The sequence below is a fragment of the Gavia stellata genome, chromosome 10, assembly GCF_030936135.1.
Source record: "Gavia stellata isolate bGavSte3 chromosome 10, bGavSte3.hap2, whole genome shotgun sequence".
NCBI classification, from domain to species: Eukaryota; Metazoa; Chordata; class Aves; order Gaviiformes; family Gaviidae; genus Gavia; species Gavia stellata.
This window is the reverse complement of record NC_082603.1, coordinates 30,558,840-30,678,600: the sequence shown is the minus strand read 5'-3', so window position 1 is coordinate 30,678,600 and position 119,761 is coordinate 30,558,840. Positions and strand designations below refer to the sequence as shown.

The following is a 119,761-nucleotide window of genomic DNA, read 5'->3' as shown; positions in this document are numbered from 1 at the left end:
GGGCCCATGAACACTGGGACATCCCGGGGGGTAGGCAGGCACAGGACGCCCGTGGGCACACGGGCAGAGGACACCGGGGGTGCACGGGGACAGGGACACCCCCGGGGCGGGCACAAGGGCACAGGACCCCGGGGGGGCACACGGACACAGGACACCCCCGGGGCGGGTACGGGGGCACAGGACACCCCCGGGGCAGGGGGGGGTGTCCGAGCGGTACCGGCGCCGTCCGCGCCGCCGCGCGCCGCCAGGGGGCGCCGTTGCTCCGAGCGGCCGCGCTGCGCCCCCCGCTCCCCCCCGCGGTGCCCGCGGCCGCCCCGGCTCAGCGCAGCGCCCCGCCCCGCCCGGGCGCACAGGCGCGGCCTTCCGGCGGCTGCGGCCCGCCCGCTGACGGGGCCGGGGCCGGGGGCGGGGGCGGACGCGGGGGGACGGAGCCCTCCGGCACCCCCGGGCCCCCACGGGGGTGGGGGGTCGGGGGGGAGAGAGGAGGAGGGGGCGGGGCGGGGCGAGCGCTCCGCCAATCAGCGCGCGGCGGTTTCAAGAGGCCCCTTCCGCGCCCCGCCCCGCCCCGCCGCGCTGCTCCGCGGGGGGGCGGCCCCGGGGGGGGGACACACACGGCCCCGCACGGCCCCGCATGGCCCGGCCCGCCCCGCTGCCCGCCCTGCCCGCAGCCTGCCCTGCGCCCTGCCCGCCCTCCTGCCTGTGCTGCCCACGCCAGCAGGCCCCGGCGCCAGCCCAGCGCGGGGCGGGGGGGGAATGCAGCGTGCCCCAAGGGAACGCGCTCCCACGCGTGACCGTGCCCGCGGCCGTGGGGGCCTGGGGTGCAGGCGGCGCAGGGCTTTGCCTCTGTTTCCTCCTGCACCCCGGGCTAGGGTGGCATTGGCCCCTTGCTTCTGACGGGGACCTCCCCCAGCCCTTTATAAATAATGCGATGTTATTAATTATGCAATTTAATTAATGATGCGCATACAGCATCTACCAGCAGATTGCTGCTACTTTCTTCCTTCTTCAAAAGCCTTTCGCTGGCCGGGTTTTTGCAAGCCCACAGCCCATGAGCCGGCGTTGGGGAAGGCCTTGAACTCTGCGCCGGCCGAGGAGCCGGTTACGGCACCGGTGATGTTTCGGCATCACGGGCGGCTAAAAACACGCCGGCCTCCTTCCAACCGCCAGCGCAGCTGCGCCGGTAAACAGGAAACCCAAACACCGCAGCTCCCGCGGGACCCAGAAACCCCAACCCCACGGCGGGTGAATGACTCCTTCCGAAAAATAGCAGCAGCTCTGGGGCGAGGGGCCGGGGTGGGCGAGGAGGTGGGTGGCAGCACCCACCGCCGCTCCCTGCTTGCCCGCGCCGAGTTCATTTGAATGCGAGCCATGCAGAGCGCTCGGCACCGCCACTGAGGTGTGGAAATCTCGCCCAGCCGAGGAGGGCTTTCTTCCTGCTAGCCCGCCTGGGGAAAAAAAGGCCTTATTAGAAGACGGGGAAATCTTAGACACCAAATCCAGCCCCTCTCGGCGGCTGCTTTGCGCTCCAGGAAGGCTGTGAAATGGAGGAGTTATTTTCAGGGGGGTACGGGGAGCGTGCGGTCCCCCAGTCTGCTGGGAGCCCCTCTCCTGTACTCCCCATCAGCATCTCCAGCATCACCAGCAGTCATCACGCCCTGGGGTTTGGCTTTCCCATGGGAAAAGGGAATAACCGGGCTGGCAGCAACCTGGAAATAAAAAATCTATAGTTTGGTCAAAATTAACATTCAAAATCCCAACTGCCGGCAGCGGGAGCGGTGCCTGGTGGGAGGACGGTCCCGCAGACAGGCTGGGGGTGCAGCGTGCCATGCGGGAATGCAGCCCGCACGGTTCCGTGCCCGGCCAGGACGGCAGCGGTGCCCATCCACCAGCAGCAACACATTGCCCGCATGCCTGCTGCGGACAAGGGCCACGTCACTTCTGGAGCTGGCAGGGCCGTTACAGCTTAACATTAGCTAATGCATAGACACACGCACCTTTGTAAGCGCACGGCAAAATTAAGGATGGATTTTTTAAGAATCTCTTTGTTCTTACAGGTGGTGTTCCAGCAGAATAGTCCCGATGCATTGACAGACATCCTCCCCAGCGACGGGCACCCTAAACAGCCCTGGGTGGGAGCCGGTGGGGAGCGATGCACCGATGGTTTGGGGAAGGGGCTGGGAGAAGGGGAGCTGCTCTAGGTTGGGAAAGGCCAACTAACCACCCCAGCCTGGGAGCATTTTGGTGTCGTCACAAGCCCCGGCGGCATGGGCTGGGGGCTGCTTTCTGCTCCTGGGCAGCGGGGCTGGGTGTGGGGATGTCGCCAGCCCTGGCCAGAGGCAATAAAGCGCCTGGAGTGATGCAGCAAAACAGGCGAAATAAATCATCCATGGAGGCAAGGCAGAGAGGAGGAGGTTTTCTGCTCTCGCGCCTCCCTGCATCTAACAAAGCCTCAGAAACCCCAGGCGGGCAGCGAGAGCCGGGGCAGGATACGGCCCTCCCGTGGCCCCAGCTGCCCCGGAGCAGAGCCCTGGCCGGGCGCTCCAACGCTCCCGCTCTCCCAGGAGCTGGTTTTCCATCCCTTCCCAGCTCCCTTGGCTTCACCTTGTGACAGGCAATGCACAGAGCTGCCAGGAGTGATAAAATGGCTGTCCCCCAAATTTATGGAGTTTATCTGTGAATAACTCTTGGAGGTGAAGCGGCTGTTGAGCCGGGGAGGAGGAGGGCTTTATTTCGGGATGAACTCCCCCAGGAGCAATGCAGGGCAGGCAGGAGCCTGGCCCCAGCCCCGGGGACCTGCAGGGACGTGCCCCGTGCCCCCAGGACCCCCCAACTTCTGGGGATGGAGCATCACCGGGGCGAGCTTCCTGCTTGCCTGCACCGGAGAAAGCCGAAGGCTCATTTCCCATCCACAGCATGTTTATTAGGAGCTAAGTCATGAAGAGGCTTTGGCACATCTCCGTCGCTCCCACGGAGCGTGTTTAGCACAGCGGAGATCGCCGCTTTTTCCAGCCGCACGTGCGCGCCCGGGATTTCCACACTGGCCGGGCGTTGCTCCCCGTGCTCCATTCCCACGGCGAACTTATCCTCCCTCCCCCCCAAAAAAAAAGGTTGTATCGATGGGCTATGGAGCAGCATCGCGATTTCTGGGGAAGCAGAGCTGAGGCTGAGCAGGCTCGAGCCTCCCCCTCGCCCCCCCTCCCCGCTCTGCTGCAGTAACATCCATCCTAAGTTTCTGAGCCTCTTCTAATTTTGGAGGCCGTTAGCAAAGCCGGCGCTGTTGCAGCCAAACAAGACTGCCAATGTTTCCTTTAAAAGCTGCTTTCACTCCGAAGGACTCTTCTAGATGGTTTGCTTTTAATAGCAGGCTGCAGGGTGCAACGCCCAGCTCGCGGCCGGGGCTCTCCCCGGTGCGGAAAGGGACTGGGTGGCATCGGGCGCAGGATTGGGAGCCGTGCGTGGAGCCACGTGCATCCACCGTGGGCAACGGCTGTGCACCACGTGCACCCCCTTCCCAGCTCAGACCAGCAAAGCTCCCGACCCCATTGCGGAGCTGACCCCCTCCGCAGCCCTTCCCTCCCTTCCCTCGCCCGCTCTCGGGGAAATCTTTAAGGCAGAGGGGGCTGGGTTCAGCCCCGCACCGTGCTAGTGGCGCAGGGGAGAAGAAGAGGCCAGAGGAGCCGGAGGAGAAGCAGGAGCCAGTGAGGTCAGTGTGCTGGTAGGTGTGAGCGCTTTGAAAAACCCAATTGCTTCTTCAGTATAACCAGATTCGGGAAAAGGAAGCTGAAGTGTGAAAAATGAAAGTGAAAAGATAGGAACCAACCCACGGCTATTTAGTCTAAAAATACTGACCTAAATACTTAAGCGCACATATAAAAGTAGTTGTCTTTGCTGATTTCCTTTATGAGAATCTCCTGGTTTGGTTATTATTTCACTCAGAAACTAGAAGATGAGGCTTTCCAGAGACACCGAGACCGTGTCCTAGCCCGGCACTCCCAAAGAGTTTGCTGTACGCCCAAAACTCATCCGAAAGCCCAGCTTTGAAATTCATTCATTAAGCTAATGAGGCCCTGGGGTTAGCAGCCCACGCCTCCCCCTGATCAAAACAGGAGAGGCTTGGGCTGGGTCTCCTGCGATGGCTCTCCTGTTTCTCGCCAGGGGACGAGAGCGGTGGCTGGGGGCACAGCGTGGGCACAGCAAAGCCCCGGAGGCTGTCCTGGGCACGGGCAGCGCTTGCAGCAGGACGAGAGATTTTGGGGCGGAGGGAGGCATTGGGGCGGAGGGAGGCATTGGGGCAGCGGCCCCTGCACGAAGCATCCCTTGGCTTGTGGCACGGGCAGAGCTGGGCTATAGTTCCCGTCTGGGCTGTTGTACACATCTGGGCTATTCACATCTGGGCTGTTGTTTCCCGCCGGGCTGTTGCTCCCCCCTGGGCTGTTGTTGCAGGCAGTCGCAAGCCCCTGCCTCCTCCCCACTCATCTGGCAGCAGTCAGGGCAAGGATGCGAGGAGGCTGTCGACAGCCCGAGTGCTGAGCCTGGCTTAGTGCAAAGGTCCCCAGGGCCAGCGAGCCAGCCAGCACAGCGGGGGACATCACAGAGGAGCATTGCTGTCCTGCAGGCAGCCCCCTAATTAGATATTTTGGGATTTCCCACGTCGCTGGAGGTGTCTGGGCCAAGTACCGGGGTGGACAGCGAGGAAAACCCAGGTGCAGAGCCCCAGGCGGTGCACAGGCCAGTGCACGGGGACCCCTGCGCGGTGACGGCCGCCGATGCGGCACCACGACCCCGCTCTGCATGTCCTTCTTAGGGAAGATTATGAAGGCGCATTACGCGTGGAGGCAACACGGATGGAGGAGCGGGCAGGAGTGCTGGGTCAGCAAGTCGCGCAGGCTAGACGCAAAGGATGAGTGCTCAGAGGGAGAAGGAAGAGACCGCGCTTAAAACAGTAAAGCTGAAAGCAGGCGGGGGAAGCGGTTCCCCACCTAAAGGTTGGAGGGGGAGAGCTGGTCACAGCGTTTCCATATGACAAAGTGAAGGTGCAAGCCAGGAAAACATCGGCTTGATGAAAAGGCTTTTTTTTTTGGAGTTAGGAAGAGGGGTGCACAGTGCAGTGAGGGGGGGAAGGTCTCACAGTCCATGGCCCGGGGGTGAGCCCGATGCGTGCAGCATCCTGCAGCCAACAGGATGGATGAGCACCGGCCAGGTCCCCTCGCTGCCTGTGGGATAGCGTGGTGGCCACACGTGGCCGGGTGTCCGAGCAGAGCCAGGGCAAGGCCTCCGAGCAGCAAGAACTGGTTTTGAAACCTTGGAGGATGCTGCAGAGGTGAGTGTCCTGGAGGACACTGGCTTGGATGCCAGGCTGCTGCCGGGGAAACCTCTCCTCCAGCTTCTGAGGTCCTCCTTTCTTCCAAAAAGCTCCCGTGAGTGGCTCCTCGCGGGCAGCGGAACCAGGCGGACCACAGCTCACCCTGCAGCAGCTTTTTGCCTAAAATAAGGCTGCTAAAATAAATATACATACTGCCACCATGCTCGCAGCAGATTTACAGCTCCACGCACACACCTGGCACCCGTCCACCCTGGTGTGGGAGCACCCGTGGGGCCAGTGGCAGCAGGGGGGATGTCTGCTCCGAAACCCAAGGTCATCCTCCGGCCAGCTCCGCGAAGCATCCCAGGAAAGCGGAGCCGAAGAGCCGCTCCTGCCCATTGCAGGGCGCCGGAGGGGGCGGCTGGCTCGGGGCACTGCCGGCGGCGCATATCAGGCGGGGACAGATGGAAGAGGTGACAGATAAGGGACTCAGCCCGGAGAAGAAACGGGAGCGATAGGACCCAAAGGCGTGAGGAGGCTCGAGACTGGACCCAGCAGAGCTGGATTCAGATCCTGTAACGTCAGCCAGGCACCCGCTCCCCACCTAAACCCCTCCTCGCCGAGGGCAGGGGGGTAAGGAAACCACGGACGTTAAACTGCAAATACTTAGTCGGCGCAACGGGGTTTCTGCCTGGCTCGCGAAGGCGGTTGACAACCGCTGCTACCCTGCCAAGGCTGCGACCCTTCGCTTGAGAACGGCTGACGCTGGGCAGCAGGTAGCACAGCTTGGAGGCCATCCCCATGGGATGATGGATCGCCCACAGAGGGGGAAATCCCAAGACAGGCACCATCCTGTTGTCTGTAGGGGCTGCAGGCACACACAGCTCGTCTGGCACCACCCCGGAAGGTCTCTGCTATACCATTGCCATAGGAGACCTGCAGGCAGCACTCACATGTAACCCCTGCAGCGTCCTTGCCCCGTGCCAGTGCCCTGCTTGGCCCCACGTAGCTGCCACCGGAGCCCAGCCGCAGGGAACGAGCAGGGTCAGAGCCCAGCCGCAGTGAACGAGCAGGGTCAGACACAGCCCAGCACAGCAATGCCACCGTCACCGGTAGGAGCCAGGCTGGGGGTTATCACCGTGCCACCGCGCGGGGCAGGACCGCGACTCCCATGTGCTGGTTTGCTTGGAGAGGGGATATTTAATTGCAAAACATCCCTTGCAGGGGGATGTGGACTAGCAGCAAGGCGGGTGGAGACCACGAGGACCTGACCTGCCCAGAGAGGCTGGCACGGGCAGGAGGTGGGCAGGCGTGACACTTTGTCAGGGCTATGGGGTGATGAGGGTCTGACATTTTGGGTTTTGCCTTTGCGCAGCTCACCCTGGTCCTCGGGAGTCTGACCGCACCCCGGAGCGCAAGTTTGGGGCTCACAAGTTGTCCGTGCTCCTCAGACGGGGAAGTCCTGCTCCCCAACTGCTATCTTTGGTGCTTTCTCCCTTCGAGCCTTCTACCTCTGCTTGTCTCCTCTGCAACGAGGGGAACCCGCAGAGTTAAAATCCCAGGAGTGCCAGCTCTGGGAATGCATCGCTGCATCCCAGCCTTCCCCGCAGCTGGGGAAAGCCCAGGAGCCGTGTCCCACATGGGTGCTCCTGCTCGGCTCTTCGCAGTGCCTGCCTGCAGCCGAGGTTAACGCAGGTATTGCGGGTACGGAATCCAAGCTGCCACGCAGGGAGCTGCTGGGGAATAGCTGCCGCGCTTTACATTCACAGCCCATCTATTTTGCAATAACTTCACCGTGATGTTCCCACGTAGACAAGCCTAAGCTAGCATAGATAATGAAATGGGTTAAAGGAGACAGGCGGAGGGAGAGGAGAGGAGCCAGCAACTGGTAGTAAATCAGGGAGAGAACAGGGTTACTTTAGATTCAAGGACTCGGTGGCAGAGCAAGTTTGGTTTATGCCGAGAGGCACAGGGTTTAGAGGACGAGACGCAGTTCGGGAAGACAGAAGTGTCCCCTTGGCAGGGCCACTGACCTGTCTGTGTGTCCATCGCCCCCCGTCCTGCGCCTCCCTGTCCCCCCGTGCCTGTCCTGTGGGTGTCACTGGGATTAAGCATAGCCAAGGGCACCTGTCCTGGGTGGTAAAGGGTGGTCAGGGGATCCCAAAGGAGCTGCCAGCCTGGCAGGGCAGGCAGCGGGCTCTGCTCCGTTGGGGGAAGGTCCTGCTGGCCCCCATCAGCGCATGGTCGGGGCCCTGGGGGGACTCAGCCACTGAGACTCCCCCACCTTTGGCACAGGTTTTGAGGCTGTCCAAACAAGGTAATTAAATCCTGCTCTGCTTAATCAGAGCCATTGAACACCAGTCAGAAAAAATTAATCCCATGTTTTATTAGAAGCTGTTTGAAGTCGCGTTTGGCACCTCATCCTCGGTTCTCATCTCCTTCTGGGGAAGGAAGAAGGACATCTGCGGGGAAGAGCGAGGGTGCAGCAGATGGCAGCGGGGATGATTCAGGGGCTTGAGGAAGGAGCTGCGACTCCAGCGGCATCCCTGGGGAGGGACAAGACACCTCTCCCTGCATCCCACAGCCCTCCCCCTCCCTGTGGCTGAGAGTCTGCCAGCCAGGCGGGCATCCCAAAAATACGTGTTCCTCCGCATTGCATGCTAATGGCTCCGTGCGATAGGTCCCACCGCAATTAAAGCGCGCGGAGCGTTAATATGCAACATGGAGAGGCCACTCTTCCCACAGCTACTCCCTCCCAAACCTGTCCTTCCTGCTGCGCATCCCTGCCCACGGGGAGCCTGCCCACGGGGATCCCACAGCAGCCCTGGCTGAGCCGCCGGCAGCAACCGGGATATTCACACCTTCCCCCGCTGTGCCCGGGGGACGGTGCCTTTCCCCCCCCGGCACCCAGCACCTTCTCCTGCCTTCGGGCTTGGCGGAACGGGGTCTGTTGGGTACTCACCAGGGGGGTGCTGTGGAACACAGCCCTGGCAAGGGAGGCACCCCGACAGCTGGGAGAAATCCACAGCCGGCTGGTTAAAACAACCAGCTGGGCTCCTGGTTTGGGGTTTTTAATGAATTCTGGTGCCTTAATTGCTCCAACCCAAGAAAAAACTCCCAACGAAGAGTAAGGTAGCCCACAGGTCACCCTCCAAGCCTTGGGAACGCTTGGTAGCCTTGGTACGTCCTCCTGCGACGCGGCTAGACAGAGCTGCTGGCTTCGGGTGTGGGGATTTCTTTTTTTTTTTTCCTAAATTTCCTGTCATAACTTGTGTTAAAACTTTGCAGAGCCATTTAATTGCGTTCTGCGGTGGTGATGATATGAAATTAGTCTCCCTTCTGATCTTTAGCTAAGTTGGTCCAAAAGCACCGGCTTATAATTTGCTCTAATCAACAGGTCGTGGAAGATGCGAAGGCAGGGCTGGTACCCGGTGAATTCACACGGGCCGGGAGTTTCCGCCCTCGCTGTGCCGGCGTTTGGCGGCCGGCAGGTCGGGCTCCGCCGCCCTGGGACGGCAACATTGATACTTTCTTTTGGTGCTGCTTACGGGAAGCTTTCCATTACCTGCTCTTCTTGCTCTTCTCCATCTCCCCTAGCAACAGCCGAAAACCAGAGCTGGTCCGGAGGAAAGGAAGGAGAGCTGAGGTGGCTTCCCGGCCCCCCCCGGGCTGCTCTCTCCTCTGAGACATCTCGGAGATGTCCTCCCCTCCCGGCTGGAGACCTGCAATCAGACCGCTGAAGGCACCTAAGGAGGCAGATATCCTGGCTCCCACCGCATTTCCCTGGGCTAGCTTCATGTCCCGAACGACCCCGGGGGTCAGGGAGAGGAGGTGGCTGGGTTTTGTCTACTCACCTATCCCAGAAAATCAAGGAGTTAAAAGAAAACAAGCTCCCGATGAACAGGAGCGAGGCAGGGTGATATTCTGGGCACGGAGAGGCCCTTTTGCTGCCGAGGGCACGGCGTCGATCACACCAGTGGCATTAACGCTTTCCACCTCCACGCAGAAGGTACAGAATATGAGGGTATTTTTAATCAAGGATATTTAGCCAACGTCTCACGTGCTGCCAGAGGGTCAAATTTATCCCCTAGCCTCCGTCCCGGAGGAGGCTCCCGGTTATTTTTGAGCTCTTTGGAGCAGCAGAGGAGCAGAGGGATGCGAAGGCTTGGGAGACACAAAGTCTGGGATTTGCCTGACCTGGCCCTCCGGGCTCTGCCGCAGAGGCGTGCATGGAGCAGAGCCCCGAAAGCCTGTCTCGTCGTCTCCGCCGTCACCACGGCCCCCACCCTGCAAAGCAAAACTTGTGCAAAGCGCCAGGTTTTCTCTTTCCAAAGAGAGGCTCTCGGACGCCTTCAAGTTTTGATCCTTTTCGACCTACCGCGTTGCAAGGAGATAGTTGGTCGTCCCCCCCCCCCCCCCCCCGTTTGTTTTAAACCTTACTTTAAAGCGAGTTTGGCCCTGCTCAGGCAGGTCCCGATGGCCGTGAATATTCCCACGGGCGCAGCGGCACTACCCACCGCCGGAGGAGTTACTCCTACGCCCCGTGGCTCCCCACATCGCCGCCCCAAGCCTCCCTGCCCTCGCAGGAGGGTTGCTGGTGGGCGCATATGGCCCTTCTCAAACTCCTCAAGCATTTGCAGGATGAGGCTCGATGTGCGTAACCTCCCGATTTTAACGATCGGTAACTAATCACATAACCCCTACCCAGCACGCAGCTTCCATCTCTGCTGGGTTTTGTTCAGCAAGTCGTTTTGGAGGTAGAGGTGAAGCCGCGGGCGGGGGGGAAGCTCTTTGAAGCCCTTATTTTTGTGCTGCTCCAACATCTGTTCCCGTGGAAACTGCCACCAGAAGCCTGGAGCGCTGGTTAGTGTGGTGGGCTCCCGCATTCCGGCAGGAAGGGCTGTCAGTGGGGTGGGGGGTGCCAAGCCCAGCCTCCTAAAGCAGGGCTGCCCTGGGGTGCAGCACGGCCTTGCCCAAGCCCCCGGTGAGAGGCGGAAGGCCTCCCCACAGCCCACTCTGAGGGACCCCAGCATGGCAGCCGGGCTGGGACCCCCCCATCCAGGCCAGAGCACCGCCCAGCCCTCCCCAACCCCCGGGGGTGGCTTTCCCCCCCTTGTCTCTCAGGGCCGCGAAGCAAAACAGGCAGGGAGGCCCCGCCACAAGCCTCGCCCCGTGACTAGAGGCGCTGAAGTTGGCAGCCGGGGGAGGCCGGCCCCAAGCTGCCCTCAGGGCTCCTCACAGCCAGGCCGCCGGGCCCTGAGGCAACCGCCCGCAGCGCGGGTTTGGGGTGCGCGGCGCCGGGCGGGACCCGCCGGGGCCGGGCCGGAGGCGGTGGCCCAACCGGCCCCCGCCTCCCACCGCCTCCGGCCCGGCCCCGGCGGGTCCCGCCCGGCGCCGCGGCCAGAGGCAGCGCCCGCCCGGGCGCACCGACGCGCTCCCCCCCTCCCCGCTCCCCTTCACCGCCCGGCGGGCGGTTTCAAGGCCCCCCTTCCGAGGTCTCCGCGGCGCCGGCCAATCAGCGGACGCTGCGCGCCGCGGCCCGGCGCCTTAAAGGGCAATGGCGCGGCGCCGCGCTGAGGGAGCCTCGCCGCCTGCGGGCTGCGCCGGGGGGACGCTAGGACCGCGCGGCGCCGCTCTCCCGCCCTCCTTCCCCGCCGCGGGAGGCCGCCCGCCGCCTCCGGAGGGGGGCGTGGCACGGGTCGGCCCCGCCCTTGCTCGCCGGTGATTGGCGGGAGCGAGCGCCCGTCGGCGGGGGGGGGGCGGCGCCCGGCGCGGCCACGTTCGGGTGCGCGGCCAGCGGCGCGGCGGGCGCAGCGAGCGGCGGCGGGCGCGGGGCGATGGGGGCGCGGCGGCGGCCGGCGCTCTGACAGCCCCCGGCGCTCCTCCAGCGGCGGGCAGAGCGGCTCCCGGCGGCGGCGGCGGCCGCCCCCCTCCTCGGCGCGGACCATGTTCGCCAAAGGGAAGGGCTCGGCGGTGCCCTCGGACGGGCAGGCGCGGGAGAAGTAAGCGCGGCGGCGGGAGGAGCGGGGGGGAGCGGGGCGGCGGCGGGGCGGCTTTGTGCGGGGCGGGCGGGGGGGGGCTCCTCCTCCTCCGCCCCCCCTCTCCCCCCCGCCGCCGACCCGCCGCTCGGCTGTTGCAGGCTGGCGCTGTACGTCTACGAGTACCTGCTGCACGTCGGCGCCCAGAAGTCGGCGCAGACCTTCCTGTCCGAGGTGAGCCCCGCCGCCCCCCGCGCCCTTTGTGCGCCGCCGCACGCACGCCCGCCCTCCATCTTGCGCGGGGCGGCGGCGGCGGCGGGGGGTCGCCGCGCGTGGGGGCCCACGCCCACTCGTGACCACCCCCCTCCTCCCCCCCCCCACCCCCCCCCCCCCGCCTCCTCTCGCCCGCAGATCCGGTGGGAGAAGAACATCACGCTGGGCGAGCCCCCCGGCTTCCTGCACTCCTGGTGGTGGTAAGTGCCCGGGGGGCGGCGGGGCGGGGGGGAGCCGTCCAGGCGGGTGGGCGCTCCCCGTCGCGGGTGGGAGCGGCCAGGCTGCCCGGCAGCCCCGGGGCGGGGGGGGGTGGTGGTGGTGCCGCACCGGCGGAGCGCGGCCCCACGGGGCAGAGCCCCGGCGCCGGCGTGAGTCAGCAGCGGCGCGCCGTGGGGCTCGCCGAGCCCCAGACCGCCCCGGCCCCTCGCGGCCGCTCCCCGCAGGGCGTCGAGGGGCGGTGGAGTCCCCGTCCCCCCCCCCCCCCGCCCCGCGGGAGCGGGCGGCGGCGGGCTCGGAGGCGGCAGGCCGGCGGGCGGGCAGGCCTCGCAGCCCTCGGCGGCAGCGGGGCCGGAGAGCCCAAGTCGCGGTGGGGCCGTCGGGGCGGCCGGGGGAAGGCGGGGCGGGGGGGGGGGGGTGTCCCCGAAGTGCCGCGGTTGTGACCCCTCGAAGGCCACGCGTGCCCCGTGGAACACCCCGCGGCACCCGCCCGCGGGGCAGCAGCGCCCGCTCAGGCGCTTCCAGAGGTCCGGGGGGCGTCGAGCCCGGGGGCACGGCCGGGTCCGGCCGCCCTCCCCTCCCCTCCCCTCCCCTCCCCTCCCCTCCCCTCCCCTCCCCTCCCCGGCGGTGGGCCCAGCAGGGTGGGAAGCCGCTCACCTCCGGTGACCCCCCCCCCCCCCCGTCTCGGTGCGGGAGCCCCGATGAGTAACTGTCTCCTCTCCTGACTTTCTCCGCCACGCAGCGTGTTTTGGGACCTTTACTGCGCAGCCCCCGAAAGGCGAGACACTTGTGAACATTCGAGCGAAGCGAAAGCCTTTCATGACTACGTGAGTAACAAGTTTCTAATCCTCGCGGTAATTACAGCGTTGGGGAGCTCTGGCTTCTCCGGCGCACCGAGAGCCAACGAAACCGACTGGCAAAAGCGTGTTTTTCTTTAACCAACGATGTTCTGATTTGACTGAACGGTATTTCATAATGTTGCAATTATGTAAATTAGCTCAGATACTTATCTTAAGCACTTAAAGGCATTCAGGCTACTGGTAGAATTAAGCAGTTTTGCATAGCAATGGACAACAAAGCGTTTACTAGATGAGATGTTTCATGCTGAGGACACCTCGCAGGGTGGGCAGGGGTTGGATTGGGGTGGGAGGAGGGGGGGAGTCCCCAAAACGCCCTTGAATGCCCCAGCGAACGTCTCCCTGCTTTCAGCAAGGCTGGGGGCTTCCTTGGGTGTCCCAGTCCTCCCTTGAGACCAGCAAGGTGGAGGTGTTTGCTCGTTGAAGGTGGTGTTACCGACCCCCCTCGGTTGACGGTGTGCTTCTCGTCTGTCGGTGTTTTGGGTTGTTTTCTGCAGAGGTGTTAGCGTGACCCAGGGATGATGCTCCTAGGGTGGGATGCTGGGGCTGAAGTGCCTCCCAAAAAGACATCTCTTGGCGAGGGTGCACGGCGTGTCGGCTCCGGTGGGCGATGGGTGGGCTGCGCGCTCCCGTCCCGTGCATGTCACCCGCATTCGCAGCGTCGGGAGGAATGTGCATCAAAGGATTAGTCACCTGGCTGCGGGCTTGGACCCCAGTCAAGTGAGTTTAAACCTTGTAGCAGGAGCTGGTTTTGTCTGCTCCGGGGAGCCTATGGTATGGAAACCATTTTTCCTCCCTTCCCAAGTTTCTCGTTGCCTTGACATGCCTGGGTTGGGATGCGCAAGGGTTTGCCGGCGAGCAGCGCCGGGTGAGCGTCTCGGGGACCTTTGCGGCGCTCCTGCGTGCCGGCGCTGGACGCAGCGGTTGCCCTGGGGCAGGGGCAGCGCCCGGCTGCCGGGAGAGCCTCCGCTGGCTGCTGAGCTGCCTCTCCTCTCTGCCCGGGGTGGAAAGATGCCCGTGGGGTGGAAAGATGCCCGTCCCGCTGGGGCATGGGGGAAGCGGGTCTTGGTATTTGCTCGGTTGGGGTTTGTCCGTCTGTCCGTCCCTCCCCGCGGCCGCTCTCTGCATCGCTTGTTTTTACTGGGTTGGATTAAGATGGTGAACTCCTGAACCGAGGGTCAGAGCTGACAACTGGTGGCACATCCACCAGTGCTGGGCTTGGCATGGGCAGCTGCTCGCTTCCTGGGCGTTTCGGGCCAAATTCTGGGGTTTTTTGGAACCCGGTTGGGACAGCAGGCTCATCAGGAGCAAGGCAAAGGTAGGTCTTGGGGCGGCAAAGCTGCAGGTGAAGATGACATTAGCAACTGAGACATGGTAATGCTCCGTTCACAGCGGTCTCCTCATCGTGTCTGAGGATTTAGTGTATTTAGAGAAATTAATCTTTTTTTAGCTTGGTAATAATTCTAACAATAGGCCTGAGTGCATTAGATGATTCGCATAAACTTCTTTAATACACGTTGCTTTAAGCTTACAGTAAATAGACACAATCCTGATTGTTTTTAATTCTTGGTGTAATGCAGTTTTGTAACAGCCCCAAGTGCTTTACCTTCTGGGTTTTACCGCGAAGACTCGCAAGAAGATTTTCGCTCCCCTGTGCCTTGGCTTGGTGGCACTGGTTTGGTTTCCCTGGGCATGTTTTGGCCTCAAAACAGGGGCTGTGTGCTTCTCCTTCCTGGTGTGGCTGGTGGCAGATGCTCACGGCACAGTCGCTCTCCGAGAAGCGGTGTTTTCCTGGCACGGCGTGTACTTTACAGGGCGAGGGACCTCCCCGGCCAAAACTTAAATATTGACCAAAGAACCGAATGATAACTGGGGGAGTGTGAATAGCGCCTTGTTTCTCACCAGCCTCTGTGCCGGGGCGGGCTGCCGGTGCCGGTGAGCGCGGCGGCCGGCCTCGCCGATGGGCACCGGAGCTGAAATGGAGGTTTTTATCAAGCACCAAACCCCATGATCCATCAGTGGCGTGTGGCAGCTAAAATGGGGTACAAGCCCTGAATGGGGCTGGACCAGTGACTCATGAATCCCTTCATATGGTGGTTGCGGTTAAAAATACCCGATAGAAGCCTTGGCCCAGATTGGTAGAGCATCGTGTTTACACTTGGCCAACAATGGGCAATCTCTGCGTTGGCCAACTCGGTGTTTGCACAAAATATGGTGTTTATTTACCCAAAGACGATGTATTTACCGTGCTGCTCTAAGGACAAAACGGGGGGATGCTCCGGGAGCAGCACGGCAGTGCCGGGCCAGCCAGGGTTTGGCATGCCACCCTCCCGTAGCCGGCGCCGGAGGGGTGCTCGCCCGGGAGACGCGTCTTCAGGAGGGGGGAGCGATGTGCCTCATTAGCGGGGTGCTAACGGTGGGATTTGCATGCTGTGTCATTTCCACTTCATTTCCCAGCGTAACTGTATGAAAACTATTAGGAGCAGCAGGACAAATCACCAATTTCCCCTCTGGTTTTTAATACTGAACTCTTTTTTGGCGAGGAGAAAGAAGTCCCACTCCTCTTTTTTTGGGGAGACCCTTGAAAGCTGCAGGCTTCTGCCATGGCTGGGGAATATTGCTTTTTATTTTTCCCCCGAGGTTTTTCTCCTAAGCCGGAACAAAAGGCTGACGGGACTCAGTAGAAATGTGTTTGTTGGGAGAGGGGTGATGGTAGCGGGGATTCACCAGGCACAGGCGGGAGGAACGCTGCGCTTCTCTTTCCTTCTGTCTCTGGCATGGCTGCGAGTCTTTTAACATGACTAACGAGTTGTGCTGGTTGGAGGGTTAGTAGTCAGCCTCTCCCACCTGTATCAAAAGAGTTTATCCAGTTAACAGCACCACGAGCACCCGTCGACTCCTAAAACTCAACCCGTAGCCATTGATTTGGGCTCCTCCGCCAGGCAAAGCCTTGTGTCAAGCGCGCCGGCGTTACGGCACGCTCCCGCGTGCTCCCGGAGCCAGCGAGCTTGCAACGGGATCGCTCGGCTTGACAGGGGATTTCAGCCGCCGCGTTATCTGGGAATTGGCCGATGGCTGGTTGCAGTTGAGCATTTCAACGCCGTGAAAGCCAATACAATTTGAGTTAGCGGTGATGACTGCCAGTTTAAATACCGCAGTGAATTTCTGTCAAAGAGCTAATACATAGAAAGGGGAATTGCAGAAAACTTGATCACCAGAACCACTTCAGTCGATTTTGGCCTCAAGCTACAGAAAATGAACTTAAATCTAGTTGACTGTTGCTACATACTTTTTGTGGTATTGCTCTGCCTGCACGGCCAGCTCGGAGCATCAATGTGCAGGAGAGAAAAGTCAGGGTAGCCTTTGGCTGCCGGAGACTTTGACTTCATCCTTCCCCTCCTCTGCTCCCCCCTGAGAAGGACCCACGCTTGGGACCATTTGAAATTATGTTTTCCTTGCAGTGAAAGATCCACGGAGCAGTGGCTTCAGCTTGCCATTAATGCACAAAGCATTGATTTATTATTTTTTTTTTAACTTTGGGAAGCTGCTGCAATTCTTTCTGACTCCGGTCTGGAAGGATGCTCTGCTGCAGCAGGGGTGGTTGCCGCTAGAAGGGTGGCAGTTGGTCTGGGAAAAGATGGGGTGCTTTGGGCTTGTGCCCTCCCATCCTGGTTGGGGATGACCAGGGCTCCTCCTTTTTCCCCACCATCTGAAACAGTTCCCCTTGGATTGAGGTCTTGGTGAGGGGGTTTCTGAAGCCCCTGGAGATGGACGGACATGGCACCCAGGCTTGCTGGTGTGAGCGTGCAAGGCTTTGCTCAGTGGGGAAGGAGGTGAAACCCAAGGGGCTGGAAGGGTTGTGTCGTGTTGGCAGTCACCCAGGCACTGGAGTGTGAACCCCAAACCCAGCCGTTTCCCTCGCTGTAAGTGCCCTCCAGCCACGCTTTGGAGGTGAGGGGTGGGAGATGGTCCTTTTCTGCCGAATCTGCCTGTTGTGCCCCGGCCGGCTGCGGGACAGGCGTCCCGTCCTGGCAGCACTGCCCGGGCGTCCCCGGGCTGCGGGGGGGCATCTCCTCGTTGTCACAGCATCTTCTGCTCCCCGGGGTCTGTGTGGCCACCTCATGGCCTGGCAGCTTGGCATGGACCCGTCCCGGGAGGAGATGCTCTGCATGCATAAGGGTTTTGGCGTGACTGTCCCCTTTCCCATGACAAGCTGTTGTCTTGCTCCAGGACCAGCAAAGGCTGCAAGACTCTTGCTCCAGGCACCCACAGCTGCGTGGGGTGGGTGTGGGACCAGCATGCCCGATGGTGATGGTCCATGAGTGCCTCTGTGCACGTGGTGGTGGTCCATGAGTGCCGCTGCAACGTGCCCTTTGCAACCGGTGTATTAGAAACATGTCGTGTAGGAGAGCTGGCATTTTTGGGGCAGATTTGGCACAACGCAGGGACAGGGGTTGGGAACAGTTTTGTGTGGTCCCTGGGAGCCCCACAAGCATCGCCAGAGCCCTGGGCACTGGGCTCCGCCGTTGGCACACGCAGCTCCGTCCTGTCTCCATGTGGGACCGTGCTCCGTCTGGGCTCTATCCAGCTCCGCTCTGCAGGGACAGGGTTCCCCGGTAGGTAACCGGAGAGAGGAGTTTCCTTCAGGAGTGGCAGGCTGCCAGGAGCAGCTGCAAAACTCCACATCACTTTGGGGAAAAAAAAGAAAAGAAAAAAACAGAGTAAATACAGAAATTCCCTCTCCTGGCAGCACGCTGGGCTCAGCCTCCCCTCCCAGTTTAGGGTACTGGTGTGCCCATCCCGCCTCGCGAGCCTGAGTGTCCCTTAACCCCTGCTTTTACTGGAGCGCCATGCAAAGCTGGATTTGTTTAATTTTATATTTTAAACAATATCGGCTGTTGCGATGGAGCAACCTCCGCTGCTGCACTTCCCACTGCCCGGCGGCAGGACCGGGACGTTTTGGAGCAGCACGTTTCCATGGATGATGCTGATGGAGAAGCCGCCGGCATGAAACCGGAGGTCAGAGCCCAGAGCTTATGTCTTAGTCTTTGACTGGGGAGCCTAAATATTTATCCTGTTCTGTCCCTAATGAAAACAAATTGTCAACAGTTGTTCAGTAACTGACTAAATTAAAATCTGTAATTAGTCAATTAGATTAAAGAGTTGGCACAACCTGATTGTATCATGCTGGTTAGGTTATTAAGAGAAAGGGTGTGATTTTTAATTACTGAATGCTAATTTTGACAGTTTCAAATGGAAACAGACGTTCCCCCCCTCCACCCCACCCCGAGTGCGGCTGCAAAAGTAAGACAGGGGATGGATTCTATGTCAACAAATGGTGTGAAGATGCAAAGTTTCTCCGTCTCCAGGACGGGAGGGGTTTCTCCGGAAAAGCTGGGGGTGGGACGGGAGGAGAGGGGAGGATTTCTTCAATCCTGGCTGATGATGGGAGGGCAGGTGGGGGTTTGTGCCGTGGGCGGCGATCCCCTGCACCCCTGGGTGCTGGGGTGGGTGTCCGGGGAGGTCCCTCTCTGCCATCCCCATCACCCGTCTCGGTGTGTGCAGGGCAGTGTGCCATCGCCTTCCACGAACCGATGGAACGGCAGATTTGAGTCGTCTTTTATTTTCTGTGGGTTTTTTGTATTTTTTTTTTAACACCCCCCCCCCCCCAGTGCTTGAGAGGGGCCAGCTCCTGGTGGCAGGCGGGGAGGAGGAGGAGGAGGAGGAAAGCCTTGCGTGGGGAGCGCGGCAGCCCGCGCCATCCCATTGTTTGCCCCGGCGGAGCCGTGGCCACGTGGGCGAGCTCGGTGAGGCCGGCGAGGGGACCCGCCGCCGGCGCGGTGGGCTGCGGGGGGAGCGGCCGCCCCCGGCAGATGCTCGGCTCTGGGCGAGCACAAAGCTCGCAGCCCTGCCCTCCCCTGCTTTCCGGGGTCCCTTCGGAGGAACAAAGAGGGCGAGGGGCCGCGAGCCGTGCTGTGCCGTGCTGTGCCGTGCCGGGGAGGCCGGCCAGCAGTCCGGCCCGGGGGGGGGCTCCCCGTCCTGCTGGGGCAGGCAGTGGGGAGGTTCATTAGGTCAGGACGCGGTGTATTGGGTACGAGTGAGGCTTTCCTGTTCTCCTGATCATTTCCTTCCTTACCTTGGAAACTTGGATTTTCTCCTACCTTTTGTTCCCTATTTTTCTCTTGTAAAGCTGTCCATGGATCTATTGGAAACAGCTGCCGGAGCTGGTCCCGGGGAGCGGGCGGGGGGCTCTGGCTCTTTCTCCTCTTTCACCGCGCACGTCCCCGCAGCAGAGCCAGCACCACCTAAATGGCACCCGGCTGGGCAAAACCCTCGCCCGTGGCGGGGTGCTCTAGAGAGGAGCTGGGGGAGCTGCTGCAGCGGCCTTTGGTCCTGTTTTTCCTTACAAACAGAGGGAATGGGAGAGGTGCAGCGCCTGGAGCAGCTCGTGCCCGCCCCGGTGCATCCCAGCCCGGCCGGTGCCGGGGGTCTGCCTTCGGGGACCACGCATGATCGCCGTGAGCATCACACCGGCCATCTCGCCAACATCCCGCTCGCGGGTCAGGTTATGAAACTCCCACTGAGGCTTCTGCTCAGCCCTGACCACAGGCACATCCCCTGTTACTTCCCAGCAGCTTCTCCCTCCAAGTCCTGACCCTGCAGAGCCCCAAGGGAAGACACCCCCCCAGGGTTGGGGTCTCGGCGGGGCGGAAGCAGTGCTTTCCTCCGGGCTGGTGGGGAGCGAAAACAGCTCTTTGCAAGTAAACAAATACCTCGCCTCCGCCTCGCTTTGGGGTTTTTTTTTTCTTTTTTTTTTTATTCTCAAAACTCCTGCTCGTGGCCACAAGTGCCAGGAGCTGAGTTCAAAGCTACAGCTGTGCAGTTGGGGGGATTTCCGAAATACGGGGTGGCTGCTTGTGGGCGCTGCTTCCCACGCGGGGTGGGACCCAGCTGCCCCCAGCCCCTGCCACCTTCCTGCTCCCATCCCCGCATCCCACAGCGGTGACAGCCATCCCCTGTGCCCGCCCGGGGCAAGAAGGGCACCTGGGGGGCTTTGGGTAAGGTTTGGGCACAGGTGGGGCACAGCTCCCCCGGCAGTTGGGCCGGCTTTTCTTTTGTCTGAGGTTTGCGCATTTAAATCATGTATTTTTTTTTGGAGAAGAGGAGAAATGCCCACTCTCCTGCCTGAGTTTAATGCTGCATGCATGGAGGCTGTTAGTATCAGAATTAAGGAAAATATATGTGTGTGTGTGTATATATGCAATTATGTCTATGCAATATGCAGAATTAAGATATGTGTGTGGATGTAGATAGATATAGGTGCCTGTGCCTATATATTTGGCGCATGGTTGGGGCGGCGGAGCAGAGCAGTTCCTCATGCCTGGCCATCAAGCGCTCTCCCACCTGCCTTACTCTTCCTCCTCCATGGCTATTGCCACCGTGACCGGTGGCTTTTAGCAAGGTGATTTCCACCTCTGCGTTCCCCGGGCTGGGCGGGAGGCTGTGGGGTCCGTCTGTCCGTCCATGTGCGAGGCAGCACAGCTGCAGCCTGCTGCCTCAAGATAAAGTCCAAAGGACGACCTCTGGCTGTGTCTTAAGCTAACATTTTCTTTTTAATTTTTTTTTTTCTTAATGTTTCTGCATCAACCCTTGCACATTTGATCTGGCGGCTCCTGCCGGGGTGCGGCGGCTCTCTGTAGTGAAAATGAGCTCCCGCCGCTCCTCCTGCCCACCTCAAACAGGGTCTGGGGTGGTTTATTTTTTTCCCCTCCCTTTTTCCCTGGATTTGGGCAGGTTTTGTACAGCCTCTCAGGGCTGAGCTCTCACCTATAATTGGGATTTTTTTGGCTATAAACCAAAGCAGAGGATGCACCGCAGCGGCTCTGCCTCGCTGGCGAGCATGACCTGCCTGGTGCGGCTGGGGTGCCGGCATCCCGTGGCATTCCCGGCGGGCCCGCCAGCCCAGAGCCGGTCCCTGCTGCCTGATGTGGCTTTTCTTCTGCATCCCCCAGCTGCCATCCATGCGGCTGCCGTTAACGCCTGGTCCAGCACTGACGGGTGCCCACCAAGGCAAGCGGCTGGCTGGCATCCCCTCCTCTCAGAAGAGGTTTGCTGCGAGGGTGTCCCAAACTTTGGCTTTGCTTATTTATTCATTTCTAGCAACCATAAGGGGAAGAGCCCCTGCAACAGCCCCGTGGGCAGCTAGTGGTGCCTGGCTCTGCCCCCCTGGACTGCTGGGCTGGGGAGGAGCTGGGAGCTTGGTTTGTGGTTTTTGCCTCTTTTTTTTCACTTTAAAAAAAAAAAAAAAGGCAGTGCATTGGGGGCAGGGTGCTTCCTTGCAGTGCGCCCTGGTTTGGGGTGGGCAGATAAGGCTGCAGCGTCACACTCGGCTCTACTCCCCGGCCAAAGCCCGGCAGAGCATCCTCCTTGCCCTCCCGCTCTGCCCAGCCCTCGCTGGGTGCTCGTCCCTGTTTTTGGGGGGAGCCCCTTTGGGATAAGGGTGGTCTGCGGAACGCAGGGGCTGCTTAAGGCCCCGCATCCCTGGCAGCGTGCATCCCCCTGCCCGGGAGCCATGCTTGCGGGGAGGAGGAGGAGGAGGGAGAGGGGCTTCCCTCCCCTCGGCTCCTTTCCGCAGGAGAGCGGTGCAGCTGGCAGGGTGTAAATCACAGCCGGCCTCCCCCTGCGCCGCTGCCCATCTGCCTGCGGGGCGGGGAGGTGAAGGCAGGGGCGGTCGTGGCTGGTAGCAGCACTGGGGTGACTCTCCATCGCAGCTTCAGCCCCGCCTTGTCCCTCTCCTGCATCCCCAGTGGCTCTGGGATGAGGCACGCTCCTCCCCGAGGGGCAGAACCCAGCTCTGCCTGTTGGTGATGGAGACTGTTGGGGTCTTTCTCCCACCTTGGGGTGTAGCAGGCTGCGGGGCATGAACCAGGAGTTAGGTCTGGTTTTGTAAGACCCTGTTGGGGCCACCCCTGCCTGAAACCAGACCCCGTTCCAGAGCACTTGGTCGTGGGGCTTTCAGCAGGGGTGTGCTTGGTGGGGTATGGCTGGGGATGGAGGTGAGAGCTCACAAGGAGGCAAACACTGGACCACGTTACACGTGGGCATCTTCAGCCCGGCTCAAGTGCAGTTTTCCATGGAAGAACCCGAACAAGCTGGTTTTGTTTTACCCTGGGCGTCGCAGTGCCGATAACGCCCAGGTGCTTCGCGCCTTTGCCAGTCTGCTCTGGAGAGAAGGTCCAGGCTGGGGCTCCCGGGGCTCGTTTCATCGTTAAAAGCACGTTTACTTGCTTGTCCCGGAGCCCTTCAGGGTGTCGTGGCATGTCCTGACAGCCTGTCCGTCCTTACCTGCAGTCATCAAGGAGTTTTCAACATGACTTATATAAAGCCTTTGTACTTGGATTGCTCCACTGTGCTGCACAATGGCTTCTTTGTCATCCTGCCAGCTAATTAATTTTAACTTTTACCGTTGCTCCAGCACGGTGCACCGTCCGCCTGATCTGTTTGAAGCTTCCCCCCCAACCTTAAGTGTTTTCCAAGCAGTTTGACTTGTTGCTGCTGAAGACGGGAGAAACCAGCTGACCCCGCTGGTGCTCGTCTTCTGGAGAAGGAGCTGCCCTCGTGCCGCTGCCAGGGCTGGGGCTGGTGAAGAAAAAGCCATTAGGAGGCTCAGGTTTTCTCCAGTGGCTTGTTTCTCCTGGCTGGCAGCTGAAGGTCCCCCTGGAGAACATCCTCGGATGAAAATAACAGGCTCTCGCTCCCGGCCAGTGATTGGCACCGTGCGCATCTTGCAGCCAGAGGTGAAAGCCTTGGCCGCGTCTTCAGGACAAAAGCCCTCGTGCTCGGGAACCTATGTACACTGGGACGTGACGATGGTTATTTCTGGAGGGTTAGGCTCTGGTTAGTTGTGTGCTGGAAACCAGGTGATTTTCCCTTGCATCCTGTGAGCAAACATCTGCAGCACCGGGTCCGGGTACCACCACAGTATCCCTGCTGCGGAGGGGGGGAGCTCGCCACTGGTACCCCAGGGATGCTCACAGGGGGAGCTGAGCATCTCCCCAGCGCTGCCCGGAGAAGGACCGGGAGGAGGAGGGATGTGACGCCAGCTGGGTGTCCCCAGCCTGCTGGGGTGGGATGAGCCGGGGTATTGTCTTTCCCCAGGAGGAGGGATGGAGATGGCCGCATGCATAAACATCAGCTGAATTTGAAGCGATGGGGTTTGTGCGAGCGGAGCTGCAGCGGAGGGGAGCTCCGCTCCGGATGGGGACGGCGGTGGGTCAGGGAATATGGAATCGCTGCCTTTGTGTTTAATCTGGTTATAAGGACGGCTATTAGAGATAATGAATTTTGCCTGTCCCCACCGTTGTAATACAAGAACCCAACTGTCTTGCAACACTGCGAAGGTCACTCCTCTTTATTTCTGGTTGTAAATTTTGCTGGTTACAGATGTTTGGGGTTGACGGACATGGCTAATTAAGTTTCTCCTGCCAGCCAGTTGGCAAGGTGCAGGGGTGCTGGCGCAGGGGTGAGGTTGGAGGTCAGGACCGGAGCCGGGCGGCAGTGCCGGCAGCCCCTTGGCATGGTGGCCCAGCCACGAGCCCATCTCACCGCAGCCCCGGAGCAAAGCAGGGCTGGGTTTGCATGGACCCTTGCACCTCTCTTTATGATGGTTTTGGAGCGGGCTGGTGGGAAGAAGGCGGCTTTGGGAGCAAGTTCCCATCTTGCCGCCCTCATTCGAGGGGAATTCAGCAGGAATTGTCGCACTTGCTGTCCCCACCCTGACCCAAGGGTGGGAAGGGGGATGCAAAAAGGGGGATCCACTAAATTTTTGCCATCGAGCATCTTTTGCACCAGTGCCAGCAGAGGCTTTTTCTTTCCCAAAGAGGTTTTGATGGAGAGAATAACAATGGTGTGTTGGGTGGCAGAGCCAATGCCCCACACCAAATTAGCACCCGGGGGGGCGGGGAGGGGGAGCCCCTTTTCCCTGGAGCATGAGGCTGGTTTCCTTCCCGGTGCTGACCCTGCCAGGCAGGAACCGGCTGTGTACGCTGCCCGCGCGCTTGGAACGCAGCACGTGCTGCCGTGCCTCCCCGGCTCCGCTCCCCCTGCGCGCCTGATTTATGCCGCTCCACATTTTCTCCTCGTTTCCATGCCTCTTTCTCCCCTCCCTCCTTTTTTTTCCCTTGTGCTGCCTGTGCATCGACTTGCTCCTTTTTTTTTTTTTTCCTTATTGCTCGCAGGCCTCCCCGTTGTCCCAGCAAGCTGCAATATTTGGGACTCCCTGCTCGTGTGCGTTCGAAACGGGCTTTTATCCTCCCAGAGGAGGGGGACTGTGGTCCCCATCACCCCGCTGGGACGTGGTCCTCCAGTGGTGAGGGGGGTATTTTTATTTTATTTTATTTTATTGTCGCAGAACACAAGCCATGCATCCCCATCGTGGATGCTCCTGGCCTTTGGTTGCAGCAAAACTGTCGGGGTGGCCACGGGTGCCCATCGCCTCCATCCCAACATCGCTGCTGGGCACAGCGCCGGCCATCTGTCCCCTCCCGCGCGGCGCCGGCTGCTTGCCACGGTGGCAGGACTTGCCCAGCGTCTGCGAGGCCGCGAGGGCTTGTATTCAAAAAAAGAAAAAAAAAAAAAAGAAAAAAAGTTCCATTTTTGCTTTGTTTGCCCCCATTTCATATGCGTAACCTGACTTTTTGTTGCCTTTTTTTTTTTTTCCTCCCGCTGCCGTGCCAGGCGCATCGAAAGTTTGCTGGGTCTCGCGTGCGTGCGCGGATGCCGAATAATTTTATTAGCCGCCTGGAAGGGAGCCAGCGCGGCGTGCATCGGGCGGGAGGCGGCTGCTGGGGCGCCTTTTCTTTTATTTCCCTTTCCCAGCCACCCCCCCTTGCTTCCGCCGGTCTCCCGCGGGTTGCATCACCGACATTATCCTTTTATTTTATTTTTTTTATATATTTCTTTTTTTTTTTTTTATTTTTGCTCCTTAAAGGGTTAAAAACGATGGGGAAGTTCAGCTAGCACTTGCAAGATATGGTTGCCTTAGCAACAGGCCTCCTAATCTGGTAGGTGACCTGAGAGACTGTGGAAGATGCAGGGGTTGGTTTGGCATTTCATTATTTCATGAGGCTGCGGCTCTCCAGCTGGTTCCCTTCCCAGTGCCGCCGTGGCGGCTGCTCCCCCCCGCCGCCGCCCCCGGCATTCCTCGGCAAAGCTCCGGGGGGGCCGGTGGCACAGCCCCGTCCCTGGTCCCCTCCCCAGGTGCTGGTGGGTCCGGGGAGCTGGTGCCCGGGGAGGGGGAGAGGGCTTCCCGCAGCCCAGGTGCTAATTATTCAACTTCGGCGTTGCAAAGATGGTTTCCTGCCTTGTCTTCCCTCCTTCCGAAGGATTCGCCGCGGTGGCCTGGTGAAATAACCTGCGTGGCCCCCGGGAGCTAGAGATGCTCTGGTTGGCACTTCCAGAACCCAAATTTTGGGGTCCACGCTGCTCTGGGGGGGTGAAGCCCAGCAGTGGGGCTCTCGCACGAGGAGCTGGGGCTCGAGCAACAAACCCATGGGGCACAAAGAGAGGAGCACGGGTCTGCAGCAGTTTAAAGGTGATGGAGATGAGATGTACGGGTCCAGCAAGCATTTTTGGGGAAGGATTTGGGGTGGGGTTGGGGGGAGCACGGCAGCATTCACGGCAGCATTATTCCAGCTGCTTTAGGCTGCGCTGAGCTCATGAGGCCAGGCGAGCACGAGCGGGACGTGCCCTCGTATGGATGGGCCAAGACCGGGCGTTTCGGTGCTGTGGTCATGGCTTTTTTCATCTTTTTCTTTCCTCCTTGGAAACATCCTTGAGTTGGCGTTCCCCAGCGCTCTCCCTTTTCCCTTGCTGTCATGACCGCCCCATGTGAAGCACTGGTGAGCACCCGCCATTCCTTGCCAGCGGTGAGGCTGTCTAAGTTAAGAAACTGCACCAGAAAACCTCCCTGCCAAATATTTGCCCCCACTGAATCTCCGGGCGCCGTCGGACAGGCGCTCAAACTCTTCTGCCTGCGCGGTCCCGCGTGGGATTTGGATGGGTATCTGTCACGCCCCACAGCACCCGTCGGCACAAACCCACTGCAGCCTGGTCCAAGTCATCATTGAGCTCTTTGCCGGGATGGCCAAGCCGCTCTCTGTGCCCAAAACCGGGATGTTTTCCTCTTCGCCGTGCGATGCCGAGTGGTTACAGCGTATGGCACTGCCCTTGGCATCCAGCCGCAGCGGCTGGGCAAGGAGACTCCCGGGGAAGGGAGGTGTCCAAGGGGCCGGGGCCAAGCTCCCTGCGGGCGCCAATGGAATAAAGGGGCCGGGATAGCGCCGGGAGCATCCCATTCCCGCGGATCCCGGCGGTGCAGACCTCTTTTGTTTTTTTCCCCCTCCCGCTATTGCATGGCGGTGGTGGCAGCTGCCTGCGGACGCTGGGGAAAGCTGCCTTTGTTTATCTGCCTCTCCGGCAGAGCGAGTGCGGGGATGCTCTTGGATCGAGGTGCCGATCTGTCATCTCCCAGGTTTTATGCATCCCCAGACAAGAAATCAGCGGCACAAAGCGCAGACTTTTTGTTACTTATCACCGAGATCTGTGCAGAGCGCGGCTGCTGAAAGCAATCTGGTGTCTGCGATGCCCAGATTTATGGTTTCCCAGCCTCATTCTAGGTGTTGGCTTCTACCAGGGAGCAAAAAACCTGGTTTGAGCCGTCGGTGTAGGACGAGAGAACCATGGCGTGCCGCGGCATCAGACCCAGGCGGGTCTGGTCCCCAAGCTAGCAAATGACCCCAGAGCCTGTCATCGCCCTGGGTGGGATAGCAGCTCCCTGGCTCCATCTTAGCTGGTGGAATCAGGAGGACTGATGTCTCAGGGAGCTGAAACACAGCTCGGCTTTCCCTCTGGGTCTCCTCCACTCAGGGCACGCTTCCCCGAACCCCCTGTCCGCCCTGCTGGGGTGGCAGAGGGAGAAGCTGCCCCTCCGTGAGCAGGGGATGAGCCATCAAAAGGGAGGAAATCCAAGCGAGCCAGCAGAATCCCTAGAAAGCCCTTTTTTTGATCGCTTCATCCCTTTTTTTCCCCCCATCTCCGCTTTGAGAGGCTTTCCAGGATTGTCCCTCTCAACAGGGATTTCGGACGGTCAGCCAGTTCCCCAGGCACGGACAGACGGACAGACTGACAATCAGCCGGCACACACCGTCCGTCCACAGAGCACTGCGCTTTGCCTGCCAGTGGCTCCCAGGGCTCAAGCGCAGGATTATACATGTTTTTTTTTAAAGAAAATCAAAATTCCCAGGGAAAATAAAAAAAAAAAAGTCTCCCCCCCGCCTCCGCCCTGCCGAGAAGCAGCTCTGCGATGGCGGCTGGAAAGCGAAGCCGTAAGTGTTGCGCGTGCCATCTGCTCCGCTTGGATCGCGGGAGCGGCTGGAGCCGGCACAGCCTCGCAGGGAGGGGGGGCAGCGCTTGCTGGGGTAAAGACGGGGTCCCCCCACCCCGTACCCACCCAGCCAGGAGCTTGGTGGTTCTCTAGGAAGGTTTGAAGCCCAGGCTGGCACGCTCGAGCCCCAGCTGGTTCTGGTTGGAGGTGTCCCATGGAGGTGGATCCCCAGGAGGGTCTGAGCCTCCTCCTCTGCGCCTGGGAGGAAGAGCTCCCCAGGTCATCCCCAGGACGAGGATGGCTGTGGGGTGGGATGAGTCCATGCAGAAGGGAGTGGGAAGGCTTTGGGTGCTCAAAACCTGTTTTTTTTAAGCTTTCGCAGCATCACTAGCTGCCTGAGTTGGTAGCACATGTTGGCGACTGGGTGCTCTGCAGCGTAGGGTGCGTCTCATGGGGACACCGGGCGATCGCTGTCATGAGAGCAGCTCAGCACGACACATCTGGTCCTCCCAAAGGAGATACTGAAGGAAAAGTCCCTCCTCAGTGCGGAAAAATTTTAGGCTATCTCTGAAAACGAACGCACGCGTTTATTTGTGGGTTTGCTTTGGGAACGTCTCCAGTTCCCATGCAGGTTCCTCTCCAGCCAGGCTCCTGCTGGCTCTTTGGCTGGGGCCACTGAAGCAGCTGGGTTTCCCTCTGCTTTACCTGCTTTTTACAAAACTGTATTTTTTTTGAGACCTCCCAACGGGTCGAGCCAGCAGATGCAGAAGTGGGGTGCAGAGGGAGCCTGGGCTTTCTCCCTCTGAAGGCAGCAGTGGTTGCTGCCTGTCCTTGGCAGCCGTGCGGGGGGCTCTCCGCCTGCTTGGGGGGGCTCACACTGGGTTGGAGGTGGTTGGGTTGTTCTTTACAGGTTTGTCAAGAGGTGAACATCCCCAAAATGTGTGATACCCCACCTGGGAGATGAGTTTTGCCTGTAAGCATGGCAAGTGTACAGCCCTGAATTGCCCCTTGGCTTGGCTCCGCCAACAGAGTTTTTGGTGTATATGTGTAATTTTATTTCTGTGTTTGGGACGGTGTTCAGAGGTAGGGGACTCAGAGCGGGCGCCTGGCGCTTTCCCCCTCTTCCCAAGCAAAACGGCCGCTCCTCTTCGCGTGCCTTCGCTGCCGATAGAAAAGGCAGCGTCGGCGTGGGTGGGTTGAGCCGAGGGAGAAGGAAAACACACTCCACACAAAACCGGAGGGCTCGTAAGGAGGGATGGGAAGCCGAGGGAGGGCTGAAACAGCTGGGGAAGGCGTCTAAGCCAGCGGCGAGCATCCCGGGGGTGCAGGAGGCTGCAGAAGGCTTTTGGTCTTGCTGGGCTCCAGGACAGGGTGGAAGGAACCCAACTCGGCGTTTCCCCCCGCGTGTTCCCAGACAGCGTGTGCGGTCAGACCTTTACAGGGGTTTCTTGGGGTTCAGCATAGGCTGCAGCGAAACCTCGTTAGAGTCCAGCACTTTATTGGGGAACCTCTTTGGAGCCCCAGCTCAACCCCGTGGAGGTTACATTCATAAGACACGTGCTCCTCACCAAAACCCGGCATCTGGGAAGCGCCACTGTGCTGACAGCGTGCCGGCTCTCCGGAGATATCCGCCGCCGTTAGCCATCCCACCTCGCCTGGCACTAATTGCCAACGGCTCGAGGCACGGCACTTTGGTGGCTACCCCTAAGCCGAGCGCTCAGAAATTCGGTAATTGGGCTGGAACAATTATTTTTGGCTTTTGCAGAGGGAAAGGCTATAAATAATCACCCCGCGAGCTTGTGCGGTGACTTTGCAGCCTCCGTGGGGGGGTCGTGTTGGTGGGGGGTTTTTTTTGCTGCTGTCCGGCTGGCTTTTTCTTGGCGGCCGAGAGTGGGAGACTTATCTGCAGAAAAGGCTGTTTGAGTTGATTAAAGAAGCTCCTGCCATTGGCCCGAGCTGCCAAACTTTCTGCAGAAACGGTTACGCTTTCTGAGAAACCGCCTCGGGGACCTGCGGGGCGGCAGCCTGGCCCCAGGGCGGTGGCTGTGGGGATGGGGAGGAGGAGGAGGAAGAGGAGGAGGAGGAGGGCTGCCCAGGCTTGGGGAAGGAAAACAAAGCAGAAAACAAAGGATGCCGATCTTGGCGGCATCGCACTGAGGAGGACTTGCCGGGAAGAGGTGCGGAGGAGGCGGCGGTGGTGGGCTCACTTTCTGTGCTTGCACCTCTCCGGTGGCAGCAGCTTGCAGAGCCTTCAGCGCAAAAGCTTTTTGGTCGTTACGGAGCCGCGTTTTAGCCGGGGCCTGATCCGGAGGTGAAAGCCTCTGCATCCTGGTACTCATCCCGCAAGCTCCCCCATCACCCATCCCAACACCCTTGGACACCAAATCACAACAGCCTTAGCAGAAGAAAACAGCATCTCGCACACCTTCTTTTGTAAGCCCTCTGTCGCGTCTAAAATAAATTTGCATCTAAATTGACAAGCTGGTTTTAATGTCTTCTGGCTATATAGCGCTTAAAGACCCAGGCTTCCCTCCTAGGTGGGCGCGGAGCATCGTCCCGCTCATCCAGGGTGGTGGCACGGAGCAGTGCCAGGGCGGAGGTGGGAGAGGCACAGCGTGACTGCTCGCGGGGAAGCAGAAACTTAGTTTTTCCTTCCTTTTTAAACATATTATTGAAAGGATTGAGACTTATTGACAAGCTGGTGGCTGAGGATGGCCGGCGCTGGAGGACGGCGAGCCAGGCTTCCCTCCGGAGATGCCGCTCTGTGCCGGGCTGCTCGTACCCTGCGTACCATGCAACACCCTGGATTTGCAGGAGCCCATCCCGCATCTCTCTCCTTGCCCGCTGGCAATTAAAACACGTCCCCATTGTACATACGGGCTTCCAAAGACAACAACCGTAAGGCACCCATGTCCTGGAGCGTGTCCCTTTGGCCGGTGCGCCCCTTGGTACCCAGGTTTGGGGAGCATCGCTGGGGCTGGCGCTGGCGCCTGCACGAGGGACCATAAAAACAAGCGTATCGGGAAAGGCTGCGTAGAGCAGAGCATCTCCTGAGCGGTCTTGCCGTGGCAGCTTTCCTTCGTCATCCATTATTTATTTGATCCTCTGCAAAACAAATTCACTCCTCGGCACTGATTCTGATGACGGTGCTCATTTTACAAAAGAGGTAAAAGGAACCGGTTTTGTTCCTGGTCTAAAAGACTTTAACGAAAAGGAGCTTTTCCATACCGCCTTCTCCCGCAGCCCGTTGCGATGTCAGTGAGATAAATCTGCAGGTTTTTAGGGTGGTGATGGAAATTTTGGAGTCGCAAATACTGAAATGTCCAGCGATGCCCTTCCCCGGCGTCCGATTGCGGTTGATCAGCGTTTTCCCAGGACCTGCAAGGGTGTTTGCTCTGGCTGGACCAGGGGTGACCAAGATGCTCGACTTGCCTCATGGCTCACAGCTGAAGGTTTCTGGAGGGGATAGCCGCATGCGCAAGGAAAAGGGGCTTTATCGGGTGCGTTTCCTCCCCGTGCACGCTGTTGGAGGGCAGCTCTGCTTTATGGGCGCACGAACAAATACATGCTTGGGGTTTGGGGCCAGCGGGGTGGTTTCCGCAGGGTTATTGGAGATGTCCTCAGTCACACCGGTGGCCGAGCCAGCTCCGCTTTGCTTGCACCAAACAAACCGGAGCCGGAGCAGTGGGCTGAACGCCAGGCCGGGAAGTTTGGAGGGATGAGACGGCGTGTCGGAGCCGCGTTCGTCAGGATGGAAATAACTGTCAGCCCCATTCAATCTGTCGCCTTGTTCCCGGGGGACAATTGCAAAACAGGATTACTGGTACTTAAAAATTCATAGAAAACGTTTCTTATCACAACGTCATAATTGTTATGACTCAGAAGAGTAGAATTGCCATTTTCCCGTGCCTTTTTCCCCCCCTCACTTTTGTTGCATACCGAGTCCCTAGCTGCAGCTGCGGAATCGTCAAAAAAAAAAAAAACACAAACCAGGGCGATGCTTTATTTTATGCTAACTGCTGCATTTGACTTGAAAATGATGTCCCACTGCGTCTCGTGGTCAGCGTATTACGGCGTGATGGATGGCTGTCAGAGCGGCGGTGGCTGGCAGATTGCGATGGGTGGAGGAGAACAGATGCCCGGTGACTTCAGGGGCTTTAGCGGAGCCCGGGACTGAAGACTGGAAAACAAAAGCAGATGGGAGGGCTCTGCTTGGGCTAACTATTCTTCTCCGGCCGCGTGTCGGGGAGGAAGGCTCGTTGTGCAGCCGTGTCCCTTCTGTGCTGTTCCTCCGTGGTGAGCTGGGCTGCCCGATGAAGCCACGGGTGAGCCCCGCTTGACCCGTGGCCTGAGCCTATGTGCAAACCATCACTGCAGATCTCTAAAGGGCAACCTTGCCCCCCCCCGCCCCGAAAGAACAGCTTGCCTTTATGGAGTTCACGCTCCATTTGACGGTTCCTGTTAACCCTTGGCCCTACTGATGGATCCAAGACAAGACCCAGGCAGGCTCTGGTGGTTACCCTTCCAGAGGGCAGCCGCCAGCGTGTTTTGTGCTCTGTGTCATGTTTGTCTTTGGAGTTGTGCAGGACCATGTGAATTTGAGCCGCACCGGTGGAAGGAGGAGAGCAAGACTCTCCCGCAAGAGCCTGTTTTCAAAGTCCTTTGCAGGCACTGTTCTGCGACCCCTCGTCTCTTCCCCGTCTGTCTCTCCTGCAAACTTTCCTACGCTTCCTACCTCTGCAAAGGGCTTAGAAAAGATCCTGCCTTGTCCTGTTTCTCCACTCGCACCCATATTTCCTCATCTCTCATCCCTTCGCTCTCCTCCCACCTCTCCGGTCCACCCAAACTGGGGCAGGCGGCTGCCGTCTTCCCAGCTGGCGCTTGCCGGGGATTGCAGGGTTAACGGCAAAATTAAATTTCACTGCTGTTTTTAAATTAATTGAATCATCAGCGTGGGTAACGGGAAACAGTGGTATCATAATGTATTTGATATGGGTCTTTAAGTCAGCGTTTGCTGCAAAATCTAGAGCGCTAGATCTTGGTGGAAGCGATGGCTAACTGATATATTGCAGTTACGTCCACAGTACAAAGGCTCCTGCTATGTCTTAAAACGTTCAGGTCATAAAGTTGAGTTAGTTTATGATATGGCCATTTTCCCTGTGTGCTTCCCACGGCGCTCCTAGCTCGTACTTGGAAAAACCCTGCAGTTGGCAGGAGCCGGCGGTGCTCCCGGCTTCTCCCTCTGGGGAGGCACCAAACATGCGTGGAGATGCTCTTTTGGGTGGCAGAGCAGCATCGGGGTTTTGCTCCCAGGACTTTCTGAGGTTTCTTCTGCTGGAAGAAGCGGCGGCGGAGGAAGCATCTCTTTTTCTCAGAGAAAACAGCAGAAAGACTGTTAAAGATTTGCGGCAACATCTGAGCTTTCCATACTCGGTGGCCCTGAGGTGGCTTGAGGACCTGCCTTGGAGAGGAGAAGTTACCCAGGCTGAGGGCCAGCGTCCCCACATGACGTCCCCACCGTGGTGGGGGCAGAGCTCCCATGGAGGCCATCGTACGGGCTCCTCTTCTCTTGCCCTTTACCCGGTCCAGCGTGGTGGGACTGCATCAGAGCACGGTGCCTTGTGGGACATGGTTTAGTGGGCATGGTGGTGTTGGTTGATGGTTGGACTTGATGATCTTGCAGGTCTTTTCCAACCTTAGTGATTCTGTGAATATTGATCTGCAAATTTAACTCCGCTTTGCCCGGTTGATATCGCCCAGGGTGATGTTGTGGAGCACGAGCACGCTGCAGGACCATGGCTTGCTTTGGGAGGGGAGTTTTGGGGGGACACCAAAAAACCTCGGTGCTGAAGAGCTTCTTTTAGTGCATTAGTTTAGATTTTGTGTGTTGATGGCTCTCTTAAAACAGCACGTGGTGGCGGAGGAACCAAACTTCCTTATTATTTCTGCTAGTTATGTCTCTAATGAGGTGAGACGTGCCATATGTTGTCCGTAGGGAGGGAGCGCCGCAGGTGGGGTAGGGGCCGGCCCGGTGGGTAGATGCTATGTGGAAGAGCCTCAAACAGCTCCTCCGACTCGGAGAGTGGAAATGCCAGCCGGTGCGGCCGTACCGTGGGTGTTGGTGCCCGCATCACACCACGGAGCCATCTGCCCGCTGGTGGCACCTTCTCGCTCTTCATCCGCTCTTGTCTTCTCCAGCTCCCGGCAGGTTTTTCCTACTGATCTCCTCCTTCCCTTCTCTTACCCCCAGCAGGTTTTTGCTCCAAAAGAGCGTGATTTTGGGGCTGGGTCCAGCCGTGCCGTGCTGTGCCTCCTCACAGGAGCAGCAGCTCTGGCCCCGGTCTGAGCAGCCCAGGCTGGCTGCTCAGAGCAGGAGCTTGAAACTAAACCGTATCACGGTAAAGAAATATTTATCGGCGAGTCCTGAACTTAATTTGAACAGGGCTCTGCTGTTCAAACAATTGTTGGAGCCATAAACCAGAAGCCCTTAATGATGGCTCATTATTTTCTGCAGTGAATCTATATGCAAGCTCATCAGCATGAGGTCTCCTCTGAAATGCACCAGTTGCATGTTCAGGCATCATCCAGCCTGAACGTCCCTAATAAAATAAGAGGCAGAAGCGTTGCCGCTGGCCTGGCTGCCTGACCAGGCAGGAGCCTGCCCGCCTGCGTTCCCTGAAAACCGGGGGCTCGGTGCAGGAGCCTGGATGCTCCCTGGGCAGGCGGCTGGTGACCTGAGGGCAGGCGAGAGAGCAAGACGGGAGCCGTTTGGGACGTGGACTTTAAACTCTCCAGCATTTCGGGTTTGTTGAAAAACCAGTTAGGTAAATATTTGTGAAGCAGTTGGGATCCTGCTGCGGGGTCGGGCAGAGCTGCTGCAGCCATGTGGGTTGGTCTCTGGCCTCCCGTGGACCTCGTCTTTCCACGGCGGGAGGCACGTCCATCCTCAACCCAGTCAAGGGGATGACGGAGGCAATGCAGGGCGCTTGGCATCATCGCGTGGGGCCTCGATTCCCTAGGGTTTGGGGTAAAAATGGGTGCCTAGAGGTCTGTCCCTTGGGACGTACCGGTGTGATGCTTCGGTGGGACGTATTTGAAGGACATGTCTCCTGGTGCGGCTGCGCTGTGCATCCCAGGGGTATCCCTTCTGTGCCACCTGGGACACTTTGGGGTTGGCGATGGCCTTACCTGCCAAACCTGGAGCTCCTGCCCCGTGCACCCCTGTGGGAGGGTGGCTGCTGGGGGGGGGGGGTCCCACTGGGGGGGGTCCCACTGGGGGGGGTCCCGCTGGGAACCCACAGCATGTGCTGGGGCAGATCGGACCTTGCAGCAACATGGCTTGCTAATGCCACTGGCAGGGCAGGGATGGCAGGGCAGGGATGGCAGGGCAGGGATGGCAGGGCAGGGATGGCGGCACGGCGCGGGGGGGGGAGAGCGGTCCAGGCTGCCTGTACACAGCAGCTGTCAGCACTGCTGCCTGCGCCCGCCCGGCCCCAGCCTCTTCCTCATGGCACAGATGGTTTTAACACTTTCCTGGGCCTTTTTTTCTATAATTAACTCTTGTTTGCAAGTGGGAAGACACTTCTTTCCTTTTGGCAGAACCATCGAACTCTCCTCAGCGGTGCGCTTTTTTAAAGCCATCGCGTATCTATCCCCCAACCGCAGTCTGTTGTTTTTACCAGGTTCTTTTATGGCTCTGGGCTGCCCCCCCCCCCCTTTTTTTTTTCCCCTTGCTCTTGCCTGGAGGTAAAAATCCACAGGGATTGCAGGCGGAGGAGGCCCAGCTCCGGGAGGGGAGTTAACAAATCCAGCCAAGGCGATACAAAAGCCAGTGCCGGGGAGGGGGGAAGATGGAGGGGGCCCTTCCCTGCACCAGGAGTCCTTGGAAACCCCCCCTGGCTTTGTGCAGCGTAGCGGGATGCTGTCCGCACAAAAGCTCCTCATCCCTGATGTCGCTTCCATGATGTCGCTTCCATGCCGCGGCCGGGAAGTGTTTTCCCAGGAGGCGCCGTCTCCTGCCGAAATACTGGTGGGTGCGGGGCGCAGCGGCGGTGGGTGCCCCGTCCCACCGGGACAGGAGGAGGGAGAAATCCCACAGACCACCGGAGCTTTGCCGGCACGGCACGGGGCTGCTGGCCGCTCGGGGGGCTGCGGGGTGCCCCAGGAGGGGTGGGCAGGGGAAGGGGTCATCATCCCGAGGATGCGGGGCTTCTCTCCGGCTTGTACTGAGGCTTAGAAAAACTCAGTGCCATGGGGCATCCTCTGCCTTTCGGGGAGCTCGGGGTCTGCCTGCAGCTCCCCGTGGGATTTGGGGGTGTTTTGTTCCCAGGGAGGCGAGGGGCAGCAGCCGTCAGAGCTGGGATGCTGTGGGTTGCTCAGTTTCGGGGACCGAGGCGGGTTCGCCACGGGGATGGGGCCACAACCTGGCACCCGTGGGCATGTCACCATCGGGGCCGTGCCACCAGCGCAGACCCGCCAGCGGTGTGTGCCTGGGCTTGCGTCCGGGTGTTGCGAGAGCAGCTCTGACTGCGAGGAGTGGAGGAGCTGCTCTTACCTATGGATATCAAATGGTGGATGGAAAAAAAGCAAAAGCCCCTCGGGAAGTTTTCATCAGCAGTTCACGGCCATGACCACCGTGCCCATCCCCTCCCTCCGCTCATCATCCCCGTCCATCCCTCGGACTCTGCCCACCCACTCTGTAACCAGGTTTTCCCCAGCGCTGCCAGTCTAAACAAGACCTTGCAGTGATGCTCAGTGCTCTCACATCGCTCCCTCCCCCCTCTGCTGTCTGAAAGCCTGGGGCTAATTTTTTCTTTTTTTTTTCTTGCTCTCAAGACTTTAAGTTTTCCTGCCTCACGTACTAGTTTATTGCTGGGTCAGGGGGCAGGAGTTTGCATGCTGGTTTTATAGGGTCCCTCCAGAGCCGGCTTCAAAAAAGCTCCCAGTTCATAAATGGGAGGGGGTTGTATTAACCACCTTATTTTGACGGGGAGAGATGCTCTTAGAAGTGAAATAATTAACATTTTGTAAGCTTTAAGGGTAAGATAGCTTGGAGTTTCATCTAAGCAAACTGCTTCGTGAGCATTCAAAAAAAGTGACTAACGTAAAAACCACATTTTTATCAGAAATCCTCCCCTAGCCCAATGTGCACCTTGTCAGGTTGCTCCTTGAGTTATACAACCCCGCAGGAACTTCTCTACAGGGAAGCCCTGCGGCTTGGCTGCGCCCGGACTGCCGTTGCCAGCGGCGCCGAAGCGATGCGGAGAGCTGGTGTTAAGGTAAATAAAACTTGGGGCCACTTTGGAGCGGTGTTTCCTATCCCAGGTAGGGGTAAGGGAGAGAAAGCAGGGCTGGAGGCAGGTGGTACGGTGAATTCCCTCCCATCCCATGGATACGCACCTCTTCTCCCTCTCCAGAAGATGCCATAATATTTGAAATGCTCTGGAAATTAAACTTTTCCCATTCACCCTCCTCCTCCTGAAAAATCCCAGACTACCAGGGAAGATCTGCGCCTCCTCCGAGCTAGCTTAGCCCCTGGCTTTTGCCGGGTGTGGAGAAAACCACCAGCTCTTGGGAAGAGTGCCGAATTACACGCTGGTTTACATCAGATTTACTCCTCCTGTCCTTTGCTCTAGCTGCTCTATTAATTTTCAAATGCCTCGAGCAATTACCGGACCTGGGAAACAGTATTTTTGGGGGCAGCACCCGCAAATAACTGCAATAAATAAACCCTGCTGTTAAAAAAGGGGGGGGAAACGGACACGGGGGCTGCGCTCACCTGGCTTTAAAGAGTATTTTTAGTGTGACTTTTCATCAGAAGCCGTGCATGCACAATCTGTTGGGGGGCTGCGGGGGGGCTCACACCCTTTCCCCACCCATACGCTGCTTTTGAGATCCAGAGCGCTGCTCCGAGGGGAATACGGAGTGCGGAAGCGTGGCAGTGGATGCTTCCTGGGGGCAGGTTTGGGATGCAAGGGCTCCATATGGCTGGAAGGGATTAGCCCGGTGGATTAGATGAGCAGAGAGGAGGGGAAAGTTGCTTCAATCACCCCCCCTCCCCAAAACCCCTCATCTCTGACCCCCGGCAGATGTGCAGGGATGATTTCTGGGGACGTTTAGCACCGCTGTGATTTTGGCTGTGCCCCTGGAGCCACGTCCCAGTCTCTGTGCTGCCGGGGGAGAGCGATGGCCACGGCCCAGGGTGGGATCCTGCACCAGCGGGTGATGAGGAAAGCTGGGATTTTCCTCCTGCCGCCACCTCGCACCCATGTGTTGCTTCTTCCCTTGAGCTTGACGCGTTTCAAACCTGAGCTGTTTGCTCAAGCTTTAAGCGCGGCCGGAGAGAGCGTCAGTGGTGCTCGGTGCTGCGCCGTGCTGCTTGGGCAAACCCGCTCCCCAGGGACCAGGGACGGGCGAGCCTGGGATGCGCTGCTCGGGAGGTCACCGTGGTGGGACCTAATCGGCAGCTGTCCGGGGCTCAGGGAGGGTCGGCACCGCTGCTGCGGGATGCAGGGCTGCAGGGTGCTCTGCAGCTCTATAGCTCCACAGCAAAACGTCGCGTGGATGCCAGGGTGCAGGATGCTCTGCAGCTCCGTACCCGGGCAACGCTTAGGTGTAAAGCGCTGCATGGAGGGCAGAATATTTTTACCATTTTTAAAACATCACCCTGGAAATGGTAGGAATCATGCTGAGGCGCGATGGTTTTTCTCCGTGCATGCTACTGAGTGCGTCACTCAGTCGCAAAACCCATCTTCCTTGGGATTGGGGTTTGCCAACAGCTTTCCTTGTGCCATCTCTGCAAAAGCTCGTGGAGGACCAGCTTGGCTCCTGGAGCACGGCCACAGCCTCGTAAAGGACTTTAAAGCCCATACTTGCTTCTTGGGATGCATCAAGGGTGCAGAAACCTGCTGGGTTCGTCATGGCAATGCTCCCAGGAGGATGGGTGCTACTTGTGTGATGGGGAGGACAAAAACCCATAGCCATCGTTTCTACCGAATACAGGAGTCCTCAAAATTGGCAGTAAGTCCATGTATCCCAGTTCATTTAGGGCTCTGACAGGCCGTCCTGGGTCTGGCCGCAGCGGTGCTGGCTGCTCCCGTGCAAAGTCCACCGCCTTCCTCCCCATCCGCCTCGCCAGGGTTTATACGAGGTGCCGGACTTTGTACCTGCGCAGCAAGTCACAGCCCTTTTTCAAGTCAGCTGCCACCTCCACCTCAATTTAAGCCATTTCCATCCCTCCACCAGTGTATTTAGTAGAAGATGCTGTGCAGAGAAGATGCTACGAAGCATCTTCAAACATCGGCAAAGCCACTTTTGTTAAAAATGATGATTTTTTCTTTTTGTTAACCTGCCGCATTGTTAGAGGAGGGGATTTGATTCTTTATTTTTTTATTATTATTACCTTTTTTAATTAATTTTTTTTTAAAGGCTCATCGTGGAAAAACTTTACTCTTCGCAGATCAGCAGGCGCATCCATCAGGGGCCGCTGCGAGCGGGGACGGATGCTCGGCCGCCTCCGTAGGTACACAAAACCCCTTTGAACGCCTGCGAAAGGTTACGGCGGCGCTTGAAAAGCGCCGCCGTAACCTTTCGCAGGCGTTCAAACGGGCTTTGTGTTATTACACGAAGATGGTGGCCGTCAGCATCTTGTCAGGGACGGGCAGATGGCGTTCACCTGCTCCGGACCAACTTCTTTCGCCCTTTGCCTTTGGTGTCGGGGAATAATACCGGGGCAGCTGCTAGCAGTAAAATAGGCTTAAGCAAATGGGATATTTTGGCATTCAAGTGCATGACAAGAATGGGAGTATTTGCATTAATTCCCTCTTCTCTTTCCCTGCGGCTGGAGATGATGGAGAAAATGGGGATGTTTTCCCGCGGGGCAGAGCCAGGTCCCGGTCTTCTCTGGGTGGACCCCGGGGGGGAAGCGCTGGATGCTGTGCCGGGGTGTTGGTGCTCCATCCCGCAGCATCCCGCTGCCTGAACAATGGAAATGGATGTTTTTCAGAGGAGGTCATGGTGTTTCCCGCTGCACCGCAAAGGCAGGCGCTGGGTGGGGGGTGTTACCCCCTTCCCTGGATCCAGATGAGTATTAGGTACCGGGCATCACTCTCATCATCCAAACTCACAGCTTATTTTGTATTATTTTTGGTTGCAAAGAGCAACCAATGAGATCGGCTGGCTGAAACACAACATGGCAAAAATAAAAAGAAAGAAAGAAAAATATATTTCTAATCTGAGCCCATCTTTAATGGGGAAATCGCTGCTGGGCGGTGGATGCCTTCGGGGCGTTTTGCGGTGCGCCGGCTAGCCGATGGGATTGGCAATATCCTCGTTAGTTGTTAGTAAATCCTTTGGACAAGTTAAAACTATGTGTTGTCAAATGCAGGTGGTGCAATGGCGTGGCGTTTTTCTAAAGCTGCGGATTATATAATTTTTTTTCAATTTTAAATTATATTACCGATTTAAATCTAGCTTTTCTTATAACCCCTTCCAAAATGCGCTCGGCGATTTCAGCCTGGAAGAAGGCAGAAGGCAGAGGAGCAGTGATTTGTACAGGTGCTGGGAAGCAGAAGTGGGACTGCCAACGCCAGCAGCCTCCCTTGCACCTCATCACCAAATTGTTACTATTTTTCTGAGAGGGAGGCAGTATTTTTCCTCAATCTGGGCTTTTCAAAGGCTGGTAAAGAAGAGGACTTGATTTCGGTCACGGTGCTCAAGGCAGGGATGGAAGGCGAGCTGGTGCACGTACCGACAAGCATCCAGCCACACAACCCCACGTAATTACAGCCCGACGGCAGCGGTGCGAAGCGAGGGGCATCACGGGGAGTAAACACCCATCTGCTTTAACCGTCACAACTTTGCAGAAAACTCCGTCAAATTACCTCTCCCGGCAGCTTTGCTTGCTGGGGCTATTTCCCTTTCGGTTTTAAAAGTAATAATAATTTTTAAACATCTGAAGTTAATCTGTGAGCTTTACATAAAGCTTGTGTAGGTACATCAGGAGCAAATTCAGGGGGAACCACGAAGTGTCCGGTGCAGGAAAAAATACAGGTCGTCGGTGCAAGGAGCTGCACGTCGGCGGTGGCCGGGCGGCCCTCGGTAGAGCCGAGCATCCCGTGCTGATAGATGAGCGGTAGATTAATAGTCCTAAGCAATCGCATTATCTAATGAAAATTTTATATAATTATTTTATATAACTTTTTTGGCAGGTGGACCCTGAAATGGATGGTATTGATTGCTGGAAAAGAGCCTGGCCTGTCTGTTGCTAGAATTATTAGAGGAGAATTGATAGTAATTAATACCTGTGTATTTACAGCATTTTCCAGGCTGCTAATTGCACGAGATCCATTTGAGCTGTTTGGCAGCGGGGAGGGTTCGTACACTGCTTTTAAGGTGGGGGCTGGACGTGGGTCTTGTCCCGGGAAAGATGCCAGCAGCTCTCCCGCTGCTGGCGCCCAGCTGGGACCCCGGCTTCACCTTGGCTTCAAGCTGGGGATGGGGGGGCTCAGGGATGCCCATGGCAAAGCATCCCTAAATACCAGGGATGGGGTGCACCCATGCACCCAGCCGTGAGGTGTGACGCACCGGAGCGCTCTCCTCTGCAAAGCCCTTCCTAAGTCGGGGGAAGCACCACCAGCAAGGCTGGCTTAACTTCCCAGAAGTTCCCCTTTGTAAACCTTTCCGTATAGACGCGCGTGCAAAACCGAGCCTAATTGCACTGAGTCTGTTTTACACCTCCCCTGCTTATCCCTTCCCTTCCCCCCCGCCCCTTAATTCGGTTGCTGTGAAATTTTTGCAGCCCTGCCAAGTTATTTCCTTGGGATATATTTAGAGAAAGCCAGCTCAGCAGAGAGCGCTGGGTGTTTGCGTAAGGATGTTTGTAAATGTTAGCAGGAACGCTGTCGGGCTGGCGGAGCAGATGTCCGCGAGATGCTACCAAGAGCCTTATTTACAAACTTGTAAATGACTGAAGGGGTTTCCTTCCCGGGGATAAGGGGGACGCCGACTTAAGAGATTAAAATCCTATTGTTTCGTGGCCGGAGCTGCTGTCTCAGATTATCCTTTACAAGGGGGAAGGCGGGGGGAAAGCCCCGTATTAGCTTGAAACACCGTTCAACTGTTTTGCCTTTTTTTTTTTGTTTTTAAAAGCTCAGGGAAAATACGGGGCTGGGGCATTGTTTCTTTTTAAAGGAGGGGGAAAAGTGGCCGAGCGTGGCTGTTCCTGGCCAGGACGTACGCTGGTGCTTTGGTTGGACTCGATGATCTTAAAGGTCTTTTCCAACCTAAGTGATGCTGTGATTTGTGTGCCGGGGCTTCCCGTGCCGGTCAGCTCACGGGTGATGTATTTAAAACAAGCACAAAAAGCTTGTGATATCCTAGAAGTATAATTAAGCTGAACTTGTATGCACAGCTTGGTGTCCCATGGGAGCGCGGTGACGGCATGGCGATACTGCTGCAAGCCCGTTTCATCTATTCTTTTAACGTCTTCTTGCCAATACACAAAGCTTCATCTCAGCCTCCTTTTACCTTCTTTTACACTAAAATAAACCAAAACCGGTTTGTTTTGTCTCCTGGAGCATCCAGCCAAGGGGCTTGCACCAGAGCAAGCGGGATGGTCTCCGGTGTACCCCGGGTGGGGCGCACAGGGTGCCCCAAAACCACCCTGAGCCCCCCCGAGAGGCTCTGCAAGCCCCGTGTTTTTGAAGCGGGTGCTGCAGTGGGTGCCCGCCGCCAGCACACGGGCCGGCGATGGTGCTCTGTCGGCTGCGGCCGGCTGGTGTTTTATTTGCATGTTGATGCAACGCAGATGCTGCCACCGACCCGCGGAGGGGACTGATGCAGGAGAGCATCTGAGGGCTCGGTCCGGAGGAAGCGGTTGGCGTGCCGTCCTCCCCGGTGTTAATCGTGTTACTGCGAGGTGTGGGAGGGTTCTATTATTAAATTTAAAACCTGGCTGTATAAGATGAAGGCAGCTTTAACGAGATGAAAAGGCTTAACTGGAGTCCAATTAAATTCCGTATTACCTGTTTACGCAGCCTGCTTAAGTGCTGACCCGCACGCTGATTTCTTCCTTAGGCGCCAAAGCCTGTGCTCTAGGCAAAAAAAGAAAATCAAAGACAATGGATAGATGCCAGGTCATCAACATGCCCCGAGCATCCCCGCACGCTTGTACCAGAGGCAGCTGCCCTCAAGTGCCTTGTGCTGCTACCGCTGTGGCTGCGAGGTGTGAGATGCAGCCAGAATCCTCCGGTCCGCTCTTCCGGAGAGGAGAGCAAGGGCAAAAACATCTTGAGCCAAAAAAGAGAATGTCCCGCCATCCTTAGTTTGGTTTTAGGTCTGTGCCATGAAGATATTTTTGCTCTCCCCATCTCACTGCCGGGCTAATGGAGGCTGGGGCTGGCGGAGCGGCTGGTGGTGCTTCCCACGAAGGGAGCATCCTCTCTGCTGCCTGCCAGCACCTTGCACCCCTGTTTGGAGGTTGCTTTTATTAAAAAAGAAGTGTTTGGTGAAAGCCAGCCGTGGGATGCTGGGGCGAGCTGCGCAGCTGCCTGGGCGACCTGAAGCTGCTTGCCCGGAGCGTGCGGTGGGGACACCGGCTCGCGTTTGATGGCAGAGTGAATACTGCCGACGGGAACCTGGTTTTCATAGTTAATAGAAACCGTCACTTGTGTTGGTGAAGCGTGGCAGGTTTGGGCGGGTGGCAAGCTGGGGCTCGGCTGATGCCCTGCCACCCCGCAGGGTATCCTCTTGCTGTAACGCTGGGAGCCTTGCGGGATGGGATGCATCGGGGTGCAGCGCCTTAGCCCACCTTCCAGATGCTCTTGGCTCAGGCTTGTCCAGCGATGGGGATGAGGAGGAGGAATCCCGACGCAGCATCCCGAGGGTCACCGTGCAGACAGCGCATCCAGAAAGCTCCCCAGCTTCCCAAACCTTCCCTTGTTGGGTGCCGCCTTTTATTACCAGGGGTACCCTGGGGCTGGGGGGCAGCGGCGTGCTGTTGCTGGCAGTGATTTCAGCCCACTGGCTCTGCACTGGCTGCTCTGGTTTCTAAACTCAGTCCCCGAAACCCTCTCGGCCTCGGTGGTGCCTCACAGCTCCCCTCGGGTCGAGTCTGCCGTGGGGCGGGGGGCAGGAAACCGCTCGCCGCACCCGCCCCGGGCTCTGCTCTCACCGAACCTTCACGCCGAGCAAAGACACAAACTCTGCATTAAAGAAAGTAAATAAATAAAAGCGTCGGTCCCCAGCTCCTCCCAGGGCTGTGGGACGAGCGGAGGTGAGTTGTGTTCCCAGCTTAGCAGCCTGGGAAAGCAAATTCGGGTGAGAGCGACGCACTCGCGGGGCAGCTCGGGGTGCTCCGGGGGCCGGGGAGCTGCTCGGTGCCGCCGTGCCGGTGCCGCTTTCCCGCCGCTCCTAAATGCAATTAATACAGCGGAATAACCTGGTTTCTTCCTAAGGATTAGGTTAAGAAAACAAGACGGTTTTAATAGCCTTTTTACATCCTACATAGATTTGAGCTGAAAAACCTAACCGGTTTGGCGACGCAGCCAAATGACACATCTTTTCTTTCCCCCCCCCCCCCCCCCCCGTGCTTTTCCCCCATAACCTGACGCCAGCGATCCTGTGCCAGTGGGCTCCTACCGATAATTCAAGTGCCCAGCTCCTGGCTGTGCTGTTTTGTCCGATTTCCATTGCCTCCTGACCTCCATCCTTCTTTATTTGCAAAGCTATACTCGCAGGCAGCGGTAATAAATCAATTAATGACTCTGATGAATCGTTTAATGGCTGACAAAATAACACTACAGTCAACAGCTTGGATCTCTACAGCAGTACCAGAAGACGCTGGTTGACTCAGGGTAGGGAGACGAAACAGAGACTGTTAGCTCAATTAGTGCAATTAGTGTGCGATTTAAAGGCTTAGACGGCATCTGCTGGTGTACCGAGCCGGTGTGTTAACTGAGAGCTTAGGTTTGGAAGCGAAACGCGGTGATCCAGATTGTCATCGCTCTGCTGGCTTCCACCAAAAAAGGGGGAAAACTCCAACAAACATGGGGGAAAAATATTATATACGTATGTGTGTTTGTGTATATGTCTATATACGCGTGCCCCAGGAGCTGCGTTTTGTTTCCAGCATGGAGCAAATTTACCATCTAATAAAAGGCAAACGAGCCGGCGTGCTGGCGGTGCCGGAGCTGTCCTTGCTCATCTCCTGCAGCGGTCCCCGGCGTGCTTTGGTGGAAGGAAATTTGGGGCGCCGCGTGCCAACGGGGACCTTCGTCTGGCTGGACGTGATTTCGGTTTAGGACCGGCTGGATGGGGTGGCACAGTGGGCTTCGTGCTCCTGCACCGTGCCGGCGCTGCCCGTCTCCTGCCTGCCCCTTTGGCACCTCTGCCTTGCCCGTGCCTGCACCGGTGGGGTTTGGAGGGGCTTAGATAGTCACCCGGTGAAAGGGGCTTGGCAGGCAAACTCCAGCCAAAATCCCCGGAGTCCCTAGAAAGAGTTTCTTCACCAAAACGGTGAGATTAAGCTGGGTGGGGGGAGCTGGGAGGGCAAAAATTCCTGGTTTTCTGGAAATCGGTGCTGGAAAGCCCTTGGGGTTTGGGTGCTCACCATTGGGGTTTGGGTGCTCACTCTTAGGATTTGGGAAATTGGTTCCCACTGTCTTTTTTTTCCCCTTTTTCTTCCTTTTCCGGTGCATCCCCAGGGTTTTGCAGAGCCGCTGCGGCCGCAGCTGCGCTCTCATCGCTTCTGCGGGGCTAAAGGTGCCTCCGTGTTTACCTTAGCGGCGGTGATGGGGAGTGGAATAAAAAAGAAATAAAATGTCACTTCGCAGCCTTGTAAATCATTCATCAAGGGCTGACCAATTTGGCTCCCATCCTACAATATGCTCAGGGCACTTGTGGGTTTTTAATTACCGAGTTCTGCCAAGCGCCACATGTGCAAGGAACTTTAAATCCCCGTTTACGCCGCGAAGGCATAGGTGAGGTTTCAGGGTGTTTAACGCGGAAAAATACTCTGCGGTTTTGTGGAAAAATGGGCATTTGCTTCAAGATTTTCTTTGGCTGCTTTGCCCTCCTCCCTCCACTCCCTGTTGCAGAGGGAAGGAGGAGGGCAGCGTACTTTCCCCCTCGATCCCCAAATACACGTCCATCCTCACTCCACGCCGCTTCGGGATCTGTTTCGCTTTGGGAGATTCCCCCAGCAAAGGATTATGGTGTGCTGGAAATCTCTTGAAACCATAAAATATCACCTTGGCAGCTTTATTGCAGCGCTCGCCGCCTTGGGAGAGAAGCGTTTTGCGTGATAGAGGGTTTAATAAAGGAAATTCCAAATGGGCTCGCTGCAGTTTGGGGCTCGGTCTTATATATTTTTGCATTAAGAACCGTCATCTGCTTTGCAGAGAAACTGCAATATGTTCATGGCCTTGGATTAAGATTTGGTTTTACTTTTATAGCTGACCCACTTGGGGGGATGGAGGGAGGGGGAGAACTGGATTCACTCCCTCTCCCATCTATTTTTGCTGCCGTCTGATGTATAAAAAGAGCCTGGAACGGGCAGGCTTATTTTTCCTGCCAGGACTTTTTTTTATTAACTGTAAAAACACTCAGATCTGGCCTTTGCTGTTCGTGTGGGGAAGGCTGCTCGGGATGCCTCGTTCCGGGGCGCGGGGGGAGCGCGGTGTGGGCTGTGCCCGGGGGCGCAGGACCCCGTAGCCGCAGGGGGACCCCAGTTATTTCGCAAAGGGGGTCTCTTTTTGGGGAATCAGCTTGCGCTGTCGTCTGCGGCGCTTGCAGCTCTGAGATGCTGGGGTGGGAAAAGCAGCCACTGGACTGGCGTGGTCCTGGCCTTCATCCGTATCCTGCACGCCGGCTCCTCGGAGCGGGGCACGAGGGATGGCCCCTGGGAAGGCACAGTGCAGCAGTTAGCCCGATGCGCTCCTGCTTCTGCAGGGCTTTCTGGTCCGGAATAGCGAGATTTCCAACCAGGCATTGGGGTCCCATCTTGGCAATCCTTACTCCTTAGAAATAATCCTTAATTTTCCGGGCTGCCCAAGTCCTGGCACCCTGGCTTCCCCCCTCTGCACGCGTCTTGCAGTTGTCACTGCGTCGGATGCAGTCAGAGCCGGGGCTGGCTCGGCTGCTGTCGGGAGGGGGGGTTTGGTGGGGTTGGGGTGCTCCAGGCTTTGGGGTAAAACCAAGCCTGAGCAGGCTCACGTGTACCCCATCTGCTCATGGGATTTCCTTGGTGGAAAATTTTTCCACCGTTTTTTTTTCGTGGTAGACGATTTTCCTCGGCCCTGCCACATGGTGTTAGGTGGGTAAGTCCATCGCAAAAATTCACGGAGAGAGCAGTTCAGTGGTCCAAACCCAGTTAGTATCACTGAAGCTGCCTTGTAACTGCCCTGGGAATGGGGGTTCCTTTGGTGATGGGTAAACGAGAGCGCACGTCAACGGCACAGGTATCGCTCCTAACCCAGCAGGGATGTGTGTCAGCGGGGGTCTTTGGGGAAAGATCTTTTTCTTACCATTTTCCTTCTGGGTAGGAGCCCTCCCATCACGTCGCTGCTTTTCCAGGGCGGTTTGGTGCACGCCACCCTTCCCTCAGCACTGCCAGCGCTGCTCCTTGCACCAGAAAAACGTCTTTTATCCATCAGTGTCCATCACAGAGTGGAAGTAAATACGAATAGAGATGCTGAGCGGCAGCGAGCGGCGTGTCCGGGTACCCCATGTCCGCCCCCGTCCCTCCTTTTTGGGGCTGGAGCCACTTGGGTGGCTCATCCTGGGGAGGCACGAGGCGGAGCGCGACCCCACAGATCGGGTGTGATGAATTTGGAAATTCGTAATAAAACCTTGGCGTGCTGGTGAGGTCGGGGGGGCATCTTTTTCGGAGGACAGAACTGAACCGGCGAGCATGCGGGGGGAGGTGGGGTAAGGGAAGCATTTAAAAAGCCTTAAAACAGCTTCTGCCTGAAGTGACGTGTTGGATGAGGCTCCTCGGTGGATTAACGAGACTAAATGCCTGGGTAAATGAATAAGTAAGCCCCAGAATTATCCCTGGTTTTTGTGCAGCCATCTTCTCCGTGGGTGAATTGCAGAGGCCGGTGCCCCTCCGGCTCCGAGCGTCCTCCGCTCGTTCACCCGTGGGGGGAAGATGCTCGGGGCACGGGGAGCGATGCTCGGGGCTCTGGAGGCAACAGGCTCATTGACTCATTTTTTAAATGTGTTTTTTTCTTAACTCCGATTCAAACCCACTGTGTTTGTCCTGGTTTTGTTCCCCACAGAGCGCAGCTGCTGCCCCGAGTCCCGTGCTTGGAAACATTCCCCCGAACGATGGGATGCCCGGGGGCCCCATCCCGCCCGGTTTCTTCCAGGTAGGCTGCCGCTCCTCCCGACGCTCGCCTCCACACCGCGCACGTGTTCGCTTACGCTCTGGGTGTCAGCGCTGTCGTGCCTGTGGTTTTTTTTCCAAGGGGATGCTAGGGAAGCAGCATGCTTGCGTAGCTGACCTGTCTAGGAATAACTCCTGTTCTGCTGTTCTTCCACGTTTGCTTTCTATTTTTTGTGGCCTTAAAGCGAATTTCTTTCTTCCTCGAAGAGGTTACTGTGTATTTACAACCGATGGTTTTTTCCAAAGCTGCTTGGTTTGTGTTTGGGTTGAGATTGTATTTGTTCTCCGGTCCTAACAGACGTGCATAATTGAAAACATTCTGGATTTTGATTCCTGAAACTTTTCCTCCCCCTCTGGTTAACCGCTTGATTTTTTCCAAATGCAATCACTGAAAGCATTAACAAATGCTGGCTGCGGCTGCAGGCAGGAGCGGGCTCCAGCCAACTCCCCGAATGCTGTGGAGGCACCTTGTAAGCAAATACCTTGCAAAGTCCCCAAAGTCTCCTCGCTCCTTCCTTCTCCCACCCCTAGCTCCGACCGAGGAGGGGGAAACGTATGTTTGGAGTGACGCTGATGGAAAGGATCTCGACAAGCACACAGAAAAGGAGTTTTCAGAACTTGAACCGTGGGGGCTTTTTTGAGTTTCTCTGGAATATCTTTGCACGGCGTGAGCCGCAGCGGTTTGCAGCGGCATAAGCTCTCGGTGCATTAAAATCTTCCTTCTTGAGGAAGAAACACTTGCTCGTGTAACAAATGGGATAAGAGTTGAAAGGAATATTTGTTTTGGCAAGCAGTTTTTTTTTTTTTTTTTATCTGGGCTTGTGATTTGTACACGGGAGAACTTCTCGGGCAGTAGACAGGCGGACTCGATAAGGCGCTTGTGATTTATTGTGGCGATATCTGAGCCTGATATCGCCGTCTGCGTGTGTATGAGAAGGGGGAAGGAGGGTCCTGTCCTTGTTTTTTTAGAGAGATCCCATTTCCTGAACATGCTTCTGACAAAGTAAGAATATCCGATATTGATCGGGAACCCTAAAACAGGCGAATCTTGTAGCAGCACTCGGCGGCACGGGGTGAAGCCAACAGCAGAGATGCTATCTCACAGGTCATAGCTGCTGCCAGCAATTCCAGTGCCAAGCTGCTGCTTCCAACAAACGTGTCTCCAAAAGTCCTGATGATGACTGTCCTTTCGGGCTTCTTTTTCACACAGAGCTGCGAGGGCTGCAAAACTGGCACGAAGTTAGGGCAAGGCTTCAAGAGTATGGGTTGGCTTTCCCCGAGAGGGGAAGGTGAGGAAGAGGAATCACGTCTTCCCAGACGTGCTGTGCATGCTCCCGTCTCGACTCTTCCCGTTGACAGCCTCCAAGCTCTCCCCCCTGCTTTCCTTTCTGCCCTCCTGTAGCATTTTTGCGCTGAGGGTCCAATTCAGGAGCAAACGACCCATCCCAGCTCCCAAACTCTCGCGCGGCCGGACCAGGAGCCGCTGGGGAAGGGGGGCTCCAAGCAGCCCTGCTTTCTTAGGACCTTTGGAGGGGGGGGTTGTCCTGAAAACCCAGTAGGGGTAATGGCACCCGTGCAGGTGTCATGCACAGGGTTGCTGCCTGTCCCCAGCGCTGCCGGAGGGAAGAGAGGACGGATGCGATGCACATGGCTCACATGTGACATCTCAAGAGCCTGCCTTTCCTGAAAGCCCTCCAACATCTGGTTTCTCCTCCCAGCCCTGGGGATGGAGAGGAGGAGGGGAGAAGAAAAATCCCACCTTTTAACACAGTCTGAACATCCCCTCCCCTGAAAGCCCGTCTGATTTATTGCCGGTGCTGGAGCTCATTCCAGCTTCAGGAGGTGCTGGAGACCAGCTCTTGCAGAGGTGGGCTGGCGGCTGGGTGGCGAGCTGGTCGCAGCTTGGAGGTAATTTCTTATGTCTGTAGGAAATTAAAGTGCTGAGCTTAAGAGGACAAAACCAAAAAGGCCACAGGAGATGCAAAGGACTTCTCCCTGACCCTTGGTGTGCCAGCTGTGGGAGTGGGTGAGGTTCCTGGTGGTACCACCCAGCCAGTGCCTTCCCTGTGCCAGGAGACCGGAGGATGGAGAGGGCTCGGGGGTTTCAGCATCTCGCTCTTCTGCACCATACTGCAGGCACCAGGGACCTGCAGGGATATCCCTGAGGATAGCAGGCATGGGTTTTTGAAAGGTTTTAGAGGGCCTGATCCTATCCTGGCGTGGTGGGGCATCACGCCAGGAGCTGAGAAGGGAGTCGCCAGCAAAGCTCAGGTTGCAGAAACGCCATGCTGCCGCCCTGGGGGTGCCTGACCCGCCCCCCAGCCCTGCGCATTCAGATGTGTGCCGCTGTTTGGCAAAGTGAAAAAACGATACGGACCATTCCTGGGAGCTAGTGGCCCAAAAACCCACGGGGGCGAGCGTGGAGAAGTGTCGCGCCGGGAAGGGGAGAAGAGAGGAAGAGCTCAGGCTGCAGCGCCTGTCCACAGCTGCCCTCTTACAGGGAGAGTCCCTTCCTCGTGCTGGGGCTCCGCAGTGACCTTCGGGCTGGGGGCCAAGGCAAATGCAGCCTGCAGAGTCTCCCAAAACCTTCCCAAAATGATGGGAAAGGAGAGGCCCTGGGCGCCCTTGGGTTGCCGGGGCGTTGCGTGGTGCCAGCCGGCAGCACGGCATCGGGCTGCGCTCCGGACAAAAGGTGGCCCGGTTGACTGCCAGCGTGGGTAGATGCTTTCATTTAAATCTCTCTCTTTGTCCCTTTGAGATGAGCAAACAAACCCTCTGCTCATCCTCCGAAAGGTCATCGGAGGCGTTCCTGCTTTTGTTTTGAAAGCTGGATTGATGCCGGGGTGCAGCTCCCTCAAAGGAGGGGCAAGGGGGTGCCAGGGAAATGTGGAAAGGAAAATTAAAAATTGAAAGCAATTAATACCACACCTTCCTACCACTAAATAAACAGGGGGGGATGCAGTCTGAGCCCCCTGCCACGGCCATGCCTCCTCTCCCCCGTGCAAACTCCCCGCGCCGCCCCGTACCCCGCACGCTGATGAAATGGAAAGTTGACCATAAATCAATGTCGGTGGCTGCGTTAGCTATGCATCAGCGGCTCGGCGCCGAGATGCACCAAAACAAAGCGCCGGCTGCTCTGTGTTCCCACACTGCCCCCTAATGCAGAGAGACCTCGGGAGCCGGGGAGGACGGGGGGCTCCGGAGCCTGGGGGGCTCCCCCCTACATCCCCTGCCCTCCCCGCCTCTTCTCCCCGCAACCTGGGGCACAGCTCTTTGGGTGAGGTTTCCCACGGGACTGAGGATGGTAAAGCCAGTGGTAATAGGACAGTGTCCATGTTGTCCTGCTCCCTCCTTGGATGCCACCATTTTCCCCCTGCTCGGCTTTCCTGACGTCTCGGTGGGATTTGCCACCGCTCCGCAGGTGCCACCAGCTATGGTAAGCCAGCTCCAGCGAGGTGGCACGAGAGCCACAAAACCAGGCTGTCCTTCCCAAAATCCTGGGGCAGAGCTCGGTGCCTGCCTTGCACCAGGCAGGGTTTGAAGGAAGGTGGCTTACGAGCTGGAGGAAAGGAAAAACAAGCATCGGAGAAAGTTTTTTTTTTCTGGAAGTTTAGTAGGATGCCCGAGGCTTTTGTACCGAGCGTCTGGAGCATATGGTGGGATTTGCAGTCAACTTTCTCTCGGGTGCTCCAGCCAGATGGAGGTGACTGTTCTTGGCTCCGGCTGACACGGGTTTGTTTCCTGAAGAGCTTGTGTTTAACATATTCCTTAAAACCAGGCTTCTGCAGTTGGGAGCCCCAGCTGCAGGCGAGGCAGAGCTTCTGCCCACGGCTGCCTTCCGCCGTCTGCAGGGGAACTTGGCCTGCCTTGCCTTGCCTTGCCTTGCCTTGCCTTGCCTTGCCCTGCCTTGCCTTGCCCTGCCTTGCCCTGCCTTGCCTTGCCTTGCCTTGCCTTGCCTTGCCCTGCCTTGTCTTGCCTTGCCTTGCCTTGCCTTGCCTTGCCCTCTCTTGGGAAGGTGCGGTTGGGTCTTCACCCAGCACCACGCACTGGAAGGCGACTGTGGTCCTCCTCTCGAGGGCACATGGAGCATCTCTCCTATAGGCTCCTTCAGGGATATCTTATTTTTTTGTTGACGACTTGCAAAACTTCCCTCTCCTTCGGTAGGAATGAAGCTCCTATCCAATAAACCCAGGCACGTCTTTAATTAATCTCCATCTAATTTATTTTAGTATTTTCTGATGTCTAAACCAGTAGGCAGGGGCAGGTATTTTAAAACACAAGATGCCTTCCTATGCTAACTCTAAACTGTCGGTGTCTCGTGGCAGCGATGCTTTGCCTTCTCGTACCATCCTGTATTGTTCTGCCACCCCCAGAGGTGCTTGAAAATGTTTTTAAATAGAAAAACTCCCCCATTAGCTGAAAGTATGTAGCCTATAAACCATGATCCATTTGTGGTGAATTACGCTGGAAACATAAATTGACACACGCAGAGCTATGATCGCTTGTGCCATTTTCCATCTTTAATATTTTACAAGAAGTTTGAGGAGTCGAGCTCGTGAAAGATGGAGTGGAAATAACCTGATCGCCTGGAAACTCCCCTTAGAAAGCAGCAGCAGCAGCAAACTTTGGTCGTCTGACAGGCCAGGTTGGGCTTTTAAAGTCCTCGTAGTGTAGAGGGGAGAAAAAAATGAAGCAGAGAGGAGGCTGGGGCACCGAGAGCTGTCGGAAACCGTTTCCTCTAATGCCATTTTAGCTGTTTGGGGTTGGTTGTTGGGTGTTTTTTTGAGGCAGCTACAGGAAGGTGAAGAGTAACCCCCTGTGAAAGGCATCCAGTTTGGAAAAAAAAATAGCAAAAAAAAAAAAAAAAGAAAGAAAAAAAAAGAGAACTTGAGAGATGATGGGGTTTCTGTGGTTGGGGAGAGTGCTGGTCTTGAGATGAGAGTGAATTAACTGCAGAGCAGGTCCGGCACAGCGTGTCGGATGGAGCTCTGCTGCGGGGATGCAGCGCTTGGGCATTTGGGATCTGGAGGGAGGTGGTGGGGAGGAAGGAGGACGATGCGTGCGTTCAGCCTCCTCTTGTAACAGCACTAGTTAATAACTGCTAAATACACATTTTTTAAGAAAAAAGGGTTGTTCTGTTGGTTGGAACCCACGTGTAATCTCTGCAAAACACTTGTCTCAACCGCCGTGATCCATCGGGATCATCTGCCGCTTCTTCTGCAGCGAGGGAAACCCGTGCGAAAAAGCAACCGATCCGGCCGGCGTTCCCGGCCGAAGGCAGGTCCCAGCCCTGAAACATCTGCAAATATTTATGGAGATAATAATATCCAGAGGGTCTGCGTTTCTGACGGAGCAGAGCAGCCATGCCGTGGGGGCGCGGGAGGGGGCCGCGGCGGTTGCAGCCCGGAGCGAGTGTTTCGGATGCTGCTGCTCATTGCTGTTTTGAAAAAGCAAGAAAAGGAGAGAAAAAAAAGAAAAAAAGCCCCTTTCGGCTCCTCTCTGCCTGCCAAGACGTTTGCAGGAGCTGGGCGTCTGCAGTCACGTTATCCAGAAGTCTCTGCTGGGAGCAGTACCACTTGGGATAATGCAATGGCAAGGATGCAGCGGCACCGGAGCCTGGAGCATTCCGGGGAGCAGCCTTGGGGCGGTGGGGCAGGACCACGCTCCGGAGGATGCACTCAGAGCACAAACAACTGATGTTCTCTGGATCTGATTGCCGGGGGGGATTTTTCTCTGCTGAAAATGCTGCCCTGTCTTATAGACGCTTTTTTTACAATAACCAAACGCTGCTTGCGCTGAGGCTCTAAATGCAGACCCAAAGCATCACCTCCGGGCCCAGACGCGATGCGTGTAGGTGGCCGTGTCCCCCGTGCATTCGGTACCTGGTAACCCCACACCCTCACATGCCGGGGCGTACGAGAGAGAGGACGTCAGAGGTTTGATCAGGGGTTTAATAACGTCAGGGAGGGGTCCGCATGCCTGTCCGGTCAGTACCTGGATAACCAGACCTCCTCCTCGCAGCGCAGCAAGGCAGGCGTCGTGGAGGACCTGTTGACTCTTGCGTTGATGGGACTTGAGGGTTGGCCACTGCGAGTCCTGGGTTTGCCCTTCCGCTTGGTTTCATCACCCCTTCACCTCTGCCAGTCTTCCCTACCCCAAATCCTGCAGCTGTGGTGTGTAGGAAGGGCTTTGGTGGTGGCCAGACCTCATTGGGGGGTGCTGTCCCCCGTGAACCCGGGCGGGGAGGTGGCTGCTGCCCTGGTGCGGTTTGCATTCGGACAGAGTGAGTTAGCCACCTCAGAAGCAAAAGCCAGTCAAGTTTCATGTGTGGAGAGGACTTCTAGAGGAGGTTGATGCTACAGTTGGACCACAGAGGTTTGTCTTCTCCGCTCTGGTGGGACGTGGATGGAGAAGGCAGTTGTGTTGGCACCGGGAGGGTTGTCCTGAGGTGCTGTGACCTCTTCCAGACGAGGTTCGCCGGGCAGGAGGGGCAGGGGCTGGGTGCCTTCGGCTCCTGGAGAATAAATGGTGGTGTAAATGGTGGGACTTGATTCCCCGGGCGCAGCGGCTGGAGCCGGGAGGCTGGCAGGAGGCTGTTGGTTTAAATCCGCTTGGCTCCATCTCGCCGCCGAACCGTTCAAATAAAAAAAAAAAAGGAAAAAAAAAAAACCCACCCTCTTACTTTATTTACATTGCACTCAAGTTTCCGCTGTACAAAAGATTTGCAGGTGCAAATATGTCCTGCCTTCATTAACTTCCCCTCCCTTTTTAATTTATGTGATTTCAATTTTCCTTCCCTGTACTGTTAATTAGGGGACCCTCTAATCAGTACCATTATCACAGTGGTATTCATGTTTAGGAAAGCTGCTAAACAAATGCTTGCAAAATTGCTAAATGGCTAATTAATGTCTGTTAATTAAGAAAATTGCTCATGGTAACAAACCATGCCATTGCTGGCAGCAGCTAGAAGGCGAACACTTGTTGAAATTAGTAACGAGGCAGGTAGAGAACATCTGCTCCGGCGCCGGTCCTGGAGCCTGCCATCGCTTCCCATCACCTACTGACAAAGCTCGTTTGCTTTCTCTACGGGTTACACCTCCTTTGACTCAAAAAATACTTTTTTTTTTTACCTTACGTTAACACGCACCGGTGTATTCTTGCACTGAGCTTGAGGTTTTTCCAAGCAAATTTTCATTTCGTGCTTTTAAGGGAAATTAAAAAAAAAATAAGTGGGCGTTCAAGCCCAAAATGTCAGTGGCTGCTGCATTGCAGCCTTAAACCTGCACCGACTAATCTCTCCTTTTTTCCCCTAGACATCCTTTCTTTGCTCGCAAGCCATTTTACTCGCATCCGTAGGGAATCCACCTCGAGGAATGATGTTGCTTCCGTACTGGCTGGCGATGCAGCCCCGCTTGTGCCGGCCAAACGCTGCCCAGGCGCGAGCTGGGACGTGCTCCTCGTCCTCTGCGCTCGCTCCAGCTCCTCCACTGAACCACGGTCAAAAAAAAGCAAACCCAGAGGTGTCTCCAACCTTTGGGATGAGAGAGGAGAAAACGATATTTTTTTTGGTTTGGGGGTGTTTTTTGTATTCCCCCCAACCTCTCTGGTCCTCTCCTGCATATTTTTTCTTTCTCGTTGCACGCCCTTGCAAAGTGTTTCCCTGTGTGTTTATCATTGCAGACTTGGTTGAACTACCGGACCGTTTACCGTCAATGTGGCTGCTGTATTTTGACAGATGTTCTGATTTTTAATTTTTTTTTTTTTTTTGCATATATCATTATTCATTGTTCAGCTGCAAATGAATAGAAACTCAATTAAAAAGAGGAGAAAAAACAAAAAGGAAAAAAAAAAATGAAAAACGGGAGAACTGACTCCCCGACAAAACAGGTCCACCCGTCAATCCTTTTTTTAGCTCTTTCTGCGCTTTCATGTGCTAATCTATAACCTCCTTCTACTGTCTGACCTCACAGGGACCGCCTGGGTCACAGCCCTCGCCACACGCACAGCCTCCACCCCACAACCCTAACAGCATGATGGGACCCCACAGTCAGGTAAAGACACTAGCGATGGGTAGGGCTGTGAACCGCGACGTGCGCTCGATTTGCTTTTTTTTTTTTTTCCCCTCTATAAGCATGCTGGGCAGCGGGTACCCGCTCCCCCGGGGAGCATCCCCCCGGGCACCCCAGCTCCGAAGCGAAGTATTGGTTTTTTTCCCATTTTTTTTCTTTTTTTTTTTTTTTTTTTTTTGGATGTGCAGTTGTCAATGGACTGAGAAGTCAATCGTGGGTATCAGACTTTTACCTTCCCAAGGTAGCCTGAGAAATTTAACTTGGTGTGGGTTTTTAAGCTTCTGTTAGTAGCAGCAGTTGTAAAAAAAAGTTACTTTAAGTCTTTCTTCTTTTTTTTTTCAGTACTTAGCACTGGGGGTTTTTTTGTGTGTGCGTGTCTGTATGTGCTTATTTGCCACTTTTTTTAATATATCTCTATATATTTAAACTTGAACAGTATCTAACACTCAGGGTTTCCCATGCACTAATTTTAACAGCCTCACCTAGTATTGCCGATGTCAAACGCTCTCAAACAATAAACCTACAGAGAAAATGTTTAAAAAACGGACTCCGGACACCTTTTTCTTTTTTTTTTTTTTTTATTTTGCAACTTAACTTTTTTAAAAAGGATGTCTCCAGAAAAAAAAAAAAGCCAAAAACAGTGTGTACAGTCTAACCGGCGTGCGTGGGGAGCGTGCTGCCTCCCCGCAGCTCGGCCCTGACCTCCCTTTTGTGTCCCCGCAGCCGTTCATGTCGCCGCGCTACGCCGGAGGTCCCCGGCCCCCCATCAGGATGGGCAACCAGGTACTGCGCTCCCGGGCTCCGTGCCGGCGGGTTTCCTGGGGATGGCTTTTATTTGGGAAGGGGGGACAAGGGCCAGGTGTCCTGCAGGTGCTCCTTGGGTTTGGATGGGAGGCATCGCCTCCCTCGGGCATCCTCCGTTTTCTCGGTGCTGGAGCATCAAGTGTTACCTAACCGTTTTATTTTAATTATTTTTTTTTGAGGTTCGGGCATACCCAGGGTGTAAGCGGCGGTGGGGCATGTGCTGCTGTTTATTTTTTTTATTTGTGGTGGTTTCAGCGCGGCCGTGCCATGCCCCAGGCTCGCTGCCCGGCTGGATTTTCCCTGCAATCGCAGAAAATTAAAGGGATGGAGATAATCCTGCTGCTGGGTTGACCGAGCGCTTAGATCAGCGGCGGGGTCAAGCAGGGCAGGCCACTGCTGAATTTTTTGGGTTGGGTTTATCCTCTTATCCCAGCTTAAACAAGGGCAGTTTGTTTCTGGCCTTACGGACGGAGGCTTCCACCCCACGCGTGCCTGGACGCGTGGCCTTTGGTCGAGGAATTCATCTCGTTCCCGACGATGCCGTGCGGATCCGTAGGGTAATGACCGCACCAGAGGTCACTTGTCATTAAGGAGAAATGAAAGGAAACCTGTAATTCCGTTGAGTAGCAAAGGTGACTCTGCACAAATTGTCTTGGGAGCTTGTTTTTTGGCTAACAACATTATTTTTATATAGCTCTCATTGGCAGAAAGAGCGGAATAGTCAGGAAATAGGATGTAGCAGCTTGCTTCGTGTCTGTGCTTGCTGGATTCGAGACCTGAACCGCTGGAACTTGCAAAACGATGGAGAGACAGCTGAGATGTAGCTGAGAAAAACTCAAGGGGGGCTGATGTAGGACCCCCAAGCCCAGCTGGGCTGGAAGAGCCTCCCGCCCCGAGCACCGGTGGCGGGTTTAGCGAGGTATTGATCAACGGCAGCTTCTCACAGGGCAGTTTTAATGGACCCCAGGCTGGTCCCCAGTGCCGCTGGAGGTGAGCACGTTGAGCTGGGGCAGGCAGGAGAGGCAGGGGACCCGTTTGGGGTGGCTGCTCCTGCAGTGGGGTCGAGCATCCAGGCTAAAGTTAATTAGAAAGATTTAATTTTTTTCCCCCCAAACACCACATATAAAACACAGGTTTTGTACCTACTCAGAGCTCGGCGAGGTTCTGGTCGCATCCAGAGGGACAAGAGGAGTAAATAGGCAGGCAGGAAGGTCAGGCAGCAGAAGTGTAAATATCCATCACTGCAACCCCCCTGGTTTATCTTCCTCCTGCTGCCAGCTTCCAAGCTGCAAAAAAATTGGGATTGGGCAGATTCTGCCTCGGCGCGGCTGTGCGCACCTGGTGCCTACGCTGTGCTCCAGCGGTGGGATCTGTCTGTGTCGGTATTCAGATAAAAGGCAGCGCTGTAGCAAAACTGTTTACAGTTTGCTTCCCCCAGGCAGATGGTATCTGCGTTTTTCTCCCCCTTTATCTGTTTTTCTCCCCCTTTATCTGTTCGGAGCAGCCTTTGAACTTTAAATAGCCTCATGTCCTGAGCAGAGCTGGGTTTGGGGAGGGGGGAGCATCCGCCTTCCCCTCCTGCCTGCGTGGGGACGGGTCCAAACGCTGGTCTGCTGCAAATGGAGCATCTCCCCGTCGGCAGCCGATGAATCGCTGTAACCTGTATGGTTTGGCCCTGGTGCTGTGTAAAAACCGGGGAGCCGCACTGCCCGTCTCCTTTCCCTGCCGGCTTTGACGCCTCTGCCCCGTGCAGCCCGGGCTTTCCCCGGCTCCCCTAAAACTCGGCAGCTGGACGGCACACAGCCTGCGGGGAGAGGAGGAAACGCTGGCTCCTCGTTTGGTTTTTAGAGGGTGTCTGCGAAAGGAAAGAGGAGGCAAACGCCCGGAGGCTGTAGGAAGATGCCCGGGATTCAGGATGCAGTGGGATGCAGCGGGATGCGGGATGCTCGGGCAGCCGCCAGTCGTGCTGCGGCAGGAGGGGGGGTGCATCCCAGGGAGCACACCGAGGAGCCCCCTGAAAGCCTAAAGCCTTGACCCAAATCTCTCTCTGTAGGCTGCATTTTAGCAATCACTATTTTCTTTAATCTTCCTCCCCTTGTTTTCACAGCCCCCGGGCGCCGTTCCCGGTACACAGCCGTTGCTGCCCAATTCGATGGATCCCACGCGACAGCAAGGTAAACCCAGCGGAGCAGGCTTGAACATTGATATTTCTCGTTAGCTGTTAATTTGGGACCCGAAGTGGCTGCTGTGCCGTGTAACGCCCCTGCTTTCCTCCCAACAGGGCACCCTAACATGGGCGGCCCCATGCAAAGGATGAATCCTCCACGAGGGATGGGCCCCATGGGTCCCGGTCCGCAGGTAAGCCCAGCACCGAAGAGCATCTTACGGCTCGGCAAACACCGCGCATCATCGAAACAACCTCCTGGGGCTCAAAGGGCTGGGAGTTTCCTCCCCACACCCTGTTCCCCCATTAGTGTTAATGCGTTTTACATTAGTCTTGCCTCTGGAAATCCCTCCTTTGAACATGAGTGAGGTCTTCAGAGCTCATTAAGGGTATCGCAACCTCCCTCCTGCCCTTCCGTCAAAGGGGATGGCACTTAGTGCCGCGCCGGAGCAGCCTTTGAGTGCATTACACTGCCTGCCTGGGAAATAGTTACGACCCTAACAGCAGGAAAGGGAAAGGAGGCTTGCATTAAAAATAAATAAATAAAAAGAAATGGCAGAGATCCCTTTAGCAGGGGAATAAGGCTTTCCTCTGCGAGGTTCCCCTCCGCCTGCCCTGCCTGCTGCCTGCTTGAGCTCTCTATTTCAGGAAAGGGGAGTAAACTCTTGAAATTAAGCAGATCTGGGTTAATATATGCTGTCTTCCCATTGATTCACTTTACGGAGCGGCTTGTTGTTGACTCACTCCTGTTTGTTCCTTCTATGAGACTTCAAAACCAGATTACCATATTTTGGTTGGAGGTTTATCCTCTCTGCATCGTCGCCTACGTCGAGTTTGTAGTGCGAGGATCAGAGTCTGTCAAGAGACGAGCGGGAGCGCTGGAGTTTTGTTTTGTTTTTCCCCCAGAGACTGTTGAGATAAGCGAATATTGTGTAAAGAGGGAGTTGTGTCATCTCTTTTTAACACCAACCTGAGGATGCTGCTCAGGGACGCCCAGCCGTCTCCGCAGGCACCCGGATCCATCCTAGAGCAGGGGATAAAAAACCTGCCTGAGCATCGTTTCGCGGACGAGCCCTCCAATAGCAAAACCGGGGATGCTTTGAGTGCTGCTGCTGTGCTTAAAATCCTCCTTTCCTGGCGGACTGCACCCGAAAACCATGGCATTTGTTAGCGTGGCCTGCGCCAAGGAGAGCGGCGGCGGTTTGCCTGGGGGAGGCTGCTCGCTTCCCACTTGCAAAGCTCGCCGCGAAACTTGGAAGCCGCGAGCGCGCGCTCAGCGCCGCGTGGGATGGCGGCGGCTCTGGGAACCGGCAGGAGTTGTGAAATGTTCAGAGCTTTATTTTTGACTCTGCCGTTCCCTGTGTACGTACATTAGGGAGAGGGTTTTTAAAAGGCAGCCTTCCGCTGGAGGAGCGCTGGGCTTCCCAATCTGGCACCCGTGGGGTGCTGCTTCCCCGCAGCCATCCAGGAACCAGCCAGCGCCTGTGCGGGCAGCCACCAAAAATACCGAACCAAACCCAGCAGCCCCTCACACCTTGCATGGCCAGGGCTTTTTTTTCGTGAAGCTTTGCAACAGGACCTTCCCAAATACTCCTTAAATTGCTCCGAAGGACTGCAGAGTATCCAGCCAGGACATCCTGGCGTCCTGACAACAGCTAGTTATTACGCACCGACGATGAATCATCCCTTACAGCCGATTGCCGCTGCCTTTTTCCCTTTAATAGTCGCAGTTTTAGCTCTGCAGAAGCCAGGATTAGGTTTGCCGGTGCCTCTGTGAAGAGGGTTTGTAGCTCGCTGGGTTTCAGCGGTGTCTTGCCGGAGCCCAGCATCCAGGTCGCTCAGCACAGCTGCGTTCCCTCTCCACCCTCCCTGAGCATCTTTCAGATGGCTTCGTTTTCCAGCCTTTCAGCTCCAATTAAAAACGCTGAGCTTTTTTTTTTTTTTTTTTAAACAAGGGGTTTGATGCTGCTATTCAGTGTAAATGGCTGGAATTTCGATCAATTAAGGGCTTGCTGGTAATTTGTTTGGGGAAAACCCTTTTCTGCCTCTTCAAAACAAACTTCGGTGATTCCCTCAGCTCCCGTGCGTCCATAAATCCAGGAAAAAATCGACGGCATTGAAGTATTGCACTTAAAATCCAGCTTGGAGCGCACCAAGGAGCTGCAAAATAGGGAACGGCCAGCCATCCCCCCTCCTGCCCTAGCAATTTTTTCTCTAAATGGCAGAAATACAGCCCAAAAGGATGCATCGCGGGGGGGATCGGTGGGAGGGGAGGAGCGGCAGCGCGACCTAAATCCGGCTGCACGTTGCCCAGAGGGCACAGGGAGCAAAGCCGCAGACCAAATGGAGCACAGCATTCGGGGGATTCCTTTTCCTTCGCTGCCTTGGGCTTGGCTTTGTACTAGAGCTGGGTTTAGGAGATGAGGGATGCAGATCTGAGGTTCCCAGTCCTGGCTGGAGTCTAAGCTGGGGTGGAATAAGCCAGGAGAGGAGCCCCAAGGGGCTGCCTGCCCTCGCCTGCTCCCCGTGGCTTCAGATCCTCTCCAGGAGATGTAGCAGAGAGCTGGGAAGCAATGGGAAAACAAGCCTGGCTTGGTTTTCCCTAGTCCCTCCATCATCCTGGGAGCAGGGGATGCTCTGTCTCGGGGGGAGCTCGTGCAGCCTTTTCCGTCCTTACGCTGCAGCAATAACCTTCCAAGCGACGCCTTTTTTCCTCCTCCTGCCCCTGTTTTCTCCTGCACAAAAAGACAAACTCCAAAGGCTGTTGTTGGCGCCTGGGGGCTGCGAGCAGATTTGTCTCCCGGAGCTGGGAGAGGGCTGTTTTCCCTCCGCCAGCGTGGCATCAGAGACCCGGGGGGGACGTTGGGGCTCAGCCTGGCTCCCTTCCATATTCAGTTGCCTGTTTTTTTTATACACACAATTGGTAATTGCCTCTATGTTCATCATCATCTATTTTTTCTTTTTAAAGCTCATTTTTGCAAACTAACCTTCTTGGGTTCTTGTTTGTTTGTTGGGGTTTTTTTCCCTTCTCTTGTCTTCTCCGTTCTCCCTTCCCGTTACGGTAGACTGACCCTTGGTTATCGTTGCAGAACTACGGCAGCGGCATGAGACCTCCACCCAACTCCCTAGGTCCCGGCATGCCTGGAATTAACATGTAAGGCAAACCCCGTGCCGGGGAGGTTTGGCCGCCGACTCGGGCTTGGCGGGACTGTTCGGATAAAAACACAACATACGTTTTTTTCCCTGTTTCGTTTTGACCCCAGGGGGCCGGGAGCCGGCAGACCGTGGCCGAACCCCAGCAGTGCTAACTCAGTGAGTATCCCACGGACCTTGAAGCAAGAGCGGGGCCGGTCGGGAACCGTCCCGCAACTGAGGCCATTCCCCGTTCGCTGAATCCTGCTAACGAGAGGGGGTTCCCCAGCCTCTCGTTTAGGCACTGCCCCTGCATCTAAAGCCTAAGCCCTGCTCCTGTGCTGCTCTCCCTGCGGTGGGGTGCAGCTGTGGGGGCTGCTGTGCCCTGGGACACCCATCCTGGCCGGGCTGGGGGGGGCGGTGGGGGCTCTCAGCTGTGCCCTGCTGGGGTCCAGCCCGTGGGAGCCCCTCTGCACCCCACGGCTGAACCTGTCTTTCTTCTCTCTATAGATCCCATACTCTTCTTCATCGCCTGGTACATACGTGGTGAGTCCTCCTCCTCCATCTGTCCGTCCTGTCGTCGGGGTGCAGAGACGTTACGGCTCGGGGAGCTCATGCGGTTTGGTGGGGAATTGGTGCCGTGGTGGGGGCCGGGCTGGGTTCGGGCGTGCGAGGTCCAGGTAGGGGAGGTGTTTGAAAACGTGGGGAGGTGGGCGATGCTCGTGTTTGCGCGGCTGACCCCCACTTTGTCTCTCCGCAGGGTCCGCCCGGCGGCGGCGGTCCTCCGGGGACACCCATCATGCCTAGTCCCGCAGGTACGAACCCCCCGAGACCCCCCCCGCGCCGGGGCCAGCCCTCCCGGACTCCTGGTGGGAGACTCCCATACCTGGGGATGCGCTGCCGAGCATGGGCACCCCCTGCCCAACCTCCGATAACGAATTTACGTAGCTTTTGCTTTTCCGGGGAGCGAGTGGCGTGGGCTGCTTGACTTCGGGACGGCATCTGGGGATGTTCCTATATCCCCCTATGGATCTGGATGCTGCGGGGCTCGGGGAGGTGAGGAGCGCTACACGGCGGGGAATTACCTCCCCGCGCTTCCAGCCAGGAGTTGAATTATTTTTCACAGTTGAATTTCTGTGATTAAAAACTTTGTGGATCTTCATTAAATACAAATTAGCCAGAAAATGGTGGTACTTAGAGGGAATTTTAGGTGATAAAATACAAAAGAATGAGTTCAAGTGGCATGAGTTTGTTTTAATTAAGAAATGAATTAATCACCCGACTTACTGGGCTTCACTGTTCCACAGATTCAACAAATTCAAGTGACAACATCTACACAATGATTAATCCAGTACCGCCCGCAGGCAGTCGATCGAATGTAAGTCTGCTTTCTAATAATTTACATATCAGATACCATAACAAATCATAATTAACTTCATCAGTTGAGAGTAAAGCAGTTTAATTGATTTCAGCCATTTGTTACAAAACAGAAATAAAACAAACCATCAAAAAGCGATTAACTCTTCGGTGACTTTGTTCATTTTTTATGCTTATTAAGAGAGCGGCGGTCCTGCTGCTCCGGCCGAGGTGGTGGCAGCTGCGTGCCCGGCGAGATGCTGTGTTTTGCGGGATACGGGCAGACTTAAATCTCGTTAAATGCTGGTTGGAGGGAGCCCTCTGCGCTGCCATGGCTCTGGGTCTGCCCACGCCTGTCTGGCCAAATTTTATGGGTGAACCCGCAAGACCATGAGCCCCCAGACGTGTCCGGAGCCTCAGGGGGTGGATGCGTCCCTCCTGTCGCCCTGCTCCTCAGGGATGGCTGGGGAGGGGACCGTCCCCGGGAGCTGCCGGGGCCGTGGCAGACGTGCGGGCTGGTTTTGTGGCTGATTTTGGTTTTGTTGCCTTTTTCATCCGCAGTTCCCGATGGGCCCCGGCTCCGACGGCCCCATGGGTGGCATGGGCGGCATGGAGCCCCATCACATGAACGGATCGTTAGGTGAGAGCCCGCGCGGGGGCTGTGGCTGGGGGAGCCCTGCCGTGCCTTCGCTCCCCGGGGACGGTGGCAGAGCATCCCAGTGCCTGCACCCATCCCGGGGTGAGCCCCCAGTTCAGACCGGTGCTCGAAGCAGAGCCTTTGGCTGGAAATCAGAAGGGGAGTGGGGGGGGAGCGGGGCAGGGGGGCACAGGGGCCATCGCTGCATGCTCAGTAAGGCTGCTCTCCTTTTGTGTGTCCCCCTGTGCAGGGTCAGGAGACATAGATGGACTTCCAAAAGTAAGTGAGTTGCAGAGCGGGTGTGTGGGCCCCCCTTTTCTTGGCACTGGGGTGCTGGTGTGACCCCGATGGATGGGGACACATCGAGGGGATGTGACCGGGGCAAGCAGGGCTGCATCCTGCCCCCACGGCATTTTGGGGGACACAGGGACCTGCTCACCACCTTGCCCCCCCATCTCCCGCAGAATTCTCCAAACAACATAAGTGGCATTAGCAATCCCCCGGGCACTCCAAGAGACGACGGGGAGCTGGGAGGCAACTTTCTCCATTCCTTCCAAAATGACAATGTGAGTGAGTGCCTCCCTGGGGACGGGGGGATGGTCCCCCCGGGGCGTCCCGGCAGGGGGGCGGGTGGGCTTGGCGGTGGGTGACTTTGGGACCTGGTTGTGCTGTGTGTGAGCTGCTCCGGGACAGAAAGTGGGGAGGAAGAAATACGCTGGTGGGTGCAAGCTTGGGTCCTCGGTGGGATGGGGCGTACCGAGGGAGGGGAGAGGATCCTGCAGGACGGAGAGGAGCCGGTGCAGATGCAGCCAGCTGTGCTGGCCTCACCGATGCGAGGTGCTGTGCGTGGCTGCAGACACCCCTCCTCTTCTTCCTCTGTTAGCAGCATATACACGCGTGCATGTTAATGATTTGTTTTAAATTGCATCTCGCCCCATACTGTTCTGCTGATTTTCTCCCCGGAAAAGCAAGTTACAGAGCAGATTACGCCTGATAAATTCGAGTCTCCAGCACATCCTCTCCTCCTGATTTACTAGATCCAATTAGGTTGCTGTATAGTTGTCATCAGCCTCCTTTTGCATCCCCCTTCGGTGTCTGGGGGTCTGGCCCGCCTGGTTTCTCACCCTGGCTCTGTCTCTCTTCCAGTATTCCCCCAGCATGACGATGAGTGTGTGATTTCCCTCCCCCTCCTCCTCTCCAGGATCAAGAGAGTCAGCTGCCGTTCGGAGGATCTCAACGAATTATGCAAGAAGAAGAAGAAGAAGAAGCTAGGTGTATGGGCAGGGAGACGCGTGGCGGGGGCCAAAACCCCAGGTTTAGTTTCATGCAATAAAAAGGCTGAACTTTTTATTCCATAAAACATGAAGGACAAAACTTAAAATATTTCAAGACGTGACAAGACCCTTCTTTGTGCAGAAGGGTTTATATATGTACATGACACTTCTTTTTGGAAACAAACGGAAGCCTCTAGCACCCAACTCCGATCTCTTTGCTTTGTTCTTTTAAATAAAGACAGAAACCGAACCTGTTGTATGTTTGTGCCGTGCGACACCAGGAAGCTAGTCTAGATATGAAATCTCATGTTGTCTCTGTTGTAGTCATTTTTTTAAATAAACTGGACAGTTTACAATGGTGGTTTTCGTTCAGAAGGCCTGTTTTTTTTTTTTTTTTGTTTGGGGTTTTTTTTTTTTCCCTTCTATTTTTGGGGTTTTTTGGTTTGTTTGCAGCACAACGCTTCCTCCTCCAGTTAACAAGATCTGCTTTGGGGAAGAGACTCCACCACCTCGTTATAAACTTATTAATGCAGGTGACCCCCTTCTAGGATCACATCCTCGAATGAATCGTGATCTTGCTCTCTGTGACTGTGGCATGCACTGTGTTAGTCTTCCCCCCCCCCTCCGAGTACAAGAAGAAATCTCTGTCCCTCCCCTCCCCAGAGTCCTTCAGCTGGTTCACTGCAAAAATTGATTTTATTTTTTTTTTTTAAATCCACCAAAAGAAAGGGTTAATCTGACCTGGGACTTTGAAACTGTGATCTCCAGCTAACTTTGGGGGCTTTGGGGGGGGGTTTATTTGCTTTGGGGGTATTTTGGGGGGTTTCTTTTCTTTAGAGATGTGCTCTTGTCAGGGTTTCACTTATCTATGATTTGGAACTGGATGGCGATATTTTTTAAGGAATTCTTGTTGTTAAAATGTAACCTTGCTATTCTGTAGGCTCACTCTGTAATAAGAAAATAAAAATTAATGGCAAGCATCGAAGGCCCTTCCTTCTGGCGGGAGAGGAAGGGACGAGCCAAGGCAGCGGGTTGGGCTCTCTGTACATGACACTACCCTGTAGTTTGGTCTTTGTTTTTTCTCCAGCTCCCATTTCTGCTCCATGTATATCATATTCTGTAAAATATTCTCTCCCTTGGATTTGACCTTTGTGCGGATTATTGAAAGCATTGTATCTTGTTTCAGTGTTTTTTCTTACCTTGTAGTCTGGTTCGAAAATTACCGAGGGGAAAAAAAATAATTATTATACATTGTAGTTTGTGTACGATATTTGTTGATAATGTTTTATTAAAGGGATGTCTTTTTTCCGCACCCCTTCATTGAAATGTTTTTGGGGAACATTTGGCTTGTTTTTATTATTCTGACTGCAAGACATGAGATGACAAAACTTCTTTTTTTTAGTGTGTAATACGATTTATTTTTTTTAAATGTTTGCCTTCTTTTTCCTAGGCATTTTAATTGTGCTTTACCTGTAGAAAGTTGCTGGGGAGGGAGGGGTGGGTGGGATGGGGGGGGGGGGGTCTGAGGGTGTCAGTCTCATAGTTACAGTCAGGTTAATATTTTCCAAGTAACGCTGAGAAATAACCGAATGCAGATTTGTTGCATCGCAGATATACCCGGGGACTCCCCAAGGGGTCAATCTTTTTTCCTTTTCTGCTTTCCATCTTGGTTGGGTTTTTTTTCCTCCCCCTGTTTTTTTTTTGTTCTGACACAAGGAAATGAAAGGACCAGTTTTAATGTATTTTAAAATGAATAGCTAAATTATTGTCTTCATTGGTATGGGATGGTTTTTTGAATGAAACGGTTCTCCCCCCCTTCTCTCCCCCACCCCATGCTGTAATAAATATCAACATAAACATTTGATTTCGGTGCTCTGCAGTTTGTTCCTGGTGTTTGCTGCCAGACCCGGGGCGGGGGGGGGGAGGATTTTTTCCAACCCTTATTTATCAAGGACCAAACCCCAGCTTCGGGACGTGGGAGCGGCGGTGATGCAGAGCCGAGAGGTGGCCGGTGTTGGGGGGGTCTGGCTGAGGCGGGGAAGAGGTGGACGGGGATTCGGCTGCAGTGCAGGACCAGGGGCCTGGGAGAGGTTTGGTTTAACGATCCTCACTTTTTTTTTGCGTTTGGTTTTTTTTAAGCATTTTTAAAATTCAGCTCTTGGCCTAGGAAGATGGTCTTTCTTGCCTGCACCCGGCTGAGGATGTGCTCGCTGGACCCTTGCCCTCCCCACACCCAACCTGCCTGGCTGCAGGTGGAGGGGGGCTTTCTGGAGCTAAAAGGGGGGGATTTTTCTTTTTTTTTTTGCACCCTGTCCCCCAGGGTTTCCCCATTAGAGGCCACAGGAGTTGGGACGCTGGCCTGGTGATGGAGGATGGCATCCCATGCAAGTTACAGCTCTGGGATGCCCCAGGAGAGGAGGTGGCTCTTGCTACCACCCGTTGCTGGAGTCCTGCACTACTGGGAGGTAAGGAAGGGAGGGGAAGGGATGCAACTGTCACCTTCAAAAATATGTATATATACACATATATAGGCTTGCAATGGGGTTTGCTGACCCCTCACGGGCAAGGGCTGGCTGCGGTGCAGGGTGGGTGTATGCACCGTTGCAGGATCCAACTTTGAACTGGCTGCTGGAGATGGAGGAAGCCCGGCACGGCTGACCTGGCTCCCCGACGGGCAGCGTCAGCAGCTGCTGCAGCATTTGGGGAAAGACTGGGGCTTTTTAGGTCTTAAGATGGGTGGTTGCAAGTGCCAGGTGCCTGAAACGCTCCCGGGAGCTGCTGTCTGAGCCTTGTTCTCTGCCTTTGACTAGTTCAGGCAGGATACGGCTGGCTGCGATTGTGCAGCTTCTCTCCCTCCTTGAGGGAACGTTGAAGCGTGGGCTGAAGGCTTGGGGGGGCTGCGAGCCACCCTGGAGCTCTGCCGGTCCTGGGAGATGCTCCCACCTGGTACCCACAGCCATGTCACTGCCGCAATTCCAGGAGCAAGAGCCGTGCAGTCGCAGATGCTCATGGAGCAGAGGGGCAAGGGGGCAATGCATTGGATGACTGCTGGGTTTGGGAACCACCCAGAAAAATCATCGTGCCTGCAGAGCCCATTAGCATGTAATTAACGGCGGGTCCAAGGAGCAGCGTGTGTTCACACCCTTTGCTACCTGTGCAGGTTTGCCTCCAGGTAACACCACAGATGTCCTCATGAGGGGTCTGCAGCCATGTCCTGATGCAGTTTTTGGTCCAAGCAACCACATCCCTCTGTGCTTTGCAGAAAGTAGCATGAAAGCGTTGGCCATCATTTGGAAATGCGACACCCCTGCCCCCCAAAGGCAATTAGTTGACCCTGCTGAGGACCTCCTGCCCTCCCAGATCCCCAGGGCCATCCCTGCCCCTGCTGCCCAGATCAAGGGGCAGCACTTCTGCCTGGTTTATTTTGGGGCATAGATAAGTCCCTCCCCTTGGTTCTTACTGTGTTACAGGCTAATTTTATTAAACACTGCCATGAAAAACTGCCAAGTTCCCTCCTCTAAACATCTCCTGAGCCCAACCCGAGGGATAATTGTCTCCCACATTAGTTTTCACAAAATCAAATGCGGGAGGAGAATCTGAACAATCAGGGGCTCCCGTCTGAGCACGGTGTGTAGTTGCTGGCACGATGAGTGCAGAGCTGGAGTTGGATTTTGCACTGGGAATGGTTCAGGGGGAGGTAGCGTGGAGCGCTGGAGCTGGGACAGCACACTGTGCAGCATCCTCAGGGCAGGCTGGGGGTCACATCCTGCACCAGCAGTTGCAGAGGTCTCCTCCAGGCAGCCAGGCACCGCCAGGCCTTCATCTCAGACTCCAGCCACCCTGTTCTCTCATGTTCTGCTTCCCCCAGCTGCCGTTCATTAAAAGTTAATGCCTGGCTCTTGGTCAGTGCTGAGGTAATGCCATTCATCTGCTGACAAGCCTTTATAATTTATTAATGCCAACCCAGATGTACCTCTGTGACCCATTGTCCTGCTTTCAGTCCCACCTCCCTCAGGTGGGCTAACTCCAGCAGGTCACACTGGAGGAACAAGCGGGTGAGCCACATGTAGCATGCTCGGGAAGACCAGCGGGACACCCCACACGTGTGCACGGCTGTCTGTGGTAGGGCAGCTGCTCTGCAGGGGCTGCCTGCTTCACAGACCTCGTACCTGCACCACAACTGACCAACCCGAGCATCTGTCCCAGGTGTCGAGCTGGGAGCCCCATTCTGCCAGCCTCGAGTTCTCCTCCCAGACCTCAGAGGACCTTACCCAGCACAAGGATCAGCTGCTCCTTCCAGCAACACAAAAATACTGCTTCCTTCTCACCGCAGGCGAGATCAGCTGTGCCCTGAGCAAACCAGAGACATGCCCTTGCGTGCTTGTGCATGGTCCCATCATCTCAAGTGGCTTCCTGATGCCTCCCGTAACCTGCTGAAGCCTCATTCCCCTGTTGACCATCCCACGTCTGTCTTACTGCTTCTGCCATTTTTCAAAATTGCCTTTGTTCTGCACTCATCCATCCCTCCCTGCATTCGTGCTTTGTCTCTGCTCAGTCTTGGAGACAGCAGGACTCCAGCTTCACTTAGTTTCTCCTCTTCTACTGCCTGTCATAATAGAGATGTCTTTGCTGAGAGGTAAAAACCATCTAAAGGGACTTTGGCTCTTTCCCATGTAGACCATCTTCACAGATTCCCACACCTACTAGAAGCATGCGAGGCGTTTCATTTCTCCACACCCCCTCTCCACCGCAGCCACTCTTCTACCAGGCTTCCTTAGTGAAACTGCTCTGCTCAGGAATGTTAACGCGGCAGCTGGCTGCCCTACAGGGTTTCCTCCTTAAGACGGGTAATGACCCAAAGCTGGAAGGGTGAGGGGATGTTAATAGTCCAAGGGCTGCTGCCTAGAGCTGTTCAGCAGGGTCCCTGTGACACAGCATGAGCCAACAGCCTGAGAAAGAAACACCTACCGGAACAGTCTCCACAGAGCATGAGTGTATTAAAATATATTCCTAAGTAACTGGGTGCAAATTACAGATCTGAACAGATTTAAATAGATGAGCTGAATTAGGCATCCCTTGAGCAGCCAGAATTAACATGATTTAGATCAATGCAACACTTACTAGATTATTTCTCTTCCAAGCATCTTCTCCTAACTATGAGGGATTTGTTTATTTAACTTACAGCTGAGGCATCCCAATTTACTGGGTGCAACTGTTGGTCTCAAATTTGACTAGTGAAAGTATGTTTTCTGAAACCTGCAGAGTAGAGCTGTCTGATGGATTGAGACTGGAACACGCAACTGGGGTGTTCATCCAGATGGCCAGAAAAGATCACGAAGCACAGACCAGTCTCTGACACAAGACACTGAAGTGAGATGAATTTCTTGGAAATATGCTCTTCCACACCTTAAAATAGCGCAGGCTGTCCTATTCCTTCCCATGTGCTGGAGGGTATCAGTGCAGAACTGCAAAACATTCTACATTTGGCTGGAGCTAATTTAGCCTTCATTTTACAAAAACCACACTGATCCCCCCCATCTTAAAAAAATATGCTTCCTGCTCAGTTAACTCTGTATGGCAGGAAGATATCCTTCCTTTGTGTTTTTAGCAGCAAATACCAGCTACCAGGCACCAAAGTTTCATGCTACATTCTACATCACTTTCCCAAAATGGATAGATATCTTCATCCAAAATTGGGGGATAAAAGAACTGTGGTTCTATAGATCCAACAAAGCAATCTCACCGGTTAAGTGTTTCAGGAACTAAGCACAGGGCAGCACGACACATCCCAAAAGCAGCCAGGAGTAAAACAAAGTAAAAGCCAGGCAGAATGAAAAAGGCTCACGTCTCAGGCTCCCCTCTTGAAGCTTTGTAAGTCTCTTCCACATACACTGCATTCAGAGGTACTCAAAGCAACCTCGGAAAATAGGTTTGAGACTAGCTCTGTGCAAAAGCACACCGAGAGCCGAACCTGCGCAGAGGAATAATGACTGGCTTACGTTCTTTCTAGGCAACGGTGGAAGAGTGCAGGAGGATGCATTTGATGACTGTCTCTAACCCGAATCCAGAGGTGAGCCCCTAAAATGAAAGAGTTTCTTCATGCACCATTTAGTTTAAAAAAAAATTTTACTTTCAGTAACAATATAATTTCTTTTTGAAAGTAAATTAATCCACCTTTCTTTAATTATGTGATGGTTCTGGCAAAGAGAAGCAGCAGGTACAGTTGGTGAAGTATTTTCATTTGAGCTGAATTTCACACAGTTCCATGCAGATACAGTGCCAGAAACTTCTTGAATGTGTCTGGCTGAAAGCCATATATTCCAGCGGGCTTCTGCAGAGAAAAAGACATGGATGCTCAGTTTGCAGTGAAGTGATTAATGTAGACAAACAACGGCTTTAAATACGCTTGAATAAGACTTCAGACGTCGTAGCTTCCAAATTGCACTCTCCCTCCCCAGATGGGTTTGTGTGTGGGTACTTCCACTGGTACACATCTCCTCAGACAGCAAAAACCCTTTGCCCATCAAACCGAGATGCCCTCCCAGCGTAACCAGGGCTTGTCGACAGCACTGTGCTCTATTTACTCTACAGCGAAGCTGACAGTTGCATGTAAGCACTTCCTTCATCAGAGCACGAGTCGATTTTAAACAAACATATTATGAGATGGTAGATTACAGAGGGGGATATCTTTATGTAGGAGTTCATATTAAGCTTGGCATGTGCCTTGCACGTTATGCGGTACATCAGCACTACAAATACCCCCTGTCAGTAACACCCGCTTAAGCAAGAATGAGGCCAGTGCCAGTGTCAGGTCCCTTCAACTGGTTGAAAACCTGCACTGCAGCTCTATGCCAGCTCCCAAACCTCCGGCAGAGGTGAAAGGGTAGGATTTCCAGGACCGTTTCCCAAGTTTCACTCCGGTTTGCTTACCATAACAACTCTTTTCTTGACTTCGGGAATACACTGGGCTTTTTCATACAGATTCTGATCAGAGTCAATCCAGACTAGATTTTTTATGCCATCACTAGAGACAAGGTCTGTTGTATTTAACTGGAACACCATGAACTGGAAGAGCTGGCCATCTGTGCCAACGCTTTGCACCACTATTGGCTGCTCCAAAACCTTGGGATCATTCTAGGAAAGAACAGGGCGGGGGGGGGAAGAATGTTTAAAAAGCCAGTTACCACAGAAATTGTATGAGTACTTGCTGATTCTGCATCTTCTACTTGGTTTAAAGCCAAGATTTTAATAAATGTATTGTTACCTTGCCCAGAAAATTACTCTAGTCAAACAAGTTTTGAATGTAGATTTTGTATTTTTAATTAAAATTCCTCCTTCAGCCAGCAATGAAGTATCAATTTACATACTGAGCTGTGTGATGGGTTAGAGTTTTACAGTTGAAGCTACTCCCTGGTTCCTACCCATTACCACTCTAATGCATGTTACATCATGAACACGCTCATAGCTGAGAGATCTTTCTCTGGATTAGCAGAACCATACCTGAAGGTTAGAGTTAGATCTCTGGACCAGGAATTTCAGATCTGAAAACTACGCTAACATGCCACAGAAAGGGAATGTCACAACTCTTCCCACTAGCTGCAGCTTTAGAGAAAGAACGAAGGCCCAGCGAGTCACCAGCCGTCTCCAATACATACCCCGTACAGCACCTTAGCCTTTGCCAGCGCGTTGCCAAAAGCAAACATCAGCATTTTAGCGCGAAGTTGTTCTGGTCTGAACCTGTTAGGACGAATGTTGGCCGATTCCAGGAAAAACAGAGTGTGAGGATGAGAGTATGGATAACCATCTTTAAAACCTAAATGGCAGATAATCATGTCAGGAATTGCTCAGCAAGAGACTACACAGCCAATGTTTTCTACCCTATCTTCAGGAACTGTGAATTTGCCAGGATTTAAGTTGTTCTCTGCAGTCCTGCCTAGGCCACAATATACTCACCATAGGTCTGGAACATTTGCACTGCACACCCCATGCCTAGCCACTGTGTCCCCTCATTCCCATCCACCCCCTACCCACAGCTGTCTCGCAGAAGGACAAGGACTCCAGGTTAACCCCAACACTTAGCCTGACAGAAAATTATTATCAAGGGCTAGATTTACCTGTATCGTTGAGCTCTTTGTACACATTCACTTCCTGAAGATCAATTGTAGGAGAGATGGGATAGAAGGTCTCCAGAACATGTTCTTCAGTGGCCAGTATCTCCTCCTTGGAGGCTACTGGTGGTATTGGGGCCATAGAGTTCATAAGTATTCCATTCAGGCCGCGGACCTGAAGGAGAATGGATTCTGGGGAAAGAAATTAGGCTACATTCAAACACTGCCAAAATAACATTAGGGAAAGACGTATGTTTCCTCTTGGGCACCAGCATTTTAGCAAGTCCTTGCTCTGCAAGGCTTATTCTCTCCCTCTCACCTCCAAACTAAACTTACATAGTAGCTCAGCTGCAGATTCTTCTTCTAAAATACCAACGTTAACTGCTGGTGTTAGTTTCTTAACTAAACATATGCAGAAAAACAATAGTACAGATTTTGGACACAAAAAATAAACAATCAGTTCTAAGATACTGGTTCTCTTCTCCTGCCATCTTGTTGATGTTGTCTAACACCCTAATAATCTCCTCAGGGCAAGTATCCTCCCATCTTCCAAGGCTGCCCATCCCTACAGCACTATTTAAAACTGAAAGAACTACTTTGTTCCAGAAATTGTTTCATTTTCTCCAAGTCCACAGCTTTAAAGCTAGCAGCTTTGTTACCCCTCTTATATTAATGAAGAGAGCTAAATGCTTCCACCACAGCAGCAACTAACCTCTTTCCCACGTAGCTGCTATCTTGTAGTTTCTAGCCAACATTCTTTTAGTCAGAGAAGGATACTTCATAGACATCAACCGACATAAATGTATCAAGTCTTCAAACAGTACTGGGCTTCAGAACGAGAAAAAAAAAAAGTTACATAAAAAATGTGATCATAATGGCGGGCAGATGCTTCTGGGACATGAATGCTGTAACATTACTGTATGTAAAACATGTAATAGCGTAACATTTGCAAACAGTTAACACAGATTTCAGATTAATATTCCACACACCAGTCCTGTTCCAAGTTGGCAGAGGTAATGCTTATCATTAGTTATTTAAAAAACTGACATTCTGCATCAGCTACAAGTAGATCTCAAGTTGAAACACAGACCTGGGCCTAAAAGAAGCTTTAATGTAGAGTATGTGTTTACGTTGGTACTACTGTCAATATCCAGAATTGGGGGGGTTTTGTTTTGGTTGTTGTTGTTTGTTTTACAAGCTGACAACCTGATCCAAAGGGTCTAACAGTTCTGTGTAGTAGACGAATCTTGTCAACAGTAGCTCTATGTATGAATTTTCTTTGGAGCGTTAAAAGCTCTGGTTCTTAAGTTAACTTCTTGATGACCAGCTTACGCCAAAGCCATAATCACGCAGTAGAAAGATTTTCCCTATGACTGAGGACTTACCAATAATGTTCTCTCCTGGGAGCAACTTCTGTCGTGTCCCAGAGCCGCGCATGTGAGATCGCACGCTTTACCCCCTCCTCGTGGTCCTCGAGCCGGTGAGCCGGGTTGTCGATGATGCCGAGCACCGCCGGGGGTAAGCCTTCCACCAGCTTCGTCTTGGTGAGCCACTGCGCTTGCCGAACTCCTTGAACCCAAACCCAAGAAGACACGTATTACTGAGGCCGCCGCGCAGGCTGGCAAGGGGCTGACCGCGCAGTGAGTCGGTGAGGCAGGGCGGGCTCTCACCGCCTATGTTTTTACACGCTACGTGAGGAGAAAGCTTGGCTGGCGGTGAAGGGTAAGTGCTTGAACACGCTGCCCGGCCCCGGGGCAGCGCTGGGGGGGACAGACGGGGGTGGCCCGGGCCGAGGAGGCCCGAGGGGAGAGCCGCCGGGCCGGTACCTTCCAGCATGCGGACGCCCTGGTGGCAGATGTAGCAGCCGCGCTCCTTGTAGAGCGGCATCTCCTCGTAGCGCGGCCCCGGCGAGTGCCAGGGGTCGTGCCAGCCGCGGTCCCAGGGCGGGAAGCGCGGCCGGGCCAGGCCGGGCACGAAGTGCTGCCGCCCGGCGTACGTGACGGTGTCCAGCTCCACCTGCTCCCGCACCGGCCGCCGCTCCACCGCCCGGGCCAGCTCCTCCGGCGGCGGCCCGCGGGTGGTCCAGGGCGTGCGCGGCAGCGGCCCGCGGTGACGAGGCGGCGCCGCGCGGGTGAGGATGCCGCGGGTGAGGACGCCGCGGCCCCGCGCCGCCGCCCCCGCCCGCCTCAGCGCCATCGGCCCCGCCGCCATCCTGCCGCCACCGCCTCAACACCCGCCCACCGCCATCTTGGCGCGCGGCACGGCGGGAGCGTGGTGGGTGGGCTTAGGTTCCCCCTTCCCTCCCCCCGGGTGACTGACGGCAGCGGTGGCCAATGGCGAACAGGCGCCTGGCGGCAAGGGAGGGTCGGCAAATTGGCTGGCGGTGGCGCCTGCGGGGCGGGGTGGTGGGTGAAGGGCAGGTGCCATGTTGGTAAGTCAGGAGGCGGGCGGGGGAAGGCGCCTCCCCTTTCGTGTCGGGGGGGCAGTTGGGAGACCGGCCCTTGGCGGGCAGGGGGCGCGGGTGGGGGCCGCCGGGGCCTGCAGACGCGCTCTGTGGGCCCGGGCCCGGGGCCCTGCGGGGCCGGCGGTGCTCTGCCTGCGGGGCGGCCTGCCCAAGACGCCGGGCACGCTCAGTAAGTGCTCGAAACTCCATAAACGTGGATAACCCCGAGCCTGCGAGTTCCGGGCTCCACCCGCGGCTTGATGGGGGTCGCCCTCCTGAGAGCCCTCAGAGGAGCTGTGGGTGCTCAGGGCCCCTGGGCCCCCTCAGGGGCATGGAACTGTCGGCCGCTGTGGAGAGCCACCACTGACCTTCTGGTTCCCTCTTCTCCCCCTGTAACATTAGAATAAGCACATTTGTCTTGCAGGGGTGAAGGTTAGTTAATTAACTCACCTTGAAAATGAAGCTGCTCTAAGTGCTAAGTGTTCTCTTCCTCAGCCTTGTCACCCGTGGGTTTTATAATTTCCTCTGGACCTCCTTTTGTTTAAATGGTACAGATACAAATGCATTGGGAACAGCGTTAAGCTAGCTGTTGTGTAAAATAGCAGAGTCCCTGAGAGATAAGCATCTTGATTTCGGTTTGAGGAGCTTTCAGTGTGAGTACAGCTCTGTCGGAAGCAAGGGTAGCGGTAAGGGAGAAAAATCGCGCTGCCTGTGCTTCTTGCCCTTTCCTACATGTCTGCATTTAAAGCCAAACTCACATCTGCTCATAACCAAAGCGTTCATTTGCCTGTGACTTTACCAAGTTTGCCTCTAGTCTCTTGGTTCTAAACCTCACTTTCAGCTCGCTGCCCTCACTCCCCATTTTAAAGCAGTGCTCCGGCAGGCAACACTGGCGGGTGGTTGAGGTTTCTTACCCATTCTCATGGACCAAGCTGCAAATTTTTAAGATGTTTCTGCACCAGGTGACCAGTCTGCTCTTTTGTTGGAAATCGCCATGGCAGAACGAGCAGGAGTAAGGGTGTGCCTGCTGCTGCTGGAGGTAGCTTTGGCTGGACAGCCAGGATGGGAAGCGGAGCCTGAGGCTGGGCTGGGGTCTGCTGTGCAGCTCTGAGCCAGTGGCTATGATGTCTGGCATTCCTGTAGCGGACAAGGCAGGAGGCAGTGAGCACTTGAATGAAAATGGAGGGTTGCAGGCACCAGATTGGGTCACAGGTTTTCAGTTTTCTGAGTCCCCTGACATACACAGGCAAGACGCTCCGGAGAGATTTCTCAGTCCTTCTCCAAATACTGCTCGGCTGATGAGCACGTGCTGTTCTTCATCGTGCTGTTTTTGATGCGGGGCTTGTGTTTTGCAGACAATGAGTGGAAATGAGGACGACTGGCTGGCTCTCAAACCCCAGGAACCTTCTCCATCTCAGTGCTGCGGCAGCGGCTGCAAACCCTGCATCTATGATGTGTATGAGAAGGAGCTTGCACAATGGGAGAGGGCCAAAGCAAAGCAAGACAAAAGCCTCCTCATGGAAAAGAAGGAGCAGGTCAATATATCTTCATCGCACCCTAGAGCCAGTGCTTTGATCGTACTTGTTAGCGTGTGGGGTTGTGGTGATGGGCGAGGGATGCAGCAATAGATTAAAGTGGTGTTTTAAGAGAAGGCTGTAAACCCAATTCCCTAAACTCTGCCTTCACAGCCACCCTCCCCCTTGCCCTCTCTCTCCCTGCTGTAATGTGATTTTTCCAAGTGTCGAGTTCGCCCTGGTGTCGCATTACAGCCCTGGGTCTGCAGCTTCTCCTTGCTGGGGTACCCCAGCCAGCAAAAGCCAGCCTCTCTGGAAAGTGGGAGTGGGTGAAAGGTACAAAGAATCACGATTTTCTCTGACAGTTTCCTCAGAGAAGCTTTGTTTTCCTGACCTTTTTAATTTTTTTTTCTGATTTTTAGACTCATATTTTGAGGATGAAAAAAGATGCATTGTGTGTGGTGGAGTAGTTGTCTTCAGAGCTTAATGTTAAGCTTGTCAGTGCCCTTTTACATAAGATTAACTATGCTGGGTCAAGCAAAAATGATCAGCGTTGAAATGGCTAACAATATTTCCTATTTGCAGTGGTCATCAATAGATTTCAAAGTTGCCCCCAAAAGCAGCGCAGCTTTTTTAGCGGTATTATTTCTGTTTGTTTCCAGACATGAGAAAATGATTGCAGTGAGTCATAATAGGATGACCTTGCTGTAAGGTGTAAAAAATATAATTTAAAGGGGGGGGGGGGGGTTGGGGAATGCAAGATCCCAAAGTGCATGCCGCAGAACATGATAATGAATCAGCAGAGAGCTGAAATTTGCGCTGGGCCGCAGCATTTAATACGTATTCTTCTATAGTCCAGAGTATCTCCAGCACCAAATTAGCACACACGTTTGCTTCCAAAGAAAAATGAAATAATAAAAGACACCATCTAACCAAGTAATTATTTATTGTTGTTCTTGCAGAGCAATAATTCAGAACTGAATCCAGATACATTTACTGCATTCAACATAAGCTCGGTGGAGCAGCTAACAGAGGACACCTACCAGTACAAATTTGAATTACCGGGAAATAGCAGCCTGCAGTTGAGTTTAGGACAACATATCGTGTTAAGGTATTGTTCTCTCTGCTAGTTAAACAGTCTGCATTATGTAACTCAATACATAGGTTTTTGTCAATAGACAAAGGCTTCATACCAGGCAAATCATAATTTCTATACCTCCACAATGACACAGATGAAAGAACTTGTGAGCTTGTTAGCTCTACTAATTTTATAGTAAAAGCCATTCCAAAGCTGTATTTTTCTTCAGCATTATCCTTGCGTCGGTGGGTCGGAAAGAACTAGGTGTGATTAAGAAAATCCATTTGCAGAAAGAAAGAGTCAAAGAATACACGTTACAACAGATGATTTACTCCAGCATGTTGGGATGAAGACAATGAGCTGCGCTTACCCCAGAGCTTGGTATTTTAGGCCGTGTATCTTGGGGTAACTCAGCACCCGGGGTGTTACCCCCGGTGTCCAGGCATTTCCTGACTGATTTCTAACAAAACAACCCTCCTGCGTAGTTTATTGCTTGCCAGAAAGGAGCCACTTGGGAGAAGTTTATGTCTTTCTCAGCCATCTGTGGTGATCATTGCCAGATAGAAAAAGGCATGTTATGATGCCATTGATCTGTATCTGTTGACGTTATTTGTACTTTAACAGCTGATGTGTGCAGCTGGCTGGCTGCTGAAAGTACACGCTTCTCCCTTCAGCCATCTCTCGTAATGCAGCAGAGGAAAAGGTTCGGTCACTTCAATCAATTACTGTAGTCAGTAGTAAAGAGCAGGGTGGAGATATTCTATGGAAAGAGAAGACTTACAGGAAAATACAGTGTATATTGACAAGATCTCAGGTCAAGGCTGTGCCCTGGCTTTTATTATTTAATTACCAGATGCTGTCTGAACACAGAAAGGAAAGTAGACCCCAGCCCAAAAGGGATAGCAAACTTACCACAAAAGCATTTTTCTCTCCCCTTTGCCAGTCTTGCACATTTGAGCTGTTTCTCACAAAACAGCTCAAGTGTCCTTCCGGGGATGTGTCCATGAGCTGAATATGTGGTACAGCTGGGGCCACCACTGGGAAAACAAAAGGTGAGTTTAGCCATTGTATTCCCCCTGGGTTTTTACCTCTGGAAGGGAAATGTTTTGCATCTGTGCACAGGCTGGGCCATTGGGAAGAGGACCTGCTGCCTCCCTCGTCTCCCCAGAGAACTGCAGAAGCTTGGTAATACCAGTCAATGGCCCAAGTCACAGTGGGTTCCTATATTTCTCTCCTCAGAGGAATGGTGAATGGTTTGGAGATCCAGCGAGCTTATACACCGATTAGCCCAGGGAATGCAGAAGGTTACTTCGAAGTTTTAATGAAAGTAAGTAAGCCTGTACGATATGGATTAGAGTCTAAGGTGCTGGGGACTATGTTTTCTTTAGGAACCAAGCAAGCTGTCAGCACTTCAAGTGAGACTCTCTCAAATCCCCTATGGACTGTTTCTGTGTTGCTTTGAAGCAGTTGTGCTTTGCTGATTAAAAATTGCAGTTTTTCCCACAAAACTGAAAGCAGAGCAAGGTGACACACAAACAAGTGCTTTGTAGCATAAGCCCTGTTAAGCACTTGGGAGCGCCTGTCGGGAGCCCTGCAGTTGCCAGCATGGAAAGAGGTGCCCATTCCACTTCCCTGATTTCATTTTGCCTTTTCAATCTGTCTTTGAAATTGTACCCAGTTGTCAGCCCAGTTGAACCACTGATTTTGGGAAGTCTTTGCCCAGCCCTTATCCTCCCCCCCTGTATTTTACTTTAAGAACACTCTTCAGAAAAATTTTTCAGTTTGGTTAAAAATGTAGACAGACAGTAGGCAGCTGTTTCTGGTTTGCGGGCAGGGCTCTGGAGCTGTCTGTCAGCAGTCTGAGAGGGTCCCTGTGGCCCATGGGGCAGAGAGGTGGCCCACGGGCACAGGCTGCACATATCGGGGTGGATGGGGTGGCAGAGCCCTGTTTTGGACGAATGTCCTGGTCCTTCTGCAGGCCACCACAAAATGCTGATTGAGTTCAAAAGGATTTTGTAGGAAAACTTGGCTGGAAATATGTCTGAATGAAGTCTGCAGGGCCCTCATAAGTGATTACTTTGTGGAGAGAATATCGAATTGAAGAAATTTTTCCCCGATGCTGCATTTGTAGGTCACTAGTGGTTCCTCAGGGCAGACACAGACTTCAGTATAGGTGTGAAATTCGGAGTTCTGGGTATCCCAGGTGGCTTGCAGAGAATGACCACTTGTCCTCTGCCTGTCTTTCAGGATTTCACATTTTTGGGGTTTATTATGCATTATACCTTCGAACACAAACCCTGTTCTTTAGAAAAGTGTACAGTTTCTATAGGACACCTGTGGGAAGGTCATTTCACCATTCTTGTGGCAATTGGTGTGTGGTAGGGGAGAAAAATGTTGCATTTGAGTTGCATTAATAGGATACGTTCACAGGATGACTGTGAAATTTCATGTATACTTGCTTATTACTCACAGGTTTTGCATTTCAATAATAATAGTAATGATTGTAATGATACCTTTCCTTTATGTAGAACCTTTCATCCCAAAGGGAGCTATAGTTATTCTCTGGCAGTGACAAAAGAGGTTGGTAACACCCAGTGTAAAGCAGCCATTTTTATAACTGACTCTGTAGGTTGTGGTATATTTCACACTATTCAGGCAATTTTTGAAAGTACTATATTATTATTATTACTATGCAATCCAAGCACTGTTCAAACCCTTCTTTCTCCTGTTATTATAGCATTGCATTTGTGATACTACAGTTAAGAGTGAGGGAGTTGCCATTTACAGAGCATAACCCTCTTTTTGAGTGATTTTATAATGTTAGGGTTTCTCTCCATGTAAAACTGGGTGTAGAAGTTTTTCCCCCAGGAGATAATTATTTTTTTCTTTTTATTTAGAAAAATTCATTTTAAACCCACTCAATCACTTCTCACTTCAATTTTTGGAAATAATTTTGGTGAAAGAAGGATTGTTTTAGTTTCCATTACCCTGGTCCATTGGGAGTAGGCAGTAAGTGGGCCTGACTTTTCTGCTCTTGCCTTGGGTTTCTGTATATATTTGAAGAAGGTAGGTATAAAATACTGCTGCTTTGATGCAACTGCACACTCTTTGCATGAGACTTAGTACCTGCCCGGAGCTCTCTGAACGTAAAATGTTTCTGACAGTAACTCAGAGCCTGGATGTGTGTATGTTATGCATTTACCTTTTGAATGTAACAACTGGTGCTAATAGTTCTTAATACTTCAGGTATCTTGTTTAAATGAGGTTGTTAGGAGGGGAGGAGCATCTATGTTCTTTATTAGTTAACACTGCTTGCAAGCATAAGCACATGCTCACTCACTCACTTTTTCTTAGCTTCTTTGTGGTTCACCAATTTCATTTGCCTGCAGTGCAGCTTGGTGGCCAGCCAAGGCACTGGGGTGTGGAGCTGGGCTTCTGTCCAACGCATGTACAGAAAATACCCCCAAATACGCTTCTTTCACATGGGCTGGAGTCTTCGAAGGCTTATATCACATCTCATCTTTTGACCTCTGGTTGTGTTGCTCTTCCTCAGGCTTATCAGTGGCATCGCCTCTGCGAGACCGGTTGTGTGCCACAGCCGTTGGGCTTATCTGCTCTTGCTGTTTGAACCAGCCCTTGTTCTCCAGCCAGATCCCATAGACTGTGGCCGTTCTTCTGTGCACATTTGTTCTCATTAACCATAAAGTGGTCATACATATAGAACATATGTATACATATAGCACACAGCAACAAGACTGCTTGGATGAGCCCTTCATTTTCCAGCCTCTCTATGCTTCTCTGTTTCTAGCAAGCACTGACCCTTCCTCATCAGTCATGAGTGAGGTTAGCATTCCTGCAGGCAAAAGCCTAGATAATATTGTTTGTGCCTGGTAGAAAGTAAGGCAGATTTTGCTAATGTTTTTCTTCCGTAAGGCCCAAATTAACATATTTTTTTGAAAATGTGAAAGCATCCCTTAGCATCCGGATGATCTGTTCTGAAAACAAGAGTTTTATAAATGAGAAACCTGACTTTGGGTCACTAATTGTATCAACACAGCATCTGAGAGACTGAAATAAAGCAAGAGCTATGCAGTGTTTATATAACTATCAGTACCCAGAGGGCATTTCCAGACTCCATACCCTGAGACTTGGAGAACACTTGAAGGCTTGGACTGTGCTTTGCATTCAAGACACTCTTCTCTGTGTGCTTTGTAAGCAAGAACTCTGATAAGCTTTTTCCAGTTTTGGAAATTCAGACTGCATGAGAGTGGGTTGTGTTTACATTATAGTCAAGCTGGAATGGATCCAATATGATTTAATTTAAATGTCTTTGTTTTGGGTATAACTCGGAGTTATTTTTCAAATAGAATGATCTTTCTTTCTTTTTAGACGCATGAAATGTTTTTTTGCCCCCTTCTTGTTTAAATGTAGATAACTTTATAATTGACTTTAAGCTGGGAAACTTTCCAACAGAGTATAATTATTCTTTTCTTTTGTGCAATGTTTTTTATTAGTGCTATGAAGCTGGGCTAATGTCACAATACATAAAAACGTGGAAAAAAGGAGACGTGGTCTTTTGGCGTGGGCCGTTTGGAGGGTTCCCATATCGACCTAATAAGGTTAGTTCCCTAAGAGACATAGGATGTTTCAGCTTGTGGCAGCTAGCTTTGTTTAATACTCTAAAGGGAAGACATCAGTTTGATTACTGTTTTCATGATTGTTTTAGGGACTTCGTGGGTTACTGTACAGTGCTACAGCATTAGCAGTCAATTGGAGAAAGTACACCTTATTGAACTGCAGAATATTTAAGAAGGAAGAGGAGAGGGAGGTGGACGGGAGACTGGAAAATACTAGCAAAGCTCTCTGTTCATCACTTGCATTAGAAGTTCCTGATGTGTTTAACAAAGGGAACTTACTTTGCAGAAGCAATGAGTGTGGATCGGTTTTTGCCTTGTTTGAACCACATTGCTGTTTTGTGACTGAGCACGAGCGATGGGGAGGTGTTGATCCTTTTTTTCCCTTGGGTATTCCCTGAACTGTAGCAGCTCCAGTGAGGTGTCACGTCACCCAGCCACTCTGCAAATGTTGATCCCTCCTGCTGATACCAGGCTTGCTGCAAAGAAAGGCAGATCCGGTTTCAGGGGGAGGCTTCTCACACATACTAATTCAGTTACTTAATTCTGACCTTTCAAATGAGGAGCAAAATTGAAACGCTGGTCATTAAGATCCCAAAGGTTTGTTTTTCCTTCTTTTTTTTCCTGCGCCCCCCCCCAAAAAAAAAAAAAAGGCTGTAAAATGCCAGTGGGCGAGGTCCATGCAGAGCAATTGTGTTCTGCTTCCTGAAATACTCTCCCTGCTGTTTTAGGCTACTGTTCCCTTCCCTTCTTAAAAGCTTCCAGATAATCATTTGGGACAGAACATGGCAGTCATGCCTAGAAGTGACTGCCTTCAGGGGCTGTCTGGGTGATCTGTGTACATGCAGTTTGCAAAGCACTTCAACAGTCTTTAAAACAACTTGCTGTAGAAGAACTGTTTATTATTTAGGAATTATAACATAGGTCCCAAATACTAACTTCATAGTAAAATTTTCTTTTATCTTTATTTACTGCCAGTAGAATAGGACTCAGACTCAGGCAGATCAGATCCATTCCCAATAAACTGCCCAGTCAAAACAGAGCACAAGCAGCCTTTGAGGGCTTAATAGGGGCTTAAGTCCCAGTTCTGGCATTGGTGCACTGGCTGGCAGCTGGGGAAAGTGCTGGGAACATTCTGTTCTCCTACACCCAGCACCTTACTGCCTGAATGTCCCTATCACGAGTAGAGTGAATGTACCCCCTTGCAGATGGGAAGCACTATGTGCTTCTGGTAACTTTTTGAGAAAAGTGAGATAATGCGCCAGGAAGATACCTGGATCAGGATGGAGAAGAAACCATTTCCTCCAGAGAATGTTCAGGATTGTGCTTTCCAGCATCCAAGATAAACACAGGGATCATTTCCAGTGGGAAAACAACACACAGTGGGTCAGCAAAGTATACTGCAGAATTGAAACTGAAATATAAATTAACTGAAATCAAGGCTAAAGTTAGGATAAATGTTTATATTTGGGTAAAATACAGTTTTGTTAGATTTGGTATATAAACCTTGAAAGTGCTATCTGTAATCCTTTGCAGAAAAATACATTCCGAGATTTGAATTTACCAGTTCATGATCTTCTGGTATGTTCTCTTTCGAGGGGCCCTTTACCAGTGTGGCAGCAAGGAGGAACTGACCGTGAGCACATCCACTTCCATTTACCACAGCTCATTCAAAATTCTCTGTTTTGTTGTCAGCATGGAGAACTCCTCATGCTGGCATCTGGTACCGGCCTCACACCAATGCTTCCCATCCTCCACTCCATAACAGATGATGAAGAGGATGAAACCTTTGTAACTCTTGTTGGTTGCTTCCGTACGTTTGACAAAATTTATTTGAAACCTCTTCTCCAGGATCTGGCTCGATATTGGAACATCAGAATATTTTATGTCCTAAGTCAGGTAACTAAATGGATACGAAGCGTGTTTGTGTGAGGGTTCTGGGTGCTGGATGAGCCTCTGCCTCCTCTGTTTTTCCATCAGCATGATCTTAATTCTTCCCCAGTCATCAAAGGTATTTTGTGACCCAGTAGCTGCTGTTCTTAAATCTGCTTCACAGCAGATTCATAGAATCATTTAGGTTGGAAAAGACCTTTAAGATCATCAAGTCCAACCATTAACCTAACACTGCTAAGTCCACGACTAAACCATGTCCCTTAGCACCTCATCCACACATCTTTTAAATACCTCCAGGGATGGTGACTCTACCACCTCCCTGGGCAGCCTGTTCCAGTGTCTGACAACCCTTTCAGTGAAGAAGTTTTTCCTAATATCCAATCTAAACCTCCCCTGGTGCAACTTGAAGCCATTTCTTCCTGTCCTACCGCTTGTCACCTGGGAGAAGAGACCAGCACCCACTTCTCTACAACCTCCTTTCAGGTAGTTGTAGAGAGTATTAAGGTCTCCCTGAGCCTCCCCTTCTCCAGGCTAAACAACCCCAGTTCCCTCAGCCGCTCCTCATCAGACTTGTGCTCCAGACCCCTCACCAGCTTCGTTGCCCTTCTCTGGACACGCTCCAGCACCTCAATCTCCTTCTTGTAGTGAGGGGCCCAAAACTGAACACGGTATTCGAGGTGCAGCCTCACCTGCGCCAAGTACAGGGGCACGATCACCTCCCTACTCCTGCTGGCCACGCTTTTTCTGATTCAGGCCAGGATGCTCTTGGCCTTCTTGGCCACCTGGGCACACTGCTGGCTCGTATGCAGCCTGCTGTTGATCAACACCCCCAGGCCCTTTTTCCACCAGACAGCTTTCCAGCCCCTCGTCCCCAAACCTGTAGCATTGCATGGGGTTGTTGTGACCCAAGTGCAGGACCCGGCACTTGGCCCTGTTGAACTGCACACAGTTGGCCTCCGCCGATCGATCCAGCCTGTCCAGATCCCTCTGCAGAGCCTTCCTATCCTCAAGCAGATCAACACACCCACCCAACTTGGTGTCATCTGCAAATTTACTGAGGGAGCACTTGATCCCCTCATCCAGATCATTGATAAAGATATTAAACAAAACCGGCCCCAGTACCGAGCCCTGGGGGACACCACTTGTGACCAGCTGCCAACTGTATTTAACTCCATTCACCACAACCCTTTGGGCCCGGCCATCCAGCCAGTTTTTTACATAGCAAGGAGTGCACCTGTCTAAGCCATGAGCAGTCAGTTTCTCCCTCTGTATTCTCACACTACTACCGGTCTGGAGAATTTCAGGGAAGCAGCTGCCGCTGCTTGTTCCTCTTTACCTCCTTGGTAGCTGTTCTGTTGGGATGGAGCCACTGATTCATAGTCACTGTTGATTATTCCCCCCCCATTTCAGATGGTTGTTGTTGCACCTAAACATTTCTGCAAAGAAAACCTGACTCTGGGACGCTCACAGCAAATAAACTATTTCTTCTTTCCTAATACCAGTGCCTTAATCTGTCCTTATCTTCCATTCATTGCTCATGGCTAGAGCTCTCTTCTTCTAGTATGTTAGCTCCAACTTCCCAGCAATTATATTTCCCAGCTGACCCATTTTTAAAATTTCTTGAAGTTGTTTCCCCCTCTGTAAAATTACTTCTGCCAAATCCATGGGATGAGGGCATACCTCTCAGTGGTCTTACATTTTGAGCAGTCTTTTTCATTTCCATTTGGTCCCAAAGTTGCCTGTGTTCTGCACAGATTTGGTAGTTGAAAATTTTCCTTGAAAATGAGGATATAGAAAGGGAGGGAGGGATATAGAGGGAGGATATAGAAAGAATTATTTATGCTAAGGGAATGAATCCCATTGCATTTTTAGTTTCTCAGATGAATCATTTTTTGTATCTCATGGTGGATCTGCCTCATACATTATGTTCCATATACGGCCTCAGCAATTTGAGATTGGGTATAGAGAAAAGTACTTGTGATTTAGGCGCCCCCTCAGCTACTTTATAGGAGCGTAACTGGTAATTGTCTCTGGTGACATAGCTTAAATACCCTTTTCAGGACAGTGCTGTCTCAAGAGTGTAAGGAGGTCTTGAAATTCAATCAGTGAAGGGCAAGAAAGCCACCTGACCCCTGTCAACACTGTCTGCCCCATGTGTACATCTCTCCCTTTCTTCTCTTCTTTTAGCAGGTTTGTTGTAGTCCGGCACTGACTCGTGCATCCTCCCTTTTAGGATTATATATCTGTCTGTCTCAGTATTTCACTCTGCTGCCTGTCACCACCACAGCTGAGCACCTTCTGGTTCTAATTAATAGCAGTAGGGGAGTCCCCGCTGGATCTGACACCATGGGATCTAACATTTCTCATGGGATCAGAGCTGTGTTTGGAGCAGGGCTGGCTTCTTTCAGTTTTGGTCGAGGGAGATGGGACTGAAAGCAACTTGGGAATGGAAGAGGCAATAGAGAGGAATAGACTTGGGATTTAGGACTTGGGAATAGAAAAGGCACGATGGGAGGTGGTTCACAAAGGAGAAAGTTCTGCAGAGTTTCTTGGCAATAGTTACACTCTGGTTTTATTCAGTCCACTCTGAGTGAGTGGCTAGGTCTCGTGACAGGGAAAGGTTTGATCTGGACTTTGGAAGAGGAACATAGCTCTCAGGAGGGGTCAGTTCTACCCAGAAGGAGTCACAAGGGTGACAAATGCCCTGTGCAGTACTTTGAGGGGAAGAGGGAGATTTGGCTGTAAGCAATCAGTTGTCCTTTTTAACACGGCACACTGCAAACCTTTTTGTCTTTTCAGGAAACGTCACTGAAAAAACTTCCTTGGAGCTACCAGGAAAACACATACACTGGTCGTCTCAATGAAGACTTGATGAAGACGATAATTAATTCCTGTCGAAGAAAGCCATTTGTATTAATCTGTGGCTCTTCTGCATTCAATGAAGATATGAGTAGACATTTGAAAGCTGCAGGAATTGAAGAAAATTCCTGTTTTGTCTTTTAGCAGGGTATTCCTGACCTAAGGAATCGTAGGCCGAGCCTTGGACGTCCTTGTTTCTTTGCAGACATTGCTCAAATTCAGTCATCTCCATAGGCTGAGTTCCTTGTGCAAACACTTTCATAGCCTTTAGATCAAATATTTGTCTCCAGTATGATTCTCACTCTTGAGAGTATTTTAAGGATCAGGTGCCACTCCAGAGTGGCTGCTACAATCACCCGCATCTCAGGGAACAGCATGGTAGTGGTAATGGAAGTCTTCACAAGCAATTTTAAGAGAGAGATCTCCTAAGGGTACTAAAAAGTGTTCAAGTACACAGCTCTGCTGTAATATGAAGATCAGTGACTTGCTTTGCAATCCGTCTTAACCTGCAGTGGTATTGTGCCCTGTTAGATGTCCAGAGGAGAGATTTAACCCTCGAGGAGAAGACAGTGTGGCCAAGGGCACAGCAGAGCACTGGCCCGGCATGCTGGAGTCCATGGGGTTCATTTCGGTTGTGTCGTTATCTTGCTGGGTGATGCCAGGCAAATGACTTCAACCTCTCTGTGCCTCAGGTGCCCCATTATACACTAACACAGAGAAGGTGGTTCTGGTCTCCTCTGAAAAGAGCCTTTCCAACCACGTACAGAAAAGGCTATGCATGGGGATGGAATTATACGTGATGCCCACTGAGGACTTAAGCAGGCTGTCCTCCTGCCCTAGCACAGCCTGCATTGCCCACCCTGATCCTTAACCCTTGTAATGCTGCCTGGGGAGAGAATGTGCATGTCCTAAAACTCTGTGTGAGAAAGCATCTGGGTTGTAGCTGCTATCTGTCAGGGAGGATGGTTGTTTGCTTTCCATATCCCCAAAGTGTTGTATAATAGCCCTGGTTCATTAAATTGAACCTCTTTTCAAATAAACAGCTGTTTCTTTTTGTCACTGGACTCCCATGGGTGCCCAAGGGGGTGCCCTGAGCCTATGAGAACACCGCTTGAAGAGTGAAAGCTTCATGGGGCTTTGCTGGGGCGCTCCCCCGTGGGGCAGGCGGCAGAGCCAAGGGCCTGCCCCGGGGAATGGCAGCCCCACAGCTGCCCTGGCACAGCACCCAACCTGGGTGCCCCGGACCCTTCCTCCTCTTTCCGTCCAAGATGCTGCTGCCTTTCCTCTGAGCTATCCGCTGTCCATTCTTTTACCTTTGTAGTTCACTGTATTTACTAGCTACACCTGGAAATCCAGCCTTTCTGAACACCTTTGTGTTTTTCTGTTCATTCCCAGTTTGTCCCATGTTGGGGTTTCCTGGGTTTTCCCAGGCTGTGACAGATGATGTTGCATTATCATTCCTGTCTCATTTTTCACCTGTATCAAATAGTACACCTTACACAAAGGAGATGCACTTTAAGAGTTACTCAAAATAAGCAGTATGCACTGAAATGATGGTGCTGATTCACGTGTTGGGAGAAAGCGTAGTTACCAAATGCCTGGAATTAATTCAGTGTAGCTGCAGCTTTTATATTAACTTCATCGAAGCAAGGGCTGACAAGAAAACCATCTTTGTAACCCTAAATATTGTTCTGGCTTTTAACGCAGAGAGAGCCAGGGAAGTTATCCACAGCAGGTCCAAGGCAAGCTCTCAACTCCCTTCCAAACCGTGCTTCAGCTGCTGTAAGCATGTAGCGGAGGTGCTTCTGCACAGTGCGGGGCTGATAAAATAAGGACTTGCTTTCTCCCCTTGCTCTCCCTACTTTGGCCTTAGCTAGGAACACGGAGAAAGTATTTTCCTGGGATACTACATACTCTGAAAGCCTTACTCATATACCTCTTGCTTTAAATGGTCTGCCTTTCTAAGATTTTGCTAAAAATCCACCCAACCTTTTTGCAAGGACCTGAAGGAAAACTTCACACTCGCTTCGGAAAAGCGACAACTTTCCATGTGAAAGCTGGGACTGTTCCTTTAAACGCAACCCCAATATGTCTGGGTATTTCAGCACATATGGGCCACGATGGTTAAACCTTACCCAGCTGGTCTGGCCGTTCTGCTGTGAAGCCTCCCGTCTTTGTTCGTGGCTAAAAGGGAGGGTGGTGAGAGACGGAGCAAGCTGTGAATGCTGGGGGTTGCAATCCTGCAAAGGCAGGCTGCAGGCAGAGCGGGAGGAGGTGATGCATGCCGAGCCGGCAGCCCGGCTCGCCGCGCCGGAGGGGACGGGGGTCTTTGCGAGACAGTCTCTGTGGGGGAGATGATGTCCTTGGAAGTATGAACTCGAAAGGGCCTTTAAACCGCCCGTGGGCACTTTGTTCTCTATTTTCTGCCCTTCTTTCCCTTCCCCCTCCCGCCTTTTGTCATTTCTCAGGCTGGCTCTCACACGAGTCCCCTCTTCCCAACCAGTCCTCGTGGGGCTGTGCTTGCATGGCGCTCCAGCAAGGGCAGGGATGTGGGATGGCAAGGCTCTCGGGCAGGATATTCCCTACCGAGGGAAGAGGGGAGGTTTCCTTCCCTTTAGAGGCCCAAGAACTATGCTGTGGTGGCAGTTTTATAGGGAAATGGTGGCGATGCTCTTGTTTCTTGGGGGATCTGTGGAGCTGGAGGTGCATGAGCTCCCTGCAGTGGTGGGTGGCCGCTGCCATGCCGGGGCAGGGGCTCGCACCCTGCCTCTCCAGCCAGGGCAGGGAGGGTGCTGGCAGGATGCTCCAGTGCTCTGGCCGCCCCCCGGGAAGCGCCCGCTGCCCGTGCAGCGCTGTGCCAGGGAGAGGGGCTTCGCTTCCCTTCCTTTCTTCTGCCTCATGTGCAGCTAAATACCTTCTTAATTTCATCTCATTATTTCCTGCCTAAGTAATTCCTGTTTCTCCTGGGGACCGTATTTAAACCTTTGATCTTCTCTGAAGTCTCACACTCCTGATCACATGCTTTCTATTTAAATGAATCAAATGCCTTTTTGACTCATGATTTATAAATTTGCCCACAGAGGAATAGAGGCAGCCCCAATACGGCACACCTCGAAATCACCCGCCGTGTCTCTGGCCGGAGCCAGAGCACCTTGGCTGATTGAGAGCACCTCTGGCCAGACCTCCGTGCGGAAGGACCTGCCTGGCTCCTCTGCCCGCTCCCTGCTGCATCTCATCCTCCCGCTGCCTCCCTCTGCCCTCCCGCCCGGCCCCGCGTTGCCTGGGCTCAGGCCCAGCCGGGGAATGGCCATCCCCAGGTCAGGAGAGGGTGAACGTGCCGGCGGTTGATGGATGCCGTCTCCCGGGAGGGGAGCACAGCTGCTGTGCTGCACAGCCCCGGCCCCCCATCTCCTGGGGGGTATCGCTGATGCATGGCATGCAGCGGGACCGCAGAGCACAGCTGGAGGGATGGAGAAGAGCGGCTGTGTGGGTACCGGTGTCCCGGGCACTGGCTTTGTGCTGGGATGTGCTTCGGCACTGAGGCCGGCGGTGGAAGGGCTGGAGGACAGTGGGTGTTGCCGGAGATGGATGCGGCGAGGATGAACGTGTTGCTCTGTTGTGCAGCGATGGAGAAGTTGGGGAGCACATTGTCCCCGAGCCCGGGGCATCGTGGTAGGGAGGGCTGAGCACTCCTCCTGGCTGAGCCGGGGCTGCGGTATGGGAAAAAGCTGGAGAGGCCCCTGCACCACGGGCTGTGGTGCCAGACCTCTCCTGCCTCTTTGCTGTGGGTGCTGGTCCCGCGTGTGTTGTACAAGGCACAGGGACAGACCTCCTCTCTGAGCCCGTTAGGGAAGCAGCTAATTAAGCTCTGCAGTGTCCCTGGGAGGTTGGTAGGTGATGTGCCAGCGTCGCAGCCATCTCCCAGAGCCTTGGGTCATGAGCAGAGCTTTGCGCCGTGCCCTGGGAGAGGGAGAGCTGCCTTGCACCTCCTCGTTTGAACGCGCACTTACTCCTGGTGCTCATGGGGTGATGCGGTGCCCAACGCCCCAGGACAGACACCCTGATGTCCCCCGCCTCAGCTGGGCTCAGGTCAGAGGGCTCCTGGCCGGGATGCCCCAACGCTCCCACCAGCCCTCAGCATGGCTCCAGCGAGGCCAGGCAGTGGGGAGAGAGCCTGTACAAATATTATTGTTGTTATTATTACCCATAAATATATGCAGGCACTTAACGACGTTGGCATGGAGCATTTCCTGGGGATTAATGACCAGTTGGCGTTAATGGTCCTTAGCTGCACCTCAGGCCATCAGCTCCTCCCAGCCCATCATTAATCCACAGGAAATGTCTCAGGCATCGATCCTCATTGCTTAATTAATAAATGCAACTTGTCTCCCCGCCTGAGATTTACAGATACGCGCTGCTTCTTTCCCCGCTCCTTTGAAGGTGACTTTTTTAGCACAGGTCCCTCACGCCGGGAGACCCTCATGGGTTTTTCTTTCCTGGCATTCATCTGGGTGTGGGTTATGGCAGCAGGAAAGTCTTTTCTCTCCTGGGCGGGAGGGAAGGAACTGAAACGCTGCCTGGTTTGGGGTTTCTCCAGCTAATGTGGCACAGCACAAGGAGCACATCTTTCCCACCGAACGCAAAGGCTTGATTTCCTTCAGCCAAGTGCAGCCAAGAGCCTGGGCAAGAAGGAGCGTGAGCCGGCATGGAAGAACATGGTAATTCTCCAAGGCCTTAGCAGGTTCTATAATAATCAATGGGTTTTGCCCGCGAGTCACAATTCATCTCAAATCTTCCTCGGGAGAGGTGGGATTTGCTATCTTTAGCACTCGCGACTGCCACTTTCCCGGGCTGAGCATCCTGCTGAGCCTGGGCACTCGCTGCAGGGATGCTGACCTGGCAGCCGGCGTGGAGTCGTGGCTGCGTTTAAATCCCATTCCCTGTTTCTTTAGCCTTTACCACCGGTTGGCTTTGTGCAGTGGGTGCCGCAGTATAAATCACGTTAATTCCTGAGGTGCTTTTCCACGGTAAGTCTGAAATTCCCATTTTGGTTCGCTGGCTTGCCTGGTGAACTAAATTATTTTCATAGTCCCTTAAGGGCATGTTGTCAGCCCAGAGTTACTGCCGTTATACACCATATCTGAAACATTAATATCTCTTCTAAATATAGTGTATTGACAAGGTATCTGGTATAGTGTAAATCCTTGGGACATTTGATCCAGATCATTAAAACTGAGTGAAGGAAGGGAGGAATAGATCAAGTTACCTTGCCGCTCTTAATTCAAACAAGTGTTGAATTATTCATTCTGCTATTAATTCTGCAGTCCTCCCGCTTTTTATTTATTTCTCTCTTTATTTATTTTTTTCCCTCCCAGATAGACAGCTTCAAAAGGATGCTCGGGTGCCGGTGAGGGGAGATTTGCCTGCCGGAGGATGGGGTGCCTGGGGTCGGGCTGCCTGGCAGCGCTGGCCGTGCTGTGCGGGGCTCTCGGGGGTGCTCCCAGCAGAGGTAAGAGCCCGGTCCCAGCTCCCAGCGGGGACCTCGGGGCCGATGGGCATCCACGGTCCCCGGGGAGGAGGGGTCTGTTTGCAGGTGCTGCAGTGGCTCTGGGGGGTGAGCGGGTCCCAGCTCTCAGCCCATGCAAGGAGAGTGGCTCACTCAGGCCAGGGGCCCCCCAGCTTGGCCTGGGGAAAGGAGCTGGGATCTGCCGTGTGGGACACGGCTGCATGCTTGAGTTTCTGCTTCACGCTTATTTTACCGAAGACTGCAGGTAGGGCTTGTCCTGTTGTGGTGCACAGGTGCTTTGCTGAAGGGTTTGTTAACTTCTGGAGTTGCACGTGCCTATATACATATATATACACACACATATACATACACATATATACGTGAATGTATGTATGCATGTCTATGTTGCTGTGCATGTAATAAACCCCTCACTTTACCTGGATAAACTGCCCCCCAGGACGCAGGGTAGGGTTAGCAAACGACACGGTAATTTGGGGAGCAGGGTGGGCCAGGTCAGCCCAGTAACTTGGCTAAAACAAGCAATACCCCTCCCCGAAAATGGCAGAGTCTTTCTCACATAAAGGGCTGCATCAGAAATCAAAACCCATGCCGGCTCTGGTGCGGGTGCTCCTGCGGGGGCAAGCAGCCACCCTGCTGCCTGGTGCTGCCTGCACCCACCTGGGCTTCCCAGAGCACCCCAAGGCACCCAACCCTTAATCCATGAGTCTGCCTGCCCCGTGGCTACTCGCCCCTCCCGCGGGCTCCCCTCTTGGATATTTATTTCAATAACACTATTCCTTTAGTACCAGCCCAGTATCACTTTATTGCCTATCCCCGGTAATAAGCAAGGCAATTTTAGATCTGGCCAGCTTTGCTGCTTATGCCAATACACTCCCCCGCCCCTTACCCATTTGCCATGGTGCTGCATCACACACATCCGCAGGACACCCCCCCCCCCCTTCACCAGGAGGTCACCGCACTAGTGAGAGTGATGAAAAGCAATGCGTGCTGTCTGACTATTGATTTGCAATATACTTGGCCCAGATTGATGGCAGCGAGCGCCCAACCTTGCTTGGGAACCCGCACATGTCTCCCGGGGGCTACACAGGGTCTGCGTCCCTCCCAGACATGATGTATGTGCCCGCTATATCAGCCTCTTCACCCCAACCCTAATCAGACCCAGGGGCAGGTGGCAGCCACCCCCCTTCTCCCCCTTATTTTATAATAACCGTGTCTCAGTATAAAGATTTCATTAGAAAATCGATCCCTACATGCATAACTCATTGTTAAGTGCATCGAGCCCTTCACCCTTATTTCTCCCAGCTTGAATTCACCGATAGTACCATTGCACAGAGGGAGCATCATCATCAGGAGGGACAAAGCCGAAGGGCTGGGCAGCCGGGGCACCGGCGAGGCTGGAACCGCTGAACCATTAAAACTCACTCCCTACTTCCTTTTTCCCAGCAAGAAATGGATGGGGACGCCGTGCCGTCACCAGCAGGACAAGCTCACGAGCACGGCTGAGCCCTGCTGCAGCCACCCCCCCAGCGTGCGGGGCAGCGGGTGGAGAAGGGGGTTACGTGAAGGGATGAAAGGTGATGGGGGAGACACGTGTCCTTCAGGGAGAAGGGGTGGTGGAGCCCAGTGGGGGTCTGCAGGACGCTGGTGTTTCGGTAGTGCCAGTGGTGGGATGGAGCCGGTGCCGTGCACTCTGTCTCCATCCTTTTAGGATTCCCCTGGGAAGGGGACATCACATCCACCTCTGTGTCCCCCAGGCATCAAGTGTGGGGGTGTGCTCTCAGCACCCTCTGGCAATTTCTCCAGCCCCAACTTCCCGGGGCCGTACCCCTACGAGACGGAGTGCACGTGGCTGATCGTGGTGGCCGAGGGTTCCTCTGTCCTGCTCTCCTTCAGCCAATTCGAGCTGGAGTACCACACCGCCTGCGCCTACGACTACCTCCAGGTCTACAATGGGGCCGCCCGAGATCGGGGCAACCTCCTGGGCACCTTCTGTGGCCGCAGCCGCCCGCCACCCTTCTCCTCCGCCTGGCACGTCATGGCCGTCGTCTTCCGCTCCGACCGCCACGTGGCCAAGCGTGGCTTTGCCGCTGCCTACCGGAAAGGTAGTGGGGAGGGATGGTGGTGCCGGAGCATCTGTCCGTCTGTCCTCCCCCACCATCCTCATCATCCATGCCTCCCCGCAGATGCCTGTGGCGGGCAGCTGACGGGGCTGTCCGGGGAGATCACCAGCCCCCGCTACCCCGAGAGCTACCCCAATGATGCCGAGTGCCGCTGGAGCATCGGGGGGGCTGGCAGCAGCGGCCCCCTCACCCTGGTGTTCACCGACTTCCAGGTGGAGGGGGGCCAGGGCTGCGGCTTCGACTACGTGGCCCTTTTCGATGGACCCACTGCTGCTGCCCCCCGCCTGGGACGCTACTGCGGCAGCACCCGCCCGCCCCGCACCGTCTCCTCCGCCCCGCAGCTCCTCATCCTCTTCAAGTCGGACTTCAACATTGGCGGCAGGGGCTTCAAGGCCCATTTCTACTCGGGTGCGGGGGTCTCGAGGTGGTGGGGCAGTGGGAAGGGTGTGGGGATGGGTTCCCGGGGCGGTGGTGGTGATGCTTTCCCTCCCGCGGCAGCGAGAAGAGGTGCTAGTGGGGCGGAGCCCTTTGGGGAGAGCTCATGAGATGATGTTGTGAAGTGTAAACCACCGCACAATGCAGACGGCATCGCTGTGGCCATCCCAGGCCCCGTGTTGTCTTTCTCTTGAGCAAGAGCCGCCCTTCGCCCTTGCTCATGCCATTCCGTGGGGATATGGGTTTTCCCATCTACTCTTGCAGAGCTTTGGCCATCTTGGGCGTTGCCATCCCCCCAAACTGATGGGTGTCTATCGGCCAAACGCAAGGCTGGGGAGCAGTGAGGTGGAGGGCAGAGCAGACTTCAGCAATAAAACAAGTAATTGCTCAGCCTGCGGCTTGTCCACACCCAGGAGGCCTCAGGTTTCCTTTCATTTTTTCCCTTCCCCTTTTTCCCTGAGCAGGCGAGTGCCAGGAGGTGTTCACCGCCATCAAAGGGAATTTCTCCAGCCCTCAGTACCCCAAGTTCTACCCCAACAACCTCAAGTGCCAGTGGAGCATCCAGCTGCCCCCGGGCTACCGGGTCAAGGTCTTCTTCTTGGACATGGAGCTGGAGGGCCGGAGCAGCCTGACAGGCAGCTGCGACTACGACCACCTGGCCGCCTTCGATGGCGGTGCCGAGAACGGGTCCCTGCTGGGGCGATGGTGCGGGCGGGAGAGCCCGGCGCCTGTCACCTCCCGCCACAACCAGCTGCTGCTGGTCCTCCACACCGACCGCAACACGGCCAAGAGGGGCTTCTCCGTTGCCTACGTGGGAGGTAAGGTCTCACTTGGGTGCGCCTCAATGCTTTATTTCCATTGGGACGTGCCCGAGACCGTGTAATTTCTGGAAGGACTGTGTGGTGAAGATACCCGTCTGCAGGAGCAGAGCACATGGTTCTTTAGGGATGGGGTGGAGAAGACGTGGCAGGTGAGCTCCAGCTCTCGCAGAGTGCGAGACGCACATGCTCCGTGTCGTGTTTAGTATTCAGGAGATGCTTTCCAGCTTCTCCTCCCCACGTCTCTGCCGCTGCCATGCTCCTGCTCCTCTCTCAGCGTGTGAAGGAGAGAAAACCCAGGGGGTTTGGGGGGACAAAAGCCCCAGGGGAGGTGACCAGCTCAAGCATCACAACCCTGTTCCCTGCTCCCCAGGATGCTCCGGCCCCACCAGCACACAGCTGAGCAGGCAGATATAAACTGCGTCTTCTCTACCGGCAGCAGCACCGGAGGGGTAGGATGCGGGGGGCTCGGTGCTCCCAAATCCGCCCGGCCAGCCCTTCCCGGCACCTCCCTGCCACCGGCATGCCCCATGTCCCAGCCAGTGCATCCACAGCCGGTGGACCGGTGTAACCTCTCTCATGTATTTGTCAACCTTTGCACCTCAAAAGCCGGTGAACTTACGTTGTTCGTTGTATTTCAGGATAATTGCATCTGAGCTGACCCGTGTGTCGGGAATGATTCAGACAGGGGCAGCCTCGCCGGCGGGCTGGAGCCGGACCAGGGCTGCTGGACCGGCGGCACAGGAGTTGCGGGTGGCTGGCCCTGGGTTTATGAGCTTTTATCCCTCAGCAGCAAAATCCTTCTTCATTTCCAGTGTAGCAGAAGGGATTTGGGGGTATGTGGCTTTAGGAGTAAGAGATGGGATGGAGTTTTGTCCTGAGCCTCTGCAGCCTCTGGAGGGGGAGAGATTGTACCGGCCGTCTAGCTGGGCTTTAGGATGCATGGCAGGTCTGTCCCTGTCCGTGTCCTGCTTATTTCTTACTGTTTTACAGCAGTGTGCAGGGAGAAAAATCTTGGCCTCACTGTGTCTGGTCATGGAGAAACCCCATTCCTGACAGAGGAGCTTGCAGACAGATAGATGGGCTGCTAGCTGAAGAGCTGGGGAAAGCCCCGTCACGGAGAGGGAGATGACTTCTCCCAGCTGCCCGAGTTTCCTGCATCCCCCGTACGCGCTGCCAGATGCGTGTTGGGGGAGCGCAGAAGCTTGGACACGAAACCGAGCCTCCCTCCATAAAGCTAAGGCTGCCTGCTGTGTTTGCCCGCCGATTCGAGCATCTGCTTGCAATTAGCAGCCTGCGTGGCACATCCAACCACCCGCGCTCTGCCAGGAGAGCGGCCGCTCTCACCAGGAGGCACCAGCCTCTCCCCGCGGCCGGCTTCCTCGGGAGCCCTCGGTGGCAACGGGGCACCTCAGCCTCCACATCCGCAGCTCTTTGGCCATGCGGATATTTTCCTTTTGGGCCCACGAAAGGGTGTGACTTGGGCCAGGCGTGAGTGATTTATGGCCATTTGAATGAAAGCCTTCATGCCAGGAGAGAGGGAGGATCCATTTTCTTCTCCTCCTCCTTTTGATCTAATGCACTTTAGTTATTTGGTAAATCTTCTAATGGTTTTATAATGCACTAAGTGAAGCAAAGCGACACTATTTTTTAGTATTGATTTTATTGTGTCTTATCAGTTTCATAAGGTCAAGATTCAGAGGGAGCTGGAATAATTCAATAATTCATACTGCCCAAGCGGTTGGTTCAAGCTGAGCGAGGATTAACTTTAAAGAGGGGGGCATTTTCCTCCCTGCTCCTTTCCCTGTGTGGATGCTTTCTGCATCCAGAGGGGCCAAATCTGGTGGCAGAGGGAGAGTGATGGAGAGGGGCTGACTTCCCCATTGCCTCACTCCTCAGCATCATGGGCAGCTCAACAGCAGCTCCCTCCATGCATTGTCCGCTAGCTCCCCATCAAAAATAGCATTCTGGGGGTGGTGGAGGGCTGATGATGCTTGGGACAGGACCTGGGCTGGGCCACCTCCAGGAGGATGCCCCGGGGCCAGGCACCCGGCTCACCCTTCCCGGGGACCATGTGGCAGCCGTGCAGCTCCATCGCTCCAGGGCAGGCGGGCGTGGGGTCCCCCCCGAGATGCGTCTCCTCCCTTTCGTCACTGTAAGAGTGTGTCTTGCAGGGGTGTTGTAGCGCGTAGGGGAGCTCTGTGCCCACGGCAAGCCATCAGCAAAGCTCTCATGGTCTAATCCTGGGCAGCAACTCGAATGTTTCACTGGCTTTGCAATGATGGAGAGCGGCTGCTCTCACAAGGTAAATCCTTCCTTGCTTATGGCAGCATGATGATGTTACCTGTACTGGCACTCGGGTGTCACTCAGGGAGCTGGGAAGGAGGATGAGGCTCAGGAGGGTTGGTGGTGGTGTCTCTCCCCAGGGCAGAAAGCAGGGCAGTGCCTGGGAGCCAACTGCGTCTGACCTCGGCACGGGACAGGGCTAAAATATCGCTATATAAAATAATGCTTTCTGCATTTTGGGTGTAGCTCCTTTTTCCCTGAAAACTCAGCTCATCGTATGAGTCCTGTGGCAACAAGGCCGGGTGCTGCGAGATGCATGGCAAAGTCATGAGGGCGATGTCCCCGCTAGTCCCAGTGCTGTCAGTCGTCTTCTTTGTGCGTGATGGGGAGAGCGAGCTTTCAAAACGGCTGTGGCTCCGCACTGAGCTGCTGCCATTGCTGCAGCCTGGGGAAATCCCCTCCCAAGAGCACTTCACGTGTGCCTTGTTTTCTGTCTCGACAGTTGTGCCCATGAACATCAGCTGCACCCGGACGGAATTCTACATCCAGATCCCTGTGCGGTCCCTGGCCCAGCTGGAGAGGAGTAGGATTTATTTGGGAACCCCCTCCTGTGCGGCCCAGGTGGTTGGTGGGAACTTTAAAATACACACCAGGTTTGACACCTGCGGCACCGAATCCCAGGTAAGTGGTCGGCAAACCATCCTTTAAAGCAAGCTGAGTAGATGGTTAACCCCATGCTGGTTGTACTGGCTGCAGAGAGGAGTTCCCAGTCCCTCTCCCATCTTCCCAGTAGATGCTGGTCTGATTTGTGGCCAACTGCCCTGCAAACCCCTGGGAAAATGAGCTGCACGAAGCCCTGATGAGCCACAACCCTTGTCTTGCAGAAACGCAACAACACGTCCGTCATTGTCAGCACCCTCTACATCGATTTTTCGGTGGGCGACCAGGAGGACGTCCACCAGTACGAGGTGCAGTGTGAGCCGAAGAGGAAGGAAGCCTCAGTGACCCTCATCGCCGGCCCCGACCCATCCAGGCTCAGCCAGGCAGAAAACCTGGTGGATGCCCAGCAGTGGGAGGGGGGAGCGACGGACACCCAGGAAATCAAGAGCCAGGACACCAGCGACATCGTCTTCATCAGCATCTGCATCCTGGCCGGGCTCCTCATGGTCGTCGCGGTGGTGGGGCTCGTGCTTCTGTAGGATGCTGCTCCCCAGATCTCCAGGGCTTGCAATCCCAGCTCTGCCCAGGGTGGAAACACACCCCAAAACCCAGCCTCACCCCAGGTTGAGCACTAACCCAGCTGCTCAGAGACACAGCTCCCAGGCCCCGAAACAGAGCCAGAACCCAACCTCCACCTCCTCCCAGCGCCTGAAAAATTTGGGCAATAGGCAGCCGTTTCCCTTCCCAATTTGTTTTCCTCTGTCTCAATCTGTCCATTTGGCTCGGGAATGCAATTCTTGCGCTTCCTAACTCTTCCCACACCTGCTTCAATTTGTTTTCCCTCTGGTGCTGCTGCTTTTGGGAAAGTAACGTTGTCTGCCGATGACTGCAAATCATCCTGTCAATTATTTCTAGCTGAATTCTTGAAGGTACAAACCATCCCCAAATATAGTGATATTCCCAACAAATATTTTCCACGCTCCCGCCCATGCTCGGGGGAGTACTGTAGAGCTGTGTTGTAGGTATCGCCACTTGGCACATATAGATGTAGCTCATGTAGCTGCTTCCAGGCAGTGTTTCTGGATGTCTGCAGATGATGCGATGAGACCGTTCTCCAGGCGCCCTGGAGCTCCTTGTTTGATCTTCGCTTGTCATCTAACCCACCCGTTGCTTGCAGGACTCACCTGAGCACTTCAGCCACCAGCAGCTGGAGGAAAGGAGAACAATCTCTCTTCTCCTCTGTGTTTTCCTCCTTTCCAGCATGCCCAGGTGTCCACCGCTGTGTGCTCTGTACCGGCATCACTCCTGGAGTCTGAAACCGTGGGCACGGAGGTTTCGGTAACCTTTTAAAGATGGCCTCAGCAGGAGGGGCTGGATCCCTCAGGACTGACACTGCCAACCTCAGTGACACCAGACCTCCACCTTTGGTCCTCGCAGAAGGTGAGCTCAGCAGCTGAGAGCACAAAAATAGGAGTCCTGCAGTCACCTGCACCTACAGAAAACTTGGGGTCCTCCCCAAGAGCCCTGATGCTACTGACTGCTGGATGGCCAAATAACCCCCACCTGCCTCTTGTGCCGTACCAACGCAAAGGAAATTCCCTTTCAGCATCACGGTGCGGGGGGGCTGTCACAGAGCAGCCTGTGTTTGTCCTGGCGTGGGTCAGAACCAGCGTACGGCAAAGCCAGTGTGAAATCCCGCTGCAGAAGCAGGGTGAATGCAGCCCTGGGAGCCTGGTGTAGGGGCCACGCACCCCAGCCTGTGTAAAACACACTGTGGTGCCGGGAGAGATCTTAAAATGTCCAAACGTGGTCATCCAAGGGCAAAAAATTGAAGTTGAGGGCAGTGGGTGGGTAATCCAGGAGCCCTTTTCTTGGTAGTGCCACCTCCCAAGGGGAATCCATCCTAAGGAGGGTACCGGCTACTCCTGCGACAGCATCGCACCGCACAGCAAACCCCTCTTGCTGCTGAATCCACCGGTGGGATTTTTAGCAGGGGCCAACAGGACAGTCCCATAGGTGAAAGGCTTTCCCGACCGATGTCCTGCTTCCCAGCCCGCTGGGACAGGTCTGTACCTGCTGCTGAGCATCAGAGGAAGCAGCAGTAAAGGAACCGGGTGGTGATCAAGCGGCTTTTCCTCCTGGTTTGCACCAGCCCGCGGATGCCTAAGAGGGTGTCTGGGGAGGGAAGAAGGCACAAATCTGTGCATGCCTCCTAACGAGGAGCCTTCGTTATCGGAGCCCGGATTGATTCGGCGTTTGTTGGTGCAACACGTCGGCAAATGCGAGATTTCTGAGTGAAATATTTGCCAGCACTGTTAAGATCCATTAAGGCAACATTTTGAGAGCGTGTTTTGTACATAGATGGGAAACAAGGCCAGACCCCCCTGCTGCCTGCACAGCCTTGCTGCCAGTTAATTGCTAGGTATAGAACTGTCAGCTTGAGACGATAGTTACAAGATGTGACAACTGAAGAAATTTAAAGATATAATTAACCTTCCTGGCAGCCCAGATTTTGCTGAAACAGGTGAACGCTGCAGCCGCCCGTGTCTGGCGGGGAGCCCGCAGCACCCAGCAGCACCCAGCCCCTTGCCTCCAGGACTGGCACCTCCTCGCCCAGCTGCAGCCTCTGGCACCCTGTGATTTGCAAGGAAAAAGGCTTTTCTGGGGAGCTGGTGGTGGTGCACTCAAATAAGGAGTTGGATCTGGTCCCAGAGTCCAGCAGCAATATGGGCCGCTGCAGCACTCGCCCCAGGGAGGGTTTCCAGCTCCGGCTCTGGTCTGAAACTGCCTGAGCATCCTCAGGTGCAGCGCTCGACTGCACGCCTCCCTCGGGATGCAGGACTGGCAATGCGGGAGCAGCTCCGCTCCCCCAAGCCAAGGAGCTCCCCAGCACCCTCAGCCTTGCAGGATGTTACCCAGGGGCTCAAAGATGGGGCAATTAATGTGACTTGAAGGCTTACAAAAGCCCTTTCCCGGCTTGTTCCTGGACACGTTTCCAGCTGCATCTGCGGCTGCTGCCGGCAGTGAGCCACTTGAGCCGGTCATCCCCCTCGGAGCGAGGAAAGCTTCCCACACTCGCCAAGCACCAGCCCTCCTCAGCCTCCAATCATGCTCCGTTGTGTCTCAGCCTCTCGTTTGCTCCATTAGGATTTGGCACCCAGTCTCTCCCTGCCGCGCAGGATTTTGCTCACTGACGTCCCCCCTTAAACCGCCTCTTACTTGTTATCCAGGGCCCTCCCTTTCCGTTCCAAATTTGACACCCTGGGAAGCTGCTTCTGCAAAAACCCGGAGGTGTCACCACCAGCGCTGGCCGGGAGTCCCTCAGCGCTCTCAGATACCCAACACCACCGAGCGTGAGAACCCCAATTAAAGCCGTGCTGGCAGCGTGGGGCGAAGGGGACATCATGGGGACAGAGGTAACACCTGAGGCTGGGGCCCCAACCATCCTCCTGGTTCGGTGGCCAGGACGTCGGAGCACCACCTCTCCCCAGTTAACACAGAATTGGTTTCCATCCAAAATGGCAATGGCCAAATGGCTCACGACATGGCTGCGGCTTTGCAAAGCCCCCCCCAGCCCCCTGCACTGCCCGTGATAACCCCCTCTGGGTTCCAGCCCAAACCTGCTCCTGGCTGGTTTATCGAGCTTGCCGCTGCACCCCCTGCTCCCCAAATTGCCCAATAGCTTCCCCAGCTCCTTCCCCCCACCGTGTCTGGGTGTCGTCCCCCCCAGCACCCTTTTCCCAGGGGCTGCTGGCAGCCCAGGAGCACGATGCTGCTGGTTGAGACACGGTCCCAGAGTGGGACAGCCCCCACCGGTGCACAGAAAGACCTGGCAGCACTGATGGCACATCCCCATCCCTGTCACACCCGGGAGAAAAGTCCCTTGTAGCCGTCACCATCCCAGCCCCGGGCGACCTTTCCCCACCAGTGGGGCTCTGTGCCCAGGGTGCTTCGTGCTGGCCCAGCTCCCGCCTGGGACGGGGAAAGGCTGTGCTCTCCCCTCCGGGGCTGGGGCTCACCAGGCTCTCCCGGAGCGTCCCTTGCCTTTCCCACAGCCCAGCTGTGACAGGGACACCCGACACGGATTGGGGCTCGGCGGGGCTGCGGCTCGTTTGTCACCGTTATAAGCGGTGCGATGCAAAAGAGCGGGAGCTGCAGAGAGAGCTAATGAAAACATGCCAGGAGGAGAAAGAAGAGGTGTAACCAGGGGATGGAGCCGTTCTGGCCTTGCAAATTAATTTTAGTAAGAAATCTGTGTTCATCTGATCTCCTCCACGCAACCAAAGCTCTCCAGAAGTGGATTGAACGACATCTCTGTGGCCCGGAGGGTTTCTCTGCCACCACCCGCGCTGCTGCTGAGCGTGGCCACGCCGTGGCCCGGAGCAGGGGTGGCACCCACAGCAGTTCTCCTTCAGCAAGCACGCCCGTCCTCGTCCCTGCGAGTGAAGACCGCAGCAGCACAGGAGGTCGCATGGGGAGAGCCAGGAGGGGAGAAGATCCCCTGCGAGCGGGTGCAAAGTCCCCTGGCTGGGCACTGCCCCGGCTGGGGAGGGAGCCCAGCCAGGGAGGGGGACCGTGCAAGCCCACAGCCCGGGTCATTTTGGGAAACAAACCCTTTTCCTCACGTGAAAGCCACTCAGATGAGTTGCAGGAATCCATCACCAGAGCTCCTTCCCCTCTACCATGCCCACAGTCCTCACCTATCAGGCCTCAGTTTCCCTTGTTGGTGTTTGCCCAGCACTTCCCGAGCAGGCGGGGAGAGCGGCAGGCACAGGCAGCGCTCCATCTGATTATTTATTTAGAGCTTGATGGTTTGATTGCACCGAGCTGAACGCAGCCACTCCATCTCCTGCTTTTGCTTATGGACGTGGAGTCGCATCCCTCCAGAGCAGACAAAGGCTTTGCTGTTCTGCGGGAAGGAGAGCCTCCCTTCTCTCTCTGCGAGCGCCTGCATGCAAATCTGATGAAGAATGATCATTGAAAATCGTAGATCATAGAAAACAGGACTGGAAGAGCCCACAGGAGATTGGTTGGTTTATTCCTCTCCCTCCCTGGGAGAATCGCTTCTATCAGAGAGAAGCAGGGCTATGCTCTCCGTGTTTTCTCTGTTTACCGGGAAGGTTTTCCTACTGTATCACACTGGTGGGACGTGCTGGTGGGGCATGTGCTTTTGTGCTGCGCGTTGCGCAAGTGCGATGATGGTGGCAGTGCCCCAAAACGGGCACCGCTGCCTGCGCAGGACCCTGCTCCCCCTGCCCAGAGGCACAGGGCCAGCCCTGGGGCGCTGGGCAGGATGGGGCATCCCACTGGGGCTCCCAGCAAGCACGTAGTGTCATGATCCACAACATGAGGGTCTGGCAGCCTTGGCAAATCCCACCTACACCTGGAGCAAGCCCATTCAGGTGTAGGCGGTCATGCCCTGATGGCCATCAGCAGCCTGGAGGAGCCCCAGGGTGGGAGTGCTCTGCTGAGGATGCAAACTGGACACAGCTGTGTCCAGGCTTGCGCAGAGTCTCTCTGATGCCCCCAAAGCTGTGGGGAGGCAGGCAGGGCACCGTGGGGCTGGGAAGGAGTGTGGGAAGGCAGGGTGCCAGTTTGCCTGTACTGGCATCATTGCTCTCCAGTCCCCTGGAGCCACCCAGCACGAGAGAGGTGAGAGCCCAAGCAGCACGGCAGCTGGGTGAGCTCTGGAGATCGCTCGAGGCTGGGTGACCCCCTTGGTGGCTGTGCTGGAGCCCCCCAGGGATGCTGGGTCTGTTGCTGCGGCATGGGGTAGAGCTTGGGGCTCTCCAGTGGCTCGTGCACGGCTGCCTGGCTGTGCACGCTGTCGGGCTGCTGGCACGGGGAGAGGGATGGGGCCCCTCTGGCTGCAGCGCTGGAAGTAGGGAGCAGGTGCTTGACTTCTCACGTGAGCTCAGCACGCCAGACGGATGCTGCACACCCAGCCCTGGGGGTCACCATGCAGGAGCTGGCTGTTTGAAGGGCTTCTCTTTTCCAAAGCAATGCTTTGGCTGTGACAGATAGCTCGTGTCCCTCTCCTTCCAGGAATGCTGTATAGACCCCAGGTTTCCACGCTTGGAAAAAACAAAGGGTGTCATGATGCTTTCTTAAGCAAAGTGTCACACGCTCCTCTTGCTTGAGATTTATGTGGCCTGAGGGGTGCAGTGAGGTTCTGCTGACTCATGTCTTTCTCTTAAAATGAAAATAAACTGGCCGGTGTGTTACCTTGGTGGCTGCAGAAAGAAAAAGCTTCCTGGGCACCAGCTGGGTGCTCACCCCTTACCAGGCAACTACCCTTTGATGGTTTATTCTATGTAATACTCAGTAAAGTTTTCTGCGGTGACGCCAGGGGTGGGAAGGGGAGCCGGGACTGGGGCCAGCCCCGCTGCCGTGGGGTGCGTGCTCTTGCTGCGGGTGCTGGCGGTCCCCGAGCTCACGCTGGCTGGGGTGCTCCACTCGCTCCAGAAGCCATTCCCCTCCGCGCTCTTGCAGCGGACTGTCAGGATGTAGATGGTGTCCGGCCTCACGTCGTAGATGTGGTAGCTGGTCTGCTCCCCCACATCAGGCTCGTGCTGAGAAAGAGGAGGGGAAATGTATATAAATGACTCTCACAGCTCTCCTCCAGTGATTTCTTCCCTCTCCCCCTATTCAGAGGGTTATTTGTGTATTTTCAGTTTTTATAATCAAGTCCCACAGTCTGGGACTGGGGTGCAGAGAACTGGCATGCTTGTGACACCCAGGGAGCCTGTGCTGGAGCTGAACTGCCCGTCTCTGAGTGGTGCTGGTGGCATGCAGCATTGCACTGCCTCCGTGGGCACAAACCCTGCTGCTTCAGTGAATAGTTTAGAGTTTTTTTCCTTCTTCCCAAATGTTCCCCGTGGCTGGGAGCGTGCCCTGTGTCCTCCATCCTCCCCGAAATCCCCCAGCTCCAAAAGCAGTGGTGTGAAGATGGGGAGCGGCTGATCATGGCACCAGCCAGTGGAGAGCTGCTTGCAAGATCCTTGTTCCCCGTGCAGGACACGCACGGGGTGGCTCCGGATGCCGAGGTCGGTACCGCTGGCAGCCCTGGTGCGAGTGTGCCCCTCGGCAGCGCTGCCCGGCCAGCCCGAGTCCCACGCTGGGCCATGGCTTGGGACCACCTAGCCGGGAAGTCCCGCTCTGATCCTTCTTTGGTTCTTTATCTTATTTTTTCCCTTTCCCCAGGAATGCCAGGAATGAGGCCGGCTGGGACCCCCTAATCCGTTCTCCTCTCCGGTTCAAACCTGCATCCTCACCTCAAATGGGCCTTTACGGTTAATTTAATAGCGACTGGCCCTGGGGCGACAGCGAGGGTGGTTTGTGGGCTTGCACCAGGAACAGCTTTGCTGCTCCTCGGGGTACTTTTCGCGGGGACGTGTTTAAGGCCAGAAGGCCCCCAGCCACTTTTCCCACTGAGCCAGTCACGGCTCCCCGGGACCTTGGATGGGTCAGCGGGTGTTGTGCCGAGAGGGGGTCTGCGCCGGGAAGGACAGAGGACTCACCACCCATGTGCCACTGCCCAGCTCCCGGTACCGCAGCTGGAACAGCAGCGGGAAGTAGGAGGGGGTGATGCCCAGTGGGTACTGCCAGTCCACCGACAGGTAGGTGCCCTGGCCGCTGGCCGTCACACCCCGGGGGGGGTCCATCTTGGCTGCGCGAGTTGGGGCAACAAAACCACAGGGTCAGCACCAGCCGTGGGCAGCAAGGGGCTGCTCGGCAGCGTCCCCCGAGCCGCCGGTTGATGGACCAAGGAGAGGGAGTTGTGTCAGGGAGGGAGACCCCCCACCCAGCCTGCACCGTTAGGTGCCACCAGCTTCACGTGCCTGCTCCCCCTCTTCCCTCCCAACAGAGTGATGGACTCACCGATGTCCCCCGTGTTCACCACCAGCCTCTCGGACGCCCAGCCCTCCGCCTCCACCCAGATCTCGTACGTCAGGTAGAGGCAGAAGTTCTCCCGGCTGAAGTAGCAGGAGTTGGGGCCGGCAGTGACATAGTCTTTACACTCTTCCACTTCTGGGGCTCCCCTGCACCCCAAAGAGGCAGTGAGGATGCCAGCAGACCCCTCCGTCAGCATGCCCCGGGGCCAGCCCATGTCCCCAGCCCCCAAAACCACAGCGGGTACGAGGCGAGCAGCCCCATGGAGGTGGTGCTGCTCTGCACCGCAGCGCTGCTCCCCAGCACGAAGCCACCCCCACAGCCTCTCCTATTTGTGGGTGGAAAAACAAGTCGGCGAACACCTCCCCAAACCCTGTTACGGGCAAGGGGCAAACCACGGCATTTTGGTACCCTCTGATGCCTGCGGGAGAAGGGGAACAGGAAAAAAACCCCGTGCCATGCATTGAGCCACGCCATCCCTCCTCTCCTCTACTCCCGCTGGAGGCGGTTGGTGTTTCACGGCCGGGATAAGGTTTCCAGGACTTACCTCATCCTGTACCAGAGGTGGAGGGAGGTGTTGGCCGGGGCTGCGTCCCATGGGGACCAGCGGCACTGCATGTGGTTGGGGTAGAACAGGATGCAGCTCACGCCCGGGTGGCTGGGCACCCCTGCGGGGACAGATGGGACAGGGAAGAGGGAACCGTCGGCCCCCTCCATAGCACCACATTACGGTGCCTGAGCCTGGGGCAGGTGTCAGCCCTCGCCGGGTCCCAGCCCTGTAGCCTGGACACAAGGCGGGCGTCTGCCCAAACAGAGATGGGTCTGGGATGGAGCTCGCTCCCTCACCTCCCCGCGGCTCTCACCATCCTGTGCAGGTCAGGGCAAGGAGCTCCTGTGGACTGGGATGCAGCAAGGTGCTTACTGGTCCCAGTTGCCCAGGCCATCTTCTGCACCCAGTGGGAGAAGGAAGGTGTAACTGGTTTGGAGCTGGCTGGAGTGTTAGTGTGAGCAGCGACGTTGGCCACCAGCAGCCTGGGAGCGTCACCCCCTCTTTCCCCTGTCCCTGGGATAGGGACTAACATATGCAAAAGGGGCAGATGGGGGTAGAAACCGCGTTGGCCATCCCAGCGAAACCTTCTGGGTGGGTGCGAGCACCTCCATCCCTGCTTGGAGGGTGCCACTGGGCTGCAAAACCAGGACTTGTTCCAGCTCCCCAAAAGGGGGTTATTTGTTTCTAGATTGGGAGGAACCATCGATTTGTCCTACATGGGAGCATACAAAAGCCAAAGCACAAGTAGGATTCCAGGTACTTTTCTGCTCTGGCTGAGCCCATGGCTTGGACAGGTCGCTTTTGCTTGCGTCTGAGTATGTAAAATGGCAAAGGAGCATTGGAGAGTTGGGATGGGGGAGCAGTAGAATGCCTTGAAGTTATTTTCCTGAGCTGTGTGGCTTTCGGACCTCACTCCTGGGATTCTTTCCTTTCCCATCAGTGACTCACGTCCAGCCTTCAGCAATCCAGTCTCCCTACAGCCTCCCTGCACAGACTGAAGTCCTGTGACGCAGGCCAGCGATAAGGGCGACAGGACCCTCCAACCCCTTTTGGCTTTGGCCGCCAGCAAAGCCCCCCTCCCTGGCAAACCAAAGCCCTTCTCCGCAGGGAAGCGGCTAACCCTGCCTGCTCAGGTGGACAATGCCAGCCTGCCACGGGGGTGTCTCTACCTCGGGGATCCAGGTACCCGCCGGAGACTCCAGCCGTGGCGGCACAGATGAGGAGGCAGTAGTCAAGCAGCCTTGCCATCTGGGGAAACATAATGGATCAAGCATATGGACAATTAAAAATGCAATGACGGCGTTTACCGGGAGTTGTTTCCCTAGCTTATTTTAAACCCCGTTTCCCGGCCGTCATGGCCCCGGGGACAGCGAGGTCCCCCTCCCCTGCTCACGGGGGTTTTTGCATGCGGAGGCTGAACCAGGCATTTGCTCCGTGATGTATGGGAGAGTTTACAGCTGGATTTTGAGCTTACAGCCATGCTTCTGCCGCAGGTTCAGGGGGTGTGGATTTGACCCTGCCTCCCTTCTCCAGCTGGCTCTGCCCATTGCAGCCCTCCTTCTCCTCCCCCTCCATCCATCCGGGGTGGGAGTGCAGTGTTTGCAATGTGAAAATTTCAGCTCAGGCAAAATATTGGCCACAGCAGAAATGGGTTTGCCTTTTTTTTTTTTTTCTTTCTGGTATTGGGGCTGGCTGTGCTAGAGGAACACTGTTTGTCCATTATAGGAGCACCCTTTATAGGGAGATAACTGCTTGCTCTATAATAATATATAATTAGCAAGGATTATCCCATAATCTAGTCTAATTGACAGAGACCGTGGATGGTGTTCAGTGGACTGACAGCAGAAGAATTAGAGCATCATTAATTGCAGTGTAACCCTGGCACGGGCATCCCTTTTCTGCATCCTGTGGCATGTCAGAGTCCCTTCGTGCCTCAGTTTCCCCTCCTGTGAAATGCCAGTACATCCACCTGAACTGGGGGAGGATTTATCCTGCAGTATCAGCACCTGTGCAGAGGGGCACTTAAACAAATGCAGAAGGGCTCTCCAGCCTTTGTGGTATCCTCCACAACATGATCTCTGCTATGGGAGGGCTCACTCATTAGTGTTAAAAACACTTACAAAGTGCCACAGCCATTTAAAGCAGCAAGGGAGATTCAGTGCTTCTGGTGCTGAGTGCTGCATGGAGGAGCAAGGGTTTGCTGGCTGCAGCCAGCTGCGCTGGCGAACTCCCGACGTATTTCCCTCCTTCTACCTCTTCTTATCTGCTTTCCTCTGTCCCTCCTCTGCTCCAGCCTCCAATTTCTGCTCCATCTTATGCTCCTGCCGCGTGGTGTGCTAACATACCCCGGGAGGAAAGTTCCTGGAGCCTACTTCAAATGATCAGGGCTCCGAAAGACATCTGTGGCGGCTTCTTGCCTTAACACCTCTGAATGCGGGGCCAGCCTAGCAAACCCCTCATATTACAGGTCTGCCGGGGAAGCAAATGAGATCTAAAAGTTTGGGTTCTTTGTGAAGAAACCTTTGAAGAGCCTCTTAAAAGATGAAAAATGGTGAGCCGCTGCGCAGTCTCTTTTCTGAAGGACAGGGAAGGTCTTGTCTACTCCCATCTTCTTTCGCCCAAGTAATTTGCAGCAGGACAAAGCTCTCCTTAGCTGTGCCTGCTGATGGGGAACGGAGCAAGCTGTCGCCTGGTGCCTTTCCAGACTTGCTCTTCAGAAGCCAGGGTCAGAAGTCAGCTCTGGCAGGGGTGAATTCCCCCTCCATCCCTCCCGGTGCTGCTCCGAGCCCATCCTGTACTCCCCAAGCACCAGCAGCACAGACCGGGGAGGAGAGCAGATGTCACTCACCTCCAGAAGATGCTTCCCTCCTCTCTTTCCTGGGGCCAGCAGGTCGCTATAGGTCCGTCGGCTTTATGTACTCTTTCACTGAAAGAAATCTGTGGGCTGGGCTTAATCTGGTAAGAAAAGGGAAGAAAGAAGAACCTTTTCTCCAGATTGGGTGCCTCCTTCATTTAACGTTTCCTCTGTAAAAAGGGAACTAGCTATTTCAAAGGCACCGTGCCAGAGAAACAGCACACGGGAGCCACTGCTCAGCCCTTTCATCCTCCCTTTTAATCTAAAAGGGTTTCCCCAGCATGAAGACAGGAGCTTGTGGAGAGTCCCTGCCTTTGTAACGTGTCTTAACGGTACCCTGCGGCTGGTCTGCACCGCAGAGCGGCTGCCAAGGAAAACCGGAGGAGAAAGAGCAGAATTTAGGAGAAATGCATGCCTGGGCCAGTGAGGCCAAACTTTAGGATGTGCGAGGAGCCCCTTCTTCCTCCAGCCTGATGTGTAACCCATGTGGCAGGGGAACTCAAACCAGCGAGGGTCCTGTAGGACCCCCTGTGAGTGGGTTTGCCACAGGCAGACTATAGCAGCTCAGACGTTTCAAAGCCAGGACAGTGTTGGGAGTGCACTCTGTAGGGTTCAGGTGCCTGTGCCCTTCCAGACCCCCTATTTCAAGGGAATTCCAGAAGTCACACGGACTACAGCTAGTGCAGAAGGGCTCACAGCGCTGGGAACCGGCCATCCCTGGCCTCCTGCTTTATCCATGAGCCGCACGGCTCCGGTCTCCCCACTGGCTGCATCGCCCAGGGGAGGGAAGGAAGAACTAAGGAGTAGCAAACTGATTCATTAGGTAACCTAAGGCATAAATAAATGCAGTTGTGCAGGTAAGATTGCTCCAAGGGGGGAATCTGGTCTTTAGAGAGTAATTAAAATCTTGATTACTGTCAGGTATTGAGTATCCTGTTGTCACATTCAGCATCACCCTTTGCGAAAATGAAGCCCTTTTTTGGCCTTTTGCTTTTTGGTCTCTGTTTTTGTCTTCCTTCCCCACCTTCCATTCCATTTTTGTCCTTAACGCATTCCCTTGTTCTCTGCATTCCTCCTGTCCTGTGGGTCTCGAGTCCAAGCCTCGAGAATCTTTTCCACTTCCTCCAGACAGTCAGTTTTATGCAAAGCTGAGTCTGTGAATCTTCAGCCCAAGTGTTACTGCCAGCTTCAACATCAAGATAGAAGAGCTGGACCCAGAACTAAACACTTAGTCCCTTCAAAAACAAGTTGGGCAAAAATATTAGCCATTAAATAGAGGAAATTTATAGGAGAGTTTTCTCCTCGTATGCAGTAACTCTGCATCCCTGAAGTTAACTCCAAATGAAAATTATTTGGCACATATTGAGAATGAAGTAAAAAAAATCTCTGCAACGCATGCCCTAAAGAGCTGAAGGTATTCAAAACAGATAAAAAAAAAAAAAAAACCACAAAACTCCGTTCCCTGAAGGCTGCTCGGAAAAGGAAGGTGTCAGGGACCAGGAGAGGGCATGGAAAAAGTCACCTGGAAGAGATGAGCCTGGAAGAGCTTTGCTTATATCCTGACACAGAGTCTGATGGCATAGGCCAGCTGGAGCTTGTAGTTTGTGGGTAGCAGAAGAGCTCACATGCACCTCTATGCTGTTCCATGCTGTCTGCAGACTTGGGGAGGCACTGGCTGTCCCACGCTAACCCCAGCTGACGTTTGGACAGCTTGCAAGATTACAGTGAACGGATCTCAGACAGGCCGCTGAGAGTGGCTGGTATCTCTTTTGGCTTGTGCCACTTCAAAAGGGATGCAAAAAGGAGGAGATGCAGTCAGGTTGTAGTTCTGCTTTTTTTCTAAATACACCTTGAGGACAAGGCTGGCATTCCCCACCATCTTCCCATTTCTCCACACATTACAAACCACACAGGGGTACTCTGGACCATGACAGGTCCTTGTTTACATCTGTGTTGCTCTTGCTTTTAATTTTTACAGTGCTGTGTCATGAATGGCATCCCTTCCACGGGACTGTTTACTAGTAAGAGGGGAAAGAATAATCAACATCACTTTCCCCTCTCTCGGTTCCCAGGGCTAAACTGCAAAAACAAAAGTGGATCTCGCTGACTTGCTGTCCTGTCTTGCAAACCAACACACAGCACAGCATAAATTAGCCGTGTGTTCAGATAAGCCAAAGTTCTCCGATGGTATCTGACCTGCGTGGGAAACTTCTCTGGCCTGGCTTTCATTAGAACCAGAAGTTCCTCATTTTCAGGATTTTTGCTTCTCACACATTACCTAAATAGAGAAAACACAGCCCAGCAGCAGGAACAGAAAGCTGAAAATAAATACTGCAGGTCTTGGCATTGCAGCTCTGGAAGAAAAACCTAGGTCATTCATTGATCCTGAATCCCTTCCATGACAGTCCAGGATATGTGAATTCAATTACAGCTGTGCAGTTTGAAGTTATTTAAGTGGGAAATGAGGCTGATTACTTGTAAGAAATAAATTGAGGGTTTTCACATCTCTTGCTACAGCCTGGTCAACAAGTGTTAAGTCTTTATTGACGTATTATCCATATAGTCACCAATCACATATCCACCAGTTCGTCTCATACTGTCTCCAACACACCTAAACTTAACTTTCTGCAAATGACATGTCTGTACGCCAGAGCATCCCTGTTTTCAGAAAAGCCGGGTGTTTGAAGGTACCGTCACAGTGTGTACAGAAAAAAATGGTCTTGCACTGGCCCCAGCAAGCAAAACAGGATTTAGATGTTCTTAAAAGATCCTGCAATTATCTAGTGAAATTTAGGGAGTTCAACACCTTAGGTAAGTTTCTTTAGCTTTTAGTGTCCAGAGAAGAAAAAAAATATTTAGCAGGTCCACATAATGACACTCAGTCCTGTTTTAGGATGAAGACTAATTCAGTTTTCCCACTGCATTATTTGTCCTTAAGTGACTCTTCTGAAATAAGAGTGCTGACCATGACTGATCAAAAGACACTTCCTTACAGTATATTAGATTTCAATTCCCATGACTATGAATAGGCAGGTTTCACTCATCCCCGTATTTGGTCCTCTCTACCCTGATAACTCAGAAAACGGTTTGTGAGTGGTTCCTTGCGTACGTACACACAGAGAACAGAGAGCACTTTATCACCTACCAGCAGAGAAACACTGTGCCTGTCACAGCTTTAATAACAGCTTATGGAGAACAAGATGACTTGTGGCACTAAAAAAATCAGAGCAAATATGAGAGGAAAGATTTCCAGTTTTTAACAACTAGAAGGAATTAAAACAATAGTTTGTTCCTTAAATTTGTTCACACAATCATTCTGACCCATGTTCCTTTTGGAGGAAAAAAGCCTTTAAAATGAGTATTTTGCTTATAACCTCATTTTATTTAGAAAATTCATTTCAAGATTTTTTCACGTTACAGTAAGAACAAGCACCACATTTAAATCATGAGTGAGGTACAGAAGTCTGAGTGAGCTGCTCATTAAACAGCAGAGGCATTAGATAGCACCTATACTCTGGGGCATTTTGATTTTTACCCCAGGACTTTAGAAAATGCCCACAATAGCAGGATGACTGAGCCTATAGAATGGTGGACAACATGTTATTGAAACCCATTTTGCATCCAACTCTGGAATGCAGCAAAGGGAAATCACCTGGCCTGGCAAAACAGCTAGCTCTTGCCACAGGCAGGGCCCAGCTGCAGCAGACCTGGATGATTTAGGGTTAATTATTAGGGTTATCCACTAGGAATCTCCTCCCATGGACCAATTACCCTGAATTCCTAGTATTTCATATCAGCACAGCACAGAGCTGCTCCTTTATGTTACTCAGCTGATTACACCTGGAGATCCACATCGGGGATGGAGCAAAACTGAGGTATGACAAACGGGCAGAAGTGAGAAACAGGTGAGTCAGAGATGGCTTTGTAGCAGGAAAACATACATCAGAGTAGAAGAAACTTTTCTTGCAACAAGCCTACACAGATTTCCACCAAGTCAGATTTACAGCACCACTTTCATCGTTAGTTCTTGTCTTCAGCAGCCCTGCTCATAGAGTGGTGCCAAGTGAGTCACACTGTCAGCACTTCTGCACTCCCCTCACGACACAAAGGGCTTCCAGTTCCACAGAGATGTAGGCACATGAAGTTCTCACTCAAGATCAAGCGTGACACCTCACTTTTTATGGCTCTGTACAAATGCAGGGACAGTGAGTGTGCCAGTCTTGACTTCCGCTTGGATTTCAGGTTTGTGCTTTAATGAGAAGACAAGAGCTCGCACCATTCTGCGATACGGTGCGCTAATGAGACGGGAAGAGAGATGAAAAGCTTCTCGCTCAATATTTTCAGCCAGTGGGTGATCAATCTGAAAACAGCAAAGTATAAAATTAGATCTTTACATTTAATAAGGAGACCAACTGATTGAAATTGGAGTTTGGTGCTTTTCAGTGTTTCTTCATTAATCAGCTTAGATTCAAGGAAATCTACTTCCCATCACAAGCGTAACAGGAAGAGCAATTTAATTCCACCCTAGCAATTAAGGAACAAGGCCACGTGGTCAGTAGCAGGGAACATATCCACATCTCCAGCTGGGTGGCAGTACTTTGCCATCACAACAGGAAACTAATCTGCAACTAGCTTTGGGTAGCAAGCTCAACTGCAATTATAAGCTACATTGTACTGTCTCCATAAAGCTCACTTTTGATCTTGCTGATATAAGGCACCTTGGATACTATTTTAAACTTGATTCCAACAGCAACTCTAAGACATGCCAAACGCTTGGCAACTCTGCCTGGTGCTATAAAGGGAAATGTGGGCTCTCTGTATGTAGAAGGAGGTGTAATTAAGAATGCAGAAAGGGATTTGCTAAATGTTAATTATGTAGTTATTGCTTCAACATGTGCCAAAACCTGTAATTTAGCACAGCTTAAAAAAACATCCCCCACCCACCAAGAAATGTTTTTAATTTCACTTCTGCCTTTTGTGATGGGGAATCTCCCATGCTTTGCATGCAGGAGATTCCAGTGTGCCAAGTAGTATTCCTCCAAGTCCTTTGCCCACTCTGTTTTTGCTACCCATCACTAAATTGCCCCTCTGCTGGGCAGCACTAGAAGACTCTTGGCATCCATTCAACCCCACCCTCCCTTCTCCTTTTTGTCAGCTTCTCAGGTGTCCCTGCTCCTCATTTGCTGGACCTCTGTGGCTTCCCTGCCTATATATGCTGTTCATTTGCTGCAGTAAGCTCCACTTGCACATCAGGTGGTATAGCTACATGTCAGAAGGGCGTTCTTCCTTGCTGTGCTTTCAGGTGAGTCCTATTCAGAGGTGATTCTGCTTCACCCAATACTACTTGTTTTAGGGTGGTACCATAGCCTTTATGTCCCATGGGTTCAGTCTTTACTACCAGTCTTATCACCATGCATATATGTGCTTTCCAAGAACTAAGCTTGACCAAGTGGCCTGGCAAAAGTGAGCTGCCACCTTTCTGAGGCATTTTCACAGCAAACCATATTTTTGTGCTGTCTCAGTCCAGATGGACTGGAAGTAGGAGAGGTTGTTCTCACAGCTAGCAAATGCATAGCTTTGAAACTCTTGAGTGCTTATCACTTGACTTGCCATTTAAAGCATAATTAATGAATAAATTAAAAAGGATAATTATTATGGCATTTCATAGACCAAGCAAACTAGTCATTAAGCCTTACAGCAAAGCCCTGTTCATTTACTTAAAGATACCTGAGGGATCTGGTATTTATCACCACTTTATATACTGTCAACCTTGCCTCTCTGTTTTGCAATAGATTTAAATTTACAAATGTTTAATTACTTAAATATGAAACACCCAAAAGGTCCCAGTGTTGCTTTCACAGCTGTTAAGTAGTAGGAAAAACTTTGTTTATTAACTTCTTCCTCCTCTTGTACAGCCCAAATGCAGTAGATACACAACTAGTCTGTTGACTGGTTATGTAAATGAGAGCAAATACACCTCACTTACAATTACTATGTTTACTTGGTTAACAACCAAAAAAAAACCCCATTATCTACCCTGAAAACAAAGCTACTTATAAATAGGGACATGCAGTGAATCACTGAAAATAGGAACAGATCATCTGGTCTTGTTCCTACCCTGCAGGCAGGACCAGCTTTACAGTAGCTATGGCTGAAAAAGGTTTGTTTAACTTGTTTGTACAAGAAGTAACTCTTTGAGCTAAAGATGAATGCGTCTGAATGCTACCTCTAGATCCAGGGCTTCCCAAAGCAGCTTCCGAGCATTCTTTCTGAAAGCCTCGGTCCTGGGATCGCTCCTGACCTCTATTGAGGGCTTGTTTGAATGGTCTTTGATGAAAGTTCGCCACTCCGTGTAAATATCTTTGGCGAGGCTGGCCACATCGTGATCTGAATGTTTGCGCATCTTATTCACTGTGTGACCTGGAAAACAGCAACAGCTCCCTCAGCATCGGTAGGTGGACAAAGTATAATGGACACCAGTCAAATCATATTGGTGCTAAAGCAGCCACACACGTTTTTAATTCAGGCAGTGTCAGCAAAACAACCAGAGCATTGACACAAGCATAAATATAGAATTATTAGGAATGAAGCCTGAAGTTCCCCCTCCTTGACTTCTGCAGTGATTTTTGGCTGAGCAATTAGCAAGGAATTGACCTAAACATGTGAAAATTACCTTCCCGAGTCATCAAGGTGTAGAGAGACACTTATGTAATACAGGGCTACGTTGATTTTCTACACAGATACTAGATCTAGTGAAAGCTTGTAAGACTGGTCTACAAAGAAAGCTGATTTTAAACGGAAAACCCCTTTAAGGAAACAGATGTTGCCGGTGATGGCTATAGCATTTTAACACACAAACATCAGGGTAACTCCAAGCAGAATTTTTCCAATAGACAGGGCCTGCCAATGTGAAAGAGGCTTTCCTCTGAGAGGAGACAAAAGGGACCTTCTTCCAGCGGGGTATTTCTCTCTGACCACTAGCGCTGTTGGCCAGGAGATGTCACTGTTAGGCTTTGGTGGCTCTTCCAGCCCAGCCGCGTTCAGGCAGGCACTGGGAAAAAAATCTCGGGAAAAGCCTGAATAAGCTGAACATGGCAAATGAAATGACAGTTCAGAAGTATGGGGAAAGGGGCAGATCGCATCTCCTTTTCTAAGGCAAGGGGGGCTCTTTGAATAGAGATCCAGCTGCTCTAATAGCAAACAAAGGCCGGCACGACTGTCTCTCACAGCCAGGAAGCTCTCCCTAGACAGGACAGGCTGGGACCATGTGGTCTCACATCATCCCTCCCCCAAGTCCTATGGAAAAGAGCTAGGCATTGGGCTGTGTCATTTGCATGGGGCTGCCCATCCGCTGGGAATTTCTCAGTGTAAGGATACAGAAGCAGTTTGGGGCCAATCTGAGGAGGATTTCTTGCATGTTCAGAGGATTCAGCCCGGTCAAATAGAGGATGCATGTTTCAGATGGCGAGAGAGCACTCTGCCATGCCCCTGACAAATAGCAGGAGAAGGAATAACACACACAGGTGCCCAAGAAGAGCTCTTCAAAAAATTGACTACAGAAGGGGTGATGCAGTATTTTGTAATAAGCAGGCAACCTGGGAGGAATTAGAGGATAGCTGACTTTTTCAGTGCAAGCTCTAAAAACTGCAGGCTGGATATCAACCATTTTTTATTGGCAGCTCCACTCGTTTCTTAAAAAGCTTGCAAGCTAGTCTCTCTTGTACTGACAAACCAAGCAGATGCAAGACAGTCTAATATTCACAGTCTAGATCAGGCAAGATGTACCTATTTTTGTTGAAAGTAACACTTCCTTGGAAGGTATTTTCTTCTTCAGCTCCTCCAAAGCTTCGATCAGATTCTCTTTCGGTTGCCCAGGAAGCTCAAGCATAGACTTCCATCGTTTTATGTCTTCCACAACCACAACTCTCTGGAAAAGAGAAAAGCCATTAGGAAAGCAGAATATTCTTATAAATAAGGACACTGGCTTCATCTCAGCTAATGGGGCTGTTATCAACACATGAATTATTGATTATGACATGAAACAGAGCACAGAATACATGATGGCTTGGAATGATGGGTACTTGCTTGAGATTAGCACGCTACTGAAAGTCAAGACATAAGTAACTAGAAAGCAAAGTGAGATGCTTAACCTTGGTCTGCCAAACTTAGGGCACTTAATGGCAAATGTCTGCTAGAAGAGAAGTGTTTTGAATTTAAGGAGTCCATTGTATAAATATCTCTTAATAGAAAAAGGGGTAAGAGGGAGGCAGCTAATTATCTTTAGCAGCCTGGCAGAATCCGAATCCTGCTCAGATTGGCTTTAAATTTAAAATAACGACAGCAGAGAGAGAAACAAAGTATTAGGGAACACGAACACAAACTCAAGTACACTGGCCGTTTGCACAATGTTTTTCATCCAAACTGTTTTTGCCACAGACATTGACAGGACAGGCTGCAAACAGTGCAAGTCTCATATTTTGGACGTCAGGCATCTTGCAAAGATTCAGCAATGGTCAGACAGCTGGAGCACTGAATGCGCCATTCTTCTGCTTTCTGCCTTACATTAATAAGCTCTTTGGTGCAGCAAATGTTTTCCTGTTCTGTTTCTACAAACAGGTGGCAAAGAGGGACTCACCTCTTATGCAGGTCTCACGCAGGACCACCATGCAAACAACTGCAGGGCTCTCCTTGCTGGGGAGAGAAGCCAGCTGGCAATATTGAAGCTGGTGGTGCCAGCTGGCTGTACTCCAGTTGTGTGCCCAGCCTGACCCTACATCACACCAAATGGGCAGGAAGGAGCCAAGTTATAACCCATCTCTGTTTAGGAAACCCCTTTCAATGCAGTGGAGCCCCTCTGCACCTTTCTAACTTCACTTCCCTGTTCTCTGTGAGGATGTCACCTCAACACCGCAAAGATTTTGGTGAAGAACTAGAACCACAGGTGGTTTACAAGACGTTCCTCCCGCTGTCACCTTGTGCTGCCCAGCTCCATGCAGAGGCAGGACGGCGGCCTGGCGAAGGCCTGACACCCCTTCTTCCATCCAAGACGCCTCAGGGCCAGGCTGGCTCCTCCTGGGGTGCTCCTGCCACCCTTGCACACAGCCTCTGGGGAACACCGCGGTCCTGCCCCAGCGCAAGGCCAGGGGAAGGCCTCACCTCATGCAGCGGGCCCCGGGGGGAAGACTTCCCCTCAGGGCCGGGAGGCCGGGGCGAGCCGTGCTACCCCTCCCGCTCCCCCCCAGTGCCGGCGCCCGCTGG

At 54.0% G+C, this 119,761-nt stretch overlaps 5 protein-coding genes across 37 annotated transcripts in view; 3 read left to right on the top strand and 2 right to left on the bottom strand.

Annotated features, from left to right (window-relative positions):
- Positions 1-11,248: 11,248 nt before the first annotated feature.
- Positions 11,249-64,801, top strand: SSBP3 (single stranded DNA binding protein 3). 31 transcript variants are annotated; one of them, XM_059821892.1, is made up of 18 exons: positions 11,249-11,304; positions 11,442-11,514; positions 11,692-11,753; positions 12,512-12,596; positions 47,289-47,378; positions 56,188-56,247; positions 58,376-58,442; positions 58,550-58,626; positions 61,522-61,586; positions 61,696-61,744; positions 62,075-62,110; positions 62,325-62,379; positions 62,872-62,942; positions 63,482-63,560; positions 63,808-63,836; positions 64,022-64,127; positions 64,347-64,354; positions 64,704-64,801. In XM_059821892.1, the coding sequence occupies exons 1-18, from the start codon at positions 11,249-11,251 to the stop codon at positions 64,731-64,733; spliced, it is 1,098 nt and encodes a 365-aa protein (XP_059677875.1). In that variant the 3' UTR covers positions 64,734-64,801. The 31 variants fall into 31 exon arrangements, with proteins under 31 accessions (XP_059677875.1, XP_059677869.1, XP_059677868.1 ...); XM_059821886.1 differs by lacking the exon at positions 64,347-64,354 and adding an exon at positions 55,366-55,446 and having other exon boundaries at positions 64,022-64,123; XM_059821885.1 differs by lacking the exon at positions 64,347-64,354 and adding an exon at positions 55,366-55,446 and having other exon boundaries at positions 61,498-61,586; positions 64,022-64,123.
- Positions 64,802-69,405: 4,604 nt separating this feature from the next.
- Positions 69,406-75,150, bottom strand: MRPL37 (mitochondrial ribosomal protein L37). Of its 2 annotated transcripts, XR_009484117.1 has the most exons (8): positions 74,766-75,150; positions 74,325-74,508; positions 73,652-73,767; positions 72,946-73,131; positions 72,487-72,644; positions 71,762-71,965; positions 71,006-71,162; positions 69,406-70,909 (listed from the first exon to the last, which is right to left on the bottom strand). XR_009484117.1 is itself a non-coding variant. In XM_059821957.1 (7 exons), the coding sequence occupies exons 1-7, from the start codon at positions 75,148-75,150 to the stop codon at positions 71,085-71,087; spliced, it is 1,311 nt and encodes a 436-aa protein (XP_059677940.1). In that variant the 3' UTR covers positions 70,990-71,084. The 2 variants fall into 2 exon arrangements, 1 of the variants encoding a protein (XP_059677940.1); XM_059821957.1 differs by lacking the exon at positions 69,406-70,909 and having other exon boundaries at positions 70,990-71,162.
- Positions 75,151-76,740: 1,590 nt separating this feature from the next.
- On the top strand, positions 76,741-88,404 carry LOC104260244 (NADH-cytochrome b5 reductase-like). 2 transcript variants are annotated; one of them, XM_059822050.1, is made up of 6 exons: positions 76,741-76,917; positions 77,859-78,007; positions 79,214-79,301; positions 82,489-82,593; positions 84,304-84,507; positions 87,301-88,404. In XM_059822050.1, exons 1-6 carry the CDS (start codon positions 76,741-76,743, stop codon positions 87,502-87,504), a joined length of 927 nt encoding a protein of 308 aa, XP_059678033.1. In that variant the 3' UTR covers positions 87,505-88,404. The 2 variants fall into 2 exon arrangements, with proteins under 2 accessions (XP_059678033.1, XP_059678032.1); XM_059822049.1 differs by having other exon boundaries at positions 76,741-76,959.
- A 4,389-nt stretch (positions 88,405-92,793) lies between these two features.
- On the top strand, positions 92,794-99,745 carry CDCP2 (CUB domain containing protein 2). Its single transcript, XM_059822048.1, has 6 exons — positions 92,794-92,869; positions 94,642-94,989; positions 95,071-95,415; positions 95,907-96,260; positions 99,049-99,227; positions 99,431-99,745. The coding sequence occupies exons 1-6, from the start codon at positions 92,794-92,796 to the stop codon at positions 99,743-99,745; spliced, it is 1,617 nt and encodes a 538-aa protein (XP_059678031.1).
- Positions 99,746-113,851: 14,106 nt separating this feature from the next.
- The window catches only part of TCEANC2 (transcription elongation factor A N-terminal and central domain containing 2), a 6,020-nt gene continuing 110 nt past the window's right edge, over positions 113,852-119,761 (bottom strand). The window contains exons 2-4 of the mRNA XM_059822122.1: positions 118,289-118,430; positions 116,730-116,923; positions 113,852-114,863 (exon numbers count right to left, since the gene is read on the bottom strand). Of these exons, the coding sequence (XP_059678105.1) occupies positions 114,675-114,863; positions 116,730-116,923; positions 118,289-118,430 (525 nt within the window). The 3' untranslated portion in view covers positions 113,852-114,674. The remainder of the gene's footprint in view (positions 114,864-116,729; positions 116,924-118,288; positions 118,431-119,761) is intronic.

Excerpts from the sequence above, each read along its gene's own strand:
- MRPL37 (XM_059821957.1), bottom strand. The coding sequence starts at position 75,150 with ATGGCGGCGGGGCCGATGGCGCTGAGGCGGGCGGGGGCGGCGGCGCGG. Across the intron at positions 72,645-72,945 it reads CAAAGAGCTCAACGATACAG|GTTTTAAAGATGGTTATCCA; the intron begins GTAAATCTAGCC and ends TCTGCCATTTAG. Across the intron at positions 71,966-72,486 it reads AGGCTAAGGTGCTGTACGGG|AATGATCCCAAGGTTTTGGA; the intron begins GTATGTATTGGA and ends GTTCTTTCCTAG.
- CDCP2 (XM_059822048.1), top strand. The coding sequence starts at position 92,794 with ATGGGGTGCCTGGGGTCGGGCTGCCTGGCAGCGCTGGCCGTGCTGTGC. Across the intron at positions 92,870-94,641 it reads CGGGGGTGCTCCCAGCAGAG|GCATCAAGTGTGGGGGTGTG; the intron begins GTAAGAGCCCGG and ends TGTGTCCCCCAG. Across the intron at positions 95,416-95,906 it reads CAAGGCCCATTTCTACTCGG|GCGAGTGCCAGGAGGTGTTC; the intron begins GTGCGGGGGTCT and ends TTCCCTGAGCAG.
- LOC104260244 (XM_059822049.1), top strand. The coding sequence starts at position 76,741 with ATGAGTGGAAATGAGGACGACTGGCTGGCTCTCAAACCCCAGGAACCT. Across the intron at positions 79,302-82,488 it reads ACTTCGAAGTTTTAATGAAA|TGCTATGAAGCTGGGCTAAT; the intron begins GTAAGTAAGCCT and ends GTTTTTTATTAG. Across the intron at positions 82,594-84,303 it reads TCCCATATCGACCTAATAAG|CATGGAGAACTCCTCATGCT; the intron begins GTTAGTTCCCTA and ends TTTTGTTGTCAG.
- SSBP3 (XM_059821885.1), top strand. The coding sequence starts at position 11,249 with ATGTTCGCCAAAGGGAAGGGCTCGGCGGTGCCCTCGGACGGGCAGGCG. Across the intron at positions 56,248-58,375 it reads CCATCAGGATGGGCAACCAG|CCCCCGGGCGCCGTTCCCGG; the intron begins GTACTGCGCTCC and ends TTGTTTTCACAG. Across the intron at positions 58,443-58,549 it reads GGATCCCACGCGACAGCAAG|GGCACCCTAACATGGGCGGC; the intron begins GTAAACCCAGCG and ends TCCTCCCAACAG.